This window comes from Anolis sagrei, chromosome 2 (assembly GCF_037176765.1).
Source record: "Anolis sagrei isolate rAnoSag1 chromosome 2, rAnoSag1.mat, whole genome shotgun sequence".
Classification (NCBI taxonomy): Eukaryota; Metazoa; Chordata; class Lepidosauria; order Squamata; family Dactyloidae; genus Anolis; species Anolis sagrei.
This window is the reverse complement of record NC_090022.1, coordinates 123,748,977-123,893,155: the sequence shown is the minus strand read 5'-3', so window position 1 is coordinate 123,893,155 and position 144,179 is coordinate 123,748,977. Positions and strand designations below refer to the sequence as shown.

The window sequence follows — 144,179 nt, the reverse complement described above, 5'->3', positions numbered from 1 at the left end:
AGCTGTGCTGAAACAAATTTCAGCATGGCTGGGAATGGGGCAGGATTTCATATACCCTGCCCAACTCCAATTCCCCCAAACGCGAGAAAATTTCCATTGCTCTCTACTTCCTGGCTTGTGGCCATGAGACTGAGCCCCACGGCTTGGGAGGAGGAGAGAGGAATCACTCTTCCCAAGCTGCTTGCCTCAGTCACATGGCAGCAAGCTAGAAAGTAGAGAGCATGAATCTCCAGTCAGTGGAGAATTGGGGTGCTGAGGGGCAGGGGAGGACAGCCCCAAACCTCCCCAGGCTGCCCGAGCCCATGAAGAAAGCAATAGTTGTGGTGACACAATCCTGGATGCTGCATAGGGATCTAGCATGGCTGTCTCCACTGCCCCAAAAGAGGGGAAATTCCAAATCCTTAAAAAGAATCCATACTTCCCTCTGTGTTTTTTTTCAAAATCTAGGGTGCATCTATATCAAACAGCTTGCCCCTCATTAACTCACTTCAGCCTGCATGTATTGTGAGGATGCACACAAACTGATGCGACTCTACACTGAATTATATGGCAGGATAGAATTGCCAGCCAAGGAGTGTTGAGAGGGAAAGGCTGCCAAATGATCTGGCAAAAAAGAAGTAAAGTATGGTTTGCATCACCTTTCTGGTTATGTTACAGTAATTTTCCTAATTCAAGTGGGATATTAATAGGAATAGAAATAATGGAAGACGTGTATCTGTGGAAAATGATGACTGACAGAGTGAAGGCAACATACCTGACCTTGAGTTATAATGATAATAGCAAGAGAGAAATCAGAGTCATTCTAGGAAGATATCCAAAAAAGTGGGGAGATTGGGAAACAAATGAACAGAAACATGTAATGACTTTTCAACCCATTTTATCCTATATATCAATGGAAATATATTCATTTTTCCTGAGATATGTCATAATATGAGGTTTCATTTTCTGATATACACTTTTATTACAGTTTTAGCTGTCATTCATCACAATCAGCAAAAGAGATATGGACTTTTAAAGAAAGCAATAATAGGTGTATGTGGTACTACTATTGTGAGTACATTGTACTAAGACAACTGCAATGATCACTTTAAATGTGTGTGTGTGTGTGTGTGTGTGTATACAGATCATCCTGTTAAAACTACTGGTGGTTGTAGTATAACAATATTCCATTAAATATGCCATAAAGGAGACGAGAGAGAGAGAGGGAGAGAGGACTCTTTATTAGAATGACAGGCAATGTATAAGTGTAAAATGACAAAGTAAAAAAGTAACCAATCAAATTCCAAAGTTCAGATTTCTTTAGATAGCAAAATCATGTCGGGATTAAGATGGTGTTGAGTCAATGAACAGTCATGATTTTAGGTTCGCGCTTGTTCCACCATTTTCACTTTTGTACTGAATTGAAATGTCGCATTGAGTTAGCAGACATAATAATAATAATAATAATAATAATAATCCTTTATTTATACCCCGCTACCATCTCCCGGAGGACTTGGTGCGGCTTACAAGAGGCCGAGCCCAAATACATCAATAAAAACAACACAGCAATACAGACAATAAACAACTCATAAACAAAGCAATAAACAATAACAGTAACACCATGATGCATTAAAAACCTATGGCAGGGCCAAATGTAATAATTAAAATTATTACAGACATGCCGATGTGCACTTCCTTTTCACCTTTTCTCTCATAATTTTTACATATGGCAGTTGCTCAATAAATCCCACCCACCCACCCACACTAGCAGTTGCACAAGGAGTTATCCTTACTTGTGTGACTGTAATTGAGATAGAGCAACAGATGATGGAACCAGGTCAAAAATGTGCCTGAATGCAGAGAAACAAGGACTCCTCCTGGGAAACAGGGTAGGTGGCAAGAGAGGAGGAACCATGAGGGGAGGATTCATTGGGTGGGGGTGAGGGGTGGATATGAAGAGTACTCTTTATTGAATAGTTCTACTCTCCTAGCCCTGGTGATGCTTTGTAAGCTTGTGAACACCAAGAGCCCCCAAAGTTATGGGTGTTTGAAAAAAGCAAGGTTTGCAAATCACACTTAGAAAGGGTGGAAAATATAAAGTGACTGTGTCCATCAGTCCCTGTTCATTAGAATAAAGAGACCTCTCAGTGGGCTGCCCCTTAATCTCATTTATCCTCATATTGTGAGCAAACCCGTCTGTTAATCCATCTGTCTGCCTCTCCCATTTATCCCCATTGATGGCTGTCTCACAGAAGTATTTGTATCAAGTACCCAGGAGACATCAACACTCTCCAGGGAACTATTTGAAAACAAGAATGGAGATTTGATTTTTCCAGGTTGTGGTGTGCATGTGTGTATGAGAGAGATATAGCACTTTGTTTTTTCCTCCTCTATTCAAATGGAACCTAGGCACCCAGAGACCTTTGTCTAATAAATGTGTGTCTTTCCCAGTTAACTGGATGATCAGTGTCACAATTACTCCTAGAAAGAGGCAGAAATGTGGAAATCATTCCAAATTAGCTGGATGTATTTGTTTTCAATTTTGTCACCACCTAATTTCCAACTACTCACAAGTGCAATGACTTCAACACAATTTATTGCCTAGATAACATGGTTGCAACAGAATCATTAATTGCAAGAACAGGACCCCAAAATACCCAAATAAACAGTGTGTATTAAAGTCACTGTGCTGTACTGTACTGTCTGCTATCGTCCCTGGACTATTTCCTTCATTCCAGAAGAGGGAATTCCATTGCAGTCCATAGTTAAGGATGCTTAAGTTCTTCTGTGATTATCTGGACAGATATGTAAGACTTGTTTTAAAAAATATATATATTTGTGTTTTCACCCCACTCCCCCCCTCTGCCCCCCCCCCCCCTGGACATACAGTTTGTACAAGAAATGACAGAGATTACATTTGAAATATCAGTTTTAATCTCAATTTTTCCACTCCACTTCTTAATACATTCTCTAAATAATTCTTAACTGGATCCCAAATACTCTTAATTATTACAACATTTTCTATTTTATCTATATTGTTCAATGTACAATTTGTTATTTGCACATTTAACATATTAATTATATAATTATACCAATTTGTCAGAGTCCACTTTGTTTTATCTTTCCAACCACTCACTAAAACAATTTGCACACATGCTATTAATTTGCCAGCCACTTTTTCCTTTATACACACCTGGTGTCCTTGCATGTAATACATTTCTATTGTCTATTATTATTTGAAAATTTAACATTCTATTGATTTCTCCTTTAATCATTCTCCATTCGCCTCTCTCTATCACATTCCCATATCATGTGATTAAACACACCTCTTTGTTTATGCCAACACCTATCCTTTACCCCTGGTTAAAAACATGGAAGTTGTGCAGGAGTCCTATACCATTTTGGTAACATGGTATCTATCGATCTATCGATCTATCGATCTATCGATCTATCGATCGATCTATCTATCTATCTATCTATCTATCTATCTATCTATCCTTTTCTCCAAATATGATGTCTCACAACATATGGTCAACCCTCTGTATCTACAGGCTCTGCATCCATGGAATCAATAAACCATGGTTCATTTTTTTTAATCCAAAAGGGAAACCTTGATTTTGTTACATTCCAAGCACTACCCTGATGTGCAGGCATACCTCACTGTAGCCTTTTGCCATTTCACAAATTTTCAGGCTCTCCCTGACAGTTATTTTAGTATGGAGGGAAAAGGTAAAAATAAAGTGAACTAGACATTTTAGTATGATGGAACTTGAGCAGCTATCAATGTTGGTATCCATGGATAGTCTTGGAAGCAAACACCACTGGAGGCCCACTGGAGGTTAAAAAACAGAGGATGGCTGAAATGGCTCAAAACTGTGAAATAATTAAATAACAAATAAACTGTCACATTAAACTAAGACTAGTTAAAAAGCAAATAAAGGCATTGAAAAAACATGACAGATCAAGAAAAGATTGAAAGTATAGGACCACCAACTCCAAATGACAACACAAGTGTAGCAGTGAAATAGATGCATCATTCGGACTTACCAGGTGTCATATTCCAATCCAACGAAATGGATCCTGTGTTGTTGTCCTTAGGGAAATGTTACCTGGCCATGGTTTCCTCTTCAGAAGGCTTAGGGTTTCGGCATAATGATGCTGCCTTCAAAGGAGAAACATTACTCCCCTTTAACTAAATCCCTTGGCAATCATTTTACCTCCCCATCACAGATCCTGTGTTTCCATTCCCGCTGCTCCATGGAGGGAAAAGGTAAAAATAAAGTGAACTAGACATGTGTTTCATCACTTTCATGTCAGTTATTTTTGCCTTAAGAAGACTCCAGCTGGATTTATTGCAAAAATAGAGGGAAATTTTGTCAATTTCATATGTTTTTAATGAAAAATAGCATATAAGCAAGGAACAAGTACTGAAAAAGAAAATCACATACCAACAAGTTAAGCTTGAAGTTTGAACACACATGTTTCATAGAAAAGGACAGACTGGTATCTTTCATATGTCCTTCCAGATCCAAGGAAACATGTTTTTCTGTCACAGACCTTTGAGAACTAATTAATGTAAAATAGCCCTTAATAAAGTGCTGTCTTATATGTATGTGCTGTGTCTGTGAATTATAGAAGTTATATTTTTAAATAGTCATAAATTCTATTTAAATAAATTATATTTTAAATTTTGTATGTATTCATGATGTGGAATTTTATCTGTTCTTGTTTGAACATTGGAAACCACATTGAATCCTGCGGATGATGAATAAATATGGTATACAACAACAGTTCATATTTCATTCAAGTCGGTGGTCCAATAGACCTTTAAGTAGGGTCATGTTTAAATATGGACAAATGTCAAAGCCAGGAATAAAATTGGCTGCTTTAGAATGATTCAGGTGATATCCAAAATGAAGTACAGTGACTTCTAAAAGTGTACACTACAAAAGATTCATTAGTATTCAACGTTACAAGAAATACAAAGACACGGGATATGTATCTGCAGGCACTGATACATTTATCCTCAAACCCTCCACATAAAGGGAACATTGAGGTGAGGAAAAGTGTGGAGGAGAGGAAATGGTTCAGTTTTGTGGGTGAGTCTGCTTCTGATTGCAACAAACAGGTTTATTAGGGCTCTAAGACATAATGGTTTAAGCACTAGATTAGAGTTTAAATCCCACTTGGCCATGGAAGTCCACTGAATGGCCCTGGGCAAGTCACGCTATCTCAGTCTTGAAGAAAAGCAATGGCAAACCTGCTCTGAATAAATCTGGCCCACATAAGGTTGACATATACTTCTCAAAATCATTGTAAAGGTACATAACAACAACCCTTCCAGCCCCAGCATTATTGGGGATGGATGGTGAGAAATTTATTGCAGGGCAAATTCAGTATTCTGGAGCCCCCGGTGGAGCAGCGGGTCAAACCGCTGAGCTGCTGAACTTGCTGACCAAAAGGTTGGCAATTCGAATCCGGGGAGCAGGGTGAGCCACAGCTTCTGTCAACTTAGCAGTTCAAAAACATGCAAACGTGAGTAGATCAATAGGTACTGCTTCAGTGGAAAGGTAGCAGCTCTCCATGCAGTCATGCTGGCCACATGACCTAGGAGGTGTCTACAGACAACGCTGGCTCTTCAGCTTGGAAATGGAGATGAGCACCATCCTCCAGTGCCAGACATGACTAGACATTGCTTTAATTCAGTATTCACTGCCCTTTGCTAATTCTCACATTGAACAGTAAGATTGATTTCATGGATTCTGGGGGACCTGAGACTGTGTAGCTGGTTTGATCACTTTATGTTCCACATCAAACCTTCATTCTGATCCTTGCACTTTTGTACAAATTGAGCATGTGAAGGAGGGGTCCATACATCATTAATTCTCAACCCTCTGTTCTTCTCTGCCTCCCAAAAACATCTGCAGGGGAATATATATATCAAAGGAACCACAACATTGTAGAAACACATCTTCTATAAAATTCCTTGTATCTATTCTTTAGGAACCTGCCAAGTTTGATCCACCCAGGAGAAGAAAGGATCCTTGCACAATGAATTCAATTCTGTCAAGAAATGATATTATTAGTTACCTTTTAAAAAGAGAGAGGAGAAGAAAAGCTAATATGTCAAGACATATAGCCTCAAATTCTCTCCAGTTTGGTGATGGAGAGGAAGCCTGCTATAAGCCTTCACCAAGCTATTCACTAACTGTCCCTGCAAACAGGTCAGGAAACAACACTGTTCAGCTCTGGGCGCTTCCAGATAGCACCAAATCATGGGTTTTCCATGAGGGACAAAAAACAAAAAACAGAGACCTAAGAGCAAGTCCACACACAGACCTGTTGGTCCCAGGATTTCTGCCTGCAATGTCCAGACTTTTCTGTTTCATTACAGGATTTCACACCTGCCAGATAGGATTTCAAAGCACTGCAGAACATCTACCGGAAAATTCAGCATTTTTTTTTTTAAAAAAAACAACCTTTAATGCACAGATGTGAATATTTGCATCATTTGTATGAATTTTGTTCTTGGGTCATACATATCTGTTCCTCATTGCTTTTATACTCAAACAATGGTGAAAGTTGACTAGAGGGTGAAAACTTTGTCCTGGTAAGAGAAACTTCATCCTCCACACATTTAGTGGAGTTTGTGGCACACAAACAAAGTTTGTGGGGTAGAGCTACTACTTTCAAAGTCAGGACTACACTATTAAACAGGAACTGATACTTTCAAGCCAGGAACAGAACTTCATCATTATTATTATCATTCAGAGGCTGCATGGCCATCTGTCCAGATAGGTTTGGTCATGTACTTGTGCCTAGGAACAACAGGGTGATCTTCCTGGATTATACATGTCTGTTCCTCATTGCGTTTATCATAAGAACATGGGGGAAGTTGTTTACATGGCAAAACTTTTGTTTGTGTGTCACAAACTTCATTAAGTGTGTGGAGGATGAAGTTCTTCATGCCAGGATAAAATTTTCTCCCTCTAGTCAACTGTTGCCATGTTTTAGGGATACAACCAACCAGAAACTGACATGTATAACCCAGGAACAAACTAACATTAAAAAATCCGATATTTTCTGAGTGTAGGGACATACAGAGATTCAAATATCCGCATCTTCCAGCCAGAACTGAAATATTTCTGCAACTGAAAAACTCATGTTTTTAGCACTTTGTAGCTATTCCCTCCCATGTTTTCAGGGAGGGAATAGCTACAATTTTGAACTAGAAGCTCCTGAAATAAAGGTACTGTGCGGATGGGTCCTCTGTTTTCATGAGGCATTTTATGGGAGGAGCTGATATTGTTGTTGTTGTTGTTGTTCATTCGTTCAGTCGTCTCCGACTCTTCGTGACCTCATGGACCAGCCTACGCCAGAGCTCCCTGTCAGCCGTTACCACCCCCAGCTCCCTCAAGGTCAGTCCAGTCACTTCAAGGATGCCATCCATCCATCTTGCCCTTGGTCGGCCCCTCTTCCTTTTGCCTTCCACTTTCCCCAGCATAATTGTCTTCTCTAGGCTTTCCTGTCTCCTCATGATGTGGCCAAAGTACTTCAACTTTGTCTCTAGTATCTTTCCCTCCAGTGAGCAGTCGGGCTTTATTTCCTGGAGGATGGACTGGTTGGATCTTCTCGCAGTCCAAGGCACTCTCAGCACTTTCCTCCAACACCACAGCTCAAAAGCATCGATCTTCCTTCGCTCAGCCTTCCCTAAGGTCCAGCTCTCACATCCGTAGGTGACTACAGCGAATACCATGGCTTTGACTAGGCGGATCTTTGTTGCCAGTCTGATGTCTCTACTCTTCACTATTTTATCGAGACTGAACATTGCTCTCCTCCCAAGAAGTAAGCGTCTTCTGATTTCCTGGCTATAGTCTGCATCTGCAGTAATCTTTGCACCTAGAAATACAAAGTCTGTCACGGCCTCCACGGTTTCTCCCTCTATTTTCCAGTTGTCAATCATTCTTGTTGCCATAATTTTGGTTTTTTTGACGTTTAGCTGCAACCCGGCTTTTGCGCTTTCTTCTTTCACCTTGATTAGAAGGCTCCTCAGCTCCTCCTCGCTTTCGGCCATCAGAGTGGTGTCATCTGCATATCTGAGGTTGTTAATGTTTCTTCCAGCAATTTTCACCCCAGCTTTGCATTCATCCAGCCCCGCACATCGCATGATGTGTTCTGCATACAAGTTAAAAAGGTTGGGTGAGAGTATGCAGCCTTGCCGTACGCCTTTCCCAATCTTGAGCCAGTCTGTTGTTCCGTGGTCAGTTCTGACTGTTGCTACTTGGTCCTTGTACAGATTCCTCAGGAGAGAGACAAGGTGGCTTGGTATGCCCATCCCACCAAGAACTTGCCACAATTTATTATGATCCACACAGTCAAAGGCTTTAGAATAGTCAATGAAGCAGCGGATATTGGCAATCTGGTCTCTCGTTCCTCTGCCTTTTCTAAACCCAGCTTGAACATCTGGCAACTCTCGCTCCATGTATTGCTGGATCTTGAGCATTACCTTACTGGCATGAGAAATAAGAGCCACTGTACGGAAGTTTGAGCAGTCTTTCGCATTTCCCTTTTTTGGTATGGGGATATAAGTTGATTTTTTCCAGTCTGATGGCCATTCTTGTGTTTTCCATATTTGCTGGCAAATGGCATGCATCACCTTGACAGCATCATCTTTTAAGATTTTAAACAGTTCAGCTGGGATCCCCTCATCTCCAGCTGCCTTGTTGTTAGCAATGCTTCTTAAGGCCCATTCAACCTCACTCCTCAGGATGTCTGGTTCTAATTCATTCACCACACCGTCAAAGCTATCCTCGATATTGTTATCCTTCCTATACAGATCTTCTAAATGGACCAGTACAACCGGAGCTGATATTACTGGTCTCTAAAAGAGGGAGTCCAGGTGTAAATTCATGAGGCACAATTGTACTTAGATGCCAGTGGATCATGGCAGAGTCATCCTTCTTCTGCACTGACTCTGTTTTACTTACTCTTTGCTGCTGTGAATTTCAATACACCCTCCTCCCTCCCACGCAGTGTGAACTTTGCTGGTTGCTTTGGAGTAGCTATGATACCCATTTGCTTTCACTTGGTCTTACAACTAGGGGAAAGATTCCTTGTGCCTGCTTTCCAGTCAATGGTCAGACAGGGAACAACCCAGTTATTGGGTTGTAAGTTTGTCTTACCAGGACAGGGAAGGCTGAGGAGGAGACAAGGGGTGGTGCCTTTCCCAACTGATCTGCAATAGGTTGCTCCCTACTTCTTGTTCCTCTCCATCCTTTCTTTAAATAGGATTCAGGTTAGATAAAGTGACAATTATTCAACCCGGCTTTCTGTGTCTCATTTCATTCTTCCATAGTTGGCCAGCAATAGCGATTCTCATGTGAAAGGTGCATGCTGCAGTCATCATGGAAAAGTTTTGTAAGAAAATCAATCTTAGAACAACCCAAATAACAACAACATTGAAAACTGACAGAAAGGTTGTTTGGATTCTTTGGGATAAAATAAGTAAGAAAAAACATAAGACATGTGTTCACCAGGCAGGTGATCCATCTGTGCTCAAAGAGGGGTTTTTTTTTTCTCATACGTAAATAGGCATAGGACTGAAATTTGAATTTTGACAGGACCACAAGAAAAATTAGTGCAAAAGTATCCTTATACAAGGCTCAACTGCAGGCTGGCTGTTGGTGTTTTCTCTTGCATCAAAGCATATGTGAAAGTATTCATAACCCTTTACCTCCCAAATCCTTCTTGGGCTTAATTTATCCCTTAGAGGTATCATAAGAAAAGATGTTAGTGTGCAAACAGCAAATATGCACATGCTGAGAGCGCCAATCATGCAGCCAGCTGCTGTCAGTGGCAACAGGACGTGGATAACATCAATTCTATTGACATTGCCCAGTTGAAACTCCAGATCCCGAGGGACACCCAGTTTAATTGAGTGTGGTTATTAATATTGTATCATCAGTATCCAGATGGTCTAGAGAGAGGGAGTTTTTCTGTACTTTACTGAAGTCCTTCAGAGGGAAATTGCTTCAATGTACTTCAACTTCTTTGTGTTTGCTGTGGGTGAAACAATGCCATAGTGGAATTACTTTGTTTAACAGGAGAAATACATGTGCCTTTCTTTAAGGAGAAGTGGGGGTGAGGGCAGATGGCTGCACTTTCCAAGCATTGACGTGTATAAGACTCTATTTTCAATCTATTTTCTTGTAACTTGGTGCACAATGGTTCTCTTATCATCTGACAAACTGGTGCAAACTAAGACTATTCCTTATCAGAAATGGGACATCTAAGCAGTAGTTTTTCACATTGCCTTTTTTTTGACAGATGGTTATTAACAGCCTCCTGTATACAGTCCCAAGATAATTAATGATCAAGAAATAGAGCTATACTGGCTTAAAGATGGACCAGTTTGTGCTCAATTCCACTTTCCAACAGTAGATAGCTTAATTGTTTCAGGAAAATTGCATGCATTACATAATAATAATAATAATTATTATTATTATTATTATTATTATTATTTATATTCCACTATATCTCCCTGAGGGGACTCAGGGCATATTCCAACAAACAGAAAGGCAAACATACAACATATCATACAATGCCTCAATACAACAACAAATACAAACATAATAATGCAAAATAATTCAACATATAAAAACATAATATAGCATGGCACCTAAAGTTAAATAAAACATAACCTATCAGATAAATTACAGTATATTTAACCTAAACAACAGCCTTCCTCTCCTGTTTGCTTCCAGCATCTGATATTTGTGGAGGTTCCCTATAGCAGGCATTGCCAACAGGCATTGAAAGATCCAGCACTTTAGGAAAAGGCAGGCTTGGGGAGTCTGGAAGGTGTAGAACATAACTTTGTCACTACAGTTTGGATTGATGAGATATTTATATGCAGAACATTAGCCCCAATTTTCTGGGTAGCTCAGTTTTTAAAATAAAATAAAAGACAATCCAAGCATAACAGAGAAATGCAACATCAATACAAGGAATAAATCAATTATTATAGACTTTAGCAATAAGTATTCATGAGCCTTTAAAATGTTAAGCTGATAAATTTCCTTTTGAAAGTGCAATAATATAAATAATCTTGACCACATGAGCTGTTCTAGGGAGAAAAATCCACATGTCCTCATTGATAGTCACTTACTTCCCTTTATTTTGAGGAGACACCACACCACAGAGCCATAGAGTTAAGAGACCACAACAGTCATCTTATAAAAACCCTTGCCATGCAGGAACACTTAGGCCCCTTCCACACAGCTGTATAAAATCCACATTGAACTGTATTATATGGCAGTGTGGACTCATATAATCCAGTTCAAAGCAGATATTGTGGATTATCTATCTTGATATTCTGGGTTATATGGCTGTGTGGAAGGGCCCATAATCAAAGGACCTCTGATAGAAGGTCATCCAGCCTCTACTTTAAAACCTCCAGAGAGGAAGACTGCACCACACTCTGAGACAGCATATTCCACTGCCATAACTTACTATCAGGAAATTCTTCTTAATGTTTATGTAGAATCTCTTTTCCCGACATTTGAATCCACTGCTTCATGTCCTAGTCTCTACATCAGCAGAAAACAAGCTTCCTCAATGGGACATCTTTTCAAATATTTAAACATGGCTGCCATGACCCCTTTTAGCCTTCTTTTCTCCAAGGGCCCTTCCACACGGCTATATAATCCAGAATATCAAAGCGGAATATCCCACAATATCTGCTTTGAACTGAGTTATCTGAGTCCACACTGCCATATATTCCAATTCAAAGTAGACAATGTGGGCTTTTATTCAGATGTGTAGAAGGGGCCAAAGCTGAACATACCTAACCCACTAAGCCATTCCTTGTAGTGCCTGGCTTGCAAACCTTTGACTGCCCTTCTCTGGACACCAATTAAAATTGGAACTTGTAAATCAAAATGAATTAGTTGGTGAGCTAGCTCACACATTATATGAAGAGAAACAACACCCTATGGAAAGAAAATAATCTTACTGCCACTTGTAGTACCAATAAATGTGCCAACAGTGTGTGATTAGCTTCTACTCAATCTTTAGCCACAGGTGTGGGTGTTTGTGCATGTGTGGGTGTGCACACATACATACTCCCTTTGAGAGAGATCAGTTAGCAAAGAGTAATGTATCTGAGGGGTTTTTCCTTCCACTTGGGAGCCTTCAATTTCATGGCAGACTCAGGAGAGAGTGTTGGTGCAGCTGTGATAACATTTTGTAGATGGGCAAGCTGAGACTCCCAGCAAGGCAAGAGTATAGCTGCATCACAGGGAATGAGTCCACAGAAGACTGGGAGAGGGAAGAATCCCCCCACACCACTGGTGAATATATTTGAATATATTAAAATGTTGTAGCTGTTTTTCTAAACAAATGAAGACCAATTCTCCCTTTTCTGGAAATTCAAAATCCAGCAAACTCCAAAGCCTGATATTTATTTATTTATTTATTTTGCTGCTGCTGCTGCCACTTTTACCTTTGAGGAAAGGTGACTGACTAACTCAAATCCAGCACCTGCTGGGTTTTTGTTAAGGAGTTCTTGTTGCACCATTGTCAGAAATCTAGTGAGGGAAAGAAAATAGCGGGAAGGACTCTGGGGCTTGAAGCTTGACTTGCACAAAGCATCTGTAAAAAGCGGTTTTCAGGAGAGGGAAATGTCTGGGTACTATGGGTTCAAGGAATTTTGGAAAACTCCAATTGTCCAGCCAATCCAGGCCACACTCATCCTTCATATCCCACATAGCTATTTGGCTAGAGGAAAAGTGTGATATGGATTGGCTGGGCAGCTGGAGCTTTCTAAGCTTTCCTCAACAGTGGATGTGGTGGCAGCAACAAAAAGTTTTCAAGGGGTTTTGTAAACCAAGCTCCTCCCTCCTGGTTATGCAGACACCTTTAATGGTGTCAGCAAAGGCACCTGGTGACAGCCATGAGCTATCCTGGAGTTCTGTGACCATCCTTCTGTAACAATGGGAACAATAGGGACCTAATCCATCCACTTCTCCCTGTGGTGATGAGCAGGGAGCCAGTCTACTGTTCACACTGCTCAAAGTGTGGGGCTGCTCTGGAGTTTCTCCAAAATCCAGAGCTATGCTGACTTCTCTTCATGTCGGATAAATCATTCTCCCATGCCATAGACTGGAAATATTTGGATGTTGTGTGGACTTCCAGAAGTGACTTCTGGTCCACTTCAGTTTTGGGGCTCATCTCTTGAATGGCTAGGAATGAGGAATGATCTTTTTTTTTCCCTGATAGGAACATTCAGACCTTCTTTGCCCTCAAAATCAACCAAGCACAGATTTTTCATGTTATGGTTATCAGGTGACAATATGGACACATATCTGCCATATCATAGATTATCTATGGTAGTAGATAAGATAAATAAAACCATAATCCCAGAAACTACAGGAAAAGCCTTAAGGAATTCAATCTTATTTCCAAGGCCCAGTCTCTCATACACATGCTTCATACAGTTGCTGTGTAGAATGAATAAGTCTGGTGCCAAGAATTAGGATTTTACCAGTATGTGCTATCCACCACTAAGAGAACAATAACAGTGTGGTGATTTTGGTGTTGGATTGGAACTCTGATAAAGAAACCCTGTGACAGGTTTGTCTTAAGGTCATCATAAGACAGAAATAATTTGAAGAAACATAAGTATACAACTTCCCCTCTGACAGTTTGACAGAGTTGTTAAGCCAATCTTTTGACTGGCTCTTGGTTATAACTGTTGCTGAATAAATCTAAGGAATAATCAATCACACAACAGAGCCAGCCAAGGGGAATAAATATTACATGAATTGTGTTAGGTCCTTGCATTCTTCATTACTTTGACCAAGGGGAAGACAAACCCTTATCCCTGGCCAATATTGGATTCATGCAATAAAGTCTGAAGTTTTCATTGTGTTGGAGGGTATGTAAATATGTTTTTCATGCTGAAAAATGACTTTTAGGGGCAAGTATTTCCTTGGTGGGGGGTGGGGGGTGGGGGGTGGGTAGGCCTTTTGCAAGCTGGTAGGAGTCCCAAGGTTCTCATTAGACCCTTCTCCACACCTTTCCAAAAAATACAAGTAGCCCCAAAACATCAACATTTCTTTCTCTTTTTAAGCCTTGCCTCCTACCTTTTGGAAGGAAGAAAAGGGAATATGTATTCCCATACAAAAAGTTCTACCTGATTCATACTTCCTTTTGCTCACACCTGCCTTATAGTTTGCAGGTCACAGAAGCAGGGCATTGGGCCTTTGTCAGTGGCAGCTGTTTCTTTCAGGTATATTTCAGCTGTGGGGATCTGTTTGCTTTCTTTCGTCAACATAAGTGTGATGGTTTGTGCTGATGATAGCATCGAAAGGAACAGTGTGTGTGCTCCATAGAGCATGTAGCTCTTGCAAATATCACAGGCGCAACAGCTAACAGATGTCATCCAAAGGAGTTCATCAATTTTTGATGGTGAGCCATGAAGCATGTAGCAAAAGAAGGGCACTACAATTGCCCACCGGAGCTGCTGACTATAGCTAATTGACTTGCCCGAAAATGTAATAGTATTACTGACAGTAGGACAGAGCATTGTTTCTAATGCTGTCATTAGTTTGCTTTCCTGGGGCTTAATCTAGAGTTTGGAGAGGAAAAATTAAACAAAACAAAACGGAAATGGATGTGTAATGTTCCTGCCTTTCCTTGCTTATTGGTGGCATTTATGTGAGACTGCTGATCTTCTAACTACATAAGCACATAAACAATGAGGGATGCATACTCCGATGAGATGTGCTTATGGAAAACATGTAACAGCACATCATCAGTGATGGGGATATGATGTGCAAACTAGGTATTGGAACACCAGAGAAGGGGTAGCATCTATTTCATACTAAAATATCCCATGGCAAAAATCCTATAAAACTCAATAAGCCCTGGTCTCCAGAGTGACAGTCCAACACTCGACCCTGCACTGCACCAGTGTCATTGCCTATGATGCTATCACACTGAGAGGACTTTTTGTTGGAAGAAACATTGGCTGACCTCTGGAAATGAGAGGGCTTAGATAGAGAAGTATTTTGTCTTCCTTTTGCTTCCTCTGTCAGCCACCTATTCCCAAAGTGTAATGGGCAGATAACACTGCTGAAACATTTTCCTTCCTTAGAGAGGACTAGGTTTTTCCCATCCAAAAAAAGTCTTCTTTTAATAAATGTTTCTCTTCTTAAACATTCTAAACTTATTTTCTGCTTGCAATTTGCTTTTATCCCTCCAAACTCACCATCCTAATATGGGTTTTTCACTATGACTCCATTTACACTGCCATTGTAATGCAAATGGGACTGCATTATATGACCAGTGTAGACTCATATAATGTGGTTTAATTGCATTGAATTGGATTATATGACCTTATAATGCAGGTCAATCTATATTATAATGGCTGTGTATATGGGGCCAGTAACTGGAGGTAAGGTTCTAGCGGGCTCTTCATTCCAATAGTGTTTTCTCACCATCAGTTCCTTCTAACATTTCTTTGGTGGTAGCAAGCTTGCAGTGAAATTTCCTTCCATTAGAGATCTAGTCATTTCTCAAACTCTTGCAATTTATTTAATGAATTTATATCTCACCTTTCTTCTTGCACAGGACCCAAGATGCTCATTAAAATATAACTATCTGTATAAGCTTCTAGAAAGTGTTTGATTGATCTTTAAGTGATGCTTCATTGCACTACTTTTATTGTATTTAGCTGACATCTGTCATTTTTAATACCTGTAGCTTGTGAATTATAATTAGTGATGTAACCGTATGGGCTTTTTAATGTAGATTTTTAGATGCACAGGGTTCTTAGAAGGAAAAATGAGATATAAAACACATGAATACAACTGTTACTGCGATGACAGATGGCTAACTTGATCCATTGCTTGGGAAGTTATAAGTTGAGTATCTGTTTTCCAAAATGCTTGAGACCAGAAGTGTTTGGGATCTGGAAGTTTTTAAAATATGTAGGAGATTGGATATAATTTATTTATGTTTCATATACATCGTATACACATAGCCAGAAGGTAATTTTATACAATATTTCAATTACATTATACAAGAAGCAAGGTTTTTGCATACTGAAGCATTAGAAAGCAGAGATGCCATTATCTTAGCCACCTGTGGGCAATTTTGGATTTTGGAATTCCAGATAATGGATATTACAGCTTTCACTAGGCCCTTAAACTGGAGGAAGAGGGAAATAGGAGACATGCATACATGCAGAAGATTTTGAAGCTAAGCCACAACTCCACTGAAACAGAGATGAATCCCTATCATTACAATGGCATCATCTACAAAGGCAGTAAAACCCATCTTAAAACCAGCTTGAGGTTGGGATGTCCATAAAACCCCAATGTGAGCTCTAACTTGCTTTCAGCCAGAAACAGTGGGACGAAAATACTCACCTGAAATCCTGACTCTAGATAGAAAATCCAAAGAATCCCTTCTGTGTATGAACTAAGCACAGGAAGGAGCTGAATGCAAAAAATGGAATGCTCATGTAAATAGCCGGGAAAAAGCAGTTGGAATAAAAAGGCATCTGCACAGCCCAACCAGAAAGAAATGAAGCCTCCCACTGTAAGGCCACATTTCCCAACTATTGCCTTGCTTTGCAGAACTGTGAAGGAATCTGTTTACTGGGAGGTAAGGAAAAAAGAAAAAGAAAATCCTGGGTTTTGATGGAGGCAATTAATATGGATCAGAATATGGCTCAAGAGGTCCAGTGGAGTTTTGTGGACTTGCACTGATTTTTCCAGACAATTCTTGGGGTGCTTGCAGTCCAGAATGAACTGATTTCTTAAATCCACATTCTGATCTGGATTAAATGAAGCAGCCAATGTGATACTACGAATAAAATCACGTGGCAATAGAGACTTTTTTTTTTTTACAAAACACCTTCACAAATGGTTGCTATGTTCTTAATGCCAAGAAACCATTAAAAGAACTCAGATCTGGAAAATAATATTATTCCGTGCAAAAATCAGATATAGCTCATTTGCTTTTAAAACAACCACATGCAAATTTGGCAAAGAATGAATCCCAAACTGCAAACAAGCTTCAAAAACTGTAGTTTTTACAGTATTTTCAGTTTGAGACAAACTACCTCTTCACATGGGGCATTTTTGCCCAATTTTGTCACTTTGCTTCACGGCAAGAATGGAACCTATCATGTGCCATCACACAATGTTTGGCAGGCTCCACCCACTATCGTCCCAAAGTTGGCAGGGGCAGCAAAAAGCACTTCCCCCACAACTACAGGGAGGAAAGTGTATTTTGGGTAGCTCCACTGGAGCTACCTGCACTTTCCTTTCAATTTCCCTGTGTGATAGAGGAAAAGGTGGTGGGGCAATGCACGTTGCTGCCCTTTCTGCCATTTGATGTGGGTTGGAAAAGGGTGCCAAAGTAACCTCTCTCATCTCTTTCTTGTGATGAGGGGAGGGTGCACAGGGTGCCATAAGCCACCCCACGTGCCTTTCCTTTCGCCGACTATTGTAAAAAAAAGCCCTATGAAGAGGTCCTTGTACTTTTTATTGTTAGAAAGTGTTTGATACTGTTCCATTATCTAGGCAGAGGCCAAAAAGGGCCCTAGATAAAGAAGAATAGTCCATTTTACTGGGGGGGGGGGGAGAGACAGAGACAGAGGGGGTTTCAAAGAGTGAAACCCCTAGTTTCCTGTTATTCCTCCCACCCATATTGCTGATGCCAAGCATTTCCCCCCCCCTCCCAAGTATTTATAGTTCTGCCAAGGGCAAGGACACCAGACTACACAGCAAGGGTTAAGTCTTGGCCACATTGCCAAGGCACTGACAACAACAAGGACCCCATGAGGTTTTTTGGGAAATGGCTGGACCTTGGGACTTCTGCCCTTTTGTGGGAGTTGTAGTTCCCCAAGGGCTGAGCGATGGATTCTGTTATTGATCAACCCAGCGCCCATCACTGGACTTCTGCCTTTTCTTATTGACTCTCTGCTTCATGAACTGAACTGTTTGCCACATCCCTGGCCACGAACTTCCTTCTGGTGCTTGCCTTGAAATGCAAGCAGCCTCCGTTTCCACGCACCTTTGCCAAAGGACTATGAGATCTCCAGTTTGCGTTATAATAAAGATCCAATATTGTAATAAACTTTGCTTGGGATGGGGATGGGATTGCCTTATGAAATATATATATGAAGTATATGAAATGTATGTATGTAATGAAATATCATGTAGAATGTACTCTGGTTCCCCTCCCTGCTTCTCCTCTTTGACCCTTGCCCCAAAAGGAATGTGACCTAAGGATTACTGTGACAGGGAGGAAACCCTTTGTCCTCCCGAAATGGTTCATATTTACATTTGCATGGGCCGTGCGGTTGATCCCCTTCTCAAACTAACTTTCAGAGCAGACAGTTAAGGGAGGGAAGGGTCAACAGAAACTCAGGAAGAAAGACTGATTGTATCATTTTTAGGTATTTTGTTGATCCCCCTTTTGAGGTCCAAATGCCACCGAAAGCTTTTTTCCATACTTCCTCCCAAATCCCATCACAGACCAGGAAACTCATTGTTCTCCTATCTAACACCCCGCCATGTAAAAAACAAAGCCACACAGATGCCCCAAAGGCTGTCATTTCCTCAGTCTTTGTCAGGCTTCGTCCCGCCTCCTGGCTGCCGATTGGTCCATCTTCCAAGGCGCTAGGAAGGCGCTGATTGGCCCCCTGGAGGCAGCGGAGCCCGCTGATTGGTCAGGAGGCGGGGCGTGCCGCCAAGCCTCCTCCCAGCTGTTCCGCGGCCAGCCAATCAGAGCAAAGCCGGCCAGCAGAGGGCGGGCGGGATTTTTGAAAATGTTTCCTTTGTCTGTACGCTATAAAAATGCCTGGAAATTCTGTAAAACCATGCTTGTGGTGGAATGATCCCTGCAATGCATCTGATTACAGCTGAATCACAATAAACCTCGATTGCTGAAAAACTTCTTCCACTTGGATGAGGCATTATTATTTGTAATATTTTACTCTTTGGATTGGCTCTCGCTGGCCTCACCAAGGGACCCAGAGCCCTTTAGGCGCGGTCCTCGGGCTTCTCTCTGAGAGGAGACCCCACTAAAAAGCAGCTCGATATCATTGCCATCATCGAAACAATAGTAGTTTATGGCATGGGAATCCTTCTCTGACTAGGCCCCCTTTTGGAGTTTGCCTGGATAATGGAACGGTACCAAGTGTTGAAAAACGGTGACATTTTGAAGACCTTCTTGCAGCTAAAGATAAATAGTTATTTTCCAGAGCCACCTAAGATTTTACCACTAGAGTCTGTTTCCGGTCTTCCCAAAATTTCCTGCAACTTGATTCTGACCATCTTCCCAAAAGACTGCAATAACCCAACATGGGTGTATTTAATCCCTCACAGTTGACACAGGGTTTGGCTTAAAAGAGCTTTCATCCATTAGCCCTCAATGAATAGCAGTGCTAATAATCCGACTCTAGCAGCACTAGATCATGTACAATACGATGACTGTTTGCACAGATCCCAAGAGGCACTTGTTCTACTTAAAGATGCGAGAGAGTTCTACCCTGCAGTCATATTCAGCAACTGAGAAGTGCTACATTTACATGTTTGTTTTCTTTTTAGAAAGCACTTTTTTGTTCCTGTGTAATAAACAGCATTTCTCTTCACAACCCCCATCTTCCTCTTTCGGCAGCTTGATTTTTGTCAAACATCATTATCCGTCTGGTGGAGCCGATTAGCGGATTGCTGTGGGGTCGCAATTTGAGTGTAATTAATTCTGTTTTGAGTGTAAGTAATTCTGTTCTGGATCCCAGTTTAGCTGTGCTAAATAGCTCTCTGGTCCTTCTTTCAGGATTTCATAGAAACAGGTGGACAGTAGCAAAATTTGATCAGTAACTGATGCCAGTCAAATAAGTCTTGCTCCACTCCTTCACCAGTATTTTGTTCAGTGGTGTGTAGATTTCCTCTATTCATTAGGAACTTGGACTTTATAAGGATATTTAAGCTAAAAAGTGAACAGGGCTGACATATATTTAATAGTTGTGTGTAAGTGGGGATTTCAGCAAATTTAGCTTGCCATGACAAGCTATATTTGCGGAAAACCTCTCCTTGTTGTTTTTATGTCATTTCCATTTTACGGTGAACAAACCTGTCATGGAGTTTTATTGACAATATTTTTTCAGAGGGGGTTTACCATTGCCTTTCTCTAAGGCTGAATGAGTGTGGATTTTTTAAAGGATTTTTTTCTTAATGTTATGCAGAATCCCCCCCCCCCCCCCCCATCGTTTGAATCTGTTGCTACATGCTCTAGTCTCTGGAGCATCAGAAAACAAGCTTGCTCCCTCCACAATATTACATCTTTTCAAATATTTCAATATTTAAGCATTACTGTCCATCACCTCTTAACTTTCTATTTTCCAGCCTAAATATACCCAGTGCCCTAAGGTGCTCCATGGGCACGATTTCCAGAATATTTACCATTATGATCACCCTCATCTGGACATGTTCATTTGTATTGTTGTGTCCAAAACTGGGCACCGTATACAAAAGAGATAGTGTTGAAGAGCATCCAGACTAGTGGTTCCCAACTTTTGGCCCTCCAAGTTTTTTTGGATGTCAACTCCCAGAAATCCCAGCCAGATCATCAGCTGTTAGGAATTGGGGAGCTGAAGTCCAAAATGCCTGAAGGCTGGGAACCATTGCTCCAGACTGATGTGGTTGATCTGCTAATGGGTGCATGATATTAAGAGCATGGCATGTTGATTCTAGATCTCTGATTACCAATTAGTTTTCTCAATTAAATTCAAACTGTGAGTTTTACCACCATATCACCCAGGGGAGACCTCCCATGCTGTTTCACCAGCAAGTGTGGCAAAACTACAGGCACAAGGAACAACCCTTTCACCTCGCATGCCACTTTGGCATGGTGATACTTCCCCTGTAGGAGCTCCTGGTGGTTCAATGAGTTAAACCCTTGTGCCAGCAGGATTGCTGACCAACAGGGCGAGTGGGTTGAGCTCCCTCTGTCAGCTCCAGCTCCTCATGCAGGGACATGAGAGAAGCCTCCCATAAGGATGGTAAAACATCAAAACATCTGGGCATCTCCTGGGCAACGTCCTTGCAGACAGCCAATTCTCTCACACCCGAAGTGATTTGCACTTTCTCAAGTCACTCCTGACACACAAAAAAAGCCCCTTTCCCCCATCACACAGGTGAGGCATCACCCAAACAGGCCAGAAGCATGCTGGCTTCACAACACAGGAAGGCCTCCTGTTGAGGAAGCGTCCAAGGACACTTAAAACCCTGCAATGTCATGTGATGGCTGACATTGGGATCCATCCCCAAAGAGGACTTGAAGCATTTTGGACACACTGCAGGAGGATGCTTGAATCCATTAGTCTTTGAACCATAAACAAGTTAATGCCTATCAGGAGGACCACATGTCTGGCTATAAACTTATACAGTTGTCCAGAACTGCAGGAGAGACCCTTACAGATATGTGAGGGCTTTCTTCTGTGTTAGTTGTGTGATGCCTTTTTTCAGACCTATAAATGGTCTCCATTTTTTGAAGAAGCATCAAGATATAACATGGGTATTAAAAATTGTTTTATTGGCAGCAATGTTCCTTCGTTTGGTTGCTGTTTTAACTGTTTATTTTATTATTTTAATGCATATATTTAAAGGAGCTTGGATTCGTTGAGTGAGAACACTGCCTTTGGGGTTCTGGGGAAAGACAAGGCAAAAATACTGCAAATATAAACAAGAAAGCAAACAAAATTAGTAAGAGCTACTTGGTAGATTTTGAGAAGTACGTAATTGTTTGCCTTTTAGATTATCAATAAAAGTACATAGTATCTTTTTTTTGCGAGTGTTGGGTGGAATAATATTTGAACACTACATACAAGCCGAACATAAGTAAGCAAGAATTCAACTTTATTTTTGTGTGTCTGTATATATGTGCTTTTTATTGCTGGCAGATACAATGTTTATTATATGTTGTTTTGCTGTGTTATATGTGGTTAGAGAAATGTGGACATATGTCGATATATATGTTTTATTTTTATTATAGGAATTAAAATATTAAGGAAAAAAGATCTGCTTTCAGAGGGAAAGGGATAAACAGTACAACATATTGATCATAATGTACACAAAATGTACCTATCAGAAAAATATGTATAAAAATACATAGGAATTTTGTGAGGACTTTAAAAAGAATCACAAGATCGAGAAATGGTGAATGTAATGGTGAAAAAATTAGAACCTGAATAGAATCAAAGGGAACGGATTAGTCAATTTCTATTCACAACATGAAATCAAATTGCCGTACCAAATTTGCAGCTTATATAAATCAATAGAAATGGAATAACTCTAAGTACAGAGAACAATATTACAACCAAGACTGATGCAATGTTTCCCATTCCAGGGAGGTCTAATGGCTGGCTTTCTCACCCTGAGCTCATTTGTTACTGGCTGGCTGTGTGATCTGATAAAGTTGATCAAGGATCCTGTTACTGTAGCATTCCTTGGTGGAAAATGCAGGTCCCCCCCCCCCCCCCGAGTCTTAAACATTTTAATGGCAGGGAATAGAGTTATGTTGGGGGTGTTTATTTGTTTCTGGAAATCCATGTTTCTTAGCACTATCTGTAACTATTACTGTATCCTAGGAATAACTCTCTCAGGATCATGATGTACCTTGGGTAGTATTTTGGTAATGCTAGATAAAATCCAGCTCATCTTAACCACTTTAAAGTTCTGTTTATATCTATAGTCTAGGAATGGCAACTGTGGGAGGCTAAAAAGCTGCATTAGTTTCCCCTCCCCAAAAACCCTGTAGGACCACACACACACACACACACACACACTGCAACTGTCAAAAATGGTTTCAAAACGCCTACAACTTCCATCAAGGCATTAGTGACTATAAATCACTTCCTGTTCACTTTTGGTTTTAAAAATGCTTCTTTTGGACCTAAAATTGCCAGGGGTGTTGGTGAGCAAATAACATGTCAAATGGTCATCACATCCTCTAGAGCAGGGGTTCACAAACTTTTTAAACAGAGGGCCAGGTCACAGTCCCTCAAACTGTTGGAGGGCTGGATTATAATTTGAAAAGAAAAAAAAACCAAGAATGAATTCCTATGCACCCTGCACATATCTTATTTGTAATGCAAAAGACTCTTAAAACAATACAATAATTAAAATGAATAACAATTTTAACAAATGTAAACTTATAAGTATTTCAATGGGAAGTGTGGGCCTGCTTTTGGCTGATGAGATAGGATTGTTGTTGTTGTCTGCTTTCAAATCATTTCAGACTTAGGTTGACTCTGAGCGAGGGCTGGGTAAATGACCTTGGAGGGCCGTATCCAGCCCCCGGGCCTTAGTTTGAGGACCCCTGCTCTAGAGCAGGGTTTCTTACATTTTTCCACTTTTTGCCCAAATATTTTTTAATTTTTTTTCTTTGGGCAAGAAATCAAACTTTTTCTGATAATAAATCATAAATAAATTTATTTTAAAATAATTATTTGGTATACGTATAATTTTACCATTTATTAAAGCTTAAAGCAAATGTGCATATTAATGAGATGAATGTGCTTGTTTATTTTTACATAAAAATTACTTTGAAGCAAATTGCATTTTGGTTAGGTTTCATTTACTATATTTCTTCCTAAACCGATAACCAGGAATCTTTATATTGCATTCCTTGAAGGTCCACCAGTGCTGCCAGTCCCTCCATCAATGCAAATCTTAACTATGTGGAGTTTCCTTTGAAGACTGTTTGGAAGCATTAAGTTGTCCAACAGATGGCAGCCAATTTCCTTACTGGTGCGGGGTACAGGGAGCACACGACCTCCCTGTTGTGCCAGCTCCACTGGCTGCCAATCTGCTAGCAAGGACAATTCAAAGTGCTGGCTTTAGCCTATAAAGCCCTAAACGGTTCTGGCCCACATTATCTGTCCAAATGTATCTCCCTTTATGAACCATCACAGAGGTTAAGATTTTCCAGGGAGGCCCTGCTCTCAATACCATCCCTTTTGCAGGGCCTTCTCGGTGGCTATGGAACTCCCCAGTGAAATCAGTTCAGCTCCCTCCCTTCTGACCTTCAGAAAGAAAGTGAAGACATGGCTTTGGAACCAAGCCTTTGGCAGTAACTCTCAGTGTAATGAGTGTGGAATAGTGCAATTTATGACTGGAATAGCTTCTGGAATGTGCCTTTGGATTGCGTGGTTTTAATTAATTGGTCTTTAAGATTGACATGTTTTAATTATTTGGTTTTAATGTATATGTTTGGTTTTATCCTATATATATGTGTGTGTGTGTGTGTGTGTGGCATCGAATTGTGCCTTTTTTGTGAGCCTCCCTGAGTCCCCTTCAGGGTGAGAAGGGCAGGATATAAAAGCACTAAATAAATAAACTAGTTTTCATGCCATTGTCTCCATTGTAGCTTTAGCCTACTCATTGTGTGGTGACCAACTTCATAGTGATGCAGATATACACACTGGAACAGTCTTGAACCTTTGTCAATTTGAGAGAATCTGCCAGAATTTGTGCTCCACTAGCATAGCTTTTAAGATCCTTCAATGTCATGAAAGAGAAAACATTATTGTTACATATTGTTACATATAATCAACAAAAAGCAATGATACCAGAAAGTGCTTATGAATTAGGAAAATAGCATGTGCTCTAGATTTGAGGAACCTTACCCTGCTAGTGGTGCACAGTCTTGGATTACATAAGTACCCAATAGTAACATTTAAAGGAGTACCAAGCTTGGGTAGATGGTTTTCCTTGCCACACCGTTATAATTCCTTTGAAGTGTAAGCTATATATGCAATTTTGCATTGTGAATGAATGGAAGCAGAAACCCTGGGACATTCCATTATGCTGACCACAAGGGATGGATGTGGGAGGGAGAGAGGAAATGCAGGGAAGGGGATAAACCAGGGATTGCATGGGTAGCAAGTCCTACTAGAACTCCAGGGCATATGCATTTGCACAAAAATGCCTTGAATAGTTTTCATACATGTGAAAAGATTTTAGTTTCAGTTCTCAGGAAAGTCATTTTTTCAGATTCTCTTCTTCATTTTGGGAATAATCAGAAATCAGATTTAAGGATTACAGCAAAACAATATGTATAGCCAGCTTTGGGTGCTATATAACAGGGCAGGTAATGTCTGACCTTTGAAATGTTTCTGGACTGTAAGTAACATTAATTGCCGCCAGTGTGCCACTGGTGAGGCATGGCAAGACAAGAAGATGAAAAACACCTGAATATCCACAAGTTGTCAATCTTTACTGCAATGCAGGGATAAGTAAGTTTGACCCATTAGACACTTTTGAACTCCAGCTTCCATCCGCTCTACCCAGCATAACAAGTGGTGATGGATGATGGAAATTATATTCCAACAACATCTGGAGGGCCATATGTTCCCTGTTCTCTCCTACTATAAATTCTAAATGCTGTGTTACTCTTTCATTGCTATTCAGTTATTACAGTCCATTTTGGGGTTTTTTTAAAAATTGCTTTTATGGTTCCAGTCTCAGTCTGATAAGCATTTTTTCCAAGAGTGATTCTTTAAATAGTTATATTTTCTCTAACACGGTACTATTTTCAATTTCAGATGACAATTTAAAGCCTTTCTTTCAGCACAGTACTAAATTTATCATAATTTTTGACCCAAAGGCATTTGTTATTGAACTAATCCTTCATAATTCTTTAGGCTAGAGCTGCCTAATATCTTCCAATGGACTACTGGTGTGTATATTAAGAGCAAGAAAATGGGAATGCCTTGGAAGAACTGCACGTCATGCTGATTCTTACAATTGAAACACATGTAAACATACATGTGCAAATACTATTGATGAATGTTATGTGTGCTGTGTGTGTGTTAAAAGTGGCACATCTGGCAAAGGGAAGAGAGGTCTCTCTAAAGTGATTCCAAACCCTCCTGCCCACCCTTTCTCAACCAGTGAGCTGTGACTCATTGAAACACTGGCCATTGATTCTCATGCAAATGGATGGATGATGTGAGCAGATGTGAAACATTTGGTTCTGTTCTTGCTGGTTTGTAAAGAAATAATGCAAGTGTGTGTGTGGAGGGAGAGGTGCCGTGCGGAAGCGGAGCGGTGAGGAGGGAGAATTTTAGAGTCACAACAATGACTTTCTCCCTTGGTGGCCCAGAGCAATGAAGCCAATGTCAGCCTCTGCCACATTCTTCATGCTAAGCCGGTGGGACCAATAGTGGCTGCATCTAGGTACAGCAGGCTGCACGCAAATATTATAAACACCGGGAAGAGTAGGAGCTGCCTCTGTCCAGAGGGGAATCATCAATCATTCCCTTCCTGTCCTGAGTTTATAAAGCAGTTCCTAACAGCACTTAAACGGTTTATTCAAGCAGCAGAGAAAAGGCTGACGGCATGCTCCAAGTATGTTTCCTTTGCTACAATGGAGAGATGTGGTGGGGTTCTTCTGGAAATGACATTCTCTGCACCCTGTAGAAAAGCTCTAGGGATTTGTGCAAAAATGAAGATTATAATTCATGCCTTAGTCATATTCCAGGTAGCAATAGCTACATTTACCTGTAGATAATATTTAGATAGCAGTTAAAGGGGATTTGCCAGAGGTAGGCAGAAAATTGTGTGGGTGATGGGAGTCAAAGGAAACAGCTGCAGCCTACTTGTAGCATAATGAGGTGACAGATGAGGGAGACCCTGAAGTAATATTAATGTATTGCTTGAATGGATCAATAATGTATACAAATAACAACAGCAGCAGAACTAAAATTAGTGCTTCTGTTGTATGTGCTGAAACCTTAAAGCACAACTCAGGGTATTTATAATTGCCACTCTCCCCCTTCTCTTTCTCACACAAACTGGTCTTAAGACACATGTTCCTGAGCAAAGAAAAGTGCCCTAGTGAGAGAACATTTGAACCCAGAAACACTCTGACCAACACTTCCAAAATGAATTCACAAGCTGAATGATTTGCTTGATTTTTTTTCCTGTGAACCTCAGCTTTATATAGGTTCTATGAATCACCGGGTAGAACTAGTGCTCAGCAAGTAATATTCCTAGGAATGTGATCCCATGCATGTGCGCTCAGAAGAAAGACTCTCTCAGAAGAAAGTCTCAGTTAAACAATGGATAGGAGGGCATTTTTAGAGTGTGATCTTAAGTATGACAGGGGAGATAGAAAGCTGGAGATCTACTATATGCATCATATCTATTCCTCCTGGCTCATACTGACCAGGGCATAAAGTGAAGGACCCACTTACTCAAAAGTATCTTGGGGAGGGGGGGGAGCAGGGAAGATTGGCCTTGCTAAATCCTAAAGTCAGCAAAAATTGAGTAACAGGAATACAGTGCATTGTTATCACCCAGTAGACCAACTGATGATATCATCCTTATCAACCTCATTCCATTTGAATCTATACAGAATCCTTAGCAAAAAAAATTGTACTGCTTTTAAACTGATAAATCTAATTCCCAGATATAACTAGATATAACTAGAACTAATGTCAAAATCAGCAATTGTAAAAAAAATATTCAGCAACATACACAACAGCACAAGCTTGCAGTGCATGAAAATGAAACTTGTTATTTGGAGCATCATTGTAATTGGGTATAATGACAGATCTGATTGGAGTGCATGTGCATTACAATATTCAAAAAGTAAATCAACAAAGAGTTTAAACTGTGTAGTCATATTGCTACAGTACATATAATGTGGTTTTATGCAAAATGTTTTCTTGGTTACAACTAATTGCAAAAAATATTTTTATTTAAAAAACCCAATAAATTTCTGCTCCAACTCCACACAAAAATGTTGTAGACAGTCATTTTGATATGTCCTCTGATGGTGTCACCACTGCAGTCTATGGACCCTCCAGCCTGTTAGTAATGTCAGTAGTATAGGGAGGCAACAAACCCAGGGTTCATGTCTCTTGGAGCCCAGGCACTGAAGAAACATATTAAAATATATTCTGACAGCTCAGGAGGTAGTTGCAATTTATGTTGCTAAATTTTGGAGAGGGAACCAATCATTTATCTTGCCTTGGACCCAGTTCCAGTTCTAAGCTACACAGAAGAGTAGGCCTGTCTTGATGAGAGAACTAGCATGATGTAATGCTTTGAGAACTGAGTAAGGACGTCATCACACAAGAGAATGAATCCACTTTAAATCTGGTTGCTGCCTCCTGCAGAATTCTGAGGTTTGTAGTTTAGGGAGGAGTCTTTTACAGCATCACTAAACTACACACCCCAGAATTCTGCAGGAGGCAGAAACCAGATTTAAAATGGATTCATTCTCTAGTGTGTTGAAGTCCTAAGACTCTGCAAGGCTGGTGTTTTAATCTCTGTTCAGCTGTGAAAACCCACTGGGCAACCTCTGGCAAATCACTCTGAGTGCATCTACAGTGTAAAATTAATGTGGTTCAACAGCACTTTAACTGCTATGGTTCAATGATATGGAATTGTAGGAGTTGTAGTTTCGTAAGGTCTTTAGCCTTCTTCTTTCCTGAAGATTGCTGGAGCCTCACCAGCTACAACTTCCAGGAGTCCATAGCATTGTGCCATGACAGTTAAAGTGTTGTCAAGCTGCATTAATTCTACAGTTCAGATGCACCCTCTGCCTGAGCCTAAAAGGAAGAAATGATCAACATCCTCAGGTGAGTCACTCTGACTTAGCCTAAAAGGAAGAAATGACCAATCTGCCTAAAGAATCTTATAATAGGGTCATAATCTGGAGTCAGCTTGAGGGCACACAACGATAACAATAAGAACAAGACAATGAAACAATTTTGACTACATCAGACTCCAAAACATCTTTCCCCAAATCCTTAGCCTCTTCTTTTTAAGGGCATATATTTGCTGATACTGGATTAGTATTGTTGCTGTAGAAGCTTTCTAGTTATGGGACTTCCTGCCAATGCAGCAGAGGCCTTCACATCCATGTAATAACACCAGATGGAGGTTAGAAGATGAGTACCTTCACTGAATCCTAAAAACCTTCATCTGCCAGTATAAAGGGCTTAGAATTGCTCCTACAAATCTTTACATTTATGTGGATAATTTGAAAAGTGGACGATATGAACTTCTCAATCTCACATGATACAATTTATGATTATGTTTCCTGAAAGGAAGAGGAAAAACTGGCAGTTGTGGAAGGTAGAAGAAAAGGAAAAAAGACCGGAAACTATATAAGGAGCACAGGGAACACCAGGGAAAATCATTTGCCTCCTCTCCTCCCCTTGACCATTCAGGTAAGTGCTCACCCATCCATACAGGCACATTACAATGATTGTGAGTTTATTTTGTGAAGCATTCAGGGACATATTTTAAAAACATTCAGTGGGCAATTGCCTGCACAAATCGTCCAAATGAACACAACGTCATGGATGCTGCATATGCAAATCAGGCGTGAAATTGCATCGACAGTTTGTTGCCCTAAACGGTTGAACTGCTGGCCCTAGATATTTCTCCAGTAGACATCCAACCCCTGAAGAAGACCATTTACTCTTGGAATGGCTGTGCTTAAATCTTGGTGTGTTCAGTTTCCAATGACAGGGAAATCTGATTGCAATGGGGAGAAAAGACATTTTAGGATTTACTGATGGAGAAAGGGCATGATCACTATTGGCTTTATACTAATGATTTGTTGCTGCTTATGACACATACTTTTGGCAGGAGAAATTTCAAACGTTTAAACATTGGACTTCAAATAACTACCAAAATGTACATATATCTCAAATGCAGTGATGCCACAGTCTCATGAAAAGCAAGAAATATTTCATGCTATTGATGGCTTGCTCAAGAGGCTGATGAGTGGTTTGCCCTAGCTCAGCCCAGGGGAGGTTTGTCTGCTGTAGACTCGCTGAATGAGCATAAAAATAGAAAAATGTTTCTATGGCCAATATGTTTGTGTCAAGATGTACTCAAGGCATCTCCCAAAAGCAAACAAACAAAAAGTTATAATACACATACAAAATAAAAAAAATCACTTCCAGTACATCATCCAGATAGAAAACAGCAATCATGGTAGAATAGTGTTGGTATAAAAAGCCAGGATTGCAAATAATAAGTAAGAAAAACATTTTAGAACAGCAATGGAAAAGGAATGACATTAAGATAGTAAGCAAAGAGAAAACGTGCAGGCAAGATTTTCTTGAACAGCCATGTTTTGATCCAACGTCCTCAAGTTGTAGCATCAGTAATTGATAGTTCTTACTTGCAACATCATTTCCATGGCAATTGTTCTCTGCCTCCTGATATCCAAAGCAGAGTAAGAAGACTTCTTCCAGGTCTGAGGCATGACTTCTTGTTGTTGTGTACCTTCCTGTCATTTGCAATTTATGGCAACCGTAAGGTGAACTCACCATGGGGTTTTTCTTGACAAGATATGTTCAGAGGATATTTTGTCTTTGCCTTCTTCTGATATTGTGAAAGTATTACCTGACCCAAGGTCACCCAGTGGGTTTTTGTGGCTGAATGTGGATTCAAATCTTGGTCTCCTAGAGCCATAGTCTAACACTCAAACCACTACACCATATTGGCTCTCATGACTTCTAGGCAGGTTTAATAATCCATATGTCTATGTTGTATTGTTTTTACATAATAATTTTCAATAAAATATGAAGTAGTGGGCTAGCTGTATAACATCTGATGAAACAACTTCTAATCTGTGGTTTGCTAAAAACTATATCGTTGATCTATGTCTTTCATGATAGATAGCTACAGGGTGGTCACAGTGGCACAATGGGTTAACCCTTGTGCTGCTGAACTGCTGACTTGAAGGTTGGTTGAACTGCTGACCTGTAGGTTGGCAGTTCAAATCCACATGATGGGGTTAGCTCCTGTCTGTCAGCCCTAGTTCCTGCCAACCTAGCAGTTTGAAAACATGCAAATGTGAGTAGATAAATAGGTACTGGTTCAGCAGGAAAAGGCAAAGGGACGTTCCAAGCAATCTTGTTGGCCACATGACCAGGAGGTGACAACGCAGGCTCCTCTGCTTGAAAATGGAGAAAAGCACCTCCCAGAGCCCTAGATGAGCACTGCTTTCAGATGTCAGAAATGAAAGGAGAAGCCTTGCCTTTGTTTGTGTTTGTGTGTCTTGTGTGATTGTAAAGGCATTTAATGTTTGCCTATGTATGTAAATGCTGTAAACTGCTCCGAGTCTCCTAGGGAAGAAGGGTGGAATATAAATAAAGTGTGTTATTATTCAGGCCATTTGTGAAGCACTTTAGAATATATTGTTGAAAGCTTTTATGGCCGGAATCACTGGATTGTTGTAGGTTTTTGGGCTATATGGCCGCATTCTAGAAGCATTCTCTCCTGACATTTCACCTGCATCAATGGCAGGCATCCTCAGAGGTTGTGAGGTCACAACCTCTGAGGATGTCTGCCATTGATGCAGGTGAAATGTCAGGAGAGAATGCTTCTAGAATGCGGCCATATAGCCCAAAAACCTATAACAACCCACTTTTGAATATTCACAAATATTTGATAATATATGTGAATATTTGATAATATAGGAGATCATTTGTCTCTTCAGTATTCTCCAGAAAAGCTCAGACCCCTTGGGCATGCTCATGGCAACTTTCTATCTCTGACTGCTTAAGTGACAGGGTCACAGAACTGAGTGATGCAGCTTCAATTTGAGGCAATAAAAATTGAAATCAAATTCTGAAGCTGGGGGGTTGGGGGCAATTAGTTCCCATATGTTGTTTGAACACTAAATCCCATGGTCCGTGCAGTCTAAGGCTGATGAGAGATGGAGGACAACAACACCTGGAAGGTATTTAAATGTCAGTATATTAAAGGTGCACAGTTGTTACACATTTATTGCACATAGCTAAAGACATCTTCTCTCAGCAATATCAGTTGTTGATGAAATTGAATTTTCCCAGCCATGGATTGTATTATACCTTTGGGTACTGTGTCAGAAAAATATCTTTCCTTATACTACCTGGCTTTATTTTTAAGACCAAGGACCCCTTCTCCCACCTGCAGCAATGCTCTGCCAAGTTTCACTAGGATTTCACTTTATTTTTTTCATCCTAACGTTGCTAACATTATCAATGGACTACATTACACTTTGTTGCTGTTACTCTATGCCTTCAAGTTGACTTTGACGTATGACAACTCTAAGGGATTTTCGTGGTAAGATTTATTCAGAGGGAGTTTGCCATTGTTTTCCTCTGAGGTGATACTACTATGCTGGTGATTATGTTGCACTACTAGTCTTTGAGTTAGACGTGGGGCAACATTGGGAACAAAACTGAGGTGGACATAGCAGAATGCAACACCCCCCAGTTTGGGAGTATCTGCTTCACCTTTCTAAAATAATCTAACAAACAAACTATCACTCAAAACAAAATCCTTGCTTTAGTGAAGAGTGAGCAAGTAGTTGCCTCTCATTAACACATTCTTTTCTCTTCAAGAGTCTTGGAAAGATTACTAACCATAGAGATGCCTGGGAACATCAACACTATTCAGCCGTGGCAACATCTATGGAATTCTGAGGTTTTCTGTTCTGTGAATGGGGTGAGTGTAGAGTTCCCAATCAGGAAGTTCCTCTGGTATCTCAGACCAAACTGCAAGCCCAAGGATTCAATTGAGTTCAGCCACAGCAGTTCAAGTAGAATCAAAGTGCTATAATTATGCCCTGCCCCCCCCCCCCCGGGGGCACTTTTTGCAAGGAGGAGGCACAGCAGGATATGAAATATGATATACCATTTACTTGAGACAATTCATGATGAGAAAACAAGATCCAAATGCTCAGGAGTGCTTTAGTGAAGAATAAAAATGTAGCTGCCTCCTCCATCTTTCTATATCTGAAGTCTGAGGAACAGGTGGCACTTCTACGTGTTGGACTATAAATCCTGGCTTTTCTTAACAGCTTAGTCAATGGTGAAGAATTATGAAAGATGGCCACATGTTGCCCAGCCCTGCTAGTCTCTGCTTTCAAGGTGTGGTGTTTCAGCCAGGGGGCTGGAAGAAAAAGGTGGATTTGAAGGAAATGTTAAGGACTTTATTTGTATATTCACTAGAAAAGCCTTAAGGTAATTTGAAAAAGAGGAGAAAATCATCTCCTCCATTATATGGACTATTGTGTAAAGCAAGTGTGGACAACTGTATGCTAAGTGGGGCCCAATTTTCTGTGCCTTGCCACTCCCAAGCAGTCTACAGAGTCACACTGCAGGCAACCATAAGTGACATCATTTCATTTCCAGGTCCTTGTTTGCTTCACAAATTAGTGTTTTATGGAAGTATTTGGGGGTTGTGGGAGGCAAATGTAGTTGCAGGCAATTGTAAGCATTTTGCACTGTGCAAAAAGCACCATGATTAAGACAGTTTTAAGGAATTTTAGGGCAACTTTTCTAATTGGGAGCTAGAGTGCTGCAGGATAAAGCTTGTGTGTGCAAGTAGCCAACAAACCACAATTTTCCACCCTGGTATGAAAATTCAAATGCTTCTCAGGCATGTTGTTTATTATCTTGTTAAACATTTTGTAAGTTAGATAGAATTTCCTGATTTATTTATTTATTTATTGCTATCCATATCAAGCTAGCCACAAAAGGTCCTTGAAATTTGCTCCATGTTGGCACTATTTGTGTGATCACTCCTTGTGGACACAGTCCACTACAAATGTCTCCACTGAACCATTTTAATCATAATTGTGGTAGCAGCAACAATAACAACAACAATGTTGAGACTACATAGAAGGCAAATATTTCTAATGATTGTGACTGAGTAACAAGGTTTGCTGATCTGTTCCCCTCCAGATGTTGCTGTTGTTCAATAACATTTGGATGGACAAAGTTTCTTCACCCCTGCCCTTCAACAAGGTGCATTTGCACTAGCATGTCAGATTGAACAAAAATGTGCTGTAGTGTGCTCTTTTCTTTAGCTTGATTGATATCCAATTTTTTTGAATTATAATAACCCCATCATTATAATTAGGGGTGGGTGCTTTACTGACAATGCTGTTGACCTGGAAGAAAGGCAAGTAACTATGTCAAGGAAACGTGGTGTTTGGGTGACATTAGAAACATACCGGATATTGGCTTATAAATCTCCCTAGTTGATGTGTCAGGGGGAGTGATTTTCTTGTTGGATGCATTAGTTTATTAGACCTATAAATTCTTGGTGCTGACTTGTTATGAGAAATTGCACCAGTGGATAGAAAAGTAATTGGCAAAAATGTCCAAAGACTGACACTTAACGCTGGCTGAAATGTTGGATAAACAAAGGAGAAAGGGTAGCCCATTGGGCCAGAACTGTCTCAGGTCAAAGATTTTAAAAGAGGATAGGTTCATTCATGCAACAAGTTGAGATATTACTCTTAAGCCTCCTATAAATGCTTTCTTATACATGTTTATACAACACATAGACCGGAAAACAAGTCTGCTTATGCTGATTTCCTGCTCACCTTTTCCCTAACTTCACCTCTACCTTTCATGCATCAAAACTGAAAACCTCTGGGGAGAGTCTTTACTGGTTTCCAAACAGATTGTTTTTTCCCAGGGAATAAGAAAAGAAAGTGTGCTGGTGTGCTCAAATGAAAACTGATGAATTCACAGCTGGTCATGGAATGATGGGTCAGTAAAGAATGGACTAACATCCCTCCCCCCACCCAACTCAAATGCATTGAGGACTAAGTGTGCTCAGTATCTCCCATGAGCAACAGGTTGTTGAAGAGTCAGCTGGAAAATGGAAATGGAAAACTCAGAACTGGGGGATTAAGTTGCATCAGCTCCTTGGAGAGGCCTGGTTGGTAATAAATTGTATCAGGAGCATTTTCACCAGTGTGTGAATATGCACTGTGTTTTTTTTCCTGCAGTTTCCCCTCTACTGTTACAATAATAACACCATTTTGCATTTGTACTAAAACAAGCCAGAAAATCTAATTCACAAGGTCAGAAAGGTCAGTGGAATCTGTGGTCCTTCAGATCTTGAACTCCAGTTCTCATCAGCCATAGCCAGCTTGGCCAAAACTGTGGAGAGAGGTAGGTCATTAAGATCCAGAGGGCAAAAGGTATTTCACTCTTGAGGCAAAGGCTGAGAACAGGCTAATCTGTCCATACAGTTGTCAACCAGTTGGGAGCTATCCTTGGTGCTGTAAATTCTGACCCATCTCCTGGCTGATATTTGACATTGACTGGTATTTGGCATCTAGCAGAGTTCTCAATTGTGTGGGCTGGCCTTCTGGAGGGCAGTAGAATTTTCTTTCCTGGTCAGCTGGCCACTTTCAAACCTCTTCTAACATGGACACCTTTTAAGGTGCCCACAGTGACATCTAAAAGCAACTTCTCAAAACAAAAATATTGTTTCTCTTTTTCAAATGCATTCTAATTGACCAAAAACATTCAATTAACTAAATTACATTTTATCTAATTAGAGGATAACTCTAGTGATAACCATTTCATATGATCTAGTAAGTATAGTGATCTATAAGAGAGGTTCCCAGCCTTGGGTTTCTAGATGTTGTTTGACTACAACTTTCAGAATCTCTTATCATTTGGAAATTTAAAATCCAAGGACTCACCTGTAGCATATATTCAGCTGTTGTTGAGGTTTTATGAGAACTCTTCAGCATTCTTAAGTGGGTTGACAGCTTTCAAAGAAAGGAGCCTCATTCTCACTGTTACTGCTTTGCTCAAATAAAAAGTGATGGATCTGAAGAAGAGAGCCTCCTCTGTCTGCAAGAACTCTCAAGACAATATGCAGGAAAGTAAGACATTCTGGCTTCTTCAGGCATCTTCCTTTCTAGGTGCATTATTTTTCATATATGCAAAACAACAGTGGAGAGGGCAATACTAAAGGTTTCTCTGCTATGTTGAGTAAGCAAGAGGAGAGGGAGAGAAAGATGGCAGAAAAGAGACTCTCTGCCTGACACCACCCTTGTCAAAACAGCTATCAGAGAAACAGCAGCTAGTAATTGGGTGCATATATTGTTTGGGAGTGGGTGAGCAGTTTTAAACTCTTTAAACTCAATATTACAATATGTCAGGAGGCATTATTTGCTTCTTCCTGAGATTGAACATAAACACAAAGCCAAAGAGAGTTCATACCTGAGGGGACTCAAATGATACTCTGTGGATGGCACTGTACAGAGAATTCGCAACAGCAATAACTGGATATTGACCAGCTGCCTAGTGGCCTTCAAATATTGTGGACTACAGCTTCCATAATCTTTAGCTAATAGCCAACTCAAGTAGTATCCAAATGAATTGAATCAATTTCCAGCACTGACATCTAGCAGCTTCCATCAGTGGAACCATTAGTCAGCTCCCTATTTGAGTTCCGAATTTTAAAAATACTGCCTAATGTTCTGAATCCTATCATGTATCAATTTCAATTGGTACTCTGGGATTCAAACTTTTAAAAGCATTAAACCCTCAAAGTCTAGGCATGAGTTAGATTCGGTTTATCCCACATTTGAATATTTTAAAAAATATTCTAGAATTCCCACCTTTCCAAATATAATAATAATAATAATAATAATAATAATAATAATAATAATACACTTTATTTATAACCCACCACCATCTCCCCAAAGGGGACTCGGGGTGGCTAACATGAGGCCAAGCCCAAAATAATACAACATAATAAACACACAATAACAAAGTACATCATAACAAACTATGAAATAACAAAATTAACAATATAAAACAGCATAGTGAAACCAGACACAGAGGGTGGGCCAAATGTATGAGGTAAAATGTTAAAAAGTTAAAAACCCTGGGTAAGATAGGGATAAAAGTGCATTTGTAGGAGAGGAGCCCAACAGGGAGGAACCATGGGATTTAGCCATTTTGGGGGCGGGAAGATGCTTTATTCTGAGGGCAGCTGTAGGCAAAGACATATAGAGCACATTTTGATCAATTTTTATTTTTTTAAAATAAAAAATACTCCTTTCATCCTCGTTTTGGAAGCAATTCTTTTCTTAACACAGTATTACAATATATGCAATAGAAAGAAAGACAGTTGAGCCTCATATTGGACAGATGAAAGGAAAACTCTCCTAACAGTTGTTCTCTGTTTTTATAGCAAACAATACCTTTTTCCATTTGATAGTTCCTTGGGAAGAAAAGGAGAGGAGTGCATTCCAACTGCCTAACCTCAGCCAAGAAGCCATCTGGGAGACATGTGCCACCAGAACAGCAGAACCTGAACATGAATTAATCAAAGACAGTAAGAAAAGAAGGCTGAATGGGATAAAATGTCTGTTGTGATCCTTGATACAGCTATTTCCTTCTCAGAAAACTTTAGTACAGTGCTCCATAGTGTTATCCTAAAACACAGAAGAAGAGACTAAGAAGAACCAAAGAATCGTGCATTTGGACATGGAAAATTCCAACAACAGATCAAATTTGCATAAGGGGAAGGAAGAAGGAATTTGGTTCTCATTTCTGTATTATAAGATAAGCCATTAATAACTGAATGGAAAAAAGTGAGTGACTTGTTCACAGGCTTGATATATTACAGAGAAGAAGTGTTGGTGGTTTCCCAATTTTTCAACCATAAAATGAAATGGGAGAAAACTGAGGGGGGGGGGGGTTAGGGTCGATAAGTTTCTGGTCCCAATTCAAGGTACAGGTTATGACATACAAAGCCCTAAATAGTTCAGGCACTACCTATCTTCACGATCACATCTGCCCTATAAATCAGCATGGGCTCTAAGATCAGCCGGGAGACCCTCCTCTCGCTTCCGCCTCCATCACAAGCACGGTTGGTGGGAAGGAGGGAGTGGGCCTTCTTGGTGGTGGCCCTCCAACTTCCCCAGGGAGATTAGGCAAGCCCCTACACTGTCCACCTTCTGTAGGGACCTGAAAACCTGAATGTTCAAGCAGGTTTTCGAGAATGATTATTTCCTGGGCCCAGGCCCTAGGTTGTCACTTAATACTCTCTCTGCACTTTCTCCACTTCCCTGGCCCTGTGATACACTGTTTGCACTATTACTTCCCCAGTCCTTTAGTTGACCATGCCCTTTGGAAGTCTTAGCCATTGCTTTTATTGAGCCTTGCAATTGGTTTAAATTTTTATTGTAGTGTTCTAGTATGATTTTTGTGTTTTAAAATGCTTTTATTTTAATCTGTTTGTATGATTTTCTTCTTGGCAGTTGAATGTTTTCCCTTGTATGTTGGAAACTGCACTGAGTCTCTTCAGGGAGATAGGGCAGTATGCAAATAAAGATTATTATTATTATTATTATTATTATTATTATCACTAATACTATTATTATTGGTATGAAGGTAAACCAGAAATAAGCTTACTATTCATGCAAGCTATTCTTCTTAAGGCTTTTTACCACCTTACATAAAGAGGACATTATAAAGTTAAGGAAAAAGATTTGCATGTTTTGTCAACTATTAGTGAGCACAAAAATCAAATCAAATCAAATCCACTTGTTGGCTCCTTACAAAGTGTTCTTGTAGGAGTTTAAGTTGGTGTACTTTTCAGAAACATACAGATCCAATATTATCCTGCCTGGGGATGGTAGGATTTCTAGTACAACAGAACTGGAAAGTGCCAAATTGGAGAAGGCTGTCTTAACGTGGTGTCCAAACAACTGATGCAATTTTGTGTGCTTACTGGTTGGTTGGCTGCCTGTCTTCTTGTCTTAATAATACCCATACAGTTTCAAAAACATGTACACTGTTCATTGATTGAAAACTGGGGGAGTGCGGGAGGCAGATTTGGAAAATGCCTGTGAGAAGATACATTAAAATAACTGGTTGTAGGACTTGCTACACTAACATGGGTGATTCTGTTGTAACTTGTTACTTTGCTATGCTCTCACCACATTTATTTAAAAGAAAATAAAGTCTTGCTTAAGTAAGGGTGAACAATTTCAGTGGGGGGGGGGGGGGGGGGGTAAAGAACCAATCTCCCTAATCTCCAACTCACTTTTTGATGGTATTCCTTACTAGCACTTCTCCAAATACCCATATCTTCAACCCATTTCTTCCCAAATGCCAACTAAAAGTGATGTTGCTTCATTTCATCACTTCATTGGAACTAGATGTATCTGAAGTGCTGGAGGTTTTCTGTGTGATGCTGTGTGTGTTTGCACTTTTAAAGGGCTTTCCATATTTAGGTGAAATGTCCAACATTGCACCCTCAATTTCTTTTTTGCAGGAATTGGGGCCCTGGCCAACTGGCAAAGCTCCCATTTCCCCCAGTAAACCAATCCTGGTGTGGATCCTAGCCAGCCTCTTTTCTGGCCAATCAGGGGAGGGGGCGGGAAGTCTGAATAGTTATCAGAAATGTATAAGATTTGTATACCTCTCTGTATGTTTATGCTTGTACATTTTGTCATTAGCCGTACATCCATCCTTGTTTGTCTTCATCCCTGATGAGTGTGTTCTCATCTGAAACTTCAGGCTGTTAATGTAAATGCTTGGCAGGCATGGACGCTCCATACCTGCAGTCCTAGTCTAAATTCAATCTCAAACCACTCTTATTAAATAAAATATTACATTAAAATTTATTCTTCTGGAATGTAAACCCATTCCACAGACACACACACACACAAAACCAGGACTGCCACCTCTTCTCTATGGCAGCCCTTGAGATATTTAAAGAGTACATTTATGTCAATTCTGAATCTTATGTTCACTAAGCAGAACATGCCCGGCTCCTTCAACCTGTCCTCATATGTTGTGTTCTCTATAGATCTCATCACCTCTATTGCCCTTCTCTGAACCTGCTCCAACTTGTCTATATCCTTCTTAAAAGAATGAGGCCAGAATTTAATGCAGGACTATAAGTGAGATCTAATGAACATGGAATATCATGGGATTGTTATTTCCCTTGACTTGGAAACCACCCTTCTACAAATGAGAGTAAGATAGCATTCACCTTTTTTTGCTGCAGCATTACACTGCTGGCCTGTGTCTAATTTATGATCAATTAGCATTGTAAGCCCCACTCCCCCATCCCCCCATAAATAGTGATGAAAGCTGTCTGATCGGGATGGATAAAGTACTTTGATGGTAATCACCTTAGAAGGTTTGATCAGAATAGGAAAAACAAAAAAATGGGGATATTTCTAGCAAAAGCTATTTGACATCAAAAGGTGAAAAAGGTACTAGTATCAAATATATTAAAAGAGTGTTCAAAGTTTTCAGAACAGAGTTTCGCAATAGAAATAATTCAGACAATCAACTCCTAGACCATACCAATGATCTAATATGGTGCTAGAATTTTGGATTGGACTCAAGCAGTTCTAGAAGCTTTAGAGAGAAACCCTGAAAAATGATGGCAGCAAACCTTGTTTTACACCTACAAAGGGATAATTGGGTCTGTATCTATTACACAGTATTGGTGGCCAGAGAGTATTTCAGGTGAAACAAACTGCTGAAGACAAAATCCTTTAGTGACTTTATCAAAGAAAAAGTTTTAATACGTATGCATAGAAATAATTTATTAAACACTGAAGATGGCCATGGAAAGAGAATTATGAAATGCTCAATATACCACAGCACAAAAGGCAAAATGAGGACAGAGAACATCTAGAAACCGTTATAGAATAGGACAATGGGGGGGGGGGGAACATTTGTGACCCTAGAAGATTATATTGTTATTTTTAAAACAGGCTTTCCAGTCAAATAGTGTTATGGAAAATATTGGTAGGGGGCCGGGGGGGGGGGGGGATGGGGTGCACACTTTGGACAGTAAATTTTGTTTATGCAACAACAAAAATAATTATGCCTATTAAATTTCTCTTTAAAAAACCCTGTTTATCACTTTGTTAGTTCATGTGCTTAGATCACCCAGATTGAATTAAAAAATGTCATGATAATGATACAATAACTCCAGATTTTATTAACCTTAGAGGTGACAGGCAGGGTAAAGTGACTAGCCTAAAGTCATCCAATGAGTTTGTATCTGAGGTTACATTTTATCTGAGGACTTTGAACTAATTTAAACTGTTAGCAACTTTATGAAAGCTTAAAATGGATATTAATTTTAATGCAGTATTAAACATTAAGCATTGCAGTAAAGCTGAAATATAAAATAGGGTGCCCTAAAAATAAATTACCTGACTAAGAATAACTACCAGAAATAAAAATGGAGTAGATCATACATTTATCATGATATTTTAAAGAAGCTGCCATATCAAACCATTGTTGCATTGGGGCCGCTGTGGCGCAATGGGTTAAATGACTGAACAGTTGAATTTGTTGACTGGAAGGTTGGCAGTTCGAATCCGTGGGACAGAGCGAACTCCCGCTGTTAGCCCCAGCTTCTGCCAGCCTATCAATTCGAAAACTTGCAAATGTGAATAGATCAATGGTTACCGCTTTGGTGGGAAAGTAACGGCGCTCCATGCAGTCATGCTTGCCACATGATCTTGGAGGTGTCTACAGACAACGCAGGCTCTTTGGCTTAGAAATGGAGATGAACACCACTCGTCAAGAGCCTTGTGTCTGTGTTTGCTGGAATCCATCTTGAGTCCCCTTGGGGAGATAGGGTGGAATACAAATACATCATCATCATTATCATCATCACATTCCCACCCCACCATATCCTTGTATCTGTTGTAATATACAGTATGACCCTGTAGTGAATTCCCTACCTGTTAGGCTAGGGAAAGCCTAGGAATGTAGGCCCAGGGAGTTTGGCAGCCATTTAAAAATGGTGCCAGGGGCATCCATTTTTAAAATCTCTTTTCCTGAAGGGTGCGTGCTTAGGTACTTGGAGGGAAATGAGAGGAGTTAGTGATTGGCTGGGAGAGAGTGAGCGGAACTTAACTTAGAAAAGGGGAAAAAATGACTTTAAGGGGATGTTTTAAAACAATGTCAGGGAGATTTCACCTGGATGTCAAGGGAGAAGGAGCTGGGAGTTTGGAGTGGAGAAGAGATTAGTGAAAGAGGCCTAAGTGGTCAGTTAGCTAGCAGAGATAGCTAGTGGGAAGATTACAGCTATTAGGGAAGATAGCTGGGGAGTGGAGTGACAGATCCCAAGAGTAAAGGTCTGTGTGGAGCTGAAATCCTGTCAGTAATCTCTGGAGGGAGAAGAGAGTGGTACTTGGAACTAAGTTTTTGAACTGCTTAAAGAAACCACACACCTTTAAGACAATCTTTCAAACCAACTAAGCTTATTGCCTATTTTGTTCCAGTTCTCTTAAATAGACATCATTGTTTTATTGTTCACAACATCTGCTTCATGTGTGCCTCTGTGTAAGAAGTTTTAAAAGCAATTTACTGAAGAAGTCAAAGGTTTAATGGTGGCTGCGTATATTTTAAAGAAGAAATCCTTTCAGTGTTACCTCAGTACAGAGGCCTAAGTGCGAATCCAGCACATTCTAGCTAAAGATACCTGTAGTAAGCCAAGGGCTTGATGTTGCTTTTAAGTTTGGTGGGTGCCAGAGTTCTTTCAAAAGGTTTTCCAGCCAGAAGAAAGTTCCAGCTTTCATTACAGCTTTTTGATTTTGGTTTTTAATTACCTAAAGCCACATTCTATTACAAGTGGTTGACAACTGCTGGGAATAATAATAATAATAATAATAATAATAATAATAATAATAAACAACTTTATTTATACCCCACCATCATCTCCCCCAATGGGGACTCGGGGCAGCTTACATGAGACCAAGCCCGAACAACAAATTACAATAAAATAAGATACAAATTGCAATAAAATAAACAACATAGCATTAAAATATAAAACATATAAGCATATAAACAATATACACAAAACATAAAGAAAGGCGGGGAGCAATAAACCAAACATAATGACAGTGAGTGGGCCACTTGTACATAAAATGATTTTAAAAACCCAGGGTGAGATAAAGAAGCAGAATTATTTGTAAGGGAGAACTCATAGAGAAAACAGGGAAATAAACGGAGCTTCGTACAATGGGGGGTGTATTCCTAGGACACCCAATTAAGCCTCCATCTATTGTATTGGTGTTTAGCGGTTGGGATTTGTTCACAAATAAATCTCTAAACCATTATAGACCCCATTTCCAATATCCCTGGGAAGACATTCCCAGATTTTGCATGGAATGTTCAAAATAATAGATAAGGAACCCTTAATGGGATGAAAGATTTTTTGCTCAAAATATGACATAGAGGCACACTGGAGGATCTAAAAATTGCCTAGAAGGGACATATTTTGATATTATGTTAAATAAATGAAACTGTGACTATGTGGATCATGCTATATATTGAAAAGAAAAGGCCTTATATTGCTTCCAAAAGAATCTAGATCTAATTAAATTCTGCACTGTATAACTGGAGAAGGGGTTTGTCCAAACTGTACAGTTATAGAATTTGATACCACTTTAGCTGCCATGGCTCCATCCTGCAGCACTCTGGGATCTGTATTTTGATTGGAACCATGGAACATTCTTGTGAACTCCATTGAATGACAGTTTTAAAGTTCTGTGGCAAAAGAAATATAAATACAAATCCAAAGATTCTTTCAATACCTCCTAAAGGGAGGAGGAGGAACCTTTGCTGCTGAGAAGACTATACAGTTTCATCTCTTGAATGAAGGAGACCATTAGCAAAGCCAATCACATTTCATCTTAACCAAAAGGAAGGTTTCTATTCACAATCAAAATTCAATGAAGTGCCTGCAGTGGAGAGAATGTGTAGAGGAATGTGTGTATGTGTGTGTTTGTGTGTATATATATATAAACTTTCCGTGCCTTTCAATGATCTCCCAACCTGTTAGAAATCTCAAGTCAGACATGTGTGGGATGTAGAGTAAAGCAGTCCAAGTGAGGCAGTCTTCTTTGGGGTACAGTGAACTTTTTTTTGCCATTTGGAACAAAACGCCTACACAGGCTGAATTGAGAGCAAAGGCTTGACTTCAAAGAGCGTTGAAGAGAAGAGTGACTGACATGGCAGTGTTCCACTCCTGAGATCTCTACTTGAATCTTTTTAGGTGGTCATCCAAGACTCAAGTGGAACCATCTTCTTACAATCCCTTGCCAAGGCAAAGGATTTAATCCACACATAATAGAAAGATAGACACAGCTATTCCACCCTCCTCCTCACCCTGCAAAAATCCTTGAACTTTCTGGTTGATTTTAAGGAGGGATTCCCTAAAAATTACCCAGTTCAATGATGGATTTGGCTAAAACAGGGGGCTCCATTGAGTTCCTGGGCTCTTCGATGCTGCCACCGGCTCCTCCTCATTCACTGCAATTGTTCCCATTCAGTCTCCAGGATGAAGGGTCTTTTGTTAGACAGACCCATGTGGGGTCAGATAGCCCTTTGCTTATCAATCTGCCTTTCTCTCCCCTTGGTAACCTCGGCTACCCCTCCACTCCCAAGGCACACAATGTCGTGTTTTCTTCTGGTGCTGTTTTCAGGAGCGATTGCCTTTGGCTTTTGACCTTGTAATCAGTTGTAAGGATGCATTAGCCTCTGTGCCCTTTCTCCCAAACTCCCCATTTAACCTCTAGCCCTGCCTGAGATGATGGGAAAACACCAAATTGAGTCGAGCCTTCCAGTTTCCAGAGGAATGCCACAGATGGAAGGTTCCCTTCATAGCATCTTTTCTAGTCAAGGCATCTGTTATTCTCTGGCCTGAAATAGCAGGGTCTTGTCCCCAAGCAGAAGGGAAAATAGCATCCCTCCTCTCCGCAAGAGCATCACAGACAAATGGAAGAAAGAGCCAAGACTTGCCATGGTTTTTAAAGATGTGCAATTCACCCCGAATTGAATCCTGACTGTATCTGTAAGCCTCCATTTTGTCTCCACTTACATTCTTGCATTTTTGAATATCAAAACCCCTGGTGGATATTTGAAGCTGCATTGAGAAAAAAAAACCCCATAGAGATAAAGCTTAGAAACTGATCGGCTACTTTTAATCTGAGCAGATTTAATAGCTCAATTTGAATAAATGGGCCAAAGTGCAAACACTGTAAGCCATCTTGTGGTCATGCACACCAACTTATTAACAGTGGATCATGAGTGATGTGTGCAGGAACAGGGCATATGGCATTTTATATGGGGAAAATATCAAAAGCTCAGAATGCTTGCAACCCCATTCCATAATTAGAACAAGGCTTTATATTGGGGATTGAGTATTTCCATACACTCTGTTTCTGGTGCAATATGCACAGTGCCAGCTTGCTTAAACTGTAACAGGTGATTGACTAAATGGGTAAGGAAAAAGGGAAACGGGTCCCTTGGATTATTCTGGTGAATATAAGGGAGGTAGTGGTAAGACCACAGGCATTTCCTCCCTCGTCACTTGGTCTATGAGTGTGGAGCAAGGGCAAAAACATAGTATATAAAGCATTTTATGAACCCTGTCATCTAACATGTCATTTTAGGCAAGCTGTTTAACCATTTGGACCCTGGTCTAGGGTGTGCTATATCATCTCTCCCACGCGAGAGGATGGGATATAATTGTAGCATTATTGATTCATAGTTCAGTGTGGACAGATTCACAGATGACAAAGATGTCTTCAAACAGGGCTTGGAAAAGTTTTTTTTATATTTTTGGTTTAGAAGTGGCCATGCTGGTTTGTAGATTGTGGGGTTTGTCATTTAAGAATATATTTTCTAGTCTCCAAGACCACTTAGGCTAGATCTACACTGTTGTATAATGCAGTTTGGAACTACATTATATCACAATATTGAGGATCTTAAAGATGATCTGGAACCCTCTTCCAGTTTAGATGGTCTTCTCTGCACCTATGGGTGTACATACAAAGGTTCCTTCTCCCCTATAGATGCATGCCATAAAAATCATGGATATTGGAAGATGGATTACATGACAGTTGTGATGTTGCATAGAAACACAGGCATCATCCCAGCACACCAGTGCATCGAAGGGAAACGAGACTTATCTCTCCCTTCCATCATATTTCAAGAAAGCTTGTTAGTGAGGCTGGTTGGTGATTTGTTTATGGAGTTGATAAGATGTGGAAAGGGCAAGGTAAACTGAAGCGTAACGAAGAACTACCACATTGTGAAGGGAGATTGGACAAATTACTGTATATACTAGTACTTGTATAAAGACAACCTCAAGTTGAGAGCAGATTTTTGGAGCCAAAATTATGGATTTTGATATGATCCCTGGCTAGGTTTGGGGTCATTCTATGGAACAAGCACCAATGCAATCTCATGGATCAGCCACCACTGGCCACTGCTGCCATTTCTCCACCCAGGCATTCAAAAAACCAGAAGGCTTGCCACATTTGAGAGAATAAAGGATTAGTGCTTCTTTTAGGTTCTCCTAGGACAAACTATTTGCTTGACTTTTGCCATTCTACTAAGTGAAGGGTGTGGCTTCTTCTTCTTCTTCTTCTTTTACAATACTTACATTGACCCATGGTGAAGTCAGCCCAGGTTTTGGGAGTCAATTTTTGACCAAAACTTCTTGACAACAAGTAATGGAGAATGGGGCTAGCAAGGACTAGGAGTCAAGATACTAGTTTGCATGCTTTTCAAAATCAGTTCCCGAGGAATATGATTGGAGGAGGAAGGTACCATGGACATTCAAGTCATGCTGATTGGAGAAGAATGATGGGAGAACGCTGGACTACAGAAGGCGATAGTCTGAGCTAGTTGGGCTGTTATTCAGTGAAGACAAGAAAGGGAGGTGACTGGTCAATAGTGTTGGGTTTCATCCCTGGCTGCACAAGTCTCCAGCCCTCAATGAGTAGTTAGCCTAGACAGATTAGAAGTAGAGATTCCTTCCCCACATTTCCTATGCATTCCTGTCTCAAGAAGGGGCTTAGAAGGGGTGTTGTCTTACTCATCCTGCATGCCACTATCTCCTCCTCCTTTAAATACTTAGCAGTGTAAAAATACCTTTAAATTTCCTCTTTAAAGGTATTTTTATTGCCCCAGTGAGGCCATGTGGTCAATTCTCCATTTTGGCCTCTTTCTTTCTTCCCTTGTTCTCCAGGCATAGCTATTTTGTTATTTTTCCTTTTCCTTAGAAGATAGCTCAGTGAAACTAGTTAGCTCCAAGAACTTTTCCTATCCAGAATGGATTTCTTTTTACTTTAATAAACATATTATTCTTGATCTTATAAAATAGTGGATCTGTAATCCTGTTCCATCCTGCTGAATGGAAACTAATCCTTGCTCTCTGCATGTAAGCTTCTTCTGGTTATGAACTGTGCTTCTGGCACTCTGCTATATTTTTGTGGAATCGCCCCCAAGTGAGGGTTATTTTTGAGCCTAACGGCTCTTGATTCCTAACAAATAGGAAAGGAAAATAATTTTCGATGGAGCAGCATAGTACATGAAAAGCTTGCTAAGAGTCCCTGTGGGTCTGGTAATGTATCTGGAACTGATTTCAAAGGGATTTACTGCTAGGACAGTGCACACTTGTTACAGATACGCTGCCAAGTTAATATGTATGCAATTGTAGATGTATGTATTCATCTACCACTGAAATGGACTGGAATTTGACAGAAGCCCCTTCTAGACTGTCCTTATATCCCAGGATCTGATCCCAGATTATCTGCTTATCACAGATTATATGTCAGTGAAGACTCATATAATCCAGTTCAGGCCCGTAGCCAGGATTTCGTTTCGAGGGGGGGGGCTGAATTTTTTTCAGGGGGGGTTCAGGGGGGCTGAGTTTCGGGGGGGGGGGCTGAGTCTGAGTGAAAGAGGGTCTAGCCTAGCAAACCTTTTGTATTGTTACCCCAATACCCCCATGCATATGGGATATATTGAGTATGGTGATCAGATCATGATATGAATAAACGTAACAGTTTAAATAATGCACCAGTAAGGCCTTTTTGCGAACCACCATGAGAATTTCAGGGGGGGGGGGGCTGAAGCCCCCCGAGCCCCCCCCCCCCCCCCCCCCGGCTACATGCCTGATCCAGTTCAAAGCAGATAATCAGTGATCACATCGTGGGATATGAGGACAGTCTAGAAGGGGGCAGTACTTCATTTTGCTTGTTCAGTCACAGAAGATAATACACTATTCAAAGTATTATTCTAAGCCAACAAAGTTTAGCATCAGAGCTAAATTTAAATACCAAATAAATATGAGAAGATCTGAGTCAAATGTGTTAGAGCAGTGGGCACCATTTGTCTACATCTCTCAAAGCAACGAACAGAATTTCAAGTGAAAACGACTTCCCCGCAGGCTATGAAATAATGATGCTCTTACTATGAGGCATTTGAGGATGAAATGCAAAGGAGTTACATATTATTCACTTTCTGAGAAAAACTGTTGTGATGAGAAAAAATTAAAAAGTGTAGGCATGTGTATCCATGTACACACACTGTCTTTCCAGTATAGGCATGGCAGTCTGTATAGGAGAAAACATGTCTCAGAAGTGCAATTGCTCTGGATTTTCACCACTGTATGAAGAGGAATGTTGGAGGATGGTAAGTGTGGATCAACTGTTGCGAATACACAAGGGAGGTTGTGCAATATAATAGTTGTGTGAGAACATCTTTCAACTTTGCCTATAGGTATTGTGTTGGGAATGGATGCTGGAACTGGAAGGCAGTGAAATCTGTAATTTGATTGAGGGATTTTACCACTGGATTGCTGTGAGTTTTTCAGGCTGTATGGCCATGTTCCAGAAGCATTCTCTCCTGACGTTTCACCCACATCTATGACAGGCATCCTCAGAGTTTGTGAGGTCTGTTGGAAACTAGGTAAGTGAAGTTTATATATCTGTGGAATGGCTAGGGTGGGAGAAAGAACTCTTGTCTGCTTGAGGCAAGTGTGAATGTTGCAATTGGCCACCTTGGTTAGCATTTAATGGCCTGGCAACTTCAAAGTCTGGTTGCTGTCTGGGGGAATAATTTGTTAGAAGTTAGAAGGTGTTTTACAACTATTGAATGATTCTTTGTACTTGTTTTATGTATTTTTCAAAGTAGAGATCAAGTATGTTGCTTGTGAAAGTGAGTATAAGCTACTTTCAACATTGCCTATGCAATTGTCTGTTTCATCCTCAGGTTATCACCTTTTCTTCTGCCATTACCCATAACTTTACAAAGCAAGCTTTTTAGCCATGATGAAAATGCTACACCAATTGGCTTTATTCTTCCTTTCCTAACAATGCTTAAAGGGAAAAGAAGTCTGCTGGGAAGCTAGGTGACAATCCATTTTCTCCTTTTCCTTTCTCTTTTTAAAGCAAACCATAACATGTTTGTTGTCCTTGTGGACGGTTGTATAAAATCCTATAATTCTGATTCACTGTGCAATTTCAGAGGACAGTTACAAGAGGACCATAATAAACCGGGGAAGGTGAGGGGATTATTTTGCGGTGGGATTTTATCTGGCAATTTGTTCAAGAGATCCTGTGTGTTCTTTTTCTATCTCCGAACTTGTATTTCAACCTTCAAGGCAACAGGTGTTTGTTTTTCTTTTTTGCTTAAACTGTTCACTTTCCCTCATTCCAAAATAAGCCATAGAGATAAGTCTCCTGTTCTAGCTGTGTGACAGAAGGAATGCTAGTGGACTGCATATTTTCTCATTGTTGCATGGCAAATGGGGGTCCTGGAATAATATTGACAATGAGGAATCTCTGCCTGTCTTCCCACTCACAAGGGGATCTTGTAGCACCTTTGAAAGGAAGAAGTTGGTAGCATAAAATTTCAGATTTCGGGTGCATCTACACCGTTGAATGAATGCACCACTTGAACATGTCATGGCTCAGTGCTCTGAAATCCTGGGAATGGCACTTTGATGAGGTACTGGCACTCTCTGGCAGGGAAGGCAAAGAACCTTATGAACCGCAAATCCCTGGATTCCATAACATTGAACCATGGAGATGCTATGGAATCCAGCATTCATTCTACAGTGATATCAAACTGTATTCATTCTAAAGAGTAGACACATCCAGAGTCTACTTCATTAGTACATATGGCCTAAGTAGACTTAGTGGGCTGCTATGAGTTTTCCGAGCTGTATGGCCATGTTCCAGAAGCATTCTCTCCTGACATTTTGCCAACATCTATGGCAGGCATCCTCAGAGGTTGTGAGGAAACTAGGCAAGTGGGGTTGGGTTTATATATCTGTGGAATGTCCAGGGTGGGAGAAATAACTCTTGTCTGCCTGAGGCAAGTGTGAATGTTGCAACTGGCCACCTTGATTAGCATTGAATAGCCTTGTAGCTTCAAAGCCTGGCTGCTTCCTGCCTGGGGGAATCCTTTGTTGGGAGGTATCACCTGGCCCTGATCGTTTCCTGTCTGGAATTTTCCTGGTTTTTTTTTAGTGTCGTTCTTTACTTACTGTCCTGATTCTAGAGTTTTTAAAATACTGGTAGCCAGATTTTGTTCATTTTCATTGTTATTTCCTTTCTGTTGAAATTGCCCACATGCTTGTGGATTTCAATGGCTTCTCTGTGTAGCCTGACATGGTAGTTGTTAAAGTGGCCCAGTATTTCTGTGTTCTCAAATAATATGCAGCTGAGTCCAGGTTGGTTCAAGTCTGCTATGGCTGACTTCTCTGGTTGAGTTAGTCTGCAGTGCCTTTCATGTTCCTTGATTTGTGTTTGGGCAATGCTGCATTTAATGGTCCCTATGTAGACTTGTCCACAGCTGCATGGTATACAGTAGACTCCTGCAGACTTAATCTAGTAATGTTTTTGCTACCCAACCTCTTCCTCTCAGTTTCAAAGGCGCTACAAGGTTCCTTGACAGGTCTTCCCTTTTGTTCATTCTTCCCCACTCCACAGAGAATAGACACTATGTTGCTTTTCAAACTGGGCAAAAGGGAATGGTCAAGTAGGCAGAGCCTGAAGCTGAGAGTACATACATCCACACTGAAGAATCAGCCCAGGCCCGTAGCCAGGATTTCAATTCGGGGGGAGGGGGGGCTGAGTTTGTTTCGGGGGGGGGGGGCTGAGTCCGAGTGAAAGAGGGTCTACCCTAGCAAACCTTTTGTATCGTTACCCCAATACCCCCATGCATATGGGATGTATTGAGTAGGGTGATCAGATCATGATATGAATAAACATAACAGTTTAAATAATGCACCAGTAAGGCCTTTTCGTGAAAACCACCATGAGAATTTCGGGGAGGGGGGGGGGGCTGAAGCCATCCAAGCCCCGCCCCCCCCCCCCCCCCCCCGGCTACATGCCAAGTTTGGCCCCACCTGAACTGCTATGCTATGGGTTGTTGTAGGTTTTTCCGGCCGTTCGGCCATGTTCTAGAAGTATTCTCTCCTGACGTTTCGCCTGCATCTATGGCAGGCATCCGCAGAGGTTGTGAGGTCTGTTGGAAACTAGGAAAATTGGGTTTATATGTCTGTGGAAGGTCCAGGGTGGGAGAAGGAACTCTTGTCTGTTGGAATGATTCAGTTGGCCACCTTGATTAGCATTTGATGGCTTGACAAGTTTTAGGTGTGCTTTGTTACTGCCTGGGGGAATTCTTTGTTGAGAGGTGATTACCTGTTGCTGATTGTTTCTTGTCTGGAGTTCCCCTGTGTTTAAGGTTTTTTTTAAAAATTACTGTTATAATTGTAGAGGTTTTTTAAAATACTGGTAGCCAAATTTTGTTCATTTTCATGGTTTCTTCCTTTCTGTTGAAATTGTCCACATGCTTGTGGATTTCAATGCTATGGCTCAATGCTATGGAATGATCCTGATGCTATACTTGCAGAAGACCTTCTCTGCCAAACTGTAATCCCTGGATTCCATTGCGTTGAGCCAGGGCAGTTCAAGAGGCGCCAAAACTGCATTCATCCTACAGTGTGGGAGCAGCCTCAGCCCGGCTTCGGGACCTTTGCTCGGTCCTGAAGCCTAGCAAGACACAAGGGAAACCTCCACTGGTTAGCCATGGGAGGAAGGAAGGAGGACCAACACCAGCTTCCGACGGAGGTTACGAGAGAAGCGAGTGTGAAGCAGAACAAGGTCTGTGTCGCCCTCTGAATGCATTGGCTTGGAACGATGCACTCCGACACGTTGATGGAGCCCTGGAAGCGCGCGTGGCGGGACGCAGAAGGCCTCCGACCTGCATCCAGGCTGGGAAGCTTTGGACGCCCCGCTTGAGCGAGCGCCCCTTCCCGGGTGGGACCCCCACGAGGGGGGCGTGGCCCCATTAGCCGCCGTCTCCCCCTCCCTATTCGGATCCCAATCTGAAAGACCGACCCGACCCGCCTTCTTTTTCCCTCCCGCGAGCTCTCATTCGCTCTGGAGACGTCACTCAAGCGGGGCGGCGCCTTTCCGCGAAGTTTTTGCCACAATCAAGAGCTCCACGTGTGGCAGCGGCTGGAGCAGCCGGGCAGCGAGGAGGGGAGGCAAGGGAAGGAAGGAAGGAAGGAAGGAAGGAAGGAAGGAAGGAAGGAAGGAAGGAGAGATCCCATAGCAAAGGGGGCGCGGAGCAAGAAAGGCCAGGGAAGACCCTCGAACAGGCGCAGAGGACTCCCTCGGAGCTGTCATCCAAGGAGGGAGTGGGCCAGCCTTGCAGATCGATGCGCCCCAGCTCTGTCTCGGATGCTCCCTGAGGAAGACGAGGAGGAGGAGGAGGAGGAGGGGGCGCAAGGGGAGAGCCTCGGGTGCTGAGCGGCCGAGCCGAGGGGCCATGGGCGCCTAGCATGGCCCGGGGAGGGGCGCCCCCCGCCTCCTCCTCCTCTTCCTCCTTCTCGCTTCCTGCTCCTCCACCTCCTCCGCCTGGTCTCCTTCCTCCGCTTGTGCTGCCTCCGCCGCCGCCGCCTCCTCCTCCCGGGCCGGAGCCCCTTCCCCGCCGCGCGCTCCGGAGGCTGCTCCTGCTCGTGGGCTCGCTGCTCATGTCTCTCTACGGCAGCTACTGCCTGGCCGGGGCGGCGCGCCTCCTGTCTCGCGACCCGGTCCCCGTCCCGGTCCCGGTGGAGGAGGAGCCCTTCGGGGTGGCCCCGCTGCCCGGCGGGGAGGGCGCCAAGCGGCTCCCCCAGGCCGTGATCATCGGGGTGAAGAAGGGCGGGACGAGGGCGCTGCTCGAGTTCCTCAGGGTCCACCCCGACGTGCGGGCCGCCGGCGCCGAGCCCCACTTCTTCGACCGCAACTACGGCCGGGGACTCGCCTGGTACAGGTACGCACCCAGGGAGGGGGGCCCTTTCCCCATCTCTTTCTCTTCCCTTCCCACCCCACTCCTCTCCTCCTTCATTTCCATCCAGTTCTCTTTTCCCATCTCCTCTCCTTGTCTTCCCATTCCTCTCTCCTCCTTTTCCTCCTCTTTTCCTCCTCCTTACACTTTCCCTTCTCCTGAACTGTTCTTCACCTAAAAACTTTCCTTCTCCCTTCGCCTCCCGCTTCCTCTTTCCCTTGCCTTCCCTTTCCCCCTTTCTTCCCTTCTCTTTTACTTCACATTCCCCTCTCCCTTTTCCCCTCTTTTCCTTTTCCTTCCCATTCCCTTCTCAAGACTGTTCTTCACCAACTTTCCTTCTCCCTTAGCCTCGGCCTCCTCTTTCCCTTGACTTCCCTTTCCCCTCTCCTCCTTTCCCTTTCCCTTCTCCTTCCCTTTCCCTCCTCCTAACTGTTCTTCACCTAAAAACTTCCCTTCTCCCTTGCCTCCTGCCTCCTCTTTCCCTTGACTTCCCTTTCCCCTTCTCTTCCCTTCTCTTTTACTTCACATTCCCCTCTCCTCCTCTTCCCTCCTCCTTTTCCTCTCTTCCTTTTCCTTCCCATTCCCTTCTCAAGACTGTTCATCAACTTTCCTTCTCCCTTCGCCTCCCGCCTCCTCTTTCCCTTGACTTCCTTTTCCCCTCTCTTCCCTTCTACTTCTCCTTTACTTCCCTTTCCCCTCTCCTCCTCCTCTTCCTCCTCCTTTTCCCTTCTCCTTCTCTTTCCCTCCTCCTAACTCTTCTTCACCTTAAATTTTTCCTCCTCCCATTGCCTCCTCCTTCCCTTGACTTTATTTTTCCCATCTCGTCCCTTCTACTTCTCTTTTACTTCCCTTTCCCTTGCCTTTCCCTTCTTCTTCCTACTCTCTCACCTCCCTTTTCTCCCCTTCTCCTTTCCTTTCCCTAAACTTCCTTTCTCCTTTCCCCTCAGCTCTCCACTTGGTTCCTTCTGTCAGACTATGTATCCAAATTCATCCCAGTTGTCCATGTGCAAAGATACAGAATGGGGGAGGATGCCTGGCTCGACAGTAGTACATGTGAAAAAGATCTTGGAGTTCTTGCGGACAAGTTAAACATGAGCCAAGGATGTCATGCGGAGGCAAAAAAAGCCCATGGGATTTTGGCCTGCATAAATAGGATAGTGTCAAGATCCAGGGAAGTCATGCTACCCCTCTAGTCTGCCTTGGTCAGGCCACACCTGGAATACTGTGTCCAATTCCATCCAGTTCCCTTTTCCTTTTTTCCTTTCCTTGACTTTCCATTCCCCTCTCTTCCTCTCCTCCTCTTTCCCTTCTCTTTCCCTTCTTCTAAACTTTTTTCACCTAGAAACTTTCCTTCTCCCTTCACGTTCCTCCTCCTATTTCCCTTGACTTCCCTTGACTTCCCTTTCCCCTTCTCTTCTACTTCTTGACTTCCCCTTTCCTTTCTCCTTTCCTTTCCCCATCCCACTCTCTCTCCTCCTCCCTCCTTCCTTTCTCCTTTTCCTCCCCTTCCCCTTCCCCTTTTCTTCTCCTAAACTTCCCTTTTCCTTTCCCCCTAACTCCCCACCTGGTTCCTTTTGGCAGACAAGAAAAGAACTGGGATTTTTCCTTTTCCTTTATTCAGATTCATCCTGGTTGCATCTCCACTTCTGAATCAGTGGAGTTTGACACTATCATAACTGCTATACACTGGCAATCTTCAGGAGGAATTTGATAACCTGGTTATTCCAATGTGCCTTCAGTAATGTTAGATTCTCCTTGACTACACTTTATTTATTTATTTATTTATTAATTATTATTATTATTATTATTATTATGGGTCAATGCCATGGAATGCTGAAAGTTGTCCTTCTGAATGGTCTTTAGCTTTCTCACATGGAACCCCCGGTGGCACAGTGGGTGAGTGGGGTGAGGTCCCATCCATCAGCTGCAGCTTGTTATGTGGGTACATGAGAGAAGCCTCCCACAAGATGGTAAACCATCCGGGAGTCTCCTGGGCAATGTCCTTGCAGATGGCCACTTCTCTCACACCAGAAGCAACTTGCAGTTTCTCAAGTCACTCTTAAAATGAAAAAAAAGTTTTTTTTTCTTCAATTAATGCTAGTGCCTCTCCAAACTGTAGCATTAAGCCATGACAGCCACAGATCCATGGCCCATTCTCTATAGAAGCAAAAGGCACACATCAGGGAATTCATAGTTCACTTCATAGTTTCATTATGATTCTTAGTGCATTGATGTAGGTTGGCCTGTGTTCATGCTTTAGATCATTGTTTGTTTTAAGGATCATGAGGGATCATCACAATATACTTTGCTTCAGAAGCTGGTACCCGGTCATCCTCTACCTCTCTATGATATGTTGAGAGCGAAATATTTTATGCATTTTTCAGGGGTTTCATTAATTCTGTTAACCTGCCATGTGTCAGCACAGGATACGCTCAAATGATGTTGAAAGATTTGTGTATGCCCAGGCCTGCACCCCCAGCCTGCTTTGCCAGTCCATCCTTCTCCAAAACTATAAAGACCCTTCCTTTCCCACCTAGTCACAATTCTCTTTGCCCTGAGGTGCTGTTTTAGTAGAAACTCCAAATCACCTATAAACCAAACCTTGACATCCAAATCTCCCTGGAGTCTATTTTCTCAGGCCAAAAGTCTTGGCATAAACCAGCCATGAGTTACTCACAGCTGCTGTCATCTTCCCAGGTACCTTGCCTTTGGGGATTAGGTCTTTAAATTTCTACAGGAATAGCTAACATTACATCCATCCCTCATTCTAGGTTTTCACTCTATTATTTTTTTTTGGCCCTTATAAGAAAATGTGGGGAAGGAAATCTATCGAACTTCTTTCACACAAACCCAGTTCCAAATTTGTGTGCCAAAACGAGCAACTACAATGTTTCACCTCAAGAGAATGAGCCAAAAGCTGTTCTTAGGTTTAGATCATTTGTTTTTTCCTTCGAAGAAAAAATATGTGTGTAAAGTGCTTGCCATTCTAAACTCCACATTTTAATTTCATCCATCATCTCAGTTTGTGACTGGCCGAAGGACACTTCTCATCCACACCATTTCAGCATAAACTCACACTGAGCTCCAAACATCTCAGAGAACCATCCCTAAAAAGGATCCCCTGTCCCTTATTTTCCTAGATAAACCCATTCCTTCTTGGAATGATCTTGGAGTCCTCGTGGACATCAAGTTAAACATGAGCCAACAATGTCATGCATTGGCTAAAAAAGCGAATGGGATTTTAGCCTACACAAATAGGAGTATAGTGTCTCGATCCAGAGACGTCATGCTACTTCTCTATTCTGCCTTGGTCAGACCACACCTGGAATCATGCTGTACCCAATTATGGGCACTGCAATTAAAGGGAGATGTTGACAAGCTGGAAGGTGTCCAGAGGAGGGTGACTAAAATGATCAAGAATCTGGAGAACAAACCCTGTGAGAGATGACTTAAAGAGCTGGGCATGTTTAGCCTGCAGAAGAGAAGGCTAAGAGGAGACAAGATGAGGGTCATGTACAAATATGTGAGGGGAAGTCATAGGGAGGAGGGAGCAAGCTTGTTTTCTGATGCCCTGGAGACTAAGACATGGAGTAATGGCTTCAAACTACAGGAAATGAGATTTCACCTGAACATTAGGAAGAACTTTCTGATAGTGAGAGCTGTTCAACAGTGGAACTCTATGCCCCAGAATGTGGCAGAGGCTCCTTCTTTGGAGGCTTTTAAACAAATGCTGGATGGCCATCTGTCAGGAATGCTTTGAAAGGAATTTTCATGCTTCTTGGCAGGGGGTTAGACTGGATGGCCCATGAGGACTCTTACAACTAAAGTTGATTCTGTGATTCTCCCATCTGGCTCCAGTATCTTCACATGTTCACAAAACACCTTAACAACTTGATTCTAAGTATGTGTATTGGAAGCAAAATAGATCTTATTGATTCCAATAGAAATTGACAGAGTCAACTGTGTTTAGGATTGCAGTCCTTTACAGGCGTGCACATGCACCTTCCAGACTCTGGTCAGGCTCTTTCCCAGATCTCAGTGATCCCCTTTAAACATTCTTCATTGTTGCTAATTGATGTCAAGTTGGCTTCAACCTTTGGCAATCATATGACTGAGAGCCCCTCAAATAAATATTATAAACAAATCAACTTGATTTGTAGAGTTGTTCTGTCATTGCAAATAAATATTAATCTTCACACCTTCTCTGAACCCATTAAACCTCTCTGCCATCAATCCTATTTTCCCTTGCTGACCTTTACCATTTCACCCTTGGAAATCACCTGGTATCCATCCTGGACCCCTTTCACCTCTATCTTCAGGGTTAAGGAGGAGATGTGTGAGAAGGATCAGGAATACCCAATTAATCAAGATATCCATTGGGATGAATGAACAAGAAGAAGGGAGAGGCCCTTGACAAACCCCAGTTTGGGGCATTTGCAGAACCGATCCCATATGTGCTGCAAGGAAGCGTGTCTGGCATGACTTGATGTAGGACTGAAAGCAGAAGAGATGCAGTTTCATATTAAATGTTTGTTCTACTTAGATATGTATAAAATTCACATTTCAGGTGTGGAGGAAATATATTTCAGATTAAGAAAATAAAGTCACTTGATAAAGAAACAACAGCATACAAGGGAATCATCTCTGCAAAAGGGCAAGCAATTTCACCCCTGATGTAGGCTTGAAAGAGAGTTTTCACTGCTTTTAATGTCTTCTTCTTCTTCCTCAGGCTGGCTGGTACTATTAGCTGTTAAACTGAGTGCTTCTTCTTTGTTACTAAGTGGATTGTGCATAGAAAAACATGTGTGGACAATAGTTTTGACAAAAGTATTTAAAATTCAAAACAGGTATCCACGAGAAGGCAGCAAAACAATGTATTGCTTTTGCTTTTTGTGCATTCCACTCTGACAGTCTTTCTTAAAACTCTTAGCAATAATCTCCTGTTTTATTGATGGTGGGAAATTTGAACTATTAAGTACCTCTCTGTTCTTGTAAATACTTCTGCCTTTTCATTTACTCCATTGTGGCTACATTTCATGCACTCAGAGCATCCGTAGATCTGGAGCCTTTGACAGCAAATTTGTCACACCCACTGTCTAAAGGGCTTTCTGAAAATTCTGGGCCCAGCTCAGAAAATGTTTAGCTGAGTGTAGTAAATCAGAGTTATATTAGCCACATTACTCAATGGGGCCAACTTTCAGTTAATTTCCTTTAGATGGGGACATATGATTCTTACCAATAAAAGAGAAGCTGCTGTAGGTTATTCTTGCTGTGTGGAAAGAGCCAACTCTTTTAAAAGCAAAGCAAAATGAGTCACACATAACTCAGTATTGCTCGCACAGGGGACTGGAATCTGTAGCCTTTCAGGTAATTTCTCTTACACAGTTCGTTGTTGTTGGCCAGAAACCTCTGGAAGGCCACAGTGTTGACCACACTGAGTGAGAATAGCTGCCCAAGGTTTCAGATAAAATGTTCTTTGAACCTCCTTCTCTCTCCCTGCCTTCAAGTCACCTGTTGATTTATGGTGATCCTATGATTTCCATAGGGTTTTCTCATGCAGGGAGTATTCAAAGTTGGTTTTGCCAGTTCCTTCCTCTGAAATATAACCTGAAGCACCTAGTATTTGTTGACAATCATCCATCCAAGTACACACCACCAGGGACTGAATGTGAATCCAGTCATGAGCTCTGTGATGAGCTAGACCTCTTCCACTGCCTTTTCTCAAGGATATTTATATTCTCTCCAGTGTATGAGTGTTTCATCTATTAATCACTTTCAGCACAGAGATATTTTTTCCCAGAGGAAAAGTTAGTTTTCATCTAACACAGGTTAGCCCACTATAAATCTGTCCAGACAAGATGGGACTGCATTGGCCTCTTCTGTGCCGCCACCACTGCCCCCTCTAGCTGGCTGCAGATTTCTGTTGGAATGCCTGGCCACCACAGTCACATCTGCTGATGTCTGAATGGAGTGCCTGTGCGACCAGCAAGAAGTAGGGGTGTATCTGGAAGTTTCAAAATGGTATGAAACAGTAGTTGAACACATAATCTGAAACCACAAAATTAAGATACTACATTTATGTTATCCTTATGAAAGATCGCAGTCAGAACTACACTAAGATTTGCCAAAGATTGTAGGGATGTATATCTTCTACTTGGATCTATAAAATAAAATATATGTGATATCAAAAGGAGGTATATTGTCAGAGGCAGCCCTAGGTAATTTTCAACGGTAAGCAAACAGTATCCCCCCTCCCCCCAACCAATCACTGATATATATTTTCTGTTCATCGTGGGAGTTCTGTGTGCCATATTTGGTTCAATTCCATCATTGGTGGAGTTCAGAATGCTCTTTGATTGTAGGTGAACTATACATCCCAGTAACTACAACTTGCATATGTCAAGGTCTATTTTCCCCCAAGAGTGCCTCAAGAGTGCCCCTGGGCAAAATCAACTATACTGCAAATGCTTACTTTGCATAATGGGTTGAGCCGCCCCTGTATATTGTACAAAGCAGGTGTCATCATGACAAATGCCCTGCACCCAATGGTTGCAGAGCAGAGTTTGTGGCTCTTTCAAACTGAGTTATATCACTGTGATTCCACTTGAACTGCCATGGCAGCATCCTAGGAGTGGTGGTTGGATGCAGGACCTTTGAAATTCTCATCCAGAGAACTCCTCTGTTGTCTCTAACCAAACTACATACTTCCAACTACAACTATCCCTGCTTTATGCTCTGGTGTCTGTTCACAACACATATTCTACCCCCCCCCCCCCCCCCGCAAGATTGTTTGAATTGGGTGTGTAGTCATCTTGTCTAAGATAAAGAGCTTTACACAGTAGTTCAAATGGGCAGACATTTTCATATTAGCTGTTGTGTGAATCTGGTATGAGTTTTTGGTCTGAATATTAAAGGAGCTAACCAAAGTATGGCAACTGTTCTGGGAATGACACTCAAGACTTTGGATATCTCGTTTAAAGTTCAGACTACAACCTAGAGTAGAATCACATCTCACAGGCATGGAAGCTACCGGCTACCATTGGGCAAAGATGCCATCATATCCTGATGCAAACAACCAGCTGCCACCTACTGTCTCTTGTGCCTGTTTGCTGTAACAAATCATCACAGGCTGGTTTTTTTCCTAATTGACTTGGGGTTTTTGTTGGCTGACTGCAAACCAGGGAAGAGTAAAATGAGGACATTGCTCTCAATACAAATTTTGCCCCCTTCAAATGTTTTTCTTCAGTCTTTGAATTCCTGGCACTGCAAAGAGTGATACCACTCTTTAAAGTATTGATAAATACTCAGGTGGAGTTTTAAGTTACTAAGATATTAGAAATTTGGAAAGTGAAGGGGCATTTTAAAAGTAGTTGTGAAAGTAGAACAACAAAAGTTTAATTGGAACTGCCAAACCAGGACAGAAAACATTCCATACTGTGGTTATATTGTTGAACATAGGCCCCATCTACAATGTCATATAATGCAGTTTCAGGATGCAGTTTAACTGAATTCCATCCCTATTCAAGTGTAAGGCATAGTAACATTTATTTTGATCCTCAGTTAGAAAGGATTTCTCAAAACACCGTGAAACACTATTGAAAAATGTTCGACTATTAACATATCCATAATACAGCCTGTCCTTAAAATGATTGTTGTAGGTGTTGTTAATTATTTATATCCCATCTTTCCCCACAAAACTGGGAGCCAAAATCTACAAATTCACATAATTGTAATATAATTTTAAATTTTCAAAAAGCCAACATTAAAGCAAAATGAAACTATTTAAAATGTACATTGAAAAAAATTAACAATACAAGAAGGCACATGCGGTCCTTTCCTTGAAAACCATTAGTTATTTTAGGATTGGGCCCCATCTCAGAGTTCAAGGGAAGTGATGGCATGTACTCCATGAAATGTAGAGTTAGAGCAAGAGTGGTCTTTAGGGCTGCTCAGGCCCCTTCCATACAGTTGTATAAAATCCACATTGAAGTAGATTATATGGCAGTGTGGACTGAGATAATCCATTTCAAATCAAATATTGTGGATTATCCGCCTTGATATATGGCTGGGAGGAAGGGCCCTAAGAGTAACCCCAAAGCTCCCAAAACCACCAGATTTAAAAAGGGAGATAATTTTTAGGTTGTTATGTGCTCCCAAGACTGTTCCAAATGTTTCCAAATTATTGTTTCAGCCTGTGGAATCTTTCAGTTTAGTTGGAGTATGTATGTATGTACCTTCATACCAGTCAACATATGGCAACCTCATAAGTGTCTCGGGGTTTCATTAGGTAAGGAAAACTCAGAGGTAGTTTGCTTCTTTTGCAATCTAATTAGTAGACAGATCTGGCCTTACATATCCTCCAAGATTAGGTGGGATCTACTGCTTTCAGGTACTTGGAATTCTCCCCTAAAAATCACTCATACTCTTGTCCAGTAAAGTAGACTATACTTTTCTGTCAAGCAATTATAAGTCTCTCATCATAGTACAAACCCCAGGATTCTGTAGGAAGAAATCATGGGAATTAAATTGGTATGGAAGTGTAATTGTATAGTGCAGAAACAACAATTATTTTCTTGGGTAGGGTTTATAAAATGGTAAGTACTAAGCTACAGCCTGCTTAAGTTCTGTCATAATGACATAATGGTTGTTGAAGTGGGGCTAGAATTTTTGAATTTTCTTCTTTGAAATTTCTTCATTGAAATAAGTGGGATGGAAATCCCTTATGCCAAATCTAGGACTTGTGTACCTTACTGTGTTTTTAGGGTAGTGGTTTTCGTTGTTATTTTTACTGTTCGCCCTCTGACTTATGGTGTAATTTCTGACTTCTGGTAACACTAAGATGGTTCTATCATGTGGCTTCCTTAGCAATATTTATTCTGAGAATTTTTTTTGTCATTGCCTTCCTCTGAACCTGAGACAATGTGATAGGCTCAAATTCCCAGAACATTTCCATGTCCAAGTCAGGGTTCAAACCCTGGTCTCTAGGATCCATGCTCAACACCAAAACCACTACACCACACTGGTTTTAACCATTTGGGACACGGGAATAAGTGGCCTATTTTCCTATTCACAGTGCCATACCATTACAGCCATTCCACTGTTTACCTGCAAGAATGGTTCATGTGTATACATTTCCACAGAACCAGTACCCGGGGTTTTGTTTATTCTCATGCAACAATATATCTAGACATTTTCTAAGTCCTCCAATGTATTCTTGGGCCAGATGTACTTCATTTCAATAAGGTTTGGTATCATCCATGGTTTTGTGGATCCATGTGAAGTCCAGGAACATTTCTCCTTCAGATACAACAAATGATGTTGTATTCCAATTGTGACTTTTCTTGTTTCACTTTCTCTTCCTCCTCCAAGTTCTTCCATCTTTATTCCCAGCAGAATAATTTCATAAAGGAGGAAAAGAAGGAACAACTGCTAGGTGGCATGAGGAGCTATCCATCTGGGATCACCAGTGAAAGTGCTTGTTATCTCCCTTTCCAGGCTTTTACTGAATCTTGTAGCCCCTCCATCAGTGAAGTTTTAGTATAGGATTGTGGAGCTTATTTCCAAAAGGTACCAAATCCATCTGAACAAATTTTACAAGAAAAAAATGCACTGAGGATGTGCATTGCTACAAAATGTAATTTTCCAAACCCTGTACTGAAGAGATTTCACACACCTTGATAGTTTTGATATGTAAATTGTATACTGCTCCTAGTCAACAATGTTCTGCCACCTATAACTAATTTTTCAATTTTTGAAGGGATTTGGTACCATTTGGCAATGAACTCTACAATTGTTCCCATGTTTTCTGTCGTATACAAATGGGAGAGGTAGAGTTGTGGAAAGTACCCATTCCTGGCCCTCATTTATTTAAATAAATCATTTTCACAACAGTCACATTTTGAGAAATCTAATGAACTCTGGTTATGAGAAGTACCTGCAAAGACAGCTTTAATCAAGTCCAATCAAATATTTTTAATGGAATACATTTTTCATTCATTGGGAGGGGACATAAAAACACACAAAAAGAAATGAAAGAATCCACAGCATTGAGAAAATAAACATGAGAGCCATAGGGCAATTGTCTTGTTCGCAATTTGCATTGTTTAGATAGTTCTCCCATGTGCGTCTTGTCATTTAAAGTTAATAAAGTTGTGTCCTCTGGCAAGTTAATATGAAAATAGCTTGTTGGCTCAGCAAGCAATTTGTCTTTGTTCCACAGCAGAAATGCTTTGTTTCCTGTCAAGTACATAGAAGTGAAACAAAGGGCTCTCAGATTGGGATCGGTGTACATTTAACAATAACAAGGGTGTCCAAATGATAATTAGGAGCGTTCCATCTTAGGCATAGGATTTAGACTGAAGCACAATGCTTTGCTAAAGATCTGGACTTGGTTGAAATTCTGGGTATGGACCGATGCATTTGTTAAGTTTGCTTTCTCTTCCTCCCCCCCCCCTTTCTCCCTCACATATCTTTTATTGTATAACCTATATGAAAAAGCAGTTTTTCATATAAAAATGAACAAAAATCAATATATCACCCATCTGTCAAGAGTATCCCTGCTTAGGATTGTACTGTCTACTTCTTTATCATCCTCTAATGTTGTTTTGCCCTGTAGCCAGACTTGTTAACTTCTGGAAACAGTGAAGACAACATTTTACATATCTACTCAGAAGTAAATCTGAATAAGTTTAGTGAAATTTCTAAAAATGCCTGTGGAAAATTACAGACTTAAACATTTTGAACGCACCATAATGGGGCCCCTTCTGAAGGAGGTGGACAGCATTGTTTATCTTGATATCATTTTTGCAGCTTTAATCTTATAAAGTCCATGGTATGTAAATGCCTTTTTCCTGAGAATAAAGACTTTCTATTCCTGAAACCCCAAGCTGCCTGTTGAATGGTATTTTTTAAACTGTGCAATTTAGCATGCCTTGAAAGAGGATCGGAAAGGAAACATTAAAAATTCTGAGGGTTTTCATTTTTTTAAAAAGCACACACATTTTTCTTGACTTTGAAAATAAACACCTGACTTTGGGGACAGCACATGACCAAAGGGGTCTGGCTGCTATTCAAGAAAACTGTTCATCTGTGGTCATGATCCTAAGGGGACTTGGACATAAATTCCACTGCAATCCAGGAAATGTGTTTGGGAGGAAATAGTAGTGCACAGAGTCCCAGAGGTTTTGCCAATATAGCTGTGATGAATACAGAAACAGCCACATGTATCACTGCACAATACAAATCTTGGAATAGGAATAAAAGTTCATAAAGAAACAAAATGTTTTGATATGTTCATAGTATCTATCCATCATATAATTAGGGATGAGAAATCTATGCAGTGAAGAAGAATACATAGGCTAAGAGAAGCTACAGCAGTTTGCTTTTGCCTGAGTCTACTGGGAAGGGAAAGATTCCTCCTTTCTTCTCCTCTCTCTGTAATTCAGTGAAAATTACTCTTACGTTTTGAACTCAGTTTGCAGCATGGGAAGAAGCTAAGGACAAAAAGTGAAACTGGAAGGTAAGAAAGAGAAGCAGGAACACTATTCAAGCATCTGAAAAGGGGGAGGGTAGAAATGATAAACAATTAATTGAGATTGTCCTTTCCAAATCAGGGCAGTTGAAGTGCATGTATTGTTTCATTAAAGCTGTCATCATTTCAATTACTGGTCATTTTATATCTAATCAGCCCCCATTATGCTAAGGATTACCATTTGAGGTTTCTGTGGAGGACAGACAAGATTCAACTTCTTCTAATTATGAAGTTATACTAGGAGTGGAGGCAGATCTTTTAAGATTTGTTTTTTCAAATTTCTTTCTTTTTGACCTTCCTCCTGTTTGTTCCATCTTACCATGTTTGCTTAAAAGTGACTTAACAATAAATAAACAAAACAAAAACTAATAAGAAAAACTATACAGTGGAAATAACTCCTCTGCCAGCTCAGTGAAGTCGATTTAACTTATGAAATGAAAAAGAATTCAAAAGCCACAATGCAGCAAAACAGATTTCACTTGGTACTGCAAGGATGGCAAAAAATAAATAAAAATAAAATGGCGATGCAACTAACTCTTAAGAAGGAGTTTCAATGTTTTGGACACCATCACCTAAAAGATTCTCTTGCCTGTAGTCCTCTAAGGGCTCACCTATACAGTCAATTATGGAGCATTGCTACTTTGGACCAGCCTGGATTCAGCAGAGCTGCTTCTGAATCATAGTGGCAGTGGACTCCATACTGTTCAGTCAGCATGAACATAGTTCGGCTCCACTGGAAGAGCTCTCTTACCGGGATTGTCTATTGTTGCCATTGATCCCCTTCCCTTCCCTAGGTTGCATATATGCCTTCTTGATGTCAGCAAAGGTCCCCAGTGATGGCCAGGATCCCTCCGGATCTCTGTTCCTAGGGGCTGCCCAGCTCCTGATCCCTGTAGCATAGTATAGGGATGTAGGGTTGGCAGCACAGGCGCATGTGGACAGTTGGAGCTGCTTGAATTATATTCAGTCTAGCTGTCTGCAGCAGTCATGAAGTGTGGGGTTGCCCTGGAATTCTGTTAGCATGCAGAAAACTGGGTTAACTAGTTTTACCCCACATTTTAAGCACCATGCATGCAAAGCACATGAATGCATTTCTAACAGTCAGACGGTATGTAAACAGTGAATAAGCTAAGCACAGAAAGTCCTCTGCAGTAATCAGGTATGGTCTAGACTCTAAAACATGAGATGTCATCTATATTTACTTCCAAGCCTTTTCTAAAAGCTGTCCCAGAAAACTCTCCATGAGAACATTAATCTGATGCTAATACAAAAGTTACTGTACCTCTGGGTATTAGAAATACAGTTATTTATCTGGGATTATTTGTTTAGGGACCCAGTTGAATCTGCGAACAATATTATTTACACATGACTGTCTGGTTCCTAAACCCAAGTGACTTTAGGAACAAGAAAAGCTTGGGAAGTTATTTGTAAGAAGAATGAATAAAATGACATGTGGAGGCCATCCATAACAGAGCAGCAATAGGATGACACATTGGACCCCAGAGCGCCACCTCCCACTGCTCAGTTATAGATGGCTTCAGCATGTCATTATATCCTTTATGCTTAAAAGAAACTTTGAAAACTTTTGGAATAAGGGACTGGCATGAGAAGCAGCTTTTAAAGTTCAACTGAAGAGATCTTGTATGTGCCTTTGACTATGGGAGATAAACTGGAAGAGCCACTAAGTCAGAATCCTGGTATTTTTGCATTTGGGAGGAATGTTGTTTTTTTCCCTGTGACTTTTCACAATATCATGAAATATCCTGGCATAGTCCTTTCATTCAAATACCTGTAGTCAAAATACCTTGCTTTCCAATTGTCTTGATTTGTCAGGGACAGTCACGATGAAATATTTATGGTCCCATTTTTTTCCAGCTGCTCTAAAGTAGGAAAGTTTATCTCTCCTATTTCCACTTCCCCCTTTGTTCTCAGCTTACTTCATTTGATACCAGTTGTATTCAAACTGCAAAGCACTTTGCTTGCAATGAAGTTAGCAGGGAGGACAGGATAGGAGGTGAGGGAATCTTACCCGTCTTTGTCGGCTCAGGCAAAAGCAAACTGCTGCAGTCTCTTCTAGCCTGTCTGTTCTTTTTGCCACAATCTGGTGTTGCTTGGCTGCACACAATTTACATCTGTGATGAAGGGCATGGGATTGCTTAAATGCAATAATTATTTACCCAAAATGTATTATGAGAAAGGGCACTATACTTCTGAACTCTAGAGTGAGCAATTGATTTAAGCTTTAGGTTAATTCTAATTCAAAGAACAAAGTGGTACCCAGTACTAGAACCTGGAGTCATCCAACAAAGCTATATAGGGACAGATACAAAGAAACAAAAACTAGTTCTTTTTATATGGTGCACAGTTAAACTAAAATTCATGTCATGGGGATTTAGTGATGGCTATTGTCTCAGATATCTATAAAAGGAAACTAGACAAATTCATGCAGGATAAAAGTATCAATTAAACCAAGTAGTGCTGTCTCTGGGCGGTCAAATGCTAAAGATAACAGGGCTTCTTTGTATGTAATAGTTCTTCATAAGTGGAAATTTCAGAAGAGGTGGTAGGCATGACATGAAAAGAAATATCCTCTATTAAACTGATATTAATGGGAAGGAGCCCTGTCCTCTCCTGTACCTGATCCCCTAAGTTTTCATAATGTATGTATGTTATCACCAGGGAATTTGGAGGTATTTCATTAGTGTCTTAAGGTCTTTTCACCACATACAATGATAGCACTATGATTCCATTTTTATTGCCATGGCAACATCCCATGGAATCCTGGGATTTACAGCCAGTCACAATGCTCTGAACAAACTACAAATCCCAGGAATGCACAAAATGTAGCCATGTCACCAAAAGAAGAATTATAATGCTATAACTGTACAATAGACTTTCAGTTTACTGGCAGCCTTGCAGATTTCTAGATGCTGGATAAAAGTAGTTTCTGGTTGCTTGAGAGGTCTAAGTAATATCATACCCCACCCTATACCATACAATAACATCTGTATTGATTTGATATTAATATTTAAATACTGTAATTAAAAGAAAATAAAGACAAAGACAACCTTAACATTCCTGTTAAAATTGATTTTATTTTTATTTAAAGTATTATTTCTTTGGGGTTTTTTAATTGGTTACTTGAGAGTTCCAGTTACATGAGTTCTGAGGGTCCTTCCACATAGCCATATAACCCAGAATATCAAGTTCACACTGCCATATACTCCAGTTCAAAGCAGAAAATGTGGGATTTTATTCAGCTGTGTGGAAAGGGCCTGAGAATCTTTTGTAATTGTAAAATAGCCTTAAGAAGTAAATGTAGTAGCAAACAGAATTGAATACTGGACCAGGCAGGCTGTGTCTTGATCCAGTTCAGTTCCTTTTCTCTTTTTCCTTTATCACACCAGCTCATTGTTTTGAAACAATTGTGTTGTTTTAGCAAATTGAACATAATGGTAATGGAACCATTTATTGCAATTGTGCTATACTAGTATTTTGGTGATGCAAATTCCCACAATCATTCTTCTGCACACCCTCTCTTCCCACCTGTGTTCATGCTGCCTGGCACATAACTTCTGTGGGTTTTTTTTGTGTGTGCCATAGCTGCCCATTCATGCAGTTTGAGTATTCTTGTGAGATCTTTGTGTGCTTTGCAGTATCGGGACTGTAGGGGAAAGAAACGTTGACACAAGAAATAGTGGTGGAGAAACAGTGATATGGGATACATTGATGGGTTTTTCCAGGCAGTGAAAGGAAACAGGTCAGTCATGATTCAAGAAGGCTGCTATGAGACGGACAAACTGTCGAGATATAATCCCCAAATAAATGCTGTTTTATCCTACTGTTATTTGCGTAATTAACTCTATGTTATAAAGTCCTGTTTCAACTGGATTGAGTTAATTCACTTCGTTTGAAATCTGGACTATTTAAGAGTCAGGTTTGAGTATTGTTAATTCAAAATCTATTCTTTTTCTCTTCCAAAGTTTAGTTTAAACTTTTCAATCCTATGTTTAACTCTTCAGACAAACTCCCACTATTTCTAGGGTGGCCAAGTACAAAAAAAGACAGGACTCTTACACACATGAAAGTTGTTTAAGAGCAGGAATTTCAGAAATATTGTGCGTGATGCGGCATTCCCTTTTATAAATAGTTATTAAATGTGCAGGAACCTTGCCCTCTCTTACACCTGGACACCCTAACGGGGTTCAGTAGAGTTCATCCTATTTAAGGCAACAGCCTAAAGGCATGCCTTCACAAACACATGTTTCCTTTTCCTGCATAACTGATGACCTGTATTTTAAAAAATCTACACTTTTAATAGTTGTTTCAAAGTTGAAATTTCGTGATATGTATATGTTACCTCCACAACAGAGGGTCCATGATACACAAGTAGACCAAACAATTAAGTTAATACAATGTGTCGATGTTTATATTAAAATACATATTTGGAAATGGAAAGCACTTGAGATCTTTTCAATTTTTTACAAACACTAGAGGACAACAGTGACCCCTACAGTTGGAAAATGATTAAGAACGTTGAAATAAAAAAAAATACATATATCGTAATGAAATAACTGAAGGTCTTTGTAATACTGGGTAGATTTTTTTTAAAAAAAGGTTTATTTTAAATGCAGAAAGAGTTTCATATTGCTTTCCTAATGGGAAATTAAAAGTTTAGTAACACTATGGTCAGAAGCTGAGAAAATCTGATTAAGTTATTCTCTCCCTCTCTCTCAAATATCAACACAGTAATTCTGGTGATTACAGGAGAAGAGTAAGTGCATCTAGCCAGTCAGATAAAGTTATCAGCCAGATAAAGTTCTTCTGCTAACTTATGGATCGGAAAAGGAAATGAAACATATATAAAGTGCTTTGTGTTGATTCAATGAAACAAAATCTCCCCCGCCCCTATGACTTTTGAGTGCATCCTTTCTGTTCAAAATCCAGATCACTTACAGAGATGTTTATTTAAATTCCAAACCTAGTCCTGAACTTTAATTTGCAAGCTGAAATACCTATATGTGGGTGGATCTGTAAAGATCAGAATACTGTGAATATGAGTGCTTGCAGTAGCTCGTTCCTTCCCCCCCCCCCCTCTCTCTCTCTCTCTGTTTGGCATCTGTAAGTTTCTAAGTTAAACAAGGGAGAAATGAGAGGGAGGGAACCAAGTCACAATGGCCTCATTGATTTTTTAAAACATGAGAAATTGCTGAACAACTCTATTGAGTAGGCAGAGTTCAATAGCAGGTGAAGTTACCCCCGCCTTCCTTCATGTGTAATGTGACTACAAAGCCCAAGGGAAAAGAACACCATATGTAGGTTGTATTAAAGTGTTTGGGAGCAACCTGGTGTACTAACAAAGGAGAGAAAGAAAAGAAATTGTCATTACCAAGCACATTAGGGCAAAGGGGTGTTTGAAGACATGCTGCCCGTGTTCTCTGATCCTTTGTTTAGCCAGCCACTAATTCGATGGCCCACTGGAATCCCATTATCCCTGTCAGTCACACCGAGAGTATCTATTTTGTATGTTTTAATCTTGCTTGCCTTTTATAAAGCTGCTGCCAGATTTGCTGGAGGGTGTGTGTGTGTGTGCACATATGTTACTATCTTCGGCACCATACTGCAAGAAGATGAAAGATTATACAATAGACTGTTCTTTTGAGGATCTGTGTGTGAGAGGTTAAGGACTATCACTCCTTGTTGTCTCAGATCTGGTAAGTTCGGGTGTTCTCTAATTAATGCTTCCTCTCTTCCTCTCTGTGCCTTCCCAGTCAAACAGGGATAATGGGAAGCAAAGCCAAAAAAGACATTTTCAGTTCCTTGAAAGGGCTGAGAGAAGTTTGTTCCAGCAGCTGGCAGCAGCTGTGGAATACAGTTTCCTGTACAGCTTCTCATCCGCAGGGCCTCAAGCACGTCTGCCTTTGAAAAGTTGAGACGAAATCTGTGTCTTGGGGGACTCCATATCTGGCTTCTGTTATGGGCTGTACATACATGATATGGCTTAACAAATACAGGATTGGGAAGGCCGGAACTGTGCCTATCACAGCAAGAGAAAAATCATGAACACATAAAGCCAGAGGGTACACTGGAGATCAACTAGTCTCCTGCTTAGTGCGGGTTCTGAACAACAGAATAAACTTGCAGCATCCCTGAAACCCAGCAAGATCTACATGTTGCCTACACAGGAAAAAAATCTACTTCAACTCTCATTTTCTTGGTTTGTACTGACTGCATCAACACCACACCCATCCTTATTAAAGTGAAGTGGAAGTGGCATCAAAAGCTAAACATTTCCCCTATGCAAGCTCATAGGGCTTCCCCATAGATTCTGATGCTAAAGCAAAATCTGCTCTCTTCCAGTTGTTGCCTAGGAGGTTCCAGTCTTGTTCTGTGGAGCAAAAGAGAGCATCTCTAATCCACCCTTTGCATGGCAGCCATTCAAGTACTGGAAACTACTGTCATATCCCCCTCCATTAGTCTTGTCTGAACTAAACCCATCTAGCTCCTGTAATGTTTTGGTTTTTTTTTTTTTTATCATAGGCCTTAAAGCCACCCTGAGTCCCCCCTAGGGGGTTGAGAAGGGCGGGGTAGAAGCAATAAATAAATAAATAAATAAATAAATAAGGTTTCCTATACATACACCATCCTGACTTCTATTTCTGAACACACTCAAATCTATCACTGTTATTGCTGTGCGATTAAAAAAAAAAGAGAATGATCTCTCTCTCCATATCTCTGATCAAAATTCTGGGTTGATTACCCTTTTTGGTGCCTCCCAGATATTTTGGATTGCAACTCCCATCATCTCTGGTCACCAGCTGTGCTAGGAATTATCCAAAATGGAAGGCATTAGGTTTGGGAACAGTGGTGCAAATTCATTTACTAGTTCCATGATTAATCATCCCTTGTCTAATTCCTCCCATGATAAATCTGAAGAATAGCCATAAAACTACATTGTTCTGACCTAAACACTTTTCATATAGAAACTTTTCATATAGAAACACTTTTTTCCTGGGGAAGGAGAGGACAAACCATTTTTGGTGATTGTGATGATGTCGAGTGTTATAGCCTGCTTATTGGGTTAGTGCTCTCTTTCCTGTATTTTATGGATCTCTTTGCTGGTGGTACTTTGTGCTCTTTTTTTTCAAATAGGCTGCCCAGTGTTGCTGTGTCATTTGTTAGTACTACAAGTCTTTAATCTCCATACACATACAAATCTTGCTCACATTTTAATGATGATGAATTTGGCTATAAAGTTGTTTTTAGAGCATCCTGAGCTTTTTGACTGTGCATTTTAAAGAAACTGATGCCACACAACAATCTGTATTCTGTTGTTAGTCAAAGGACAGTTCACAGTGACTGGTTCCCTGTCATCATGCCCTGTGCCGTGGAGTGCCATCTAGTGTAGACCTTTGGGGGGAAAAAATGAAAAGTGAGACATTCCTGTGTAGTTCAAATGATATTTTTTGAAAAATTGGAAGTGTACTCTTTAGTTGTAAATGTGCTGCTTGCAGATAAATACTAGGCTTGGAATAAGTAGCTTTATTTTTTCTAGGTTTGCTTATAAGCAATGACTTATAAGACTGCTGTCTGAAAAAGTGAGTGGACCCCTTGATTAGAATGTTCTAGGCTCTCATAGTGTTATGCAGATATACCTTGAAAAATAGATGTGGACAACTGCACACGAAGAACATGGATCTGCTAGTGGAAACCAAGGTCTTGAACAATCTGACCTGGAATAATACTAAAAGTATTAAAACGTTATTTATATAAACTATTGCTATAAAGCTTTCATTTTTGCTTTTAATATGACTGCTCAATATTGCTAAAATATAAAAAATGCTTGATTTTTTTGTTGGGGGGGGGAGGGGGATTGCTATTCAGAAGATCTGCCATCTTTCAGACTATCTGAAATATCTCCCTGCATGAGCCTGGCCAAGGCTTGAGATCATCAAGGAATAACATTCTCATGTTACCGCCATTGTCATAGTCCTGTTTGGTAGGAACAGATGAAAGGGTCTTTTTGGTAACTGCTCCTAGGCCATGGAATTTCCTCGGTTCTTAGGTTGACTTCTTTGTGTTGTTATCTGGTAAACATCTTTCAAAAACCTAAGCTGGCAAGAGGCATTTATACAGAAAGGTTTTGAATGGTGTACATGTGTATACTCGACATCTCTTGATTGCTATGACTTTTTGTTTTCTCTAGGAATTAATAGAGCCACCATAGAGGACCCATATATCTCTAGAGCCACCATAGTGACTCTGTGATATTATTGAGGTAGATGTCCATCATTTCAGTAGGATTTACTATTTTCCATGGTTTCCTTTTTCCAGAATAAACTCAGGGATGGATCTCTTATGGATATATGGAACATACTGCATCTCGTTTTACCCATGAATGCCACCTTGGTTTCCATATCAGCAGAAATGCAGAATAGAAATAAATAAAATAAATGAAATCCAATGAAATAAAATAAAAGTATAGAAACAAAACGTAACATCTCTCTGAGTACTATCTGACAGAGGACAGGCAACTGTAGAAATCTCTCTCCCCGAGTCCTTCCTGTCATCTATGAATATTTCTTACTGTGCTATATATCTTACACATGTTTGTTTGGGAAGAAATGTGTCTCTGTGAGTTTAATGAGACTTACACCAAGGTAAACAGGATTGTAGGCTTAGTTATGAATACAGAAAGTTTTGCAATTCTATGGAAAGTGTTTAAACATAGCATGTTGAAATGAAATTATTGGAAAAGTTCTGCTACCATACTGCTTCGGATCACAAGAGAGAATGGATCAGTTTCAACCTGTGTTATTTGTATAGTACATGACCCATGTTTCTGCAGATCAGTATCTACTGTTTAGTTGTCCAGATCTGACAAAATATGTCATCTCTAGACATTTTCTAGGTGCTACAGTGTGATCCTATGGTATTCTTGGTTTAGAGGTCTTACATTTCATTACAGTTCGCTATTATCTGTAGTTTTTCATATTTACTAAAAATCCAGGAACGTATCCTTTGTTAATACAGGAGTTATACTGCACTCTGTACTCACAACAAGAAAGAAAGAAAAAAAGTGAAAAGAAAAAAGGAGTTGTTAAATCAATGGAATTTATGAGGTTCAACCTCTCTAATTGAATATGTCTTTTGATATCTCCCTAGCCTCTTTCCTGAATTATAGCCTATTCTCCCTCAAATGCCCCAGTGGATAACAATGTTGAAATTGTCAAGTTGAGCAAAATAATTGAAAACGCCTCTTCTCTCTGCTCCACAACATTAAAATCGCAAATTTTAAAAGCCTGTCTAGACACTGAAAAAAGTGAGTGAAAGAAATGACAGGATACCATCATGTACAATGCACAACCTGGGTAGACTGTAATGGTCTGGATGGTTGTTTTCCTATTTCTTCACATCCTCATCTATTTGGGGGTTTGAGTTTTTTCTTCTTCTAAAAATCCATATTTTTCTTACTATTCAAATGGCCCACTCTCTCAGTCACAAGTCCATACATTCTTCCAGCACCATATTAAGAAGGGCTTACCCAAACTGGGCTTGCTCATTGCCCCATCATTTTCTTGCCTTGATCCTCTAAAGTTGTGTGTGTGTGTATAGGTTTAAAGTCCTGAAATGGAAGAAACTCTAAGACTGCTTTATTAAGGTGTGGAAAAGAGACAAAGAATTTGAGTGAGCCCAAAACACTTTGCAGCCTGAGACCAAGAAAAAAAATACACAAATGAAAGATGTATATCTACATAAATGTCTGTGGCAAATCTAAAGCAGAAATGCTCTGGACTGGTCTGGAGTCTGTGGAGCTACCCAGATGCTTCACCCAAACCTGCAATGGAGGTGAGGTCCAGATGGTCCAGTCAGGCTGAAACAGATTTGATTTAGCTGGACTATCATCTTTACCTGTCCTGTTGTTTCCATTGGTGTGGCAGCTAACCAAAGAGGTCCAGAGATCCCCTTCTTCTCTCTGGTGGTGTAAGCTCTCCAGCCGGCTGCTGTGGTCAAGGGTACAACATGGCCCTGATCCATCCCGGTTTCTCTGCACTGCTCAATATACCCTACCTTAAGGACTTGAAATTTCTCAGTGTCATCTGTAGATCCAGATTTGACTTCTAGTCTACTTTACATACTCAATACACAAATTAAAGTGCATAGTGCTTTTATAAGCATGACTCTGTCAAGCAGGATTGGTAGTAAAGAATCCATTTGAGAGGTACCTGGTTTAAGTAAGACACAGATTGGCCTGAAACTCTCTCACACACATACACACACATACAACCCGAAACCTGGCTAACTGACTTGGCAGACAAGCTATATGTGAGTAGTGAGTGGCTGTGTAGTATATGCCTTTATAATGAGGGTCATGAAAAGGCCTTTGCTCTGTGTTTCTTTTCTTTTCTTTTCTTTCTTTCTTTCTTTCTTCCTTTCTTTCTTTTTTTTTTGCAAATAGCATAGGTGTTAATCCCAGTCTCTAGGCTGTATCCCTATATAGGTAATTCTATTCTTTATCCTATGAAAATGTCAAAAAGGTTTCCACTAGTATTCCCCCCCCCTCTTTCTTCTTTGCCTACTGCTTTCCATTGTTCTATGGGATTCCAATAAGGGAGGGGGAAATTTGGGATCTAGCCCAAATGTAGCTGAATTTCATTGTTGACCCTTTGCCTCTAATTGGCTTTATTTTTGAGCTGAAATGTAAGTAAGGAAAATTGTATGCAATCAGCCCACAAGGCGATAGCTCTGGAACGACGATGTGGCCTCTCTTTGAGATATGCAGAACTCCCAGAAAAAAGGACCTAAAGTTTGAAAGCTGAATAGGATACTGAAAGGCACATGGAGCTGTCTTCTCATCATAAAAGGATGGCTCAAATATCTCTCTTCATCTTCTGAGTGAACACATTCTGTTGGCTGTATCCTTATGATGTGTGTGTTAGTCACAACAGTTGGAGATTCTGGGAGTTGCAGTCAGTATCATTTTGGGGCCCAATGGTGGGGACCATAATTAGACCAATGTACACTGTCCTTCCAGTCCAGAAGAATTGTCAGGGTTGGTGTCAGGAGTGTCGAACAAACTCAAATGAACCATACATGCTCAAGTGGTCTCTATTTCCTCTCTCCCATTGGTGTTATGCTAATTTGTTGTGGCAACATACAATTTTGTCCAACTTTTCCCCTGGATCAGCAATAGCACCTGTCTGCAGAGGGACAAACTCAAAGTAGTTGTTTCCACAAATAGGAGTCTCTGCATCTTTACTGGTTCCCAAGCTTTTTCATAAAGCTATATAGCATTGGCTACATTCTGTCATATGAGCCTTGAGGTCAAATATATTAAGGAGAATAGAAGACGAGAAGTCAAACTTCCAAGTGCCTGTGGAATAGAGTTGGATCTCTTCATTGATATGTAAGTCCTGGTATTGTTTAAACATAAAAGCCTGAGCTTAAAAGCTAAGCGGGGTCAGCCCTGGTTCATAATTAGAAACTAAGCAGGGTCAGTCCTAGTTAATACTGGTTACATTTCAGATGAAGGAATTGGCAAAACCATCTCTTAAGTATTCCTTGCCTTAAAGTAAAACACGAACATCCATGGGGTTGCCATAAATTGATAGGCAACCAGAAGGCTTGCATACATGAGCATGCATATTGTTTAAGCACTTTTTGGCTGCTGTCCCCTTGTTTGATGATGAACACGTTAATTGCTCAGGCCATAAAGCTGAAACCCTATCCACTCATTTGGGCATCAGACATAATTATCTTCCCATTCCACCCTCTGAAAACACAAGCAGACAGTGTGACAGTTCATCTCCTGGTACCTTTGGGAAAGGGGTGACTGAGTAATTTGGCACTATGAAGAACATCAGTGTGCCCCTTGATGACCTACATCTCCACTGACGTTTGTCATTAGATGCCTCCTTAACTCTCTTGGGCACTTGAGTAACTGCCTATTATCCCTTTTAATCCTTACAATAACAAAGTCAGAATGTCAAGGGATAGGCTGTAGTGTGAAGGCAAGCCCTTGTAGTATTCAGTATGGAAAAGAATAGTTGGAAACTACAGCAGCTGTCTGAAATAACTTCTGAAGGGACTGAATCTCGGAATGTATTGCATACTCTGACCTACATATGTGGTGTGAGCATTTAATTGAGTCTGATGGACAGGCTCAGCTTTTGCTCTTCTGCAAATTTGTTGAAGGAATATGATAGAATTCCCTCTCTCCGCAACACCACTCAGATGCACTCAAAAACTTGTGAGGTATCCCTTACCATGCTGGCTTCCTTTTTTCTTCTTTTTTCTTTGTAGGCAACACCACTTACAACATAGCATACACAACACAATTACAGTTGTTGAGGTACCAAACAGGACTGCAGCTTTAAGCAAAGGTGGTGCTTGAATGACCAAAATTTCACAGATAAAATTGTAATATGTGGGCCAAAGAACATCAGAGTCTTGTCAAGAGGGCAAAAATTATTAATGAGGAAGAGCACATAAGCAAGAGATGCTGCCCTAGTTTGCTTTGGCCTGAGTCTATTGGGAAAAACAAGACTCCGCCTCCCTCTTGCCCTCTTCCCACCTCTTAGTTGGTAAAATGCAAACTACTTCTGCACTTTGAATTCAGCACAAATCAGCTGAAGTAAACTGACAATATGAAAAGTGGAAGGACAGAGGAATAATCAAGACTGTCCTTACCAAACTGAGACAAGTGGAGGATATGTGTTTGTATGGAGATTTTATAGTTCTATCTTCACAATGGTCGACATTTGTTTTTTGCTACCCTAAATAGCAAATGAGGAAGAGACAGTGGGAAGGCTAGCAATTTCATGTTTAAACTCCTAGTTTGTGTGTGTCTAGTCTAGTGTCTCAATACCTGACTTAGTCTTCTGGGCAAATAATCAAGTGCATTTAGGGCCATTTCACACTGCATAATTAAAACCTTATGATTCCATGTTAACTGCTATGGTTCAATCCTATGGAATCCCAGTATGTGCAGTTTAGGGAGAAAGCTCTCTTATTCTAAGCCAGAGAATCAACCTATACACCTTAGGTTTCCATAGGAAGTAGCCATGGTCAGAAAAGTGGTATCATAGTGCCATAACTGCATGGTGTGAAAGGGTCTATTTTAACATGCTTAATGTTCTCTGTAATGGTAATAGTTTTATTTTTAGCCCTCCTAGTCAAATCATCCTTAGGTTGTTGAACACTCATACACACACATCCCTTGTGTCTCCTGCCACAACTACTATCCAACCCAAAGGGAAATTGGCCTCTGTGGAAAGTATGAAACATTCACCAGTTTTGGAAAGCCTGTCCATGGTAGCAAAATCGCTAGCAGATGGTTTCCTGCTGGCATGGAAAGTGATAGTTTTTTGGCCTAGTTCTGACTATTTTGACCCACCACTGCCAGCAGTCTGGAAGCAAAGAGAAGACTGAAACTTCTTCCCCAATTGCTCTCAAAGTTCTACCAGAAATACCAATTATCTGATGGTTTGGTGTATCTTATATGTATATAGGTATGTGTAAATTATTAGGGCTGAATATTATGGCAGAAGAATAGATGGTGGCCTTGAGAAAATATTTTGCTGTCTAGGGCTCTTAAATTTTCCATGAAATCTTTCCTTTCCCACTTCCTAGAAAGATGGCCCTGTAAGAATTCTTGCATTCTGAAAATCCTGCATTTTTTAGTTCTTGTCCATATAAAGCATATGTCAATATTCCTGACAAGTATGGCAACCACCAAGCCTATAAGCCCACTGTTTGCATTACTCACAGAATAGAAGGTATGAACATTTATTATGAGGAAGGGCCCATCCAGACAGACCCATAATATGGGATTTGTCTCTGTTTTACTGGACACCTCCAGTAAAACCAAATTAATGTTTCCCTGCTTTGTTCTGAAATAATCTAAAGGTAAGATTTGGGTCTTCCCATGTGTGGGCCCTGTGTGGATTTGATCCAAGGATGATGTCACATGATCCCATGGCCCAATCCACACAGCCAATACAGCCAAACTGAGAGGGCACCCACTGCCTTCCCCCAAACCCTTAATGTACCCTTAAAATTAAATAAAAATTACCTGGCCACCATTAAGTTCCTCCTGGCACCCTCCTGGCACATGGAAATGACATGCCAGGAAATGGAGGGTAGTGTAGGATTTTCCTCCTTGCCCCCATCTTCTGGTGCATCACTTACTCACACCCTCCTGGTGTGAGGAGGAACCTAATGGCAGCCAGGTAAGTTTTTTTAATTTTTACAGAGAAATTTGGGGGGCTTTGTGGTGGGTGCATGCCATCCCTATTGTTATTAGGATGCTATGTAGCCACTCTCCAAAAAAAGCCCAAGTTTTAGGGAGCTTGTGGGGACAGAAAATTGTGCCAAAGTGCTTTAGTACATATTTCCGTGCTGTTTGGAAGCACCCTAAGAGACTTCTGTAGTTCTGCTTCCTTCTCATTACTTCCATTGTCTTCCATACACAGAAGGTGGTTTTCTGGAAGATGAGAACTATCTGGGAAAGTTCCCCAGATGTTCTGGAGCATTAACTTTCCAGCCTGTTGAATTTTGTGAGGAAGTTCCACATACAAAGAGAAGGTGTTCATTCACAAAGCCCTCTTCATACAGCGAAGATGATAGGAATGCAAAAGGAAGGGGATAAGCTTAGAGTGCTCTCATCATCTTTTAGTAAATGGAGCTTACAGGAGCTGTATCTACAGGATGGCAATTACATTGTAATCTCAATGCTCATGTCATGAAGAACCCACTTTTATAATTCATTTTCTGTTGTGTTGCAGCATTATAGTATTTGATTGTTTCTTCTCCTCTTCTTCCATTGCAAACTGTGAGCAAATTGCTCCCAAATGCAGAATAGTTGTACTTGACAGGCAAACTACAATGTATATTTCAGAGGAAAGAACTGGGGGAAAAATCACCTCTGAGTACTCTTTGCCTGATAAAACCCTATGGAGTTCTTAGGGTCACTATAAGTCAACTGGTGACTTGACGGTCTGGACCCAGTTAGAATAGTTCACATGCACAAAAATCTATAAAATAGACACAATCCTGGGACAAAAAATTGTTCAGGAGGAGATGACAGAAAAAGAAAACTTTCTGCAGTTCTAAAGACTAGGACAAAGAGCCATGGAGTCAGATTACAGGAAATGAGGTTCCATCTAAAATTTAGGAAGAATTTTCTCATGGTAAGGGCTGTTTGTCAGTGGAATATGTTGCCCTGGAGTGTAGAGACGTTTAAGCAGAGTCTGCTTGACCATCTGTCAAGAGTACTTTGATTGTGTATTCCTGCAAGGCTGAATGAAGATGGACTAGATGGTTTTATGGTTTACCAGCAGATATCTATGCTGGCTTTGTGTCAATTTTTTTCATAATTTGTCAATACCTAAAAAGTATTGCATATCTTATCTTATAATTAATTAAAATATTTATAGAATTTACTGTATAATGGAGCTGAAGTTACTGTGAATTGTAAGGGATTGGTTAGAAGTGTTGAACTGAGCACAGAACTTTTTTTGTATGTGTTTGAGTCATGGTTCTTTTTTCCATCTAGTATTTTTCCATCGCGTAGAATATGCGTAAACTTCCAGGCCATAAATCCAAAGTCTTGCCCATCAGGGAATTCCAGAGGTTGGGGCAGGGGGAGGAAATGGAAGTCAAAGGCAGAGAACTCAGAGTACCTTAAGGTTACACTCTGGAGTTGTGTTTCTCCTTCTTTTGAAGCCGCCTCTCACACTGGACATTTTTATAGAATCATTCAATCTCAGGATGTAAGATATGACAGGAGGCATGTAGGGGTTATAATGTCAAGAATTGGATCAAATTTTGATATATTTTTTCTACCTTCTTCTGTGGGTTCAGCCCAACCCAGCATGGACAATGATAAAAAAACTAGCGGAGTTGTGGTCTAAAACATCTGAAAGACCACCGCCTCTCTGATTACTGTCTCATTTCCCAGTTTATCTTGTGAGATTTCCTTCCTTTTGCAACAGCATTGACCACATTTTTTCCCAATATAACCAGCTTCCAGTTCACAGAACCCTGTTTTAATTTTTTTTAAAAAAAACAAACAAACAAAGCAATTGAAAGAAGACTATAGTTTCACCTCTCTTTGAGGTCTCTAATTCTACCTTTCCATATCAAAGTAATAAAAATAATAATTTCTTCATTTATTTGGCCAGTCATATGACCATTTACAAACTGTTTGGCAAGTAAGCAAGCTTCATACCCATGTCTTGGACTATGTTTTGGTTACACTTGAATGTGATGGAATGTTGGACCTAGGAAATGTCAAACAAATGTACATTGAAATGAAATGCATGTCCCAGAGAGCAGGCAGTGTGTGTAGTCAACCAATGAGACTCAAAAGTGGCTCTTCCTCTTCCCCAAACATTGTGATTCTAAGACAATGGAGCTGTCTGTTTTTGTCATGGAACTATTTTGAGACATTCTATGCATATAACTAATACCCATGTCAGAGTCCAGCCATCAGTCCTGATACAGGAAACAGTTGCATACCCCTGAGATAGACTTCTGAGTAGCTAATGGACATATTTGCATGCTGTACTGCTTAGGAGGTAATTGGCAGTTACTGCTCTAATAGTTCCAGATTTAGTTGGAAATGAGCAACATACAGTAAGTATCGGTCTTATTAAAGCAATAATAATGAGAAATTAAAGCCTTCACCACAGGAGTGAAGAATTTACTCAGTTTGGAAAGATAGAGTCATGGCAAGGCTGACATTTGCCAGCAGAGCGTCCCTGGCTCCTGCTGATATCTTTGCAATATATTTAAATGAAAAAAGTTCAGAGTATATAACTAACCAGCTCAGTATGGATCAGCTTTCTGGATAATTAGTGGATTGCCTGGCTAACCTAGAAATAGCTATAAAATGAGCAAGGGAAATCCACATGGGTGCAGAAGCATTCTCCCTTCAAAACAGAGGGAAGAAACATTTAATGCTTCATTTTGAAATACTACCCTTATATACATTTTGATGCACTTTTTTTTCCAGGTGAAATGCTTTATCCAAAAAACCTTGGGGCGGCAACATCAATAAGCTGCATCATAAATGTTGTAATTGAATAGTTGTATTAGCCTGGAAGTTGCAAAGGGATCTTGCAGTGTCTTAGAGACTTACTGGAAGAATGAAGCTAGTAGCATCAGCTTTTGAAGACTAAGGCTGCATGTACACCTTCCAGATGAATCTGGTGCAGCCCAGAAGCATCACTAGAGACCTTTCACTATGGACACGGTTAGCTGGTCTTGTAGAACATTGGGGCCATTGCCACCGTATTGCCAGTAAGCACTGGGCACTTTTCATCAGTGTGGCTAGCTGTCTCTCACTTGATATATTGAAGCAGAAACCAACCATGGGCCACCACAACCCACTGCAGTAATAACAATATTCAGTGCCAAAACACAAATAGCTCTTTTAAATTAATAAGAAATGTAGGCATTTTGGAATCTGCCATAGATATATAGGACTATAAGCAAACATCCAGTTTTGATGGCCTGGTGATGAAGGGGCCACATTTCTCTCCTTTCTCTTCCAGGGTCTGCAGAGCTGCTGCCTGGTTGGGGGGGGGGGATATAGTTTCCAGGGTCCATGTATTGGTCACTTGTTGGACAAAGGAGAGAAATGTAGCTTTGGCATGAAGCATGGCCACCAGAAGTGACAAAAATATGATTGTTTGCATCTGGCCATGGAACTCTATGCCTATGATGTTTACTTCAGTGAGAACTAATGGTCCTTTGGAGACTTCCCCATCCTTCTGGAGACTTGCCTTCTCCCTCAAGCTCAGTTTGTATATTTGTAAATAAACAGATATTACAAAGAAGTCTTGTCTCTATTTACAGTCTTCTTGCAGGGAAACCAAACCAGTCAAGGCTATACCAACTGACAGGGAACATTTTTACAAGCTATAGGCATAGGTTAGCCTCAGTTTGTCCCACTATGCCAGGGGCTTATTCCAAGCCTTCTTAAAATGTGCATTCCAACCTTCTTCCAATGAGTAAAAGGTAATATGTACACAGAGGTGGTTATGATAAAACATATCTAAATACACATCAAGGAAAAAACTCCATGTTTTGATGCCCTGTGGAAGTTTCAGCATCACAGCAAGGAAACATTGATAAGGTTGCAAAAGCAATTGTACAAAACACTGAACCTTCTTTTCTTGAAAATTTGATAATTCTAGAAGCATGAAAAATATCAGCAAAATTCAGTCCTCAATTTGGCTCAAATCCAATTTCAACACTGTTTTTTTTTTTTTTTTTACAGAAAATCACACTGTTATGAATTTAGTGGAGGAACATATTCATCAGTATTATTTAGCACACCAGTTTGATTTTGAGCTGAGCCATTTATTCTAAGTATGTTCATCTACCACACTGAACCAGGAAAATTATTCATATGTTTGTAAACTGCTTTTTAAAGTGACAAAAAGTTATGGAAAGTATTTAACGCTAAAACAAAATAACTCGGATATACCAGGAACATTTTAGTTGTGTGTGAATTTTTGAAATGGACAATCAATGTAATCAGTTCAAAAGTCAGTCAGATAAGATAGCATAGAGAGAATGTCTAATGCAGTCTGGAATCCTGGTTCTGGGAATAAGTGGTCCTAGTGTACCAATCACATCATACTGCTTGCTATATATGTCCAGTTTCTACTGTGTTTCCCCAAAGCTACTTGACTGTCCCTTTCTGTTTCAATAATGTTACTTATCTGCTTCTATATCCCTGATAGCTTAGGACTGCATCTTGTCAGCACTTCAGCTTGGTTGTCTGTAGGGATAGAATAGGTATCCAACAATTTTCCAAAGGTGGGTGAAATTTGCGGGTCAGCTGTATCAGCCAATGTAGCTATGCCTTGGAGCAGCCCTGTGACCATTGTTCAAAATATCTAGGAGTTCATATATTGCGGTGGAGCACCCACTATCTCACCTTCTAGGTGTCACCATTGCTGCTGTTCCTAGCAGCCATGGACTGAAGGTTCTGGCCACTCCAGGTAGCTCTACTGATGTTAGAAAGCAACATCTGAGGAGGGAGCAAGAAGAGGGAGGATTGTTGATAAGCGCTGTCCAATCTGGACAGCAGATAGGTTTGAATCAGACTTGATCCCACCATTTAAAAGTTGTGGAATACCCCAGAGTTCCCAGAAAGGTTAAGGAAACTCCAGAGTATTTCTTGACTTTGCCCAAAGTAGGGCAAAGTCAGTTCAAATATTTTTTTTAAAAAAAGGAGGCACTCACTGGAAGCCCTTGAAGATTGTGGGGACAGCCAAGAGAAGTCCTTGATGTTCCAATCAAGGTGTGAGCTTACACAACACTCAGTCTCACTGTCTTCAAAATGAACTAGCTAAAAGAAGCATTGTATTTAAGGAACCCATTTGTATTATCTACATAGGCATGGCAAGATGACAGGATTGTTCTGAGCTGGAAAAAAAACCCCTAACTATATATAGAGGCTAAGACCTGCCATAGTGCCCAAGAAATATGGTTTTGGGGACACAAATTCAGCACTCAAGCACTGTCAAAATCATCATTCTAAAATAGAGAATAGATAATAAAAAACACAGGATGAACAAGAGGATGTAGATTAACATGGGAAAATTACTACCATACTACAATATTGCATGTAAGAGTGTGCTTAAGAAACAGAAGCATTATTGCCAAGTTGTAAGTGTAGATCCTCTTGAGTATTTTTTCAATTATTTGTTTTATATGCTACCTTTCTCCCAGAATAGGATCTAAGACAGCTCACAAATAACATTGGTTAAAACCTAACAATATATATTTTTAAAAGAGCAATTAAAACACCTTATTTCAAGCAGTATTATATTATTTTAACACCAGTACAATACCAGTGCATTGGTTGAATAACAAGATGGTTGTGTGAAATACCAACCCCTTGGGCCCAAAGCAAGATAGGATATCTTTTTCTTTCTTTTGTATGAGACTTTTGGAGTCAAGAGTGCCAGAGCAAATTTCCCTTAGATAATGTCCTTTCAGATTAAATGATCCCGATGTAAGTTTAGGTTGCTAATTGGTCAGTAGTCATGCAGTAGACCAGTGTCAATGTTATAAGAACAAGAAGGTATCGAGAACAGCTTGTTTTTAAGCAGTCAATGCTGTTCCCTTAAGTGTGCATCCTCCCACAACAGCCTAAGGCCTGTGTTCATTATACACATCCCTTTCTTATGGCCTTCATTACTTTCCTGCTATCTCATGTCATTAAGATATCAAGTTCATTTAGGTACATCCACATTGGCAGTTTAATTATGTCTGAGTACTAGTCCGTATTTTATTCATAGGCTAACACAGGGTGGTTGTCAGACATGGGGCCCTAGAGATAAAGGCAGAGGAGCTACCGAATGCTAATGCCCTGCTGGATCCTGACTGACAAACATGCATCCTGGTTATTACCCACCTGATTATTTCATTCATTAACACCACATACATCAGCTCTCTTCGTCTGGGATTATTGTGTACATTCATCTTTCCTCAAACAATTACCTGACAAGGTTGAGACAGGAGGGGCAGGGAAAATGAATGCCCTGATGGGATTTTGCTGATTTGGCTCAGCAACAAAACATTGAGCACAAGAATACACTGTTGACACAATCACTTCATTAATCACATTAGGGACAACCGTGCCTTGCAGTGACTGTGTGTTCCCAAACAATGCCAGACCAGGATTTTATTGTGATGCCCTGGAGCCTTAGCAGTGACAGAGGCATGGCATTTGTTGACAAGTGGGCAGAGATCTCAACAGTAAACCATGAAAAGGATGCCTCTTAGGAATATTAGAAAAAGATAGAGGCATTACCTTGTATTTCCCCTAGATTTCTTTTGACATGAATGGAGAGGGGTCACTTATGGCCAGTACACCTCTAGAATCATAGAATCATAGAGTTGGAAGAGACCTCGTGGGCCATCCAGTCCAATCCCCTGCCAAAGAAGCAGGAAAATCACATTCAAAGCTCTCTTAGTCTTCGGCTCCTTCCAGATGCTTTCTGAGGAATGAACTTTTGCCTTGGCTTTGTCGGTTTTAATCATTGTATCAAGACCCCCTTTATTTTGTAAATTCAAGAAGCATAGGATTCTATTCCAGCATGTACTTCCTCTCTGATCAGAATGCTAAGCATGGTGTGCTTTGGCAAAGAAAAGCCAACGTTGTCACCATTCACCCAGGGGTATAAAGAGGGCCAGCTGCCCTGGGGCTGCCAGCCAGTGAGAGCTTCTATAAACTGTTCTCCTCATCTTTCTACCATGGAAGAAAAAAGAAGATAGACAACGGAACATAGAGGTGGCATCTCTAGTAGTTCTTACTTGCTGAGGGGGAAACAATTTGGTGCCATAATAATCTCTTCCACCTATGACAAAATGGAGGGTGTGGAGATAGATATGTGCCCAAAAGTGGGAAAGTGCACTAGAACTGTAGTGGCTGTGATGGCTGCTTTTAATAATATTAATAATAAAAAGAACCACTCATCCTAGGGCAGAGGTGGGTAGGTAGTATTTCATCTCATCTACCAGCCGTGAAGCTTTCGTGCTATTGTCCACTTTGGGTGACTGAACAAGAGATAAGACCAGTCCTAGGGTGGCAATAAATTCAGCCCTGATTTTGTCATATCTAATTTTTGCCAGAAAACCACGTGAAGACCTCAGAAAACTCATTCCCATTATTTACTGTTTCTCATTAGCAAGGGAGATGATCATCACTGGTTTTTGAGAATATCTTTCAGGACCTTATGTTAATCCAGGCCCTGCAGGCTCATTCTTAGTGTCCCTAAAGCAGTCTGAAAATAGATTTCTGCCCTTTGGCCATAAGGTTAGATAGAGAGGCTTTCCCTGAATGAAAATGGAATATTTGAGGAAAAGGTTATTCTGTGTGCAAAGACACTCTTAACTTTTGACCTTTTCAAATGTAGCTGTAATCTATTAGGTTAGTCAGGCACTAATGAGTCCTCAGTTAGATTCCTCATCTTCTGTTCTAACATTTCCTTTCCTTAAATTACATTTGTAAGGATGTATAAAAATATACTGACTTTCCTTTTTAAAAATGTATGTTTTTAAAGATATCTTTGTTCCCTTTGACTCCAGGGAGCCCTTTGCTTGCAATACAGATTGCATTTAAGAAAGGGGGAGCATTACAGGACTAGAGCTATGAGAAATGGCTTCAGGAGTACGAGAATGTTGATCCATATATTTGAAACTGTAGCCCAAGGTCAGTGGTTTTAATACAGATAAAGATTTTTGTTTGGCCTTGCAGCACTGGAAATATATTGCGATGTATAAAAAAGTTACACTTCAGAACAATTTAGGAAACTTTATTCTTGGTGAGAGGAGGTCTCGTGGACTGTAAATCTACCCTGAGATGAAATCAAGCACTTAAACTGACAAAGGAAAGGTAAATGTTTGCTGTTATGTGTGTGTTTTAAAGCAACATGGTGAGGACACAGGCATTTTCCGGTCCCAATTCAAGGTGCAGGTGCTTACCTACAAAGCCCTAAACGGTTTGGGACCCACCTACCTCCGTGACCGCATTCCAGTGTATGAACCCACATGATCCCTTCGTTCATCTGGAGAGGCCCTGCTTACGATCCCACCGGCATCGCAAGCGCGATTGGTGGGGACGATGGATAGGGCTTTCTTGGTAGTGGCACCTCGACTCTGGAACTCTCTCCCTAAGGACATCAGGCAGGCCCGGTCGCTAGCAATCTTTAGGAGGAGCTTGAAAACATGGATGTTCCAGTGTGCCTTTCCAGAATAAGGAAACTCCTAGCATTATGTCCCAATGCACTTTATCAGAGATCTAGGATATCTGCATGCCCACCCCTTCCAAACACCCCACCTGTCATGCTCAGCACTTTTTAATTTTAATGTTAATTATTACATTTCGCCCAGCCATTGTTTTTAACTGCGTCATTGTGTGTTGTTAATGTTATTGCTTGTTTTTTGTTTTATTTTGCCGTATTATTGTTGTTGTTGTTTTATTGTTGTATTTTGGGCTCGGCCTCATGTAAGCCGCACCGAGTCCTTCGGGAGATGGTAGCAGGGTACAAATAAAGGTTTATTATTATTATTATTATTATTATTATTATTATTATTATTTTGTTTCGGGAGGTCTGAGTTGGAACAATGTAGGACAGGGATGCCAAACCCATTCTCACCAAGGCTGCATGAGTATAACTACTCCTTAACATGTTATTAAATAATCTGAGACACCATTTCACACATCAGCCTCATCCGATGATCATGTTCTGAAAATAATAACAAGCACAAAACAAAATGCAAGCACAACCATTCAAATGTATTCAAATTCAGATTTTTAAAAATGCTTATTATTTTCCCATGGTCAGTGTGTAAAAGACCAAGATGTCCTTTAGGACCACTTAGATAATATCCAGCTACTTCCACCTCTTTAGCACCAAGTTCCCTACCTTGGAAAGTAGACAGGATGTCTGGGTAGGGTTGTCAGAACTATACCACCACCTATTAGTTGCTGAACACAATGGTATGGAGGTCTGCACTGGAACTCAGAATCCAAGATGGCACCCACTCCCTGCACTGGTACCACTCCCTCTGCCAAGCACTGGGTACATCCTCTGTGTTCACTGCATTTGAAACACAGAGGATGCAGTCAGTGCTTGGCAAAGAGGGTGACCATCAAAGAGAGCATCCACAGGCTCTGAAATGCATCAGGATCTTGTGGGCCATATAAAATGATATGGCCAGCTGAATTTGGATCAGGGGTTTTGAGTTTAACAAATGTGAGGTAAGGCAACTAAGCAATGCTACTGAAGCATTGTGCACCAACAGATTGGGTGAGGGGTGGCTAAGGATCTCATCCCAATAGAGCATGGATCCAAATTAAATCCAGTTTCTGCTTCTTGCAAAATTCCGGGGCTTGTAGTTTAAGAAGGAGCCTTTAAACTGCTCAGCCAGGCAGGGCCTGGGCCTCACTAAACTACAAACCCCAGAGTTCTGCAGGAGGAAGAAACCAGATTTAAAGTGGGTCCATACTTTGGTGTGATGAGGCTGTAATAGTAACCAGTGATTTCCACCCCATGCTATGGGAACAACATAGCCTCTAAGTTCTACACAATGTAAGAGTACTGTGACTCGTACCCCAATGTATTAGTGTAAATGCCATGAAACTACTAACAATCCCTGAAGCAATATTACAGTGTAAAACTAGACCCCTCTGTGAGTGTGCGTGCCTAGTGTAGATAAGGATTTGTTTTGCATCTGCAATTGATGCTTTTGCCAATGCAATATTTTTAAAAACCAAAAAACACAACTACTCACTGAAAATAGTTGAGACTGGTCATCTCAAGCAGGGGGTGGGAGATAACTTAGGATACTTGAAATGAGTGAGTGGTGACGGTGGGGGTCTAGGACCCTCCTCTGCAACATAAACCTTCTTTGAAGAGTTTCCTGTGGAACTCACAGAACCTCTCTTCAAAAGCCCTTGCTTAGATCCTTTTTCATGAGCAATTCAAACGTTCTCTTTAAAGCTTGCTGGTGCCTGAGATCAGCTTGAATTTTTCTCTGCAGAAGATATCTGCAAGTTCCAGGAAGGCCCCAGTTGTCTTTAGCACCCGGAGGAAAAATCGAAGGGAAGGCTTCAATTACTAGCATGAAAAATGAGGTGGCTAAGAGGAGGCCCTTTCTACCAGCCAGTGGGGCTTGTTTTAAAAACTGAATTACAGAGATACACTATTCCCGTCCCCCTCCTTCCTTCTAGAGACAAATGCATTAATTTTTCTCAGAATAGACAAGAAGGAAACAGAGGGAAAATAAGATAATAAGAGTTTCTGTAGTGATTTATATGCCTTCATGAAAAATAATGTGGATTAGAGCAGCCAGCCTATCAGCAGCTAGCTGGGGAAGGGAGGAAAGACTAACTATTCTGCAGCAGACAGAGGCATGCTGTTGCTCTTAATTCTTCTTGTGTTGCTAGCTGGTTTGAAAACATATATGTAGGTATATAAAATATATTTCTTTACTGTTTTAGTAGTGTTAGTACTGTGTTAGTAGGGATGAGCTATGCGTAATGCTTGCCACATAGAGAATGCTGGAAGGAACTTCTGCATTGCCACCACTCCAAGCTGGAGTTTTAATGTCACTACTAGTGAATTGGGCCATTATTTGTGTGGTGACTTCCCAGCATCAAATATAGAATTGTGGTGTGGACACATTCCATTTAATTGGGTACGCATTACTTGTGTGTTACATCAAATATAGTAGGTGAGTAGATCCCTTCTTCCCAGCCTCTGTTCCAAAGTTGGGCAAACATGTGGATCTAAGGCAGTGGTTCTCAACCTGGGTTCCCCAGATGTTTTTGGCCTTCAGCTCCCAGAAATCCTAACAGCTGGTAAACTGGCTGGAATTTCTGAGAGTTGTAGGCCAAAAACATCTGGGGACCCCAGGTTAAGAACCACTGATCTAAGGAAAGTGGTTTTTCCCTTGGAGGACTGATTCTCCAGCTAATTGAAAATATATTGGTCCCCAAAATGACAAATAATGTCCCAGGAAGCCCCTGAGTAGTGTCATTTGCCATTTTTTCATAATTTGCAGGGGAAGCTATTTAAGCCACAAAAGGTCCTCCCTCTCTTTTCCCCCCCTCGCCATATCACACTAGAGCTGAAAGAGTAGGCATATTGCATCCCATCTGAAATCCTGTAGCTGCCTCCCACTGAATTCTCCTCAGAGTTTGTAGTTTAGGTGGGGTGGGTGGGGAGGCTTTAAACTGCTCAGACAGAGAAGGAGAGGTATTGGGTATCTCTAAATCACAAGTCCCAGAATTCTACAGGAGGCAGCCACAGGATTTCAGATGGGGTGCATACGCTTGTCCTATTCTTTTGGGTCTAGTGTGATAAGCAGCACACATACCTTGCTGGTTCCTAGTCACATGGAGAGAGTCGTGGGAGTTGAAGTTTGGTGAGGCACCAGCATTCCTTGACTAAGAAAGCCAATGAACTTACAAATCTACAACTCCCATGATTCCATGGTAGTCAAGGTAGTATCAAACTGCATTAAATCTATGGTGTAGATCAGATATGAGCACAATAAGGGCTGTGGACTGGATGCAGAACCATGGGTACTTTCCTCTGCCCCCCCCCCCTTCTTGTATTCTTGCCATAAGAAAAATACCAAGAGCAAACCTTAACCTCAAACAGTTATTGAATATCAGCTGATCCCCTATGACCTATGTGAAACTGCTGTTCTCCTGCTTTGGTTATAAGTGGTTTCAGCTACGTTGCACCCACACAACCACCCCCAACTTGATAATGAAGCACATTATCAAAGCCTGTCTGCTTTTTCTCCAAGTAGGTATGAACAAGAACAATATGAAACACTCCATACGCAGCAGCATCATAGATTTATAGAAAGTTATAATGATACTAGCAAACATTAGTATGGTGAATTTGATGTGCTCCATTCATTTAATTTTAACTATTGAAAAATCATTGTAGCACATTAAGTTTAATGACCACAAATTAGTTTGGCTAGTAAATATATTTATATAGCCATACTTAAGTAATCACATTAATTTAACAAATAAACAAAAGGGCATTTTAATCACCCCCAAATGAGAAATACAATAACTCTAAGACAATCTGGTTTACAGCTAAATATGATGGGGGAAAACTTGAGCTCTGCAGTGTCTTTATATGGGCCAGACTTTATGGTCTAGCCATCAGAGAAGGTGTCTGGTTTGCTTGGGGAAAAGTGCAAGCTTTTTATGTGACCTTGGTGAGGGACAAAACCTCCCTTTAAGGACATTGGGTATTTCCATCAATTGATATATTTTCCTCTCCAGCACTGGGATTTCCTTACTAGGATCCCCCCCCCCCCCCACGCCCGGCCCTCGAGATGGAGCAAATAACTAGGCACATACATAGTTGCAGTCACATTTTATAATGTTTACTGTGAAGTTGAAGGTATGAAATAATTTTATTGCGCTACTGTCTGTTCACTTCCAGTAATAACTGAAACTATGACGGAACTATGCAGACGTTTGTGGCAGAGATTAAACAGAATAGACTAAGAAATGGAGTCTGAAGTTTAAAGAGTTATTTTCAAGGAAAATGGCAATGAGAAAAAATGTGGAAGAGGAGGGTGGGGAAGTTTCCAATTATGTAAGATTACAGTTCTTAGTACAAAAATGTCTAATATTTATCCTTCCCCTCGCCATACACCATAGGAAATTATTTTAACAAATAAGTAGAAGTTAAAAGAGCTGCAATCAGGAAATCTCACAGATTTGCTTTCTCCTCTATGTTTTGTCTTCTACTTTTTATTTTAGAGGAGAATGCAAACCTGTTAGATTTCCTCGTTACAGCTCTTTAGAACTTTCACTTATTTGTTAAAGAGGTGGAAAAGAGGATGGCAGCACCAGTTAGTGTGGACAGTGCATTAATTCCCTTTCAAGCTCATCATGCTGTCCAGCCTCTGCCGAAAACATTCATTAATTTTGCTTAATGTGAGGTTTGGACATCCAAAAATGATATCTGGTCCACTTAGGGTTATGGGGCTAGTGTAGATATTAGGGTTGTGTAAAGCTTTAGACCTCTGTTTTGTAATTTGGAGATTCATATGATTCGTTAATACGAATCTCCAAATTACAAATTGGAACCCCCCCCCCCCCCCCCCCCGAAACATTACGAATCAAACACACAAGCCCCTGAATCTTTCGGAGAGATTTGTAAAGAGTTGTTGTCTTGGAGCTTTTTTTCCCCAATGTAACATACTCCATCATCTGTAATTGTCTGGGGTGGGAGGGGGCTGGTTTGATTGACAAGGGCAGCTGCATGTTTTTTTCCCCTTTTCAGCCAATCAGAAGAGGAAAGTCAGTCACACGCTTTTCTGCAAAGCTGGTCTCCCCTCAGTTTTTCTCTCTATGTCTTTGTGGTGTTTGCAGGAGAGAGATGTGTGTTTGGAGGTCAATTCTGTTTCTGTGTGTTTCTTAACACTTAAACTTATAGTAGCTTTTTGATAATTCTGTTTGTTTCTGTCCCTTCATATCCAGTGTATCTTCTGTTGAAATTATCCAACCCCAGACTGCATCCCCATTCTTCTGGCGTGAGCAGAATTCTGGGAAATGTAGTTTGTAAAAGGAGGACCTCTGTATCAGAGTATTCAAAAGGCCCTGACCTAACCTGTATTTGCAAGAATTCTGCTTATGTCAGAAGAACAGGGTCCATGTTAAAGCCCCAGAGTAGGTTAATCACACGTGCTTAAAGTCATAAATGTTGCCTACAAATGGGCCAAGTTTTATCCAGATAGCCATAAAAATGATGGAAGAATGAGCCTTGAAATTTTCCCCATTGCCACTAACGAAGCAACTACGAAGCTTTGGAGTTTTGGATTACAAATAGAAACGGAGCCTCTCCAAATCTTTATGAAACTAAGCAGGGGACATCTGAATCTCCAAAATGACATATTAATCAGATTTCAGCTGTTTCACATACCTAGTAGATAAGACTTTTGAAAGCTTATGCTACCAATACCTCTCTTTTACTATTTTCAAAGGTGCTACAACTTTACCTTGCATCCTGAGAATATTTTAGTGTGTCAAAGCAACAAGAATAGGCACAATGGGGATTTCAGCAGTTTAAATTAAAGTGGTGAGAAAAATATTGTGCCTGGACCATCTGAAAAATTGAGTCTCCCTTGGTGAGATTGCCAAATTTGAAGACCTCCAAGGAAAGGTTTTCTCTTAGTACAGGCAAGCTTGGTGAAGACTGGAACAGTCTGGATTATGATGATGAATAGCATGGCTAATAGTGATGTTGTTGTTTAAAATGCTCTTATATGTTTTAATCCATTTTATAATTCTATTTTAAAATGTTTTATTAAATTGCATATTGTTTTTAAGGCATCGAATAGTTGTCTATGTGTAAAACCACCTTGAGTCCTCCTCCAGAGTGGAGAAAGGCAGGATAGAAATGTTGTAAAAATAAATAGATAAATAAATAAATAAGATTGTATTGGTGGTGTCTGCACCTGAGCTGTGAAATTCCCTTTCATAAGAAGCTACACACACACACAACAAAATAGCAGGGAAATATATTTTTTTTAAAAACTAGCGAACCTTTGTCCATTAATTGGTTATTGCTTTAAGTTCTTTTAGTGTGGTATGCTGAGCTTCTTTTCCTCATTATTATAGGCAGATTTTTCTAATGTTCATTTAATTTAGTACTGGTTTTGAAATGATCCTTATTTTATTTTATTGTTTAAATTGTTCTTTAACATTTTGATTGTTTTTTAAAAACTATATTATGTTTCAGTCTACATTGTAATAGGTCCTGGATGAAACAAATATGGAAATAAATAACTGGAACAGGCAGCAGTGTTGCCAAGTCAGGAAAATCCCAGGTACTGACACTTTAGGTGCAAAATCTGAGACACAGGGACACCTACTGCTCACCTCACTAAGCATGATACATGAAACACCAACCACAATTGCTCAGATAATGTAGTTCAAATAATAAAGGGCAATTTTAGCAAAAAAGAAAGAAAGAAAGAAAGTATTTCTAGAATTGAAATTGCACACTATTCATTGCAATAGAAAAAGAGAAAAGGGAACAACACATATACTCAGTGATACCTCTGATACCTTTTAAGTACATATGGGCATTGTAGTCCAACAAAAGAAAGCTTCCCAGGCTCCCCAGAAGCAGAAAGAAAGAAAGAAAGAAAGAAAGAAAGAAAGAGAAAGAAACAGAAAAGTCTACAGTAGCAGCACTCTGCACCAAAGTAATCCAAAAGAACACATGGACATGCATAGAGATAATTTTCAAGTTGATGCTCTTTCCTTAAGTTTCCTCTCCTTTCTTCTGAGGGTCAGAGATGAGGATAATAATAATAATAATAATAATAATAATAATAATAATAATAATCTTTATTATTATCAACAGGGACTTAACAATTTATTATTATCAACAGGGACTCAGGGTGGCTTACTTGAGGCCAAGCCCAAACAACAAATTACAATAAAATAAGATACAATTACAATAAAATAAACAACACAGCATTAAAGTATAAAACATATAATCATATAAACAATATACACAGATCATGTAAAAAAAGCAGTAAACCAGACATCTTTCCAGCCAGCTTAAAGCAAGCTGTAATAAAACCGCTGTTGAAGAAACCATCACTGGACCCCACTCAATTCGTCAACTTCCGGCCTGTTTCCAATCTCCCCTTTTTGGGCAAAGTCCTGGAACGTGTGGTGGCCGCACAACTCCAGGCATTCTTGGTAGACACGGATTATCTGGATCCGGCACAGTCTGGCTTCAGGCCGGGGCACGGTACTGAGACAGCCTTGGTCGCCTTAGTGGATGATCTGCGCCGGGAGCTCGACAGGGGGAGTGTGTCCCTGTTGGTGCTTCTGGACCTCTCAGCGGCCTTCGATACTGTCGACCACGGTATCCTTCTGAGACGCCTCGCAGGAATGGGTCTTGGAGGAACTGTTTTACAGTGGCTCCGCTCATTCCTCGAGGGTCGGTCTCAGAAGGTGTTACTGGGAGACTCCTGTTCAACCCCACAACCTTTGTCTTGTGGGGTTCCTCAGGGCTCAATATTGTCTCCCATGTTGTTTAACATCTACATGAAGCCGCTGGGTGAGTTCATCCGGAGTTTCGGAGTGCGATGTCATCTGTACGCGGATGATGTCCAACTCTGTCACTCCTTTCCACCTGCTACTAAGGAGGCTGTCGAGGTCCTGAACCGGTGCTTGGCCGCTGTGACGGTCTGGATGGGGGCGAACAAATTGAAATTGAATCCAGACAAGACAGAGGTACTCCTGGTCAGTCGCAAGGCCGAACAGGGTATAGGGTTACAGCCTGTGTTGGATGGGGTCGCACTCCCCCTGAAGACGCAGGTTCGCAGTTTGGGTGTGATCCTGGACTCATCGCTGAGCCTGGAGCCCTAGGTTTCGGCGGTGACCAGGGGAGCATTCGCACAGTTAAAACTCGTGCGCCAACTGCGCCCGTACCTTGGGAAGTCTGACTTGGCCACGGTAGTCCACGCTCTGGTTACATCCCGTTTGGACTACTGCAACGCTCTCTACGTGGGGTTGCCTTTGAAGACGGCCCGGAAGCTCCAACTAGTCCAACGTTCGGCAGCAATGATACTAACGGGAGCGGAGCGCAGGGAGCATACAACTCCTCTGCTGCACCAGCTCCACTGGCTGCCGATCTGCTACCGGGCTCAATTCAAAGTGCTGGCGTTGGCCTTTAAAGCCCTATACGGTTCTGGCCCAACTTACCTATCCGAACGTATCTCGGCCTATCAGCCCGCCAGGACCCTAAGATCTTCTGGGGAGGCCCTGCTCTCTATCCCGCCTGCTTCACAGGTGCGGCTGGCGGGTACGAGAGACAGGGCCTTTTCTGTGGTGGCCCCGCGGCTATGGAACGCCCTGCCCATGGAGGTAAGATCAGCCCCTTCATTGATGATATTCCGAAGAAGATTGAAGACCTGGATGTTTAGGCAGGCATTTGGTTAACCCAATGCAACGAATGGTAACTGACTAAAGGACTGGCAATATGGATGATGAACTGGATCACGTTTTTAGTTGAGTCGAACTGGATTGGTATTGATGTATGAATTGTGTTTTTATGTTTTTTATGTTTTTTATGCTTTTAACTTTTTTACTGTTGATTGTTATATTATGTTGTAAACCGCGTTGAGTCGCCGGCTAGGCTGAGAAACGGCGGTATATAAATATAGCAAATAAATAAATAAATAAAATAAATAAATAAATAAATGACAGTGAACAGGCCACATGTACATAAAAACTCAGGGTGAGATAAAGGAGCAGAATTATTTGTAAGGGAGAACTCATAGAGAGGCAGGAAAATAAACAGACCTTTGTACAAGGTCTCCTAGGACAAGAGCATTGAGGGAGCAATAGCATAAGATTATGTGACTATTCTCCAAAAGCGCAACTAGATTTCTAGTGCCCAGAAATCTGGAAGCAATTACAGGCTGCTATGCTCTTCGAGATCTTCGAGATTGATGTTCCTCTTTCATTCATTTTCCTTGTTAGAGCTGATGGGATTTGCAGTCCAAAAACATCTGGAGAGTCATATATTAACATCCCCTGGTTACAAGACAGTAAACTCAGCTAGATACAGTCTACTATCCAAGGCAGCATAAATAACAGGTTTGCATATTAGCCTTAATCTTCCCAGTTCATTCCCAGTCTAATTTCATTTGGTCCTTTCTTTTCCCTTTCCTCATCATCCTTGTATGGCAGATACTCCCTCCTGCCAGAACAGTTGACTTAAACAGTTAGTCAAATGCTGACTCATTGAGCTGGTGAATGGGAATATGTTTTTGACAAAGGCGAGTGACTTCCCAAATGGACATAATTGAAGCCTAAGGAGATTTTTCCCCTACAAACTCATGGGTTTTGAGATGCCCATATTTGCATATTAATAAGAGACTCTTCAGACTAATTGGCTTAATGTGTTTAGAGTAAGTATAATTAAATGTCAAGGGAGATATATTATGAAGTAATGAAGTTGGAGGTAATTTTTCAGAAACTGAACCCCAAGAAAGACATTTCAAATAATAAACAATTTTTAACCTTCCTTTTAAAAGGTAATTTGCTTAGTCTGTACTAAGACATACCATTTTTAAAAGTTACTCAGCCAAACAAACAATGGTCAGGCTTTTTCATCTCAAGGAAGAATTTTTGAAAGTGGCTTTCTCTGCACAGAGTGGCTTTCTTTGCATAGCCCTAAAATTAAGGCAAAGCTGTCATACTTTTTATACGGGACATCACCTCATTACTTCTGCCTCTTGTTGCACTTTAGAAGTACAGTGGGTCTTTGGTATGTGCTAGGTTTTTGGTTCCAGGACACCAACATTCATAGATGCTCAAGCCCTCTTACATACAATGTTATAGTAAAATAGTGCTTCAAATAAAATGGTTTAATAACTTAAACAAGTGCCAGTGAAAGCCTGAAGATCTGTGAAATGGAAGGAGGCTACAGCAGTGTAAGCTTTCACATCAGTGTAGTGTTTGGTGCACAGGAAAAATCAAGGTTTGCTTTTGGGATTTTTTTTCAAATATTTTTCATCTGTGGTTGGAAAATATGTCATCAAGAAAAATAGTTTTCTAGACTGAGATCTGTTTCTTCCAGCCAAGTGTCTTAATAGTGTGGTCTTTCTGTACCATTTTCAGATCTATCTACACTGCACAGTCAAAGCAATCTGGTACCATTTTAACTGCTGTGGCTGCTTTCAGTAGAAACCACAAACCTACAGTTTGTTGAAGCACTCCAAATGATTTTTTAAAGAACTCCAATACCATTATTCAGTGGCAGAAACCTTTTAATATGATTGTAGTGATAGGCGTGATTTTGGGCCTCTTTTATATTGCTATATAATCCAGATTATCAAAGTAGATAATCCACATTACCTGCTTTGCATTGGATTATATGAATCCAGTTTAGAGCAGCTAATTTGGATTTTATATGGCAATGTAGAAGGGGCCTTGGTGACTGAGCTCTTATTCCACTTGCAAGAGCAACTTCTTTACTCTCGCCAGTATTTTAAAACCAGTTACAACAATTTAAAGTACTGCATTCATAATACAGACATAACCCACATAGTCATTGGATGTGGGTTGCAGCTGTCTCAGGAAGTGAGTGGAGGTACTTCAAGTCCCATCATCCATAGTCCCTCCTCCTCGAAACTGCAGCAGGCTGTAGAGTGGGTCATGGGGGTTCTGTGTGCCAAGTGTGGTCTTTATCAGTCATTGGATGAGGGTCGCAGCAGTCTCGGGAAGTGAGTGGAGGTACTTCAAGTCCCATCATTAATGGGTCACACTCCTCCAAACTGCAGTAGGATGTAGAGTGGGTCATGATGGCTCTGTGTGCCAAGCTTGGTCTTTATTGGTCTTTGTTGGGGGCCGCAGTGTTCTTTGGGAAACAAAGGGTTTGAAAGTACTACAAATGCCACCATCCATTGCCCGTCCTCCTCCAAACATCACCAGGCTGTAAAGGGGGTCATGGGGGTTATGTGTGTCAAGTTTGGTCTTGATCAGTCATTGGATGAGGGTTGCAGCGGTCTCAGGAAGTGAGTGGAGGTACTTCAAGTCCCATCATCCATGGTCCGCCCTCCTCCAAACTGCAGCAGGATGTAGAGTGGGTCACGGGGGCTGTTTTAATAAAAAGCCACATTTTAACTTTGCCATGAAATGATACCTGTCTTGGCTCCAATTGGGCCTTCTAGGGAAGGGCAGTCATAAACCAGAATGCCATAGTGAAAAATGCCCGCATTTTTGTTGATTTCCCACTTCCATTATAGTCTACATTATGCTAATGTCTCTTCTAAGCAGTTTATCAAAGGTAGAAATTGAAACAATATTTTAAAAAAACAGTTTAAAATGGTGAAAAATAGTTTCACCATTTGCTGGGAAACTCAATGAAGATCATGGATTGAGGAGAATCTTTACCTTGCAGAGATTATTCTATGCGAGAAAATGTGCACATTGGTGTTTTGATTGGAAAAGAATATTTTATATAGAATATATATATTTCTTCATACATAATATTATTTTCTATTTAAAAAATACTGTGTCTGGTGCGAAAATTGCAAATTTTGCCAAGAAAAAATTGTGACCTTTCCCAAAACAGGAAGAATTTTGCTAAAATTACTTATAACATCATTGAGAACTAAAATAGCAGATTTGAGTCTCCTTTGTGGAGAGAAAAAGTGGGGTGTAAATAAAAATGATGATGTTGATGATGATCATGAGGATGATAATGAAAAATTTCAACCCATTCAAGTTGTGTAGGGAACTTGAGGGGAAAGTCAGAAGGAGTCATAAATGCAGCACAAGATAAACCTGATGTATTGTAATACGCAGACAGCAAATTTACTCTATCTTTTCACATTTTAACTTTTTTAAACTTCATTTTTTTTCATTTAAAGGCTAGTCATAATCACCATCTTCTTATAGAGTGATGGAAGACTTTTGCGGTCTTTCTTCTCAGATTTCAACAAAAAGCCTAACTGAAAAGGAGACCACTTGTTTCCTTTAAATGAATTGTGTACATTCTCCCCCTTCCTCACACAAACACACACTGAAGGGGAAGCATGATTGCACTTGAATATATGCCTTTTCTTTCCTTTCAAACATATCATTCTCAGATTTTCAAAGAGCTGTATAATGAAACGCCCCCATCTTGAGGATCGGTTTTTTTAAAAAAGGAAACACAATTATAAAACTAGTGACATGAGAACAATATGAAGAATGGTTTTATCTTTTTTAAAAAAAAATTCCTACCCTGAAACTAGCAAATGATCCATAATATATTGTCTCAAATACGTCATGTTCTATCACTGTAAGGAAAATATCTGTTGTGTTTTAATTACATTTATTTACATTCAAAGGGATCTCAGTTATATACAGGGTTAGTCAAAATGCATAGGCCAATAAGCCATTCAATTGAATGGCTTATTGGCCTATGCATTTTGACTAACCCTGTATAATAATGTTGGGGGGGGGGGGCTGAGTTTGTTTCGGGGGGGCTGAGTCCGAGTGAAAGAGGGTCTACCCTAGCAAACCTTTTGTATCGTTACCCCAATACCCCCATGCATATGGGATATATTGAGTAGGATGATCAGATCATGATATGAATAAACATAGCAGTTTAAATAATGCACCAGTAAGGCCTTTTCGCGAACCACCATGAGAATTTCGGGAGGGGCTGAAGTCCCTCAAGCCCCCCCCCCCCCCCCCGGCTACATGCCTGCTTCCTGGGGTACATGTGTAGGTTTAACATCAGTGGACACCATTTATTTCATATATATTTTATAGAAATATGTTTTAATATGTATTTTACAGAATTTTTACTATGTTTATATGTTTTAATTATGTTGTAACCCACCTTGAGCCATGAGGAGAGACAGGTAAGAAATAAAATTATTGTTATTATTATTATTTAATTTTTTACTAATAAAAAAGATTACCACAGTCACCACACACTCCCCACCTGAACCCAGGTATGAGATCAATGGTGGGAATGTAGGGCAGGGCTTTCATCATTAAAAGGGACGAGATGTTTCTTTCTTCTCGTGGCCACTGCTGCTGCCTTCCTGTCCAAGCATCTTCCCAGCAAAGTCCCACTGTCAAAGCCACTTACTCAGAAGACAAAACAAGCACCCAATTATGTGGTCAATGGTGAGGTGATAGCCCAATTAATTCCTTCACCATTGACTGCGTGTTTGGTCACCTCATTCTGAATTCAAAATAAGTGAACTTGGATGCAGAGCTCTGCCAGAGAGGTGCTTGGCTGAAAAGACAGCGGGAAAACAAATGATGAGTGTGGGGGGGGGGGGGGGCACAATGCAGGGCTGCCAGGAGAGGCTGGTTTTCTTCCCCCTGATCAGTTGTGCAGGTGAGAAGCTGCTTTTCCTGGAGCAAAGGGGAGGAGGAAGGGATTCCCTCCTCAAAAGTCATTTTGGCATGAGTGGAATTGCAGTTGCTTAGGCAATATTTGGCCACAGTGCCAAAACTGTTGGCTCCCACCAAACAATATCAATCTACTTCTGGCAGCACTCTGTGCCTCAAGTGCAGTCCAAGTGTGGTAAAAGACCACTTCAGCAACACAGGAAGCTTCCCATTTTGCATAGGAAACACAGAAGAAGCTGGGTGGCAACATCATGGGATGGGGTGAGAGGCAAGGTGGGCGATGTGGGGCGTGAGGTGACAAGTCCCCCCACCCCCCTTTTCAAGACTACAATGAAGACTTTTATTTCTGTCTTCTTTTTCCTATCTGTGATTTAGATTCAAATGAAAAATCTGTAAAACAGAAGAGTTGATGTTCCAACAGAAGTTCTTTCTTCTTAGCAAAACCCAGCACTAAATGTTTTTGCAATCCCTAGAGGAGTTTGGGAACAAAAGGTTGTTGGGTGTCAGTTTTCATTAGGAAGCTCCAGAGTTGAGGGGAAAGGAGCACAACTTGGATTAATCAAAGCAGGTCTCAATGGGGAAATGAGAAATCTCTTCTAATTTGAAAGTTGCGATAGTGACGTTATTGCATAGAGAGGAGTTGGCTTGCTTCATTGTCGAAAACTGGCAGTTTCCATAAAGCACGAGCAACTCACACTAGGCTTGGTCCTAGATTAAATGGTTATGACTAAGACGTTAAAGTCAACCTATTTTTTTTTCTTTTTCAGCAGATGTCTGTGGAGTCAAGTAGTCTTTAGTGAATTCTGTGTTTCAGTGACTGGATTTCTGTTTACCTATCCATATATCTATCTATCACCTGTCATTCTTTCTGTAAATCTGATCTCTGGACATATCATGTGAACACTGCATGAATAGTTCAGAAAGACTACTCAAGACACCAAAATCTATTAGAAAAGTAAAATCTGTGTTATCTTGAACATGTCAAAGATAACAATAAAAACTGTCTTTGTCTGCTTCTCTGGGTATCAAGGCTAGTTATCTGAACAGGAGCTTGAAAAATATACAATTGGAGATGTAAACCCATTTCAGGATTAGAATAGAGATTGTCCAGCTCCTTTCTTGTTTTAGGGTCTCTATGACAAACATAATACTCTTTGCAGATACAGACTTAATGAATCAAGAATCAAGCTAGTGTCAACATCAGCTAGAATTATAAATTACAAACTAACGGATTTGGAAGATTTACTTTTCTGGGTCATGTTTCCAGTGGATTCTGACGGTTTAGAGTCTAAACCAATAGCTTTTCCAAGCTTTGGGGCTGATTCAGGAGTCAGAGCAGTCAGGCTTCCAGCAAACCAGAGGAATGTGAATTTCCACCAACTCAAATGCAAAGTGGCAACTGCAGAAATGTATAATAGGTGGAGAGAAAAAACTAAAGAGCTGATGTGCCAAGCATTCAGGTTGTATAAAATGTAATGATTTCCGTGTTAAAGCAAAGAAAATCAATGAGATGCACAGTTAATGGCATCAAAGGGATCCTTCTTGTCGATAACACTTAAGGAGCTGACTGCCTTCAGGAGGTTTGCAGATGCGCTTCTCGGAATAACCTCCATCTGGGAAACTCAGAGGTAGAACACAGTAGGACACTGCTCTTTCCTTCTCTGACAGCCAGTTTTAATTCCTTAATTATGCGGTCCAACGGGAGAGAGATTATGGCAAACCTCCTCAGGCTTGGAGATATCGTGTTGCCTGACATCCTAAATAAGAAAGGGGGTTTTTTGCATCAATAATTAATCACAGCAATTAGGAGAGAGATTGTAATCTGCAATTAGCTGTGATCAGTGTTGATTCTACCCATTCTTTGCCCTAAAGGCCAGCTGGTCCCCTGCAGTTCACGCTCAACACCTCTGAAGGCCAATTGGCACCAATTCAGAAGATGAGAGCTGACCTGTCAGGTCTGATAAAGAAGAAAATCAGAAGGGAATTTAACACTCTTCTTCTGTCTTAAAAATCTCAAAAAGATCTCTATAATCTGCAGTAGGTGTATCAGTAGATTTAGTCAATGCCCATTTGAGGCATATGTATATGCAGATGGTGCTAATCTTTACCAGCTGTGCTGAAATACATTGGAACTGACTTTGAAATAACTGTGCTGGAGGAAAAATCATACTACAGTCATGATGGGCAAATGTAGGCCTAAATCCAGTTGCTAGTCCCATTTGATAATTTGCAAATCAGTACTTAGATATATCTCAATAAGTCAATGATACATCTGTGTGTGCATGCCTTCAAGCTGGCTGTCGACTTATCATTACCCATAAATTTCATAGCGTTTAGGCAATGAATACCTTCCAACGTGTCAGAGAGAAAAAATGTAACCAAGCAACGGATTATTTATAAAGAATACATTATGAGAGGCTGCTGTAGTTTGCCTAGATTTCCAGGAAAAGCAAGGTTCTATCCCCTCTTCTCCTGCTTGCTGAGTTAATTGTCCCTTGAATTCAGTCTGAACTCAGTTTGCAGCTGCTCAAGTAAGCTGAGGACAAAGGGAGCAAATGAAAAGAGACAAGAAACTGGAGCATTTCAAAAAGCAGAGGATAAACTGAAATTGACTGCAGAAGATATGCAATAAGGCTACTCTAGTTAGATTTAGGTCACAATCTGATTTTCTGAACAGTTAATACAGACTGTGTTTTTGTAGTAAGCAGAGTATTCCATAATTATTTGGTACAAAGTGTAAATTAATTCAATTTACACTGCTTGGTGGCATTAAAAACGTCCATGTTAGCCTCTTGAAATTAATTCTTCTTTGGTTGAGAATATAAAAGGAAACTTTTCATGTGTTCACTCAGTGCTCAGGCTGCTTTGTCGGAATATACATGCATGTTTACTAAGGAACTTGCTCTGAACTATGGTGTACATAATACTTAACACAAGCAGTTGCACTTGCTAGTAGTATGTGCAAGTGACATAACTACTGCATAAAAGGCAGACATAAAGCACTGCCAGCTAGTGTAATCAGTTTGCTCTGCTGTGATCTAGTACAAGCCTAGAGTTCTATAACTCTGCCATCATGTGAATTTACGTTATGCAACTGTTGAAGCAAGCCTTGTCCTGTGTGATTAGGCAGCAGGGCTGTTGATAACTGAGCGTCATTGGTACTATCCACCAATATTATTGTAGAATTCTCAGAAACAAGGTTATAAATTTTGCATTTTTCACAAAAATTACATTTGCTATCTGAATATTTGTTTGAGTATTGGACTTGGGGGCATGTCTACACTGTGAAATTAATGCTGATTGACACTACTTTAACTCCTGTGAAATTTTCCACTTAGTCTTAAAAGAATGAAATAAGTTACATTGTCCATATGTTTCAGGTGCGAGTAGCCTTCTGCTTATCTTTCATTAAGTTCTGTAATTTGTTTATTATATATCATTTGCCAATCATATGGAATAGAACCTCCTTTTCTTCTTCACCCCCTTTCTTCTGGATGTTTTTATTGATAAGAACACATTCAGTTGTTATCCATTCAGCTATCCTTTGGCCCAAGGACACATTTTGGGGCTTGAATAGTTTTCTGAGCAAACATAGTCATGGTTGAAGCTGAAAATCCTGCATATGGAGGAGAGGAATGGAGTCTGGTATGGTGTTTTAATCAGACAAATATGGACAGTTTCATACACTCACTTTCAGGTATATAATTTAATCCACAGAGTCCAGGCAGTGCTTATCTACTGTGCACCCATACCCTCTTAGGGCTGTTGAAGGCTGGCAGATGGCAAAGCAAGAATTTCTTTGAAAAGCGAACTCAATATCCCTCATTTTTGTCAGCGAATCCATCCATCTCATTTATAATTTGCTAGTGAAGCAAGTACACAAAGCAAGCCTCTTGAAAATTGTCTCAGTCCTAGTGTAACAGATTAGTCAATAGGCTATGCTGTGGGGAATGAAGTTGAAGAGGCAGAGTAACAGGAACACAAGGAAAGCCACTGTGTACGATAAAATAATAGCAAGATGTACAGATAGCCATATATAATCAGTAGTGCCGGGGTGGGTGGGATGAGAATCACTTTCCTGATCATTCATGACATGATTGGAATCTAATTTGGCCAGCTTGTTAGGACACAGGATGTTGACAAATGCAAGCAACTAAACAAACCGCTATTAAGAGTCCAAAACAATCAGGCTTCCAGTTCTACCTTTAAGCAGTGACTCTTATACCCTTGTCAATTTGACTCTAAATATACTTTTCCCATGATTGAATTACAGGAAATAGACTGAAGTGGGAGGTACCCAATATACTCATGCAACAGAACTTGTGGGTATACACTAGATTTAGGAGGGATAGTATCCGGATACCCCAACCCATGCGGATCCGATATCAGCACGGGTGGGCAGAGGAACTTTCAGCCTCCCCCTCCCTGCCCTCCATGTCCTCCTGCACTTACCAAAAGAAGGCTCTGATGCAGGTCTGAAGTATTTCTTCCTCCCTCGGAAGCCATCCTATGCTAAAGGGTGTGCTTAAAAGAAGTCACATTAGCAGCCCGATATATATTAAAGGGCCATACACTGTTTCCACCTTTAATATTACAAGTACAGCAAGAATTATCGCGTTACTTTCTAAACGGAACAAGGTCATTTGTCCTGTTTTGTGCCTAAAGGAGTCTGAAGACAATTATTATGAAACAAGATACATAGCTGTGAATCAATTACTGAAGGGAACATGTGTCTCTTGAAAATACAGATTCTAATCCATATTTCAGTAACTTTTATCTTCTTATTCAAATTCAAATTATTCATTTTGCACTCTCATCAGACTGATTCCCATTTTTTTCTTTAAGGAGCAGAAAAACACTTGGAAGACTTTTCGACTTTTCGATAGCAGCAGCAGATAGTTACCCAATTCAGTGAGGTGGTGAATCCATTCTGGGTTTTCACCTGAATCTTAGATACCTTCCTTAAAGTTTAGATTAAAACCAGAGCAGATTTGCCACCTCATTGGCATAGAAGGCACTGGATATTTGTTCTTATTTTGCGCATTAACTCTGGTCTATTGCTACCCTACTGTAGGTTTTTTTGGGGGAACAATTTGTTCAGACAGGATTTACCACTGTTTCTGGGGCTGAGTGAATGTGACTTGCCCTAAATTGGAGGGTGTTGGAACCACAGCCTTCTAGAGTCCTAATTCAACACATAAGTCATGCTGGCTCAGATAGAAAGATACAAGGAGAAAATAAATTCTGCTATTCTGGGAGAGCCCATGTGGTGTAGTGGTTGGACTAAGTACCTCATCACATGGGCTTTGGGCTCTGTCCTAGCACACTGCCGGAATGGAGCCAGGATAAAGCCCGCCGGAGCCTACCATATGATGCAGGGCTCCATCAAGTGGGACTCCATCCTGGTAGCATCATATAACAGAGCCCTGGAAATATGGTTGGCTATCTGAGTTCTCATTAGTTAAGCCAAGGACAACTGGGGGAGGGAAGCAACATTTCCCTCCGTGTGATGGGGAAGGGGTGATGCGGAGCACTTAATGCAAGTTTGCCCTGCTGCCCAGTGGATTTGCTCTGCTACCCAACAGATATCCCTGCTGTCCCCTAGCCTAGGGATCTTGGAAAATGCTGATCCTGAAACCCATTGGGTCACCTTGGAGGACCATGTCTTAATTCACAGACTCGCTGTTAGGAAAATGTGGGGGAGATGAGATCCACACAATCTGCCTTGGTTTCATTAGAAGAAAGACAGTGAATATAACTAATGCACAAAGTTTCATATCCTCTAAACTTGTTAAGACTTCTTACCATGTATTTGAATAAACAGCAGTCCCCCTTAAATGCCAAAATTGTGTAATTGTTCTGCCTCCTGAGTCTGCCATGTTGAATACCACTGATCAAGTGATGTTTGGCAGCTCACCCCCTCTGCACTCTTCCACTCTTTTTTCATTCTTTTGCAGGCTGTCTGCTGAGCCATGTCTGTTTCCTATGCTGTTATTTTAAAAAGACCGTAGAATGAGCATCAGGTTACTTATCAGTGAGGTAAAAGGAGAGGCAAGTATGTGGTGTGGAGAAAAAGAGCTTCTCTGATAAGATGTAGCTTGACAGATATAGCATGGAAACAGATGCCACAGGCTGCAGCTGTAATGAGATACATAAATACTGAGGTCTGCTAAATAAATGGAGGCATCCTCTTCCATAAAGATGTCTACTGGTGCCCCAGACAGCCATACCTGTGTATTTCAGCACCAGCAGTCAGATCTATTTGATATCAGAGGCAGAAAAAATACGTTTTACTTTGGGGTTTTAATCAGTAGGTTTTATTTTTCACCATCCAGAGTGGCATCTCACCTTTTAACAAGCATTTGGGTCTTGTTCATGCTCAGTGACTGAATTGCTAGCGACTTAAATGGAGAAAGCTGCTAAGATTTTACAGAGCTTCTGTCTTGACTTTGCAACCTTGTTTGGTTAGTCTTGTAAGTTCAGAGGAAACTGTCATTCTCATTGATTTCTTATGAATATAAATTAACATTATAATGTAATCAAATAGTTTATGTAGTGGTGTAGTTCATGACTAGGCACCTGGGGTTGGAGAATTGCACCTCATCACTCTTTCCATGCAAAAGTGTGTATTTTAAACAGTTGTGTGGAAAAGGCCTATATTTCAATATAACACTTGGTTGGCTCATCATACATTTGTAAGTTTTTTAAAAAAGCTGTAGTTAGACCACTGCTGAAGAAGCCCTCCCTGGATTCCCAGGACCTTAATAATTACACACCAGTTCCTAATCTCCCTTTTTTTGGGCAAGACAATTGAGAAGGCAATTGCCTTCCAACTCCAGGAAGTCTTGGATGATACGCACTTCCTTAACCCATTTAGGCCAGGACATGGAACTAAAACAGCCTTGTTCGCCTTGGCGGATGATCTACATCGGGAGCTGGACCCAGAGTGTGTTAGTTCTGCTGGACCTCTCAGTGGCCTTCTATACCGTTGACCACGGTATCCTTCTGAGATGCCTCACAGAGATGGGCCTTGGATGTACTGTTTTGCAGTGGCTCCGGTCCTTCCTGGAGGGATGGTCCCAGAAGGTGTTATTGGGTGAAACCTGTTCGACTCCACAACTGTTGTTTTGTGGAGTCCCTCAGGGCTCAGTTCTGTCCCCGATGTTGTTTAACATCTACATGAAGCTGCTGGGAGAGATCATCTGGAGTTTCGGAGTAAGATGTTATCTGTATGCAGATAATGTCCAAATCTGTCACTCCTTCCCACCTGTCACTAAGGAGGCTATTCAGACCTTGAACCAGTGTTTGGCTGCTGTGTTGGACTAGATGAGGGCTAACCAATTGAAATTGAATCCAGACAAGACAGAGGTCCTCCTGGTCAGTTGAAAGGCCAGGGCATAGGGTTACAACCTGTGTTGGATGGGGCTACACTCTCCTTGAAAATGCAGGTTTGCAGCTTGGGAGTGATCCTGGATTCATCTCTGAGCCTGGAACCCCAGGTCTTGGTGGTGGCCAGGGGAGCTTTTGCACAGTTAAAGCTTGTGCGCTACTGCGCCCATACCTTGGGAAGTCTGATCTGGCCACAGTGGTCCATGCTCTGGTTACATCACGAATAGATTATTGCAATTCACTCTACGTGGGATTGCCTTTAAAGACTGTTCAGAAACTCCAAGTAGTCCTACGGGCAGCAGCCAGATTACTCATCGGAGTGCCATACAGGGAACATACCACTCCCCTGTTATGTCAACTCCACTGGCTGCCAGTCCATTTCTGAGCACAATTCAAAGTGCTGGTCTTGTCCTATAAAACTCTATACGGTTCTGGCCCAGCTTACTTGTCCGAACGTATTCTCTCTACGTTCCACCTCATAGTTTAAGATCTACTGGGGAGACCCTGCTCTTGGTCCCATTGGCCTCACAAACGCGTCTGGTGGGGACGAGGGACAGGGCTTTCTCAGTGGTGATCCCTCACTTGTGGAATTCGCTCCCCAGTGAGATTAGATTGACGTCCTCCCTCCTTTCTTTTAGGAAAAAACTAATATCGTGGTTTTGGAACCAGGCTTTCAGGTAGGGGGCATAGCAGTACTTTAAACATTGAATCTGGACCATATGACTGTTATGACAATTGGAAACGGCTATGTGATTATATAATTAATGTTACTGTTTCTAATCTGTTATGTATTTATGATTTTATATTGTTGTTTATTGATACTGTGGCATCGAATTGTTGCCTGTGTTAGCTGCCTGAGCGCCCCCCCCCCCCCCCGGGTGGGGTTGAGAAGAGTGGGGTAGAAATGCTGTAAATAATAAATAAATAAATAAATAAATAAATAAATATTATTATCATCCATAACTCAAACAATTATAAATTCTGAGACTCATTCTATATTTTAGTTAATTCAATCCATTTTCTATTTTAGCTACAAAGTTTCAAGTTCTAATACATCTGAAAATTACTCTTAATTGATAATATAGTGGTTACATAAGAATACCACAATGCCTGTTGGAAACTGTGTCAATACACTTTGATAGAAATCATTCATTGATAAACTTCAATGGCCAAGTCAATCTTTCTTGTTCCATTGTGCTTCTTATGTATTTTTTCAAATGTTTAAGAGTGGAAAACGATTTTTCATTTGTAGCTGTTGACACTGTCAATATTGCAGAAAACTGAAGTTTTTTCACATTTGGAAAAAAAAACCTATAACAGACAAGATATGCTTCCAGTGCATTTGATGGCTTTCCTGCAGGTGTGATCTTTTTCCATTTTCTACACCAAAGGTCAAACTCTTCCATCAGTGTGTCAATATCTTGAAGGCATTCATCGTAAAGTTCTTTGCACTTGTTCAAATTGGATTTTAAATGACCACAATTAATAGAGAGGAATACTTGCAATTTCTGAACTACTTCTCTGTACCTTGTAAACCTTTCTTGAAGCTGACTGCAGAAAAAGTCCAAAAATGGGATGTGCACATTTAGCCTATAATATTCCATTGGTGACAGTGTAGTTGTTGAGAGTGTGAAGTCATCATTGTTAAACATTAGAAAGGATGTCATGTGCAATAAGTACCAGAAATTAGCACACCAACTAACAGAACTACAAAGGAAACAATTCTATCTAAAAAGCGAGAATAACTTCCTGACAACAAGAACTCTTTGAAGATGAAATAGACTGCTTCAGAGCTAGGTGGACTCTTGCTTGGAAGTCTTTAAACCAAAGTCATCTTTTAGGAGTACTTGGTTTTGTATTGTTATGGATAGCATGGGTTTGGACTAGGTGACTCTTCAAACCCTATCATTCTATTAGACTTATCAAAACCAGTGACCTAGTCTTTCTGAAGTGATAGATTTCAGCATTAGCCTTCTGGCAAACCATTCAAAATATTTGAATTCTCCCTCCCTTTTTTCAGCCAAGTGCATAAAGATACAAGATAAGCTTCCTTCTCTGCTCTTAGATGCTGGCATTTCAGAGTCACCCTCTCTACAAAGTGCTGAATGCATTTAACGATTAGCAAAGGATGACTTGCCATGCCATATGTTCAAAACCAAAGAGTGAATGAGCTACTGAAAAGTATCATGTTTCAGAATACAATCCAAGGCAACTTATAACAACATTTTTATTCCAATAAAGCCAGTCAGAAAACCATTCATGTTAATTGAGTCATTAAAAATAAAGTAAAATGGTAGTTGATATTCTTGACAAGTATCATTTAATGTGTGGTAAGGCTTTGATTCTGGTTCTCTTGAATATACACAATGGACCTGATTTGAAATCACTATATCTCTGCAACTACACACCAGGAACAAAACATAGAGTTTCCAATGACTGCAGCTAGATGCCTCTCCCAGCACACAAAAAGCCCCTAGTCACAGTCTTCCACAAGATGGTGGCCCCGCAACATAAGGCATAAGGAGATATTCCTGACTTGCAGAGTTATTTCTTAGATTTGTTACTGGCTCAAAATGGTTAGTAAAACTTAATAACATGATAATTCATTAAACCGTTTGTAACTTTTTGTGTAATTGTAACATGTTGCTATCATAAAATATACTGCTTTAAAGTTGGGTCCATCACTATAGTTTAAAGCCCTTTCAGAGACATATACTTTCATTAGAGAAAGAAAACACTTGCTCCCTAAGATGTCCAAGGCAATTTAGTTCTTTGATGTGATTCTCTGATTTTCATTCAATCCAAACAATTGTTCATTTTCTCTCTTCAAGTTCATTTCTCTGAAGCATTGTTTACCATGACTTGAATTTTAACATCTGCTTCCATTGCAAAACAGTTGCCTCTCACTCTCTCACACAGATACCTGCAAGTATCCAAACATACACACCGATATAAGCCTGAGACCTACTGTTGGCCCCAGCTGGAATAGCCCCACTGAGTCAATGGGATTTACACATGTGTTAATAATCAGTGATACTTGTCTAGCTGGAATGAATGACAGCATCCAGCCCAGCAGCAGGAAATGCATAGGCTCCCAAATGTTGTTTGATTGTACCTTCCAACAATCCTAGCTGGCATAACTAGCGGTGGTGAATGTTTGGAGATATTATTCAGCAACATCTAGAGGGCATGCAATTCTTAAACCTGCCTAAGAAAGAAAAATATCAATCTTCTAAACTCAATATAATTGTTTCAGTTCAATTAAGATAGAACAGTGGTTCTCAGCCTGTGGGTCCCCAGATGTTTTGGCCTTCCATTCCCAGAAATCCTAACAGCTGGTAGACTGGCTGGGATTTCTGGGAGTTGTAGGCCAAAACACCTGGGGACCCACAGGTTGAGAACCACTAAGTTAGAGTGTTATAGCAAAGTACAGTATAATAACCCACATCCATGGAACCAGCAACTGCAGTTTCATTTATCCACATCTGACAAAATACATCTCCCTAGGCATTTTCTAGGTCCTCCAGCACAATGTTATGATATTCTTTGACAAGAACTTCACTGCAACAAGGTTTGCTATTATCCATAGTTTCCCATAGTGTGTCAAAGTGCTATAATTCTCCAGTGTGGATACAGCCTAAATGAATGATAGGCCTAATCCATCTGATATTCAGGTACTTAACTCCTGTGTTCAAAGCAAACTGCCCAAAGTAAAATTGAATTTAGTCAGCGTAGATCCTCATGTTGTACTATAGAGTTCAAAATTGTTCATATTAATTATTTCATATTTATCACATGCCAGGCATTTTGGTGACTTGAGTATGTGTGTAGAGTTGGGGAAGCTTGTATATTGCATCAATTCTTAACAATGCAATTTTAAGGAGACACATCCAGCTTTACAAACAATTGCCCTTGATTTTATAATGCTCTCCTTTTAAGTCATGGCTGACTTCAGCAGGCTTAAAGGAGCATTTATGTCCTACTGGATCATTCTAGGAACTAGGGAGACTGCCAAAGGCTTCCTAGTTCATGGCTTGATCTTACATCCACAAACTTTGTCTTAACCCTCTGGCTTATAGGAGCAAAACAATAAAACAATCAATATTGAATATGTGATCATGAAACCATCCTGAGTTGCCCTTGGGCTGAGAAGGGCGGTATAAAAACATAGTAAATAAATAAATAAATAAAAGTGTAACTCCCTTTCTGTTTCTATAACTGCATGTGGGGATATATTGATTGCATGTGTATGAGTGAGTAAGAGACAACTAAAAAACAATGGATGCAACTTCCATGCTAAAAGAGTTTCAGCATCCCTGCATTGCTAATCAGTAGTCATAGACCCGGTTACCTTTTCAGCCATTTAATTTGTGTTTTCATATCATTTGTTTGATTCAGATGACATGAAATGGTAGACCTCCCCTTTTGCTCGGCGCTTGGCTGCAGGCCCTGGCAGGCGTGGACTCTTTGGGCCTGCAAGCCACACACGCATTCTCCTTGAAAAGATAGTGTGTGGCATACAGACCCAGAAAGCGTCCATGCCTGCCAGTGCCTAAAACTGAGGCAAACATGGGAAGCCACCCATTGCTGCCAATGCGATGAAAATATTCATATTTTTTGGATCTGGAATTAAAAAGCTCATTCAGAAAGGCACCCGTTTTTGGGAGGGGCGCTCAAAAACGAAAATGGAACCTTACGAATGAAGCAAACAGAAACGGAGAACGATTCTATACAAATGCACAAGACTAGTAAGCAGTGTCTGCTTACATTCAGTACTTGTAAATACTGTGGTCCAGTAACATATCTGTGTCTGAGCACTAGTCACTCAAACCAAACACCATGCAAACACAAGAGCTTGTTTGCAAGTTGAAATGCAAATTCAAATCCTGTTTGCAGTGTGCCAAGGGCTGAGAATAATGATGCTACAGAACTCATATTGAAGAGCTACCAGCAGAGAAGAAAGGTGGACACAATACAGAGGGGCACAAGTGAAGCCTCTTCCACTGAAAACCACAAGCATTCCATGCAGTTGCGAGCAAGCCTAGAGAAAGGACAGAATTTATTACCAGCAGCTTCCTTAATAAAATAGAAAAATACTGTAGTGTTTATTTGGCACTATATGTGCCAGCAAAGAAATCTCCATAAAGCTTGACAGCAATTCCATCATATCAAGGGAAAGGTTCACGACAGTGTATCCCCTCTCCTTCTTATGTAGACTCAGAAAGACATGTTTCCCACTTCTGTGATCTGAGGTTCCTTCTACATGGCCATACAAATTCCAGATTATCTCCTTTGAACTGGATTATCTGGCAGACTCAGTTAATCCAGTTCAAAGCAGATAATGTGGAACTTCTACCTTGATATTCTGGTTTATATGGCAGTGTAGAAGGGCCCTGAGATTCTGTAACTAGACTAGATATGCAGGTTGAACCATATACAACATATGTTTAGGATTTTTAAAGAGTATTTTTTAAAACATTTAAAATGTTTCTTTAAATCTTTGTTTTAATTTTTTTTCTCTTTTCATTGCCTCAGGAACTTTTGTGGGTTAGGAGGCAATACAGAAATACTTGCATAAAAATCAGTGTTCTGTTAAGGATTTCTAGCCATATTCAACAAGAACTGTGTTTGTAACTGCAGTACAGCCTTGTGCTGTACTGCAGTTTGGCTGCCAGACTCATTGTATTTCAATGAGTTGTGACAAGTTATATCAAGAGGGGGAGTTATTTAATATCCAATTTCCGTATGTATTAGTGTGTTTGCACAAACTGTAGTTCTGTCAGCTGAGTTGGTCTAATAGTACAGGTCTCAGTGAGATGTGTGAGCACAGTGCAGTGACTAGCTATTTGTGTCAGTACAAGATGGCTACTGTCATATCCTAGCAAAAGGGCACATAACAACTATAGAATTGTATGGGGGACAGTTTTGAATACATTTCCCTGATGCTAAGCTTTCCCTGATTCTGGAGCACTTTTTGGATAATTGTACAGGCAGTGGTCTATATGTTAAGCATTTGATTTTTTAAAAAAACCCTTGACTCCTTTCTCCAAACAGAGCAAGACAGTCTTTGCACTTCAGCATATTGCTTGAAATGTAAATAAAACACCAAGTGAACAAATGCTGAAGGCAAGAAACGCTGTGAAGTAACAGCAAAGAGTGTCACGATGCAACAATCTCATGGCAGATTGATGCTTTCATCAGTATTTCCTTCATCTTTTTCCTCTCCCCATCTCTGTTTTTTAGAGCCTTGTAATAAGTGGGGAGGTGTTTTGTTTTATCCCCCTTTGCCCACATATGCAAAAACCTGATAATTCTGCATTAACAAACAGCTTTCATTTTTAACCCTGCTGTGTCTTCTGAGCAGCAAGGCATCTCCAGAGAAAGAGGGCCCAGCTAAATCATGGTTATGTCACTTTCCTGAGATGAACTCCCTGATGCACAACATTTGCACTGAAGACATCAGGCTTTCAAGAAAAGTTGCATTTCTGTTGCAAGTGAGAGTTGAAATGTTATTACTTGTTGCTTTTTTGTCTCCAGTCTTCTCAAGCCCAATAAGGAAAGTGGCATTTGCCCGCATTGAAATCTCCCAGTGCCATCTTTACTGACATCAGGGTTTTGCACACCACAACACCCCACCCCCCGGGAAAATCCATACTCATCTCTATTCCAGTACTATAGGAAGGAACACACAACGTACAACCGGTCTAAAAGTGAAAGCACCTCATGTAGGCTTTAATGCATTTAAAAAAAAAACAAAAAAAAAAACAACAACAACTCACTTCTCACTCTGGAAAAAGTATTTATGTCCAGTGCGCCATCTGGATTGGGGTGGCATCGGGGGAGATCGAAATCAGTGGGTGACAAGCATCACCGCTATTTTTTTCCTGCATGATTTTTTGACATCTTTGATGAAGAAGGCAGAACTTCCAAAGCTTGCATAATGCATTTTATGCCTTGCAGTTGACCAAAAAGAGGTATTGCTACTTGTGGCCAACATAGGTACCCCTGAGAGATATGTGTGTGTGTGTGTGTGTATTATTTATTTATTTATTTAGAACTTTTACATACCGGTCTTCTCACCTCCGCAGAGGGACTCAGGCCATTTCACCAACACCAGATTAACAGACAATCGTTTAAAAACACCACATCCCATAATACACTAAAACATTAAAATACTAAAATACAATCATATAATTACATAGGCCAAGTCGTCAAAATGAAATCGTAGTTCATCACCATCCGTCCGTGTAGTCACGAGTTATTAATATATATGAGAGAGGGAGGGAGGGAGGGAGTGTTTATATGGTACGTTTTCCCTGCAGCTTAAAGGGAGACAAGACTTGGATAAGACCAAAAGAATTTGGTAGCAAGTGTGTCATAGGATATGACTAGTAATGCAGTCATAAAATTTTAAGTGCTTGTTGTTGCAGTCCCAAGCCATACCTGCAAAGAGAGTTCAAAAATAAATAAATAAAGCATTAAACTGTAGATAGAGTATATCGGAAAATCACTACCTGCTCTCAGCAGCACAAGGCCTGTTTGAAAAACGAGTTGTTCTTTACTGACTATTCACTTCCACAAAGCCATTCTAAATCTACCTTATTGTAATAGTTCACAGCAATATAATAATAATAATAATAATAATAATGACGCAGTGGGTTAAACTGCTGAGCTGCTGGACTTACTGACCAAAAGGTTGCCGGTTCAAATCCAGGGAGCAGCATGAGCTCCTGCTGTAAGCCCCAGCTTCTGCCAACCTAGCAGTAAGAAAACATGCAAATGTGAGTAGATCAATAGATACTTCTCTGGCGGTAAGGTAACAGCACTCCATGCAGTCATGTCAGCCACATGACCTTGGAGGTGTCTACGGACAATGCCGACACTTCAGCTTAGAAATGGAGATGAGCACCAACCCCCAGAGTCAGACATGACTGGCCTTAATTTCAGGGGAAAACCTTAATCTTAACAACAACAACAACAACAACAACAACAACAACAACAACAACAACAACTTTATTCATATACTCTGCCACCATCTTCCCGAAGGGACTGGCATGGCTTACATATGGGACAGAGTGTCCATAAGACATAAAAGCAAAAACAATCGATTTAAAAAACACAATGAAAATAAAATCATCATAAAATACAAAAATCCAGATAAAAACACACTAAGCAGAAAAGTATAAAAACAGATTACATTGAAGCTCCAGACAAGGTTCAACAAACAATGGTCAGGATTACTAAGATGAGTGTGACTAAGCTATAAAAGGGCTGGGCAAGGGATAGTGCAAATACTGTACCATAGGACTGGGGAAATAGATGAAGTGCAGAACATTGTACTATATGGCGACATAGGGATTGGGCATTTACAGCTAGGGACTAGTCATTCTCTAATACTTGCAGAAACATCCAGGTTTTAAGATCCCTGCAAAAGGAGGACAGTGTGGGGGCTTGTCTAACTTCCATGAGGAGGGTGTTCCAAAGTTGGTGTTCCCACCGGCTGTGCTTGTGATGGTGCTGGAAGCAAGAGGAGGGCCTCTCTGGCAGGTCTTAGAGCCTGCGCTGGAGTTCCTCAACAGTAGAATGAGTAAAATAACATAGGCAATGCACACCTTTCTTATTTATCCCCAGTGGTTTTGTAACCATAGCATTTCCCTCTCTGTCGCTTAATATCAATCTGAAGCTTTTGTGTCGGAAAATCTGAAAAACCCAGAGGTGAATCTAAGAAATGTAAGACATAAAATAAAATTAAGTGAGCTTAAAAACAGCACTGTCATGAGCACACTGTTTGGGATTAGACTTTAAGAATAAAGGAGACCTTGAATTTTAAAAGTCCTTAGAGGTTAGCAAAAATATTTTGTAATGAGGAGCACATATTGCATGCAAAAAATGTATATGAAATCCAGAAGCTCTTTCCTTCAGGATGAGCATTTTTGTCAGGCTGACTGAGCCCTTTCATCACCCACTGTTGGAAATAGTTACAACTTTACCTACTTCAGCTGTGTTCCAGAGACTTTTCTCTTGCAAGGTCCTAAAAGGTAAACTGGAAGCATATGGTAGAAATGAGGGGGAAAGGTAGTTTCCCACGTGACAAATGGGAAGATCTAAGCTCCTTCCTATAGCAGTTTCACCATCAATCAAGAAGGCAATGGGTTTTTGTATACATGTTTTCATACAACAATACTTCAGTGCTTAGAAAAGCCACACTTGGCAATTTTGAATGCTCCCTTGGTTGGAGTCAACTAGCAGGTAGTGCCCTGCAATCCCCTGAGTAGGGCCGGAGCCTTGTTTTCCAGTAAAATGAAAGGGGGAAAGACTTTTGTTAAAATTTGTATATATGTGCCTTCAGGTTGTTTATTGACCCGGGATGTTCCCAAATTTCCATAAGGTTTTCTTAAGCAAAGAATATTAAGAACTTGAATGTAGTTCATGAAAGGACTTCAGAGATGTTGCTTCACATCAATCTTCAAATTCTGGCCATTTTGGTAACATTAAAAGCATGACATCCATTTGGAAACTGAAAAAATATTGTAGTCATGCCACAAAACACTACTTCTGATGGCAGTGGCTTCCTTTTCCTTATAGATTGGTTCCAAGCAATATAAAAGCCACCCTGAAGGGTTTGTTTCAAGCTGCAGAGAGCCACAATCATCCCAATATCCCAGGTGGCATCCATGTCAAATTAGAGTAGTCTTTTTAACACAATCATTTCCTTGTTGACTGTGTTCCATTGCTTTTCATTACAAAATCCCTTCTACTCTCCAAGTGGAGTTTTGGCAAAGGCCCACTTTACAAATGTATAAACATCATTTTCTCTAATAAAGACTATAAAAATGATTGTCCAAATTCACACTGCTATTTCCATGTGGATCATGTTTTGCTTCCACGATAAGACTTGCAAGCCTATGGGACTTGGAAGCTTGTATGGAGAAATGTGTGAATAAGTCACTTTGTGGGCTGAACCTTGTACCAGGCTTGTCTCTGTGCACATAATTCTCTCTGTGTGTGTTTTCCTGAAGCATTTGGCTTTTGTTTCTTTCCCATTGTTTCCTTGGCAGATATTTAATGGCCAATATGCCCTTTGGGGGCCATGGCCAGGTCAGTGGTAACAAAGCCAAAGATAAGGATAAATGATTGTGTCAGTGTGAGAGAGCGTTCAGGGGTGGTTCTGCTGTGAGGGCCTGTGTGCAGTGATATGCCATTCTTTGTTCCTTGTACCCAAGGGCATTTGCATGGAAACAAGATCTGTGCTGCTTATGAGCTTACCTGCTGCTGCTCTTTTCTTCCTCACTTGGCATCCCAAGCCTATATCATTCAAGACACAATTGTCCATTCAGTAAACCACCATGAACCATAGCAAAGTAAGGCACAGATGACTGGAGGGAAATGAAGGAGACTGGATAAAGAGAAACTGCCACACCAAGTGCAGCAGTCATTTTTCCTCCTCATCTTGCCACCTCAGCTGAAAGATGACTGATACCTCAACCTTTTGGTACAGATTTTTATCACCAGCTCTTCACAAAGTTGTATATGGAGGAAATTGAGACATTGTGTGATGAAAAAAAGGGGGCAGGAAGAAGTCCATCCTTCTCAGTTTTATAGAACCACGCTGGATTGAAGGGAAGGGGTCACTTCCAACTCAACCACTTCCCAAACAGTTGAGGGCTGAATGAAAGATGTTCATGCTGACTCTGCACTTGCCTCACTGGACAGCAGCACTTCAGAGGTGAAAGCTCTTGGTTAACTGGCCTGGGGATTAAGGTCTCCTCTGCCCAGACATTATAAGTAGAACTCCTTGTGAATTTTATCCTGGTTGTTTTCACAAAGTTCCTGCACTTCCAGTAGATATCACATCCTCACATAGAGAAAAGTCAGAAGATGCTGCTGAATTTGCCTGAAACTCTGAAAACCCCCACATTGTTAGACAGTGTTGACAGCAAGATCAGGTCTGATTCAGTCCACTGTCTACATGGAGAACTGGCACCATCCCCTTTCCTCTGTGTTTCGTATGCCCCAGAGCATTCTGTGAGCCCTTGACCATTGTGCTGATATCTGAACAGGATACCCATGATGGCCAAGAGTTTGCATAGAGCTTAGGGAAAGGCTATGGCAACATATCACTGATTTTGTGGGTGATATGATTGCCTCTGTAATAGACGCGCGGGCATTTGTGTCTGTATCACATCTTCTCCCTGTATTGCCATTCATGTTTGTGCATCCTGTTACAAGTGAGTTGTTTAAAATTCTTAGGTTATATGTCAGCCAATAAAAGCCTGTCCATATGTGATGAGAAACCTGTTTAGGAAACCCGCTAACAAGGATAGATGAATTCGATTATGCGACAGCTCTGCTAAATGCTCTCTAATCTTTCCACATAGCCTGAAATATTGACTCTGAGGGAGTATTTTCGTGAAATACTGATACTCATCAGTATGAATACTGTTAATATATATATTGAGGATGCTTCTCATGCTGCAACCATTGAGTGTTCGGCTGCTTCAATGGAGGTACTGCACTCTTCAGTACCATAGTCAGCACATGGCTGTAGTATCAATTACATGAGGCTCAGCAGTGAGGCTGTTCTGCACCCTCAATTTAATATCTACATCTAAAGAGCAGCTGCCATCTAGTAAGTAATTAAGCAGAGCTCAACAAAATGAAAACAGCACAAGTACATTTATTTTGGCAAAAGCCAATTTGAAATTGTGTTTGTAAAATATTTATGCAGCTCTGATCTTTTTGGTGGCTCAATTTTAATAAAATCCAGGCGCCATCCATCTGTAAGGCCTTATAAGCTTCTATGTATGTCCATGAAAGATGCTTTTGTCATTATTTAATCTATCCAAAGTTGGGTCAGAACATTCCTAGTGGCTTCTGACATGCAATTGGCGGTTTCAGCCTATCAGACTCTATTAATCTCCTAATTCTAAAGACCATCGTGCCCTAGAGATGCTACCTAAGCATTAATTTCTTCCAGTTAAACCGACTATAAGCACAGGCCCTCTTCTGTGTTTGCTTTGCTTGGGTAGCTTTACAGTAGTTACCCCCTGCAATAGATAATTCATGTTAGACATGGGTACATCTGGCTCTATTGTGACTCATCTGTAGAAGTTCTTATTTGCTATTTTGGGACTAGATTTTGGCTGAACTTTCTTGCAAATATCATTTTAAAGAAAGAAAGCCAACAAAGTCCTTCTTATAAATTAGATAATCCTGGTATTACCCATTCTCCACTGATAGTTATTACTTTCCTTCAAACATTTTAACTGTAAAGAACAGAAAATTCTGAGACATGTTCAGATACTTAGATAGATAGTGCTTTATGTCCTGCAGATAATCATTGGTCCTCCAGATGTTTTTGTCTATGACTTGCCAAGTCTTAGGCAGTACGGCCTATGCTAAGATATTATGGGAGCTGAAATGTGCAACATCAAGAGGACAAAGTTTCCACACACTACTTTATCTATGAAGACTTTACTGCAGGTTCTGTCTGCATAATTCAGCATTTAATCACACTGTGTGATTTAAATACATGTAGGCCACTAAGGTTATTTTACTCAAAATATGTTCTCTCTTGTAACTGCCCTTTTTTCCAATCTTCACAACATCTTACTTTCTTTTATGGCAGATATCTACCTAATTATTCATATTTTATTAAAACGACAGTTGTTCCGTCTCCCTTTCCTAATCTTCCTTGAACTGTTTTAAAACTCTAAAAAATTCTCCAATGCAGAGAAGTAAGTGGCTCTAGGAATGATTTTAGCATTGACAGCTTGAAGTTTTAATGGCAGCAGGGTCGGGGAAGCAACTCCCCTTAGATATACTCTCATTATAGACACAACTTGGACATACTGGGAATGTGGTTTGAAGTAGTCTGTTGTTTGGTAAGAAATGTGTGGGTAGGCAGATTGGATATTTTAAACTGTATGAACAAATCACGTCTGTTAAGGAGAGACATTCTACTGCTTTACAACCTCTAGCAATTATGGTGGCCTGAAATATACTTTCTTCAAAAACAACCAAAAGGGAACATCTTTCTCATTAGAGTTAGTCAACAGGATTCAGAAAATTCTCTGAGGGAAAGATGTAAAAAGACAAGGCTCCATACTGTGCAGTAACAAAAAAGTGTTTGTTTATCCTGGAGGCGCCTCATGCATTGCAGTATTGTGTTTTCTGTCTCTGACCTTGCAGTTTCTAATACTGTATAATGTAAAAAAAAAAGAAAAGAAATGCAAGATTTCTTTGCTGAGATGTAGGGTAGAGTAGGCCTGCTAATTCTGGTCATTGTTTCTAACAGTGGTCAGTCAGATGCTTCCAAGAAGTCCACAAGTGGGACACAAAAGTCATAGCCCTCCTGCTTGATCATAGTAGCCATCTGGTATTCAGAATTATGTAATATTGGATATAAGGATTTCCTTAGTTATCTTGAATAACTGTTGTGAAAAAGCATGCGTGGAGACCTCTTATTTATACCCAAGAACACACCTGAGAAGGAACTCTGTTTTCAAGATCATGCACAGATATACACACTTACTCCAACCAATTACAGGTGGTTCTTGGCCTCCAAGAGTGTTGCAGCCTGCATTACTGCTAGATAGCCCCTTGGCCTTTCCACCACAACATCAGGGTTTTAGGATATCAGCTATCCACTCCACATATGTGATGATATAAATGGCTATCCAAGGTATAAATGGCTATCCAAGGTAAACTTAAAAATATAGATAAGAGCCTGTAGACCAGTGGTTCTCAACCTGTGGGCCCCCAGGTATTTTTGTTTACAACTTCCAGCCAGTTTACCAGCTGTTAGGATTTCTGGGAGTTGAAAGTCAAAGCATCAGATTGAGAACCACTAGACTAAAAGAATTACGAGGAGAAATAAGTGGCTGTAATGCTCCTACAGCTGAATAAATTGGTTCTCTTTTTCTCCCAAATTCTTCATTATACTTTTTTTATTTCCAATATTTCTGTCCTGTCCTTCTCTACTCCCAAAGGGGGACTCAGGGTGGCTTACATACTGGCAACAATTCAATGCCACCAATAAACAACAAATATGACAAAAATTTAAAACAATAAATAAAACATTATGTTAAAACATTTTAAAACATTAAGTTAAAAACAGTTACTATAGATATGTCCCTTATCTATAGTAACCAAGAATGGGCAACTTGGAAGTCCATGAACAGACTCAGAGCCTTTCCAGATAGGCCCTATATCCCAGGATCTGATCCCAGGTTTTCTGCTTTAAACTGGATTATATGAGCCCCCATTGCCACATAATCTGGGATAAGAAGAAAACCTGGAATCAGATCCTGGTATATAGGGCCTGTCTGGAATGGCCCTCAGAAGTGGTGTTGGGAGATCAAAAGACAACCTGGCTAACTGGCACTACCTAGAAGAATTGTCCACCTTGCAAGACTGTGGAGCAGAACAAACAGCCCAAATGGCCTGCCTCATGCACAATCAATATTGTCATTGTTGCCCGTTTTTGGTCTAAAATTATTTAGCCACTTGTGGCCCCTCTATTTTTTCAGTTTTATACTTGTTTATTTATGCAATGCTTTTGACACAAAATAAATAAATCTATAGTAACTGAAATACTTTCTGTTGTCCAAAATGCTAAAATCCTGATAGCTAAACCAATGAGTTCAACCAAACTTTCTGTTACAATACTGCAGGAATAATTTATCCCACTTCTCTTTTTTATTTTAGGGAACTAATGCCAAGAACTCTTGATGGGCAGATCACCATGGAGAAAACACCCAGCTACTTTGTCACAAAGGAAGCACCTGCTCGCATCTCTGCCATGTCAAAGGACACCAAGCTCATTGTAGTGGTGAGAGATCCTGTTACCAGAGCCATTTCTGACTACACACAAACACTCTCCAAGAAGCCTGACATCCCCACCTTTGAGAGCCTGACCTTCAAAAACAGGACTACAAGTCTTATCGATACCTCCTGGAGTGCCATCCAAATTGGCATTTATGCCAAGCATCTGGAAAATTGGCTCCTGTATTTCCCCATTGGACAAATCCTTTTTGTCAGTGGGGAGAGGCTGATCAGTGACCCGGCTGGTGAGCTGGGTCGTGTCCAAGACTTCCTCGGTCTCAAGAGGATCATAACAGACAAACACTTCTACTTCAACAAGACCAAGGGTTTTCCCTGCCTAAAAAAGGCTGAAGGCAGCAGCAAGCCCCACTGCCTGGGCAAAACGAAAGGGCGGACCCATCCCAGCATTGACCAGAAAGTGGTCCAGCGACTGAGGGAATTCTATAGGCCCTTCAACATGAAATTCTATCAGATGACGGGACATGACTTTGGCTGGGATTGAGGCTGGAAAATATAATTTAAACAAATAAAAAGGAAAAGAATATATTTTTGTACATATTAACAGAGAGGGGAAATGAATATTTGTGCTAATGTCTGGTGGCCCCAATTACTATCTTCATTTGGAAGCAAATACCACGATTGTCTATTTTTCTTGTTTGAATTGTTCAAAATTTACAATATACAATCCAGAAGACTCTCATTTGAGGTCTGGCTGATGACACCAGTATGTGGCCTAGACAAATATATTTCCAGTTTTCTATGTGACATATTTTCTTTTTTTTTTTTCTTATTCATTCATTCATTCATTCATTCATTTCTTTCTTTCTTTTTTGAAAAAAGTTGTTTGGAATCATTCATCACTTAATCCCAATGTCAGCACTCAGATTTTTAAACATGGCACAGCGTTGGTCCTATTGTTAGCCACATTAATCAAATCTGAGAATATTTTTGACTGAGTTTCATGATACAAATTAAATAAATACTTAACTGGTAGGCTGAAATTAGGGAGCTCAATGTTGAGATCTAACTTATCCGATCTCTACCTATTTTAAGAAGGCCACTGTAGAATCTTGTATTATGTGTCCAGGTTGCACCCAACACAATCAGAAATGGAAGTAAAGTTAGAGCAAAGTTAGGGGAATGCTTTTTAAGACTATGGACACATCTAGGCTGACCATGTAATGTGGGACGAATGCAGCAGAAGCAAATGTGCAGCCAATCGAACATAAAGCTTAGGGCCTGAGTTTAGGCCTGGGCAGTGCTTCTATGCATTGGAAAATTCAGGTCCAACTCTGCTGTAGCATCCACAGTATCCACAGCTTCATGGCCATGGAGGATTTAGGATTTTGCTTTTCAGCTTCCCACTATAGTGTATGTGCAGATTGCTGGATCATCTCTTCTTTGATCATTTTTGCCATATGATGTGGTTTCCATTGATGGATGCTAATGCAAATTACAGGGCCTATTTTGGAGTATCCCTGGTTTAAGGCCTCTAAAGCATGTTTATGTGTTTTTCATGCCCTGTGTCATTTGAACACTGCATTTTTGGGGGGGATACCTTCAATACCCTTTAAGTGGTAAATGCGGATTTCCCCTATGACTCCCAGAATGCTCAAGCCAGCATGAACAGAAAGCTCCACTGCAGAGTTATATTGTCTAAGGTTCAATGCTGCTTCTTTGTTTGTACTACTAAGCTGAAGTACACCCTTGGGGTTGCGCCATGAGGCATTAACTGAAGAGTGGTGTGAGGCCTTGTCCAAACATATGACTCCAAACCTATATGTTTTCTCAAGGAAGATCCAATATCCAGGCTAATTAAGATAAAGTATCTTCATTATAGTTTGAAAGGCTTTTCAAAGCCTTCTTCCTCAACCCTTGTCTGATCCACCTGTTGCTTCCATAAAGCTTTATATTAGCTCAGATTTTCTGTCCAGAGCCCAGTGACAGCTGAGTTGAGCTGAAGAGTCAACAGTAAGGAAAAGTAAGAAGGAGAGGAAGTCATTTTCCTTGTCATCTCCCCCACTCGAGTTTGAAAGGTCACGAGGTCATCTTTAACCAATACGCTCAGCCTTCTGTCTCTTCAGAATGCTCTGTCTCTAGTCTTAAGCCCTTTCTGGCAGAAGTTTGTGCCATAAAACATCTGGGTAAACATGTTAAAATCACCTCAACAAAGAGAGAGGAAAGTAGCTATAGGTCACGCGAGAATGGAACATATGACAAAGCTGGCTTGCTGCAGGCTCATGCCAACTCTCCTATCAGAGGTCCCTCCAGGAGCTTGATTTTGTCCAAATACAGTGTGATATCCTATTTAATTGCTGAAGTTGCAGTTTTACTAAGTCTTTAGCCTTCTCTGCCAAAGAGAGCAGTGGCTCACCAAAGTACCCCTCTCCCATGATTCCATAACATTGGTCCATAGCAGTTAAAGTGGTGTCAGACTGCATTAATTCTACAGTGTAGATGCCCCCAAGGCATAGAAAGAATGCTTTTAGATTTTATCATCAAAAAAGTACTGTATGAATTGTCATGTTCCAGGAACCTTTTTCAAATGTTTCATTTACACAAACACATGTTTTTTGTGCAAAAAAAAAATGATGGCTGCAATCCTGCCCATGAATTACAACATTGTATCTTGGATGTATGATCTTACTGCAAGAGAATTCAGGCTTACTGTGGTTAACAACTCCCCAATTGTACCTTTCCAGGCTGGCAACATCACAGTCAAAGTGTTTCTGAAAAACTGCAGATCCAGGCACTGTGAAATGATGTCTTCAGAATTCTCTTAAGCCCCTTCTACACTGCCCTGCATCCCAGGAACTGATACCAGATTATTTTTATCCCAGATTAAATGGCAGTGGAGACTCACATAATCCAGTTCAAAGCAGATAATCTGGGATCAGATCCCAGGATATAGGGCTGTGTTGATCCAGCCTTAGCTGCAGGAGCAAGTAGTTGTGGCAGGGCCCTGAGTAGAGTCCCCAGCTGTGTTTTCTGAAAGTAACCCAAACTGGCCAAGCGCTGCAGATGCTATTTCCCAAAATCCCGTAGAGCTTCAAGTTGAATCAATAGGATTGGTGTGTGTGACATCATCAGGTTTAATTATTATGATAGAGCTCTACCACAGTCACAACACTTGGCAAGGGAATATTTCAGGTAGCTTTTTGCACAAAAATCCATGCATAAATTGAGTTTTTTTTGTAAAATTTTCAGAAAATGTCATAAAATAAAGAAGAGAAATCCACAAGAAAAGAATCCCTTTTTGTAGTCTTGTCTGTCTAGGAGGGAAAAAAATTCATGCTTTTTATGGGTAAGAAAAAATACACAAAGATTTACATCCTAACTGAAGTAAATACCATGCTGCAGATTACACAGGTGCTAAATTCTACTCATTAAATAAAAATTTAAAGTAAAAAAATTCCCCAATTTAAAGCAGTAGGTTGTTTCATAAATTAAAAAATAAACTTTAGAAAGTTTTCAAAAATTTGCATGTATATTCTCCAGAATCATGTTGGTCTTATAAGGTATGATAACTTTTTATTACATCCAATTTATGTTGTAGAACAAGTTACCCAGTGCCTCCTTCTGTAGTGACACATATACACTAATGTGCAATTCCAGCTGGAACAGTGGTTCCCAACATGTGGTCCGTGAACCACCAGTGGTCTACAAGAACTAAAATATGATCCACTGCTTCACCATTACTACACCATTGCAACGAGAACAACTGTTCTTGTGAAACCCTCTTATAGTGATGAGGCTTATTAAATATGGTTTTCTGTGGGTAAGCAGATGGCAACTACTGGGTGGCATATATTCTGAATTAGAAACTAGAGCTGATGTGGTCTATCCAATACAATTTTCTGAATCAGCACCCCAAATAACCAAACCAAATCTAAGGTTGACCTAAAACTGATTTGTAACCCTTCTGGTATTAATATTGTAAAGTGGTCCCTCATCAAATTGGTCCCTGGTCAAAAAAAGGCTGGGGACCACCAAGCTAGAAGGTACCAGGATACATACCTACATACAATATTTGGTCAAGGGCTGGGAGAGTCCTGGACATTATCTCGTTGCTGTTATGCAGCTATTCAGCTGCAGCTGGGTAGTGCCTTGAGAGTTTCATCCTCCTAATCATGGATTGACCATGGGAATGTATCCTGGAGTATTCAACAAGGTTTGCACAGCCAGTGATAATATGAACCCCGTGGAATTATGTTGGCATTGATTTCCACTCCCCTGAAACTGGATTTTGGCCTATGTTTCCTTCTAATCTGCTTGCAGGAACTGATATGAGTGGCAATTCAAGCCAATTGATTTTCAGTCATTCCTCTGCTAGAAAGGGACAGCTCAATCCCAGTCAATTGGATCTTTATCAGTTTCTGCAGTCTTGTAAGACATGAAAAATGTTATCTGAATCACAGGCATAATGTTATATTTGGCCATTCGCCTGACCACCATGTGTCCAATGTCATACAGTGATTTGGTGGCAGAACAATTTGTAGATCAATTGCCACAGTGGACTCACAACAATAACCTCTTCATTTCCGCTAACCTTTGTTACACTGCTTCCAAGTCCACAAATGGAGCCTGCACTTTGATCTTTATTGCACATTCACTGCAGTTGACTCTTTGTTTCCCGTGTCTCTGTGCTGTTTACTCATAATATAAGGTGAAAGAGTCTTATTGTAAGGGATAACTTCAGACAGGAGCAACAAATCCTCTTTGCATCCAGGACTTCACCCACTGCTCCCTTGCCACAGTGTCAGATGGAGCAACCCACTGTATTCCGTGCACTCTTCCTCTTGTATTTTATGCACTTTTAAATATTACAATATGACCCAGTACATCCACGAACAGGGTGGCCACTGAAATAATGGCCTCTTCATGTTCAGTTTGACCATACATTGTTTTAAAACAATTTCTTCAAAAATATCCAAGCAGTATAAAATTGGTATGAACCAAGCACATTGGGAAGGCATATGTTGATTTCTTTCTTATTTGTACAGGATAACACAGCAAAAAGAATTTGAAACATAGGGATTCTTAATGGAGATTTAAAGCTTCTTTCTAATAATGAATGAATCTATATATCTTTTTAAAGTCAAGGAAGGATCCAGTTCACAACGAGCTAAGAAAAGTCTGGTTTAGTTATTCTATGATCATGACTTGTTGGGCTTTGGTTAATGGTTTGGGCACCTTGAAACTCTGGTCCCTGTAAATGACTTGACAATGAAATGTTCTGAAATGGAAGATTTCCATTATGTTTTGCAGAGTAGATGAAGCCATCAAATGATCAGAAATAAATCTCCATAGGGGAACAACCCCCAACACACCACAGTATGCATGAACAATACCTAGAATAATTGCAACAGACTAACAGTTTCATTCAAATAACATACTGATTCACAATCTCTAGATCTGCATAATTTCCTTTTATGCGGGGCTTAAAACAGAGCTTTGATGCGAGTGGGATTTACTCTGACCCTGTAAAGGGCTATTTCATAGGAACTAACCATAATCTGTTTTCTGTGTACTATAAATTCTAATTATACTCAAAGTCTAAAGGAGAAAATTATTCCAAAGCATTATTTCTTGCCACAATAGATAAAAAATAAACTCATAAACTAGTTCCTAAATACATTTAAAAGCCAGGCTGTCAAAGGAGTTGATGAATGGATGTCTTACCTTTAGTGTAACTGGCTTAATAAATATAAATGGACAGAACATCAGTTTATACCTTGTTGATTTTATAGTTTCTATTCATGAGCATACCGTCTAAAGTTTATCTATTTTAACTAGTTATTACTTCTTCTTTTCTATTCAGCATATAAGATATACCATGTAAGGCCTGCCAGGAAAGATATCCATGCTATTATTATTATTATTATTATTATTATTATTATTATTATTATTATTGGCTCTTCTTTTCTTTGTACATACTGTTTCATGTTATTTCTTTGTGTTGTAATCCTCTCAGTTCTTCACTTTGATGCTATTTCTGTAAGAGCTGAAATACTTTTTAATTTAACTTAAGGCTGGAAAAGCACACATTTTAATAAAGTTTACGGGTACTGAGATACTGAGCTGTTTCAAAATTTTTGATGCACAGAGATGGGGAGCAGCAAGGTGCAAATGTGGTCTGGTTCATGTGCATACAAGTTTTAATAAAATGTTCCAGAATTTTACATGAGTTGGAAAGATCAAAGTCCCATTTAAAGAATGGAAATTAAATTACTGGTATGAAAAGCAGAAAATAGGCTCCTGATAATGAAAACCACCCACATTTTGCCAGTTCCACAGTTTTTTTTCTTAAAAATAATTAATTTTGAGGAGATTCGGCATAGAGTAGTGGTTTGAGTGTTGGAGCAAGACATTGGGAAACACTGGGAGACTTACCCTGCTCAGCCATGTAAATCCCTTGGGTGACCTTGAGTAAGTCACACTCTCCGGGCCTCAGAGGAAGGTAAGGGCAAGCACTCCCCAACCAAATTCTACCAAGAAACCAGGTCAGAAATAACTTGACAGCACACAACAACAAAAATGGTATTGTATCAAAGGTCACCAACTTTAGTCAGGTTTTGCCTATGACTAACTATATTCTGCCAGCTGCCTTGGGCATATCTCCAGCAAGAATGAGGTGGCAAGTCTTGAAGTAAAAACTTTGGTCTCCAGGTGTTTTGGACTTCAGCTCTCACAACTTCTAACAGCTGGTAAACTGGCTGGGATTTCTGGGAGTTGAAGTCCAAAACACATGGAGGACAAAAAGTTGGGAACCACTATGCTAAAGAGATTGGTGAAGAAACTGGGAATGGGGGATCACTCTGTGTGTGACTTACATAGAACATCTGGATGTACACTCCCTGTCTATCCAAAACCCATTCTCATGTCTCCAGCTCATATTATAGCAGCCAGCCTTTTGCTATTCCTCTGTTCAGCAACAAGAGCAGTATCATTGTGAATCTTGACTCATTCATTCAGGTTTAGGATGCTTTCAGGGTTGCAATTTATTTTTTAAAATGCCATGGGTAGGTAACATTTTTTGGTATTGTAGGGTTCTACATGAAATGCAGCAACTCTCCTTCCTTTCTTATTAAAGGCTGGGGGGAGATGTGAGAGAACTCCAAATTGCCTCACAAAATCTCTGAGCCTATAATCCCCAAATTACCCATCTACCTTTTTATTTCTTTCCAATTCTCTGTCATAAACCCCATCTGTTTCCCTTGGCAGCTCTCTTGTGACATAAAAATGCAGCATTCTGGTGCCCATGGCTTCTGGATCCTAAGCCTGGATCTTAAAATGAGAAAGAAGATGTAAGCACATTACAGATGCTTTCTGGGGAAAGATTATAGAATCTATCTTTGATGAGGTTGGCTTAAAAAAAAAGTTAGAGAATCTAATCAGCACAAGGAGCTTTCCCTTATTTCTACTATGCCCTTTGTGGTGCTTTCCAAATCACCAAGCTGAAATATAAGCACACTACAGGACTTCTTCCAGTGAGATTGCATGCTCATGTGAGGCAAGAGACTATGCTGCTGTCAGTAGTGATGTAAGTAGGGTCTCCCATGCTGGTTGGATCTCCAGGGAGGCTTTTGCTAAGGAGCCACTAAATATGGCAAACAGCTACTGGGCAGTGGCAGTAGTGAGGGAGTGACACTAGTAGATGATCTTTCAGAAAAAAGGTAGTGGTCCCTTAGCTAAATCATTTTAATATTACAAAAGGGGGAAGTAATTCCCTTTTTGAATGAGGAGTTGCACTGTGTGGTGTTGTCCCCAGTTACAATGTGATTCAGTTTGATTTGTGTTACAGATAAGATATAGATAGTTTTTCCTGTATGACAGGCATTTGGACTGGATGGCCGTTGTGGTTTCTTCCAACTCTGTGATTCTGTGATAATAAACAATTAAGACAAGCTGGGTAGATGCGGGGAATGCCGTGGATGTAGCGTACCTGGATTTCAGTAAGGCCTTCGACAAGGTCCCCCATGACCTTCTGGCAAGGAAACTAGTCCAATGTGGGCTAGGCAAAACTACGGTGAAGTGGATCTGTAATTGGTTAAGTGGACGAACACAGACAGTGCTCACTAATGCTTCCTCTTCATCTTGGAAAGAAGTGACAAGTGGAGTGCCGCAGGGTTCCGTCCTGGGCCCGGTCCTGTTCAACATCTTTATTAATGACTTAGATGAAGGGCTAGAAGGCATGATCATCAAGTTTGCAGACGACACCAAATTGGGAGGGATAGCCAATAGTCCAGAGGATAGGAGCAGAATTCAAAACGATCTTGACAGATTAGAGAGATGGGCCAAAACTAACAAAATGAAGTTCAACAGTGACAAATGCAAGATACTCCACTTTGGCAGAAAAAATGAAATGCAAAGATACAGAATGGGGGATGCCTGGCTCGAGAGCAGTACGTGTGAAAAAGATCTTGGAGTCCTCGTGGACAACAAGTTAAACATGAGCCAACAATGTGATGTGGCAGCAAAAAAAGCCAATGGGATTTTGGCCTGCATCAATAGGAGCATAGTGTCTAGATCTAAGGAAGTAATGCTACCCCTCTATTCTGCTTTGGTTAGACCACATCTGGAACATTGTGTCCAATTCTGGGCACCACAATTCAAGAGAGATATTGACAAGCTGGAATGTGTCCAGAGGAGGGCGACTAAAATGATCAAGGGTCTGGAGAACAAGCCCTATGAGGAGCGGCTTAGAGAACTGGGCATGTTTAGCCTGAAGAAGAGAAGGCTGAGAGGAGATATGATAGCCATGTATAAATATGTGAGAGGAAGCCACAGGGAGGAGGGAGCAAGCTTGTTTTCTGCTTCCTTGGAGACTAGGACGCGGAACAATGGCTTCAAACTACAAGAGAGGAGATTCCATCTGAACATTAGGAAGAACTTCCTGACTGTGAGAGCCGTTCAGCAGTGGAACTCTCTGCCCCGGAGTGTGGTGGAGGCTCCTTCTTTGGAAGCTTTTAAGCAGAGGCTGGATGGCCATTTGTCAGGGGTGATTTGAATGCAATATTCCTGCTTCTTGGCAGGGGGTTGGACTGGATGGCCCATGAGGTCTCTTGCAACTCTTTGATTCTATGATTCTATGATTCTATGAAATGTACCTTAAAGCTAATTACAAAGGAAGAGGAGGGCAGGAAGACATTACATGATTTATTCACATTCTGAAAGTAGAAGAGTTGTAAAAGAATGGGTGGACACAGCTCAAGTTCAAAATGCAAATATACATCAGCCTTGTAGGAACTAAGAAAAAGCAGCTTTGAACACACCCACAGAGCCCAGAGATGAATATTCTGTCAGCACTTAGCATGTTGTTGGTGCTGAATAATCAAACACTGAATAATAATAATAAAAATAGGTGCTTAGGATAGGCATCAAAAGTAACAATCTGTGAAGCAGTCAGGGGAGGTGCAGGGGAAGTCAACCATTCATCGCTCGTGTCTATTCCTTTCTGCACTTTAATAACGATACATCGTAGTCTAGCAGCTAGGTAATGTGTTGAGGGAAGGAAACAGAATTCTACACTCATGTGGAAAAGGCTAGCCACTTCAAGAGCTCAGCCGCTCACTAATTTGCAGTCTCTGACCTTATGCACAGCCCAAACATGATACTGAAGCAGCAAGGGCAAGAAGGGGAACTCACCACATCACTGAATTGCACACATCCACCCTGACAGAATAGTTGCCAAAGCTGGGGGAAACCATAAAGGCCCCCATTGTCCTTTGCAAGCCATTTAGATGCACAGTCAGTTAAAAAAACTTTAAAATAAAATGAGGGGCATGGTATCAGCCATTCCCCAGCTCCCTCTGGTGACACAAGGAGACATTCTCCAGGCTCTTTGGTCTCTGTGTTTAGACTCACTTCACCCTGAAATGTGCCGACATGGAACAGCAGTGTCAGGAGGCCATGAATAAAAGCTTTCATCAGCTGTCACTTCCCATTACAATGGGCATGACATGGAAATGCACTCGCCCTGGCCTGGGCGATTTGGGAATTCTATCAGGACTCTGCAAAGGGGACTCTGCCATTGCTTACCAAGACACTCAGTAATTGGCTTCTTTCATATTTCCTCTTTTGCTCCATTGATCCTTTCAAATTGAACCAGTTGTATTGGCTCCAGGGAGGTCAAGATTTCCAGCATGAGCTAACTTGACCTGCTTCTTCTCTTCTGTTTTGCTGATGAGATAGTTGGAAGCATGAACCTTGGGCTGCTGTATCAGGGCAGCTCCGCTGACACAAATTCCAGGAAGATCTGTTCAGCCTCTAATGCTGAGTGTTATACACTTCATTGCATAGGTCTCTTCCACAGGACAGGGCAAGAGTTGGAGTCTGGTCTGTTCATTATGAACAAGAAAGATCCCCTGGTACTTTCTGTTTGAGAGAAGTAGTTTGATGCTTTACCCTAAGGGTGCTCTTATCTCATATTTTTCAATTGCAGCAGCAGCACTAGCTCACAAAAAGCTGCTTTTGTAGCTCCATAGAAACTGAGCTTAGAAATAACTTTCATAGTGAAAATTAGATGGCTGGTAGTTCTGGTTTAGTCCTGTCCACCCTCCACCCCAAAGTCCCATTTTAAATGCCTTGGTTGTTCACTTACAAACAAATCCACAATGGTTATTTCTTATATCCATATTTTTTAAGCCAATGGGATTTTAAAGGAGGGAATAAGTGGATATAGAATGCATCCATCCACTTTCCGAGAGTGCTCTAATAAAGACACCACCACTGCCTTAGCGTTAAGGGAAAAGACCAGGTTCAGAGGTCCTAGTTTGGATCCCAAGGTAGTGTTGTGCATAATCCATGTTTTGTTTTGTGGGAAGGGTAAGAAGACTATTCCTACTACAACCCATTATTTGGGGCAGAATATGGTCACATGTTCTGTTTACAGAGGACAGCATTTTATTTAGAGGGATCTCAGAAAGTAGCCTTCTGTTTGAAGAGCAGTTCAGTCCAAATTTAGTTGGAAGATGTAAATCCATCAGAAAGGAGAATAAGGGCTAAAGTATGTTACATGTGAACAGCAGATTGAGCAATCCCACAGGTCACCAGGTCACCATCGCTTGATATGTCAACATATATTTCTATTTCAATTGCAGCAATTATTTTGCATTTGCTTTTATACAGATCAATATTTGTGTGTAATTACAACATTCAAGTGGCTGTTCGCTCTCCTTCTCCCTTTTCCTGTCCCTGTCTGAGACACATTGTTTGTTTTCTTCTTATTACTTTCTATTTGTCTTTGTTAAATATCTATTCTACTCCAATCCTCAGGGTCTCAGAGAGAAAGGTAAGTTGTGAAAAGCCCTCTGTTCCTTTTGTGAAAATGAAATGTGGTGTCTTATGTTTTCCTCCACTGAAACATTTTCATAAAAAATACAAGTGCCTTGCAACACTGTAAAACTGAGATATAGGGCTATAGGGCTGTGCAAAACTTCAAACTTTTGTTTCATAATTCAGAGATTCATATGATTCATACAGATCTCCAAATTATGAATCAAAACAGCAGCCTCCTAAACATTCAGAGAGATTGGTAAAGATTTGTTTTTCTGAGATTTTTTTCCCAATGTAAAACATTAACATACTCTGTCATCCATAACTGTTTGGGGTGGAAGGGGCGGAGACTGATGTGATTGGCAAGGGAAGCTGCATACTCTTTTTCCCCCTTGTTAGCCAATCTGAAGAAGAAAGGCAATCACATGGCTTTCTACAAAGCTGGTCTCCTCCTCCCCTCAGCATCTCCATCTTTATGGTGTTTGCAGGAGAGAGAAAATATGTGTGTTTGGAGGTTCATTTTGTTTCTATGTGTTTCTTAAAACTTAGACTTTTACTAGCTTTTTGATAATTCTGTTTATTTCTGTCTCTTCATATTTCTGGTCTATAACCTCCCTCTATTGAAAATGTTCAACCCCAAATTGCAGCCCTATTTTTCTGGTGTCAGCAGAATTCTGGGAAATGTAGTTTGGGAAGGCAAGAACCTCTGTAGCAGAGTATTTAAAAGGCCCCACCCTAAACTACATTTCCCAAAATTCTATTCATGCCAAAAGAACGGGGCTGCCCATGTTAAAAGCCCCAGTGTAGGTTAATCACATATGCTTAAACTGAAAAACAAAATCTTTAAAATCAGTGAGTAGGTTGGTTGTTCTGAAACTTGGCAGGCTTGCTGCTCAGCTCATGTTGTCTCACTGTGCCACAATGTAAGGGGATACCTCTTGAAGTTTCTTTAAAATAACATTTTAATTGAAAAAAAAACTTTAAAATTTCTTAAAATTAGTAGATGAACAAATCTTTCTGAAACTTCGCACAAGTTATGCCCTGCATATGTTGTCTCTTTGTGCAGAAATTCAAGGGGATGCCTATTGTAGATCTTTTAAAAAACTAAACTACACTTTATTGTAAAAAAAACTTTAAAAAATCCTAAAAATCAGTGGATGACTGAAATGCTCTGAATCTTGGTAGGTTTAAAGTCATAAATGTCACCTATAAGTGTGCCAAGTTTTATCCTTACAGCCATAAAAATTACAGAAAAACAAGCCTCATAATTTCCCCCTGTAACGAGGCCACCAATTTGTGAAGATGCCACCAATTTGTAATGATTTTGTAAAGGAACCACCACTTTGTAAGGGCTTATTAAATTGATAGCGTAGCTAATAGCTAGAAATATTGATTTGGTCTTTCTTCAATGTGAGCATTGACTTAACTTAGAAAGGATTTGTAACAGAGACCGGGCTTTATAAGAAACTGTAACAAGAGTATTGAAATGTAGCAGAAGCTTGATGGTTTCAATGTTTCTTGACTCTTAGAGGCACATATCTTCAGAGGTTACATTTATAACATTTCTTGAAACAACTCTGGAAAGGACTCTTCCTTCTACTAAACAGATTTCAAACTTAGTTTTCTTCAAACTGTATTCTTCCCTTAATAGATTATTTCAGATACAAGCTTATTCTTTCTTTGTGATATTTCTGTTGCAATAAAGATTCTCACTGGGTTTCTCTCACCCTTTCTACTCATACACTAAATACTAATATAAATAAGTCAACTCGACTTATCTAAACTACCTAGGCTAAAAGCCAAAACCTTCCTGATTCTCACTACAGTAGAATCAGCCTTTCCCTGTAGTTTTTAAACTACAGACTACCTTCCTGGTTCTCACTACTGCAGAACCAACCACTCCTGCAGTTCACAGACTGCAGACTGACTGTTCTAAAAATGGCTGCCCTGCCAAGTGGCAGTTGGCTCTGCCCCTATTTCCATAGCAACCCAGCTCAAAGTGAGCTGAGCTGGCTACCATCCCCCCCAGTTATGTAACTTTAAATACTTACCCTTTCAAATGCCTATCTATAACTATACATAACAGTAGATTAAAATGTACACTTCACCACACCCCCATTACTGCTAATGAATTATGAATCAGACTGGGACCCCTCCAAATCTTTACGAAATGAAGTGGGGGTCACCCAAATCAAATTACTATTCATATTTCAGCTATTTTGCACACCTATACTTTGCACCCTAAGCTTTGATGACCCAGGGGTGACCTTTGTTGGTGTATTTTGATTTTACTACTACTAACTACTGTGGTTAACTACCCCACTGGAACTGTATTTTTGTGATGCCCTTGAGGAAGAACTGAAAGTAGTTTCCTGTGGCACAAAGGTTCACAACTGTTGGTTAGCCAGGTATTTTTTCCTTCAGCTCCCAGAAGTCAACTTTACCAGTAATCAGGAATTCTGGGAGCTGACATTCAAAACAACCAAAGAACCCAAGTTTAGAAAATGCTGCTATAGAATAATGTTGTCTTAGCATACATGATTTTTCTTTCTGGGAAAATAAGCAACAGTGCCCAAGATTCCACATCAAGTAGGTTGAGGATAAAAACTGATCTATGCAGTTACGTGTCCTCCCTCTTTCCCTGGCATTGCTCCTACTTACTGGTGGCAGGGAGAAAGAAGCAATTCAGATAATGAGGCAGTAGTCTGTTCAGAAAGAGGAAGAAACAAGAGTTGTGCTCAGAGAAGGCACATATACTCCTTTCCTTTCCTTTGGAGCCTTCTGCATTTGAATTTCTCTCCCTCCCTTCCTCTCCAGCAAGCAGCAGCCCCTTCAGGACTTTCCATCAGGACAGCAGAGATACTCTGTATGTGGAACAAAGAGCTAGTAAATAAGCACATAAGCATACATCACGCTAATGCTGTATGTCACTAACAGGATCCCAGCCAGTGTCTCCCAGAAGGCAGGGTGGTTCTCAATGACCTTCCATAACCATGATCAATTGGATTCTTTGGCATTACTTACTATGGTAAAGACGAGAAAAGATTTGCTGGGAGCAGCTTGCTGTCACAGAGGTAAGAGGAAAAGCAAAATTTAAGCCCTTTCATTTTTAAAAATGCCTCTTCTATGTCTGAGTAATCTGGAGAAGAGGGAAACATCATAAAATTGCTGCCTGTACTCCCACGGGGGATGTGGGGACATATTGAGTTTAAAATGTCTAAAAATAGGGAAATAGATTATAGATACAGCGGAGCACTGTTTTCCAAGGTCTTAATGAGGGACACCTTTTTGTATGTTCTCACTTCATGTTAGAGGATCAGAATATTCCTCCTTGCCTTCTAGTGTCAACCAACAGGTTCAAGGTTGCTGTAACCATTCCCTCCCCATTTTAAAAGGGTTTGAATAGAAGTTCTCATTTTCCAGCTAAAGCTTTTACAAAATCCTCATTATAGCTTTCTGAAAACATTAATGGAAGCAGTTAAAGCACTAATATAATTAAGTTACAAGCCTGCTTATGGAAAATATATTAGACAGCTGTTTTATGCATGCACGCATAGGCATTCGTACAACCAGCCTGTGTGACAAATGCTTCTAAATTAATAATCAACAAGGTTTTAGCAAACTGGATGGAACATAGGTATTTTGCATCATAAAAAGACACCTTCTTCTATACAACAACTAACAAAAAGCCATCTATCCCCACAATACAAAGCTTTACCTTCCCTCAGTGAATTCATTTCATCTCTGTGGTGAAATGTATCTTATGAAATAATCAGGCTGTTTCTGGGTAGTGTGGTCTAGCATACCAAGGCCTCTCCTGGGCAATTCAAAGGTTTTTTGGGAAATCAGAATGATTTCCGGAATATTTGGGGTGGATTGTGGATGCTTAGATCACGTGCTTAAAATATCAAAAGGCGATTTCCATTGTGCTGCTTGAACAGAACCTGTATTGCTGCATCCAATCAAAGGAAAACATCATGGTTGTCCTCTTTTTAACAAATCTTTGAAGTGATATGATTAGGCATCTGCTTTCTTTTTGCAACAAAAGCTACTGCTCTGGATGAATGAATGAATAAGAGTGGGATGTAGCAAAGGAAAGTGAAAGGAAACAAAGTAACAAGCAAAAGCAAGAGTTACTGGAGAGAAAGCAGCTATGTGGCCAAGGAATTCTGAAATAACCAGAAAACAAACATGGAAATGAAAGACTCATGATTCAAGCAGAAAAACCTCAGGCCGCCTATAATCAAAGAACCTACACATACCATATGCATACACACACATGCTGAAGGTACCAGATATTTTTAAAGGCCAGGGACTTCTGACTCTAATACAGTGGTTCTCAACCTTCCTAATGCCGCGACCCCTTAATACAGTTCCTCATGTTGTGGTGACTCTCAACCATAAAATTACTAATGTTGCTACTGTTATGAATCGTAATATAAATATTTGATATGCAGGATGTATTTTCATTCACTGGACCAAATTTGGCACAAATACCCGATACACCCAAATTTGAATATTGGTGGGGTTGGGGGGGGGGGTTGATTTTATCATTTGGGAGTTGTAGTTGATGAGATTTATAGTTAACCTACAATCAAAGAGCATTCTGAACTCCACCAATGATGGAATTGAACCAAACTTGACACACAGAACTTCCATGACTAACAGAAAATACTGAAAGGGTTTGATGGGCATTGACCTTGAGTTTTTGAATTGTAGTTCACCTACATCCAGAGAGCACTGTGGACTCAAACAATGATGGATCTAGACCAAACTTGGCACAGATACTCAACATGCCCAAATATGAACACTGGTGGAGGTGGGGGAAAATAGACCTTGACAGTGAGGAGTCGCAGTTGCTGGGATTTATAGTTCACCTACAGTCAAAGAGCATTCTGAACCTCACCAACAATAGAATTGGGCCAAAATTCCTACACAGAAGCCCAATGGTCTACAGAAAATACTTTGTTTTCTGATGGCTTTTGGCGACCCCTCTGATACTCCCTCATGACCTCCCCTGAAGTCCCAACCCACAGGTTAAGAAACACTGCTGTAATATTTATCAGTTCAGGACAAAGATGTTACTTCTTAATCTCCTTCCAGAATCAGGACAATTCATCCTTTCCCAGAAACTCCACCATTTCTGGTGCCAGTGCTTTCAGACTTCACCCTTTTCCATAAAGTAAGGAGCTTTGGCTCCCTGTTCCTCTATCTCTCCATCCATACATGCTAGGTGCAATAATATCAATAGTATATTCAGTACATATGGATGGAGACATGGATAAGTAGTTGGCCAATTGACCTTATTTCATGGAAAAGAATGAAGTCTGAAAGCAGTGGTCTTGGGCAAGAGAAATGAAATTGTCTTAACTGAGTCTCAGGTCTTCATGGAGCAAATTATTTTCATGTGCTTCAGTGTCCAGACCACTTTGTTATTGGCCTGAACATGACAGGCTCCTTCTATTATCCCTGAAGACTAGCATGTGTGGATATAAAGAATATTTCCCAGCTTTTGTATCCTCAGTGAGAAAACCTGCAAATAATGTAAATAGTATGCAAATTACAGAGGTTTTGCATAAAATATATTTGTGCAATATATATTTCATTCCCAAATGAACTCTTTACCAAAATAAGAAAAATAACTGAAAATGGTGTCAGAATGTCAATTTTTAATTGCTTTATTCATGGGTAATTTCTTTTTCCCTCTCTTTCCTTTTCATTCCAGCTCCAAAATCAAAATAATAATGAATGATAGATGAAATAACCAGGGAGATTAGCCATGCTCTTTTTCCAGGCTTCCCCAAAATTTCAAAATATCCACCCTTAAAATACACTCAAGTCTGAAAAGACCATTGTCATACACTGAACTATATTGGATCAGATCAAACTTTTGGCTGAATCCACCTTGGTTTTTCTTATAAGTCTGCAAATACAGTTTGCCATAGGTGAAAATAAACCATTGGGCTTTAACATTGGGGGGTAGACAACTTTCTTACATTCTTTTCAACCCATATGCCTAAGCATGAATTCAATGGCAATGGTCTTTTCAGACTTGAGTGTATCCTTGCACAATTTGTTTCACAGATTGGCATTCAAAGGAAATACAATGATAAGCCACAAGTCTGCAGTCTTGTGGTCATGTGAACACTGATCAAAGGCAAAAAAAGAAATATGTGTGGTTGGATTTCTTACAATACAAAGTGATACTAGATCCTCATGAGGGTTGCAAAGGATTTAGGTCTGTACACTTTATCTTCATAAAGTCCAGAATAAGCCAAATTTCTTTCTATTATCTGCAGCATAACAGCTGCTTCTCTGTAGCTACTCTTTTGTTCTTGTGAATAAAAACCTCAAAAATGTAAACCAAGGGTTTGGACAGATGGTATCAGAGAGGGGGAAATGCTCCTGTCTTACCACACTTATTTCCCCCTCACTTCTGGCAGACTTTGAGGAGTTTAGTATGTAGGGATATAAATCTTCACTTATTCTGAAGAGCTGAAAAAATTCAAGTGTCTTCTTTTTTTGGGGACAAATTGGGGCCACATAAATATAATTGGGAGAATTGTGATTAGTTTTGGGCAAAAAATACAATTTTGATGCAAAATAAATTGGAGGGATTTAATCTAAATTCAATAATTTGTGTTATTACTGCTACAAATGAGAAGGCATTTTTGTATGGAGTGGAAAAAAAACCCATGTTGTTGACCATTTTTGTGAAGACATCTCAAGCTTCTGTCCCATGGGCCATTGCTGGCTTAAACTTGTAAGAATTGTAAACAAAATAATCTGGACATCAGGGTATCTAGATGTTCTCAAAGTGGTTGTCCCAGAACTGATTCCAGTTCCCAAGGCATCAGTTGCCAGTTCCTAGTGAATTTCCAGAATGAAAAAAACAACAACAAATATGGTTATGGTCCCTGATACATTGTGGAGTAAAGGTCTTCCACAGGAGATAACCTGAGAAGCACTTGTCTGGACAAATAGTAAATAGATAGAAAAGCAGACCATTCTTGTAGACAGCTGCACTGGTCATTGATTACCCAATCCTGCTTCCTCTATTCCAATGACTATATATTTCCTATGTTGTTTAGTTGTTTATTCATTCGGTCACTTCCAACTCTTCATGACCTCATGGACCAGCTCACGCCAGAGCTCCCTGGCCACCCCCAGCTCCTTCAAAGTCAAGCCAGTCACTTCAAGGATACAATCCAACCACCTTGCCCTTGGTCGGCCCCTCTTTCTTTTTCCTTCCATTTTCCCCAGCATCATTGTTTTCTCCAAGCTTTCATGTCTTCTCATTATGTGGCTAAAATACTTCATCTTTGCCTCTAATATCCTTCCCTCCAGTGAGCAGTTGGGCTTTATTTCCTGGAGTATGGACTGGTTTGATCTTCTTGCGATCCAAGGTACTCTCAGGATGGTCCAGTTTTCACATCCAAAGATTACTACGGGGAATATCATTGCTTTAACTATGCTGTGTTACTTATATTATCTGAAAGGGGACAAGGAAGTCCCCTCTCCCACCCCACTTTAAGACTACTTTAAACATCTGAAGGACACCAGCAGGGCTAAGATTGGCAGACTATAGTATGGCCCACATACCTGTAGTATCATTATCCGCAGAACCAATATTCATAGGTTTTTAATGTATTTTCTAGGCATTTCCTAAGACGTTCAGCACATCTCTATAGTATTATTGGGCTGGAAGTCCTTTATTTCAATAGGGTTCATTATTATGCATGGTTTTGCATATCCATGTGAAGTTCATGGTCATATCCCCCACAGATACATTAGTTAATCGACTCTGACATGCTGAAAGAAAGTTTCTTGTAAAAGTTTGTGCATTAAGTGACTCAGTATTGAATAACCTTTCATTATGTTCCACGTAGGCGCCCTCTAAAGGTACTTTTCTCATCTGTGCCAGAATTGGTGGGTTGGATTGTGAATACAGAATTCAAGAGCAATGCAACCCAAACAGTTATAAAGTACAGGCTTTCTTTGAGATCCTGTTTTTCAATAGTTTACAAACTTGGCTATCAGCGAGCTAATTTGACAATTTTCCTTTAGCAGGTGGACAAGCCACCAAGCATACTGCCAGCAGCATTCTCCATCGAATCAAGAGAAGACCCACACCTTTTGCTTTCTCTCTTTTTTGGAAACTTGCTAGTGTCTTTTGCAAAACTAGAGACTAGCAGGAGGGATGCAAGGTCTTTCCAGATTGTCACATTACTGGGTGCGATAAATGTACAGTTTCTGAATATTTGTTGCATGGAATCTCAATCACTCCTAGTAAGAGATCATGACATTTTTCTTCAGAAAAATATTCTGTTTCAGAGCTTTCATGCAAGTCCAACTATCAAAACCATACAATCTATTATTTCTGGAGAATTTTTCCCTTCCAAAACTGGTAAAGCTACTGGGATTTTATGTGTCATCCACAAAGGTCTTTATGGGATAGTCTCTATGATTTATCTAATGAGAAAAGCACACAACCGTCCCCATCCCCATTCATAGTATCTTTCATGATTGTGAAAGCTGAGTATTCTAAACATAAAGTGTGAATAAAATTCACATGCATATGCACACAGTATCAATATAAGGTTGTTAGACTTTATGTTGACACACTTGATTGTCCTAAAAACTATATCTGAAGTGTTGCCAATTTCACTGAGAGGAGCAAACTTCTTATTTGGGAAGAAAATGCCCTTATCTTGCCCCCACCCCAATAGCTACACTGCTGGGAAGAGGAAAAAGCTGTGAACATGATATGTTGGGTAAAATATTGTATCTAATTTTAGATTAGCAAACAATCTTGCAAAACAGGAGTGGGGAAATGTAGTCTTTCAGATGTTTTGGATTTCCACATGCATTAGCTTCACCCAGTATGGCCAATGGCCAGGCATAATGATAGCTGAAATCTAAAACATCTGGAGGACAAAAACTCTCTTACCTTTGACAAAAACATTCTGATGTCTTTATCACTAAAAACAGAAAATAAAAAAAATTCTTACTGTAATTCAGGCAAAAGCTTGTTTGGACCATCAATACAATGATCCTTCAGTCAGGAAAAGTAAGAGTCGTACTTCGAAAGAAATGATCATATCCTGGTTCTGGGATCTGCCTAGAAAGACTACTTAATTCTCTACCACTGAAAGACCTAATTTTGCCCTGTTGTCCATATTTAGTTCAGGCCATTCCAGACACTGTTGTGTTGCTAAGCAGTCCACAGAAGAAGCAAATCAACTGCCTGCCATAGGCTCAGATTCAAGCCCCTTGGCTTCACTTTTCCTGGAAGCACAAACCTTTGGTCTGTTGGGGTCTTACATTTCAGCTCCTTTGCAGATGCTGTTTGTCAAAAGATTCATTTAGAACAGACGTAGCTTTGATACGGTTGTTTATACTCACAGTCTCTTATTTCAGTGTACTTCCTGGCCAACCGGTCTGCCTGACCCCTATTTACCTAGCAAGATACTGCTCGGCATTTTACTCAAGACTCACCTCTGTTGAAGCCTTTCATCTCTATTTACACATACAGTCATGATTACAAAGTCAGGGCCAAGGTTTGTGTGATGTTATCTTGATGTTATAACAACAGATACTGGACACTGATGAAAGAGGCCGATGTCCAAAGTCAATGCTTGGTGTTCAGAGCAGGGGAGAGACAACCAATTGTATTTGAAATAGATTCTATTAAAATTATATTTTCTGTTGAAATAGACAAGATAGCACCAAAAGGTTCT

At 40.5% G+C, this 144,179-nt stretch overlaps 1 protein-coding gene across 1 annotated transcript; it reads left to right on the top strand.

Annotated features, from left to right (window-relative positions):
* The first annotated feature begins 51,981 nt into the window (after positions 1-51,981).
* On the top strand, positions 51,982-129,236 carry LOC132768533 (heparan sulfate glucosamine 3-O-sulfotransferase 3B1-like). The gene is made up of 2 exons (XM_060764522.2): positions 51,982-52,948; positions 123,046-129,236. Exons 1-2 carry the CDS (start codon positions 52,476-52,478, stop codon positions 123,662-123,664), a joined length of 1,092 nt encoding a protein of 363 aa, XP_060620505.2. The 5' UTR covers positions 51,982-52,475; the 3' UTR covers positions 123,665-129,236.
* Positions 129,237-144,179: the final 14,943 nt, after the last annotated feature.

What these genes read in the sequence shown, in the direction of transcription:
- LOC132768533 (XM_060764522.2), top strand. Translation starts at nt 52,476, where the DNA reads ATGGCCCGGGGAGGGGCGCCCCCCGCCTCCTCCTCCTCTTCCTCCTTC. An exon ending in CGGGGACTCGCCTGGTACAG is followed by an intron (nt 52,949 to 123,045) that starts GTACGCACCCAG and finishes TTTTTATTTTAG; the next exon opens with GGAACTAATGCCAAGAACTC.